Source organism: Lissotriton vulgaris, chromosome 12, assembly GCF_964263255.1.
Source record: "Lissotriton vulgaris chromosome 12, aLisVul1.2, whole genome shotgun sequence".
Classification (NCBI taxonomy): domain Eukaryota; kingdom Metazoa; phylum Chordata; class Amphibia; order Caudata; family Salamandridae; genus Lissotriton; species Lissotriton vulgaris.
This window is the reverse complement of record NC_141700.1, coordinates 600,584,957-600,729,135: the sequence shown is the minus strand read 5'-3', so window position 1 is coordinate 600,729,135 and position 144,179 is coordinate 600,584,957. Positions and strand designations below refer to the sequence as shown.

Genomic DNA, 144,179 nt, shown 5'->3' with positions numbered 1-144,179 from the left:
CTTACTAGGGCCTTCAGTCATTTGTATGCAATATATTTTTCTGTAGCGCAACAGAACGTTTATTCGTATAGTATAATGCATTTCCTACACGTCAATTTAGCTAATCATTATTGAATGCCAACATGCATTTGTAAAGCACATATGTCCAAGAGGGTATCTTGGTGCTGAAATAAGATATGGATTGTTACTCAATTCAGTGGTACTCATTTTATCTACCTTGGAAGGATTGAGTGGATCTGTAAGGGTTCAAACAAAGACGCTGCAGTGGATGCATTGAGCCCCCAGACTTCCAACATTGTTGGAGGTTGATTCTACAAAGCAAATGTCTACAAGGACTGACGCAATGAACACCTTAGTTGTACATGGTGTCTTGTGCCTCCGTGTGCCCCTGTTGCCCATTTGTGCCTCCGTGTGCCCCTGTTGCCTGCTCATCTTGCCCATTACTTGTTCAATTCCGGAGACCAGCACTGCCCCTTATCCCTGTTTCAGCTCAGCCTCTCATCTTGCCAATGTCGTTCACAAGAGTACCACCGAGCCCGGTGATAAAAAGCCCCGGTAGGATTGTAGGGCAGTGTGCTAATAGCAAGCTGTTACTACCAGGGCACCTGCCGGGAGGCTGGCATGTGCCCTCGTTTGTGCACACTTCCTGGCTCGCCTGTGACTCCCATTTCACAAGTGCTCACACGTCGACGCCCCGGCTGAGGACCGGAGGGCACTGGTTCCCGGTGTGTAATAAGGAGGAAGGGACTCACCTGTGCCCGGCCCGCTGCAGACCTCACCCCACGGCCGCTCCTTTCACCCTAATTATCCAGAGATTGAAATCAGGTGTCTGAGACTTTGCCGTGCACGCCCAGAAGAGACGGGCACCTCCGTCGTCAGAGAGACGAAGCAGGAAGTCCACGGGGCAGGAAGCGAGTGTGGAGCAATAACTGCCGCCCTGGACCTCTGCACACCCGTGCCAGCCGGGCCTGTTTACTCAGCGGCGCGCTGCATTCTGGGGCTTGTATTTTGCGTTTACCTTCCGAAGGATGAGCGTTACATCTCAGCACACAAAGTTAGGTGTTCTAAAGTGCTTAATGAACTCGAGTTAAGTGCAGAGTGAAAATTAGCCATTTACACGGGGCTTTCAGTGGGAGCGAAAAAAGGTGTGTGTGTGTGGAGAGGGTGGTCTCTAGAAGGTGCTGAACTCAGTGCTTCGCATTATGTGGCTATCTCAGCTGCTGGCATTGCCACGGTCCCCCATAAAGGCTTTTTAACCAGCTAAAACTTCTGGAGAGCGATGTGGACCACTCCAGTGTCGCACTGTATTTGAAAATGTGAAAACGTCTGTCTTTGGCTACTACATCCTGCCTTGGCTTTCTAGCAGGGTATGTGTATAAATGCCCAGTATTGACATTTGAAAGTATACTTCAGGGGTGCGTGTATGCTGTGCAGCAGGGTATGTGTGTGCTTTGAAATCTGGGTATCTTCGTCTTCAAGGTGAGTGTGTGTGTGTGTCAGCCTACTGGGAGTATGTACTTCTGTCTAAAGGGGATCTGTGTGTCTGTACATGCGAACGTCTGTGCATGATAGAGTTTCTGCATTAGTGTGTCTGCACTGTGGTGTGCCTCTGTAGGGAGGGCTGTGTGGTACTGTGCAGGGGTGAATGCATCTGTGTAGTGTGGTTGTCTCTGTGTAATTGGGTTGTCTGTATTTCCAGTGGTTAAGCAATAGGCGAAGACAAAATGTAAATACCCATTGGTAAAGAATTAGGAACACAGCATGGAGAATTTCCAGGTTTGAGCTAATAAGACAGAATCAACAATATTTTGGCGTATAGACTGAGTAACAACTGGTGAAAGAGGTAATGAATGTCAGTGCTGGAAGCAAAATTAGTGCACACCCATAAGGCCTAGTACCACATTCAAAATAAAAGCCGTTTTTTTTATGGACTCTGCTTGTGCCTCCGTGTGCCCCTGTTGCGCCTCTGTGTGCCCCTGTTGCCTGCTTGTGCCTCTGTGTGCCCCTGTTGCCTGCTTGTGCCTCTGTGTGCCCCTGTTGCCTGCTTGTGCCTCTGTGTGCCCCTGTTGCCTGCTTGTGCCTCTGTGTGCCCCTGTTGCCTGCTTGTGCCTCTGTGTGCCCCTGTTGCCTGCTTGTGCCTCTGTGTGCCCCTGTTGCCTGCTTGTGCTGTGTGGGTGTGTGTGGAGGGCTCCGTGTGGCTGTGTGTGTAGGAAGCTTTGTGTGGCTGTGTGTGTAGGAAGCTTTGTGTGCCTGTGTGTGTGAGGGGCTTTGTGTGGCTGTGTGTGTGGGGGGCTCTGTGTGGCTGTGTGTGTGTGGGGGGCTCTGTGTGTGTGTGGGGGGGGGGGGGGCACTGTGTGTGTCATTTGCGGGAGATAAAGCTATTGGCATTGTAAATGACAATGCCATTTATTTATGTTAAAAAAAAATTAATAAAAATAATGTCAAGAGCAATGCCAATAGCTCTAACTGTAACAAAGGCAAAACCATTGCATTGTAAATGCTTGTTTGTGAGTTACTGAGAAGGAGTAGGGCTAAAGGGACAGGAACCAAATGAGTACACGGGGATTGTGGACTCTATTTTTGCTCATCCACTGTAACGGGGCGTGGTCTGTATGTAGGATGAATGGCCTGCCCTCCAGGTAGTAATGTAGTTTATCTATAGCCCATTTTATCGCTAGACATTCCCGCTCTATGGTGGAATACCTACTCTCACGGGGATATAGTTTTCTACTTACATACAATACTGGATGTTCCAGCCCATCTTCCCCTACTTGTGATAGTAAAGCCCCTATTCCCACGTTGGAAGCATCAGTGGCTAGTATAAAGGATTTATTGAAGTCCGGCGAGACTGGGGCGGTAGTCATGGCCTGCTTCAGGTGCTCAAAAGCATGTGTTGCTTCCTGCGAGGGGTGCAACAGTTCTCGAGGTTTTCGGTCTTTTTGTAGGAGGTCTGTCAGGGGAGCGGCTACTTCCGCAAATCTCGGAATGAACCTCCGATAGTAGCCAATCAATCCCAAGAAGGCTCTCAGGTCTCTTTTATTAGGGGGGAACGGGATCTTCTCAATGGCTTTTACCTTCTAGCTTTGAGGGGCTATGGTACCTTCTCCCAGGACGTATCCTAAGTAATTGACACTGGTGAATGCAGCTCGTGACTTTTTAGCATTGATATGCAATCCGGCCTGTCTTAAGGCTGTTAGGATGATCTGTATGTGGTCTAGATGTTCTTTCCACGTACAACTGTATATTACTATGTCGTCCAAGTAGGCCGATCTAAAGGAAGGGTATGGTTGTAGGACTGTATTCATAAGGCGTTGGAACGTTGCCGGGGCACCATGGAGTCCGAAGGGCAGTACCGTGAACTCAAACAGTCCTTCATCGGTAATAAAGGCTGTTTTCTTCCTGTCCTCCTCACGGAGGGGCACCTGCCAATACCCCTTCGTGAGGTCCAGGGTGGTTATGCATACTGCGTCTCCTATCTTCTCGACCAGTTCATCGACTCTGGGAATCGGATATGCGTCGAAAGTGGAGATAGCGTTGAGAGCTCGGAAGTCCATGCAAAAACGCTTTGACCCGTCAGGTTTTGGAATCATCACGATGGGAGAGGACCAATCGCTCTTCGAGGGCCGAATCACCCCAAGGGATAACATATCCCTGACTTCTTTCCTCACAGCCTCCCGTCTGGCCGCCGGGATTCTATAAGGCCGTTGCTTTATGATTTTTCCCGCAGGTGTTTCGATATGATGTTCCACCATGTCTGTCTTCCCGGGTAGGTCTGAGAAAATGTCCGAAAAGGGCTGTAGTACTGTCTTTAGTTCGGTTTCTTTCGTGGTTGATAACTCCCTGTTCACCACGAGGAGTTTCAAGGTAGAGTCCTAGGTTGATTCTGCGGGGATGGCCAGATGGGTTCCTCTGGGGGCTGGTCCCAGCCATTCCTTCAGTAGGTTTATGTGGTAGCACTGAGCCTTGGCGGGGGTGAGTTGTAATCTGTAGGTGGTGTCTCCTATGGATTCGATTATCCGATAGGGCCCTTGCCATTCTGTCTTGCTTTTGCTACTGATGGACAGTAAGAGGACTAAGGCCCAGTTCCCCACCCGAAGGCGTTGCAGCTTCTTTCCTTTGTCATAATTCCTTTTCTGCTGTGTTTGCTTGTGTTCCAGGTTGGAATGAGCAAGGTTTCTGAGTTTGCTGAGTTTGGACTTCAGCTGTAGCATATATTCTAGCAGGGATTTCTGCTCATGTTCCTCCTCTGACTCCCAAGTGTCCTATGTTATTTCCAATAAAGATCTGGGAAGGCGACCATATAAAAGCTCAAAAGCCGAGCATCCTAGGCTACTCTGCTTTTGCGCATGTAGTACGTATAGTGCTAATGGTAGCAACCGACCCCAGTCAGGACCTTTGTGCGTAAACATTTTCTTCAGCGTGATCTTAAGCGTCTGGTTATAGCGCTCAACCAGACCGTCCGTCTGGGGATGGTAAACCGACGTTTTTAGGTGGCGTATATCCAGGGTCTTGCATACCTCTTTCATTAGTCTGGATGTGAACGGGGTGCCCTGGTCGGTAAGTACCTCTTTGGGAAATCAGACTCTCGCAAACAGCTCTACAAACTTCTCTGCGATGTTAGAGGTATTGGGGGTTCTTAATGGAAAGGCCTCAATGAATCTGGTGGCATAGTCCACTATGACCAGAGCGTAGAGGTGTCCTTTGGTTGTTTGTGGCAGCGGTCCTATTAGATCCATGCCGACCCTTTCAAACGGTACTCCAATGATAGGCAGGGGATGCAGAGGGGCTGCGGGAGGGCGGTGTGTATTTCTTCTCTGACATATTTCGCATTTGGCACAATAGTTCTGGACATCTTTATATATTCTGGGCCAAAAGAAATGCCTTAGTATACTCTCCGTAGTCTTTTCCTTCCCGGCATGACGTGCAGTGAGATGTGCGTGTGCAAAGAACAACACTTGGTCACGAAAAGACAAGGGTACTAGCAACTGTGGTTCGCTTCCTTCATGTGATAGTCGATAAAGTAGGTCCTTCTTGATGACAAATCGGGGGAATACTGGTTGGGATGCTCCCTGAGAGGAATGAGCGCTTTCCCAGGCATTATACAAGGTTCTATCCTCAACCTGGGCAAATCTAAAACTGCGGTCGATGACCCATGGTTCTGGTGTTATGAGAGCGTGAAATGGACCACCCCCTTGGAGCTTGGACTGGTTCAGGTACTTTCTAAAGAGAGAGAGGATCTCTGGGTTGTTAACCCCTAGAATCATGTCCTCTGGGAGGGAATCTACTACTCCTACCCTAACATTACAAGAGCCTTTATCTATGTGGGTCAGGGTGATCAAGGCAACAGGATAGGGCTTAACATCCCCATAGACACAGCATATATGGACAATGGTGTCCGGGACATACTGACAGGGCCGCACAAACCTTTCTTGTACCACTGACTGCCTACACCCTGAGTCAAGGAGGGCTCTCACTGACTGGCCATTCATCCTCACACTCACGTAAAATGAGGCCCCCATTTTGACGGTATACAACACAGTCCTAGGAAGATAGCCCACTTCCATCGGTTCCTCAGGGGGTCATCGTCGGGGGCACAATCTGGCAATGTTGCCCCACTCGCCACAGTCAAAGCATTGTGGTCCTCTTGAGGGGGGGATACCATTCCCGAGGGGTTAGGTCTCCTTGGTTCCAGACCTAACTTGGGTTTCTTGTCTGTTTTTGAAGGCAGAATGTGTTTGTTAGCTTTTTCAGGTTCCCAACCGGTGGACCTGGGCTGGGCCCTGGCATAGTGAGCAGCCATTTCGATGGCCTGTTCGATATCAAGTCCTACATGTTGTCGAAGCCACCTCTGTGAGGCATACGGGAGGGCTTCCCTAAATTGTTCCAAATAGACTTTGTTTAGAATCTCTTCCTTAGTACACACCTCTGGTTTCAGCCATTTATCGGCAGCCATCTTTAAACGAAAAAAGAGGGTTTTGGGGTTCTCTCCGGGTGTCCCCCTTTCCTTCCTAAACCAGACTCGTAAGCCTCTTGGTCTATTCCAAGGTGGTCCAAAATGACCTCTTTTATCACCGTATAGGGGGTATTCCCCACGGGGTTGGCGGCATGGTAGGCCGACTGGGCCTCGCCGGTTAGGAGAGGTGCCAGGAAGAAGGGCCACTTCTCCTCTGGCCACCCCAGAGCCCTGGCAGCCCATTCAAAATTCAGCATAAAAGCGTCAGGATCCTCGCCGGATACATATTTTTACAGCGCTATACCCGTGGGGTGTGGAGTATGGCACCTACCGTCTATTTGAGTCACCACAGTTGGAGGCGGCACACTCTTCATGCTTTCGAGATGAGCAGTAATAGTGTTCTTAAACATGTCCCGGTCAGCCTGGGCTGAAGTTAGTTGTCGTTCTACTGCCCACTCGGGCTTTTCCTGTCCTTTAATAATGTGCTGGATTTGGGCGTCCATCTCACTTTCACAGATGGGCTGAGGTGGAATGTATCCCACTTCTGACACCACTTGTACAGGGGTGGCCGGGGCCGAAGAGACTGAGTCAGAGACTTTCAATAGAGATCTTAACGAGGGCTTTATTTTTATATACGATCTCCGTTTCCTGCTGGTTATGCGCTCTCGAGCAAACGCTGCCGGGTCTGTTATGGGCTTCCGTAGTGAATCCAGGATATCTATGGGTGGGTGGACAATCCTCCGTCAGGCACGGCAACCGGGAAAGAAGGAGAGAAATAGGATCGGGTTAGGGAAGAGTTTTTACTAGGAAGAGTTCAGGGCCGGGTGTGAGGAAAAACCACGTGTAAAAGTGCCAGTAACCCTCGGTCGTTGTGATTTAGAAGTGCTCGTGAGGAGGGAGGGGTGTTACCAAGACTATACACAAAGCAGGGCTTTACACTATTTACACGTTACTCAAAAGGTCGGGCACGCCGTCCCACCCAGCCCGCTACTTTGCCCCGTACCTGTTGGAGCCACGCCCCTCCCGTGGGAGCGTGGCGGGGTGACTCGTGAAGTCGGTGGCCTCCTGGCTTCTCCTGTGCTTCCTCAGCGGTCTCCTCTTCCTCGGGCTTCTCCTCGTCCTCGCTCGTCCTTCTCCTTCCTTTCCACTCTTGTTCTCGCTCCTTCTGGGAAACGCCGTCCGCCGCTTCCTGGGTTCCTCCCCTTTTTGACGTGGGTCTGGACGTGACGTGGGTTAGGGGCGGGTTCTCGCCATATGTGTCCTCCCCCTTAAAGGTATCCTGTTCGAAATCCTCGGGGTTCCAACGATTTATGTCCTCTTCTTCCGGCCAGTCCTCGTGGATACAAGTTTCAGGCTGCTGCAGAGAAGGGACAGAAGTGGGTAAAAGGGGAGCGACTGTCCACCAGTTCGAGTCCGGGGTTTGTCCTCGGTCGTTTGGCCTGCCCCGTCACACTGATACATCCAAACTCCAAATTTTAGAGGACAGCTTTCTGAGGAGACTAGGCTCTCTTCTGCAAACCGGTTCCTCATACAATGTCCACTGCGAATTTAAACGCCCCTATATCATGGACCAGATCCGTATTGCACCCATTTTACTATGGCATTCAGCCTGGAGAATAGAAACACCTAATTTAACCAGGGATATTGTAAAAGATTGCCCGAAATTTGATGGGGCACCTAAAATACTGTGGCTAAAATATATCCAGTCCAACTTAGAAGCCATTGCCCTTGGAAAGCTGTTCACAGAGCCCGAATCATGCGTGGCATTTCGAAGAACAGAATTGAAACTTAAATTACTGGATAGATTGAGTAGAGGTAGATGGTAGAGGAATCGCAAAAAGTCTATGGATAATAAATACCTTTTAACACCAAGTATAGATAACTCTGTGTTCACATATTTACCAACAGTTTCTAATTACTAACACAGATATGTACCACTGCGATTCCGGCTGTAATATATCCCCCTGATGTTAGGCTATCCTGCCAATACACTTTTTCCATGTGATGGTCAATCCTCCCAGAACGACCTCCATTTCCTGTTCTTTAGGGATTTATACGCAGAGGAAAGGAAATATACATTTTACCACTTGTGCATAAACTTAATTTTAGCCAATGTCGTCCAGTGCTGTATTATCTCCAATTTTTGTCATACCCTCTTGTCTGTTATTGTGTCACCTCATTTCATCCTGTCTGTCATAAGAAGAAGAAAATTAACTATACACGGATGATTGTATGTTTACACAGAGAGAGGGGTAATGTAAATGATGAACGTCTTAATGATGAGATTTATTTTATTGTTTCTATGATTTTATAACTTTTTAACACCCTTGTATATGCTTTGGTATTTTTAATACTTTAAAATGTAATTGATTTACCGTTTTTAGAAAACTTGTTATGCCATATGCAGTGGCAAAATAAAGTTATTATGATCACGTAGACCTCAGTCACGGCCACAACTCTTCACGGCCACCACTCTCCCCAGCAGCACCGCGTGCGAGCGCCTCATCCTGAGCCCTCCTTCTGCCTCCAGAGTTCGCGCTGGCAGCCCCTGCTTTCAGTTGCTCCGGTATTTCTCTTGTGTGCCCTCGTGACATCATTAGCGTTTTCAGAGCCTCTATATTTACTGTTTTCTGCATTTAATTCCGGTGTTGTGTTTAATTTTGATTCCATTAGCATTTTGTTCTGTGTTTTAATTTTATTCCATTAGCATTTTGTTCTGTGTTTTAATTTTATTCCATTAGCATTTTGTTCTGCCTTGTTTCCTGCCGCTGCTGCCCTTCCCACCATCACAGCCCCCGCTCCCACCTCCCTACCTACAGTCCCGCCCCCTTCCCTACTTAATGGCGGTCGCTGCGCGGTCGGGCAGTGGGCGCTCCGCTGGCGCGCCTAAGGCAAGCCAGTCTGTACCTGTCCGAGGCCCAACCGTGGCCAGCGTCAGGAACCCTGGTCCTCCTAGGCCCCACTGCTACGATCCCACCACCCTTCAGGCACTCAATCCCGGAAGCCACACCGACTGCGAAAGATCCACACCGAACATCACCCACAGACAGTTCGTGTGCAGACACTGCCGCAGATCCTTCACCATCGACAAAGCCCCCACAACCACCGAAGGCCTGCCTGACGCACACAACGCCGAAACCCTGACACCCTGACACGCATCCTCCTCAACGTATGCTCCCTGCACCGACACGCCGTAGTGATCTGGGACCTGATCGACACCCTCTCACCAGACGTCGCCTTCTTCAGGAAACCTGGACCAATGCCACCTCCGTCCCGACATCGCCACTGCCATCCCCGACGGCCACAAGATCTAGAGAAAGGACCGCCCAGAAGGAGGACTCGCCCTCGCACACAAGACCCCTCTACGACTCTCCACCTCCAGCATGAGTGACCCCCACTCCAACACTGAACACCTCCACTTCTAGATCCAGACCAGCCCCAGGACCACCCTACGCGGCACCCTCATCTACAGACCGCCGGGACCGCGCACCCAGTCCACAACTATCATCGCTGAGCTCGCCGCACCCCACACCATCACCTCCACGGACTACATTCTACTCGAGGACCTGAATTTCCAACTTGACAACTGCAACGACCCGACTCCACCACTCTCCTCGACAACCTCGACTAAAGCAGCTGCTCAACACTCCCACTCACAGAGCCGAACACACCCTCGACCCCATCTTCGCAGGAGGGACACACATCCGCTTCAGCCACACCACCCAGCCCCTCTGGACGGACCACCACTGCGTTCATTTCACCTTCAACTCCACCACCGCACCCATGCCCGCCCCGCTTCCACCACAAAGGAACTGGATCATGGTCACAGAGGAACTCCGCCAAGACCCCCCCCCCCCCCCCCCCCCCAGCGCCACGACCAACTCCAACCCCGCAGCAAAGGAATTTCACCGCTGGATCTCCTGCTGTGCCAACATGCTCGCACCCCTATGCCACCCCACCAAACAACGCCCTCTGAAGGCTTCCTGGTTCATTACAGAACTGCAAGAAGCTAGGCACTCATGCAGACGCCTAGAGAAAACCTGGCGGAGCCAGATAAACACGAAATCACAGAACAATCACAGGAGCGCCTTTAAGGAATACCACCAGTGCACAAGAGACAACAAACGGACCTTCAAGAAGGTCAAAGTCCTGACCAATGTGACCATGCCAAGGAACTGTTCAACATCATACAGCAGTTCGCCAAACCCCCAGCGAAGCTACGGACATCACACCCTCCCAAGAACTCTGCGACAAGCTCAGCACCTACTTCCATCTGAAGATCAATGTCCTCTACAACAACTTCAGTGAGCAGACGCCCACCACCCCTCCCCCTCCGATAAGCCAACCATCATGACCTGGAATCCCGCCACTGTTGTGCTCATCACCGCTACTAGGATGAAAACCCACTCAGGAGACCCAACGGACCCCTGCCAACCGCACATATTCCACAGGGCCGCGGCCACCGTCGCACCCGAACTAGGACAGACCATCAACGCCTCCTTCGGATCCGGCGTCTTCAGTCCACAGCACCGAGACCCACCTCCTTGCCGCCCCTTGTGATATCCACATGCTACTCGACCAGGGACACACTGCGGCCCTCATCCTTCTAGACCTCTCCGCAGCCTTTGACACAGTCTCAAGCTGCACACTCGCAGCCAGACTTCACGACGCAGTGATACAAGGAGCCGCCCTCGACTGGATCAAATCCTTTCTCTCCGAACCCACGGATATCTACTGCAAGTACCCCAAGGACCTTCGCTCAGCCCCACACTCTTCTACATCTACATGGCCCCCCTCGGCACCATCGTCGGACAGCATGGGCTTAGCATATTATACTATGCCAACGGCACCCAGCTCATCCTATAACTCACCAAGAATTTTGAGGAAACCAGACTCTGCTTCCATGAAGGAATGAAAGACGTCGCAGCTTGGATGAAAGATAGCTGCCTGAAGCTTAACTCAGAAAAAAACGAGGTCCTCATCCTTGGCCCCTCCACTTCCGCCTGGGACAACACCTGGTGGCCCTCTGCCCTCGGAAACCCGACCACGCACAAAACCTTGGTGTCATCCTTGACTCCCGCACCATGAATCGCCGGATCAACGCCGGCGCCTCCACCAGTTTCAACTGCCATCTGCGCATCCTCTACAAACCCCCCCAATTGCAGAAGGACCGTCACCCATGCACTCAGAACCAGCAGACTGGACTACGGCAACGCTCTATATCCTGGAACCAACAGAACTCTCCTACACAAACTTCAAACCATCCAGAATGCCGCAGCCAGACTCGTCCTCGGGACACCGCGTCACAGATACTTGACCCAACACCTGCAATACCTTCACTGGCTTCTTTTCGAGTAGAGAACCACTTTCAAGCTCCTCACCCACACCTAGAAATCCCACTACGACATCGGACCCAAATACCTCAACAATAGAGTATCCTTCCACGTACCCAAGAGGAACCTCCGCTCCATCCACCTCGCCCTTGCAGAAGTCCCCCACATCCGTAGGAACAGAGCAGGGGGGAGAGCCTTCTCCTATATCGCAGCCAAGACCTGGAGCGAGCTCCCGGTGAACATCAGACCTTTCCCGACCTGGCACACGTTCAGGAAGGACCTCAAGACGTGACTCTTCGACTGATCCAGAGCTGCTCCCCTGCCAGCACCCTGAGACCCTCATGAGTGAGTAGCGCGCTCTATAACCCTCCTAATTGATTGATTGATTGGCTGATCTTCACAGACCATCTGAGTGTCCAAAGATCGATCATAATAGAAAATTAATTCCCAGCTCAGTGTAATTGACAAGATTTAGAAAACAAATTACATTTGATTGAGTCTCTCCTTGCATATTAGAAAACCCTCTCGAGTGAATGAAATAGTTATAATTTGTAGCTTTTCAAACTGAATCTTCTCCAGTTGTGGAATTTTCTAATGGATGTACACAGGATACAGAAAAGATGAAAGGGAGATTAACCAGAAGGCCAGAAAGGTGACTTACCTTTGGCTGGTCACAGGCCTTGCGTTCCTTAGCTGAGGGTCTTGGTTTATTTTTTAGAAATGGACACCCTGGAGTACAGTACTATAGAAGGCTGTCCCATAGGTGCATTTGTACGTGAGCCATTGAGCCTTGAATGCGACAGGAAGTCTGGGTAATAATTTTAAGATCAGAGACAGTGAGTCTCAGGGTTTCTTTCTCACTTACCGCCAGATTCATCATTCTCCCGTTTTGCGAGGCCCTAATAGCGATTCATAGCGAATCGCTATTAAGGACTCGCAAAACGGGATTCATGTAGGAATCGCAATATTTTTTGCGATTCCTACACATTCTTTATTTGCGATTAGCAAATTGCTAATCGCAAATAAGGAAAAACTCCCCATGCATTCCTATGGGCCAAAAGGCCCATAGGAATGAATGGTGGGTATTCCTTATTTGCGATTAGCAATTTGCTAATCGCAAATAAGATAGCGATTTGAAGGGTGCCAGGGGTGTCCAAAGGACACCCTGTAGCACCCCTCAAATGATCTGTGACACAGGTGTTGCACACACACATGTCCAAAGGACATGTGTGTGTGTAACATGCAACTCAGAAAAATGCATTTAAATGCATTTTTCTGAGTTTTCGCAATTTACCGCAAGGTCTGACCTCGCGGTAAATTGCGCCTAGAAATTGCGAATTCGCAAATTTAAATAGGATGTTGAATTGCATTTAAGGAATCTCAAATAGAGATTCCTTAAATGTCATTCCTCGCAAAATTGCGAGATCGCAATTAGCGATTTTTACATTTGGGATGCTGAATCCCAAATGCAAAAATCGCTCTCGCAAAGGGCCGGATTCTCAGAATCTGGCCCTTTGCGAGCACAAAAAAGCTTGATGAATCAGGCTGCAAGTATCTTGCTGCCCCATTCTAGGCCACAGTCGGTGCAACTTCAAGGCAAAACCAGCCAGTGGCCTACAACACCTTCTGCAAGGGGTGCCAGATTTCCCCTAAAATCATCAGGTTTTGGCCCATTTGCAGGATATATGGACATCATGCTGTTTTATTCCGGACATCAAAAATCATTTCACAAGGATTTTTTCTGGACCAAGAGTCATGGGATTTGAAACCCATGTTAGAGAACTCTTCTGTTCTACTCGGTTGGTAATTTACAGTGAAATATTTGCTCAACGTTTTTTCTTTTTTACCAACAGCTAAATGTAATAAAGCATATTAGTCATGTTGCGAGAATCTCAGAAACTTGAGAGGCTGTGCAATTATTACAAGGATCTTCGCAACCGCATTTTCTCCAACATTTTTTACTACAAAGGTGTTTTTTCATTTTGCCATTTCTCCAAAATAGAGAACAGGGTTTTGCCAGCCTGAGGTTGTCAGGCTCGTGATCTTCATTTAGGATTTTCTCTGAAATGAAGGATAGCTGGCAGGCACCTGTGCTAGATTTGCCGCGCCTGCTGTAAGGAGCTTAGTTTAGGAACGCTACACGAAAGATTTGGGATTACCAGAGCCTTGGCGCTCACAGGGCCTATGATGGAGAGTCTTGTATTGATGGAGTCTTGGTTTCTCCGGGTCTTCATCACCCAGAGGGACATTTCAGGCTGTAATCTAGTATTTTCAGAAGAAAAGACTAAGAAGTCAGGCAGATGCTGCCTGGTATGCTTTATAGTCACCAGGATTGCAGAAAGACCGGAGATGCAAAGTTGAAGAAACTTTGGTGTTACCAGAATTTGACAATAGGCAAAATCTGAAGCAGTAACAGGCCAGGATGCATGTAGTGAATATTGGTGTTAACTTTCTACTTAGGGTATACCACAGCTAAGGACAACTAAAACATTTTGGTTAAGAGCAGCCAACCTGCAATGCTGCAGATCTTTCAAAAAGCTCTCTGTTTTCAGCATGTGGTTTTTTATGCAGGTCTGCATCCCTTTTTTCAGGTTCCTTGTCATGCACATCAGTGGTTGGGATAGATGTTTTTCATCCTGTGATGCAATTCTCCGCACATTATGACTATAGTTTTCAGGGTACTTAGGAACCCTGTATTTGCTGTTCTGTTTTGAATGATCAGGGATCAGTCACCACAACAGGCCAATCTATCTTGGAAATGCCCCGCGACCTTACACTCATAACCCAAGACCAGATCCCAAGTACAACATAGTGGGAAACTTACATTGCACCTTGCACTCTTCCTCAATACTGTACTTAATTGTGAGATCTGTTTAGGGCTGCGGCTTTACTCAATGTCAGGAATGCGAAGGCCAACATCACTGAAAAGAACGGATTATATGAAGAAAGGGACAGGTCAGACCACAGTTCCCAGAGGGGTATAATGTTGGATGGAAGTGGTGGAGAGCCAGACTATGGAAGTTAGAAGCAAGGTCTAGATCGCTAATCCATTCATGTACTTGTTTCTATGTTGAACGCACCACTTGCAGGACAATGTAGGCATCTGGAGTATTTAAGCTCATAGTTAGCATGCAGAAGCTGCTTGGCAACTTTCTGTATTAGTTATTTGGCTTGCTAATTTGTTTACTTTGTCAACATTATTGCCCCCAGCGTTTTTTTTAAAAACTTTCCTCGCTTCCCGGTTCCTTGTATTTAGCGGGGTTAAGCAGGGTTACTGCTGTTTGCTTTTTCTTCTTCCTTCTCTCTTACAGTCACTGGCTCTCCTGGCATCCTGGGGTTCCATGCCTGTATCCTGGTTGGTGCGGGGCTCATTGCATATCAGTCCGCAACTGAGTTTGGTAAACAGCGCTCCATATTTTTTAACCATGGTTACTTGTTTTTACTTGGATCTGATATTCATGGTTATATCTCTCTCACGCTAAAAACATGTCCAGTACTGAGCCTGCTGCCCCCATGCTTTATCCAAGAAGTAGACGTTTGGCACGTGTGTCACTTGCTCCCTTCTCCCTTTCACACACTCTGCTTGCTGTGCATATACTGTACCCATCAACAGGGAGACTGGATTCTCATCGCGACCACAGCTCTTTGCCAAAGCTTGACATCAAATCGAACATGGTCCCTCCTCCTTTTAATAACCCAGCTTGTTCTTATGACTGATGGATGTTGTTTGCTCCTTGAAAGTTTTTCTGGTTCAGATAAAGGGGTTTTGGCGCAGGGTGATTTGGGAGATCATTCAATGGACTGTGGAAAAATATAATTCCTATACCTCTCTCAATATATCCTCTACCTACACTCTCAGACTCATCCCAACCCCATTCTACTACTGTGATCCCCAAAATAACCCTTTCTAGACTCTTCCCACCTTTTACCCTCCTATTTTCATCTCATACCTGTTTTGCTATTCAGATCTCCCTAACAAGACTTTTTAAGCCCTTCCCTTGGACTCTTACTCCATCCACCTCCCCTTTACTCATCCCAAACCTCCTTCTACTCCTATGAGCTCCAACAAAACACTTCCCTCTTCTATCCCTCCACTATCCTTTTCAATCCAGTTAACAGACTCATATGTCCACCGCTCAAATTAATTTCATATTTCCATATACTAATTCCCCAATAATCCTGTTTGGGTTTCAGAATAGCATACCACCACCTGCCGAAAAGCGCTTCAACACCTCATCGGGGTAGCAAGTGCTATATAAATGCCAACCCTTCTCTCTTCTACCCCTCCACTATCCTTTTTCATTCCAAATAACAAACTCACATGTCCACCGCTCAAATTAATCTCACATCTCCCTATATTAATTCACCTCTAATCCTCTTTGGCTTTCGGAGTAGCGTGCTGTACCTTTTCGTTCATGCTTATGTGTTTTGTTTGGGTTGCATTTATCGTAACTTACTTTCTTTCAATGAAATTGGTTTCAGAGCCCTATACTGGATGATGCATTAACAGCTCTGTGAGAGAGAGGAGCATGGCATCATCGGCAAAGAGCTGGAGTGCAACTTTTTCTACCTCCATCTGTGGGGTGCAAGCTTCATGTCTGATAACCAGTGAGATTTTATTTACAGATTACATAAAAGTGATATTCTTGAATACAACATTGTCGGACACCAGCGTTGTCTTTAGTGAGTTCCTGTCAGGGCTATGGGTCAAGCAGAGGTTACTGGGCCCAACCGTGGGGGTTATGGCCTTTTACCTCTGCTGTCCTGAGGCCCAACCTAGTATAAGTCCTGAACAGGTGAACCCAGCACCACCCCTCCAGCACTTGACTCCAAGTGGTAGCGCGGGTGAAGCAGTCCAACACTTCTTGGGTGTAGGTAGGTGTAAGATATACAAAGGCACAAGACTCAAAGTATGAACAGTAACCCCCATAAACTGAATGTCCAGTCAAATACTGGCTTTTGTGATAAAAGCAGTATTTAAGCATACAAGGTATATGCATAGAACACTAAATAATATCCACAGCCTCCTAAGGTCAGCTCACTAGTGTCGTCCTGGGCAGTGTGATCGAGTTCTTCATTCAATGGAGTGGGTTATTTTCCCGTTCAACAATGGAGGCGACTTTTAGTTGCGGCATATGCTAGTCAACACGCACTAAAGCACCACCAAGAGCTAAGTTCGTGTTAGTCTCAGGGAGGCCTTGTGACCTAGAAGTCGTATGCGACAAATGGCAGCCAGCAAGTTCAGGGAGGACTGGGGAGCCTTTTCTCTTGCTTCAGCTTCTCAATGCTGGAGGGTCATTGTGTCTTGCGGTTTCTTCCAGTTGACTTGTCGGTGCTGGTGCAGTCTCTGGACAGCCCACGGCGGTACTGAACATCTCCTCCACAGCATCCTTGGCTATCAGTAAGCGATATGATGAGCGGTGATCTCTAGGGAAGGTCCTTCCTTAGAGATCTTTTGCCAGCCATTCTCTTGGCACAATGTTCCACGGCGACAGCCTTAACCTTCGTGCTGACCCTCACCTGGCATACAGGGGTCACCCGCTTACAGCACCAACTTCACAGTGGCACCCACTTGGCACATGGGGGTCACCAGCTTGATGATGAAAGGGATAGATTGATGAAGGGATAGATTGATGAAGAACGAGACAGACAGTCCACACTCTCACACAGGTCCCGATTGGAAAGGGCATCACACATTTTGCTCACCATGATCCACTTAACAGGATTCCTGCTGGTCCTCACTCCCACCCGGCATTCTCCTCTGCTTTCTCCTCACAAAGTACTGTCTTGGCAGGCAGGCAGAAGGCTGGTGCTTTAAGCTCAGGGAAAGTTGTCTTGACTTCGTGGGTGATGCACCCTCACCCAGCAGGAAGACTAGCAGACCTTGCACCCTAGTCCTGATTGCAGCAGTTCGAGGTCTTGGTAATCTTCTTTCCACACTGATGAACAGCTTGTGGATCGCATGCTATCACTTTTAAAGTCCACATCCAGACACAGATGTTATTTAGTATCCTGTCCATTGAAATCATGTTGTGGGTGTCTAATTAGAGACGTTTAGATGCAGATTCCTTACCTTAGAATTATCCCCAGGCTTCAGAGGGGATCCGAAAATATTTTGTCAGCAGTACCCCTGTGCACCGGTAGGTGGCGTAGTTCGGCTCCGCTTGGCATCGTCCACGCTTGAAGTGACGTTCACTGTGCCTAAATAGCGACCAGCTAGGCACGCTGACCTTAGTTCTTTTCTTTCCACGCCAGCCAGCGCAGATCCAGGAAGAGCTACTCCTTAGTAATTTTTTTACTAGGTTTATACACCTTTTGTTGAAGTCTTTTTTTTGAGGTCTACCTCCTGCCGCGGCAGGGCTGTCATCCAAGAAGGCCAGCTTCGAGCTCTATGGCACCAGTCACTGACAGATGTCAGTGACAGACCTGCACCTTGCATGCCTTTGGTGCTTCAAGCAGGATCACGACCCAAAGGTCTGCTTCGATTGCCGCGCCATGCACTTGAAGGCCTTGAGGGAGCACTGAGCTGGTATAGTGAGGGTACGTCTTTCGGCCACTGAGCTGTTGCTCAACTGACGTTAACTTGTAACGTTCCCTCTGCCAGCATTCGATGCGGCTGGTTAGCCACCACAGATGGGTCGGTATTACCATTAGGTACCTCACTGTTAAGTTGTTAGAGTGCTTGGTTTACCCAGGATACTAATTAGGAAGCCAACCACTGTGTAGATAATTACTTCATTTATGGTCCTGAGGAATTGCTAATTGATGACTGGTGTGATAAACTAAGCAGGAAACATGTTAACCTTTACTCTTTAGCTACCACTGAACATTATACTGGTGATGTGCTAACTCAGTTTTTAGCCTGCACAAGTAGACTCACCGATTAAAATTAGTTTGGAGTACTACTCCGTTTCCTTTTAACTTTTCTTACACTTCTCTCACATCCTCTGCACTCATCTACACTCCTCAGCCCTATACTCCTACCTCACCTTACAGCTTGGTAACAAAAGATCTCAGACAAAGAGCCCCTCATAGGGTGCCGTCAGGCATTGCAGCGCCGGCCTGACAAGGAGCACGCCCTATGCTGAAGCATGACACCCTGCCGTGTGTGTGAGGACCCTAGTTCCAAAAGTGGAAGGCTCCCACTCCTACTTTTGGATACTTAATTTTGCTGACCAATCCTCCTTTTATTCCCTTGTATCTTTGAGGAACTGCATACCTTTTTAAATTAATTTGAGGGTGTTCTCCCTCAAGCTTATGGCTCGATGTGCGAAGCTGCAACGTTCACGGTCCCAGTTGAGATAAAGGTCTCAGGAGTGGTTGTGGAGCACAATGTTGTCAGTGCATTCAAAGTTGTTGAATCATTCGGGTAAGTTCAAGTCCTAGAAGAAGTCGAGGCATGCTTCGACTTCACCTTGTCCGTTGCCCAACGAGAGGAGGGAGCGTGCCACGTGAAGCCTGGATCTGCCTTTGAGCCAGTGCGTGGGTCAGCTCCACATCTCTCGGAGTTTCTGGGAGCCAGAGCTACCCCCTCCCAATTGAGCAAGAGTTTTATGAGGCAATGCACCTCATCTTTGAGTGTCCCACTGCCTCCTGCATGCCTTCGAGCCCCGTGGGTTCGGGAGGGGCCCCCACTGGATTCAAGCCGGAGGCTACGGTGCCAGTCATGCCCCAGGCGTCCACAGATGGATATGGATCCCCACCGGTCATACCATCTCAACCTTCCCCGACGCCACAGAAGCCCAACGCTACGCCATCTCCATTCTCATCCCTAACTCCAACACAGAGCAGGAGGAACGTCGTTCAACGTCGACTGGAGCCATGCCTTCCAGGCCAGAGCTTGAGCCCTATTCATAAGGGCTAGGACTCGGGGAGGATTATGAGCAGTCGCTGGACCCTGAAGAATACCAGCCTTATGAAGAACTGGACTGGGCTAAGGAGCTGGGTGAAGCCAGTGGACTGGATACTTCTCCAGATACTGCTTTGTGGAGGGAGCATCTTTCGCATTGATAGTGCGGAGGGCAGCTGAGGTCCTGGACCTGAGCTTGCCCTCTGTGGCAGTCAAGACTAATGTTTTGACGGAAGTGCTTCAGCTAGGAGAGTCCCCATATAAACTGCTTCTCCCTTTAAATGAGAATTGATCCAAGCCCAGCACGGGGGCTACTGTTAACATGACGATTGCCCACCGCCGCACTCCAGGCGACCTAAATTCCTCACCCAAAACCCTACCCCAGCGACTTTGGTGGTCCAAGCCTCCCCGTCCCATGTAAATCCTGGTGCATACCCTACCGCACACCAGGACAGGAAATCCAAGAGGCTGGACAATCTTGGAAAGAAGAAGTTTTTTCCTGCCATCCTGTCACTGAGGTCTGTGAAAACGGTTTACCGTTTGGGCCACTATTGCCACATGCTGTAGGAATCAGTTGCGCAGGTGCTGCCAACAGTTCCAGAGGAGGCTCTCCCAGGCTGTTACAGATGACAGCGAAGTTCACCATTCGTTATGGACTTGACACCACCGACTCGCTAGGTAGATCCAGGATTGGAAGGCACCAATCCCATTTCCTTCTTTCAGTCTTTTTTGCCGCAGATTCTCCAATTTCCAGAAACCCCAACATTAAACATGCAACAAGCACAGAGACTTGGTCGTACTTCGCTAAATCCATCTGTCCAACGTAATCCAAGAGGCGTAATATTATACTTCTTAGAATGCATGGATTTGTTGAAAGTTCTACAAGCTGTTAAAGTCAAACGTCGTATATCATGGCAAGGATCCCAATTATTCCTCTCACAAGACTATGCTCTTGTTCACTTCTCCCTTCCCTCTGCGTCTTTATCCCACTTCCTACGTTGCTTACCTCCATCAGACTTCCCTTTCTGTTACTCCCCCTCCTTCATACACCCAGTGTTGAGCCCCCTTCCTGTAATCCCCTCAGTCCGTGTTGATCCCCCCACGTTGCTACTACTGATTCACAAGTCATGTACTGTATTGAATGTACACATGGGCATAGAAACATTATACAACTTGCTAAAACAGCATTATTGTTTTCGTAGATGCTCTATGCAGATACTGCACTTGATGAATAAGATGAAAATAATAAAAACGGTTAGAGAGGAAAAAAAGATTCTGCTCAAGGGACAAAAGTCAGCCACCAAAGTATATCTGGTAATATATTAGAGTATTTCATTTGGAGTCAAAAAAGTATTCCCCAAAAGTGTAAAGTATTTAACAAGCAATAATTGCAAATGTACTTAATCAGGCATTCTGTCAATCCTGTGCATTGCTCCCAAAAAAGTGCTCCCCAAATAAGTGGGCGGTTACATTGGCCGCTTTACTGCGGACCATTTGAGTCATTGATTGTCCATATCATACCTTCATGTAGGGTGCGGACTCCTGGCCAAATCTGCATGCATTAGTAGGTACAGGGCAGAGGCGAAGAGTTTCCCACTACAGTCAGGGCGACAAAAGAAATCGAGGAGGAACATCCACTTCACGTCCTCATCAGATGCTCACAGTGTCCACAAAAAGAAGCCATTGTATTCTTCTTTACTGTGACTGGATCAGGTTTCTAAAACATGCACGCTATTTTAAAACAAAGTAAGATGGATTGCTGGAGGCGAGCAGGATGTCCACCGAGCTATTAGCATCTGCTGGGGTTCAGGAAAAGTATCGTTAATAGATAATGAGGCCAGTAATGTAGATTACGCTATTGATCTCATCTCTTAAGGGAGGTCATTCCGGGCTCTCTTCTACTCACAGCCTTTTCACATCGCTTTTAGAATCCATGACAGGACTAAAGGAGTTTATTGTACCGGACCTAAACTGCACAAACACTGGAGGGGGAGTTTGCGATGCTGCGTAACGTGGAATGAAGATATCCTACAGCTGGACCAGTTCAATTCCAATGGGTTTATCCTTCGAGTCTTAATTGTGCATGGATTCTTTCTTTCTAAAGGCGGGAAAGACTGGGGTCTACAGGCGGGCACACTGCCCTTGAATGATCCCAGTCAAAGATATACTATACATGTATGCTGTGTGTAAGTGTTGGGACAAAGTAGCTCCCAGTCTTGTCCATTTTACCTAATCAGTTCTCTTTTTCCCCCAGTGAATTGGACAATCTAAGAGGCCGCTGCATACGCTCCACATTCCTGCCATACTAATTGTAGTCATAAATGGGCTCCAGTGCAAGGGGTCACCTAAAGTGAATCCCCATCCCATCATATGTCTGGTGGCAACATAATTATTATTCAGGTCTACAAGTCTTATTACCTGTGGTTCTATGAAGGACCATCCAGTCCCCTCCAGCTGGGTTCCATCGACAATCTTATGTGGATACTGCATGTTTCACTGTGGTTAAATGAATGATTATGGTAATTTGGGACACCATGTGCATGGACGCACAAGATGGTGGCGTCCCTGCAGGTTGCCTTTGACCTTTGTTGACCTCACCGTATGTGTGTACATTAACCCAGGACCGCTCCCCATCTGAAACCATTGTTACCCTTTGGGCAACAGAAGGGCTTCCTATCCCTTTCTTCTGCTAGAGTGAAACTCGTCCTCCCCCACTTCGTGGATGAACAGCTGTCGCCTAGATCCTATAGCCTTCTTTTGGGGCACGGTCTGGCTTGGATCAACAGAACATATTGGCAATTGCCTCCAATCTTGAACTCTCAGCTCCAATAAAGTGAAGAAACTGCAGATGCTTTTCACCTGGGGAGGGAAACGACTATCAACAAAAATACCCTTGGTTTGCTTCAGGTAACCCACTCTGGCCAACAAAAGAGGATTCAGCCAATACTACTCTACATTGTCTTGACTGCAAGGCGTTCTATGCATCAGCCCGCAGCAGATGCATTGGCAAAAACAGGACCACTGCTGGGTTTCTGTCTTCCCTTTCTGGAAATCCTTGTTGCTATAATATAGAGAACATAAAAAGTGAACTGCCCCGCAAAGAGAGATGTCCGACCATGGAAAATATAACCAAGTCCCTTCTGAGTATCTCATGAAACATTTAGTAAACGTCAAAAAATCAAAAAGTACCCAAAGAGTCCTGATTAGATAGGACCCCATTGGCCCTGGGGCTGAAGTATGCCTGTCACACAAACATTTGGGATCACATATCAGCCACAGAACGAGGTAGCACTTTCACTTTGTTGTGTATGATATAATTAATAGGTTTTTTTCTTTTTAAATCTGCCTGTAAATAAAATCTGTATTCTTATAAGTTATAGCACTGCCTGTACACAGTTTCAGCGCTATTTACTTTGTCATACTGCATTTCAATTTTAATCCCTACCAATCTCCTATGGTAGACCTTGACTACTCAACTTCACAGCTAGTCCATTAACTAAGAAAAGTAACTTGAATTCCAGTTAGATTGCAAAACTAAAGGTGACCCATTTGTAAACAACAATCCCCACATAGCATACTGCTAAGTAAACACTGGTGCGCATGTAACCACTCCTACTCATGTACTACAAAGAACACTGAATTTTAGGGCGCTTGAAATTAATGAAGCCCAATGTGCATCTACACTCAACCTCACACAATGTAGCAAGGCCTGACCTTAGACAGCACAAGCAATTCAGGGGAATGAGTGGATTCCTACTCAGAGAAGAACCCACCCACCTTATAATGCAGAGGGGTGGTCCCCGCCCCCAACACCGCCAAACAACACAACTTTTAAGCAAGGCTTCTAACTCATAGGCAAGAGTTTAATTTCTGTTCCTGTCACTTCTTGGAGAATGGCAAACACCGCTCTAGCTCAGAGAATGTCAGATGTCAAACAATATACTGTAGACCTTACTCTGGCTGGCTGCAGCTAAACAAAAGGCAGTAAGAAGCCCAAGTTAAGACATACTTAATAAAAATCAAGCTTATACTGTACAAGAGGAGACTGGGCAAGAATTAGCAATCAATGATACATTACCTAATTTGTAAGCAAACAGGCACATATGTAAAAGCTTATCATATAGGCAGGAAAAGCACTCCAACATACAGTATTCGTAGTAATCCAACTGATGATTCGTCCAGTAACGATTGAGGTCCAAAGTGGAAACAAGGTGTTCAGTACACAATTGCTCTTCATTCAAAAGAATCTTTATTATTTCAATAATTCAATGGATCAAATTCAGCCAGCCAACGCTTTTCGTTTCGGAGTACTTTTTCAAGGCATCATGTTAACACGTCAGTATCTTCTAGTGTGCCGAGAATAGGTCTTTTAGTTATTGATCCCCAAGTATAGGCGTTTAGCCACAATGTATCAATTGTATTATTCAAATATCAAAAGATTCTTCTGAAACAACAGCAATCGTGTGGCGAACATCTTGTTTAGACTAGGAACTATAGTCGTTAAAGGGAGAATTATCAGTTGGACTTTGACGTGGATTAGTATGAATCCTGTACATTAAAGTGCTTCTCTTGCCTACGTGATACAATTCGCAGTTTTGCTTGGCAAAAACCGGGAGTTGTTAGACCGCTAAACCCAAGAAATATAGCAACTAACCTCTTTCATGGTTGTGGCACTAATATGGGTAGTGCTGAGGTTCTGTGCTTCAGTTGTACTTTGTAAATCATTACATATATAAAAGTGCACTGATGCTGTATCACATGTGCTGCTGCAGTTTGTCATGCATTCTGTTTAATGTTAGGTTTACAGAAACCCAAAGTACTTTGGGAATAAGAGATAGGAACCTAGTATGATCTACACCCACATTTTTTTCTAATCCTTATAATAAAATGTAGAGAGGGCTCCAAGGTCAGTCACCATGTTAAGAGCTAACGTTATTACTAAAGGCTTCACCCACCATGAGGCGGCAGGCTTCATCCTATGGCTCCAACTTGCATTAGTTGATAATTTACTAGCAGTGCGGGCTTCAAACCTAATAGCAGAGCTCTTTCTGACCCTGATAGGGATCAATTGCAGACAGAAGTTGAGGAAAACAGGATCAAATTAACTACTACTTGACAAAACGATATATTTGTCACTAGCTTTAGGATTAAAAAATGTAAACGTAGGGGAATAATTTCACCATTTTAAGAAGTCCACCTGTTTCAGCTTGTATAAAAATGTCCAGGGTTGGGCTAAGTAGCTTTCTTCAGGGTTAAGCCCCTTTATTTAAATATCTGTCTCTCAACTACGCTAGTGGTGTCTGAGGTTAGTCATTTTTAATTCATAAAAGAGAAAGGATAACCGGTGAAGGTCACTCATATTAAGTGAATTATCGGTATATTGAACTAGTATTCTATTTCAAGCAAGGAAGTGCCTGAACGAAGTCTTTTATACAGTATGGCATGCTGTCCCTGTGCAGTCCATTTCAGAGCACTGCGCAGACGTCCATCCACTATGATGATGATTGTTTATGGGTACCACTGCGTACTGGAATCTAAGTTCAGTGCTTCTATCTGAAATATTAAGTTGTTCTGAAACAATGCATAAAAAAAAAAAAAAAGATTTACAATCTCCAGTAAAGCCTGTTTAAAGTAACCATGTGCCATAGAGTAATGGCACATGGTTACCTTAAACAGGCTTTACACACTTTCTGAATAAAACAGCAAAGAACACTTCTTCACCAGCTCCTTCAATGCAAGAAGTTACCAAGCCTCCCTGACTTCCTACTGTTCACTTTTACATAATTGTGCTCAGTTTGTCACTTCCTATCACACCCTTTCAGTTGTATATTTTTTTACATGTACTACTATTTACAATATCTATGAACCTTTGAATGTATTCATATAATTTCTTAAGTTATATTATTACTACCTTGAATATTTTTGTACATCAATAGTATTCTTAAATATCATTTTCTGTTTACTATGCATCTGTAAATGATTGCCTGTATGAAGTATTGTTTTTTGTAATTACTTTTATTTCTAAATAAACCGTTACTTGAACTTAAAGTAACCATGTGCATGAGTTGAGCAAGGGACACCTGAATGTGACTGGCACAGGCATACTCAAAGGTTCAGATCGGTCCTTCAGAAATCAAAAAACGTTCTAGAATATCTAGAAATAGCAATTCTGCTGTAAGTCTCTCACTCCAGAAAGAGGTTAGAGGCTAGACGCTTCTAGAAATCCGTAACTGCCCAAACTGCACTACAAGTAAAAAGAGATTGGGCCCTGACAAAAAAAAAAAAATCACACCAAACACATCACAGGAGGGTTTTTATTTAAATAGTTTTGTTTTCCATCTTAAAATTGTGAATGAGTAATGAATTAACAGAGTGCAAGACGGGCAGTGTTCTACTGCACCATGTGATCTAGGGATCACAGAGTGACAATCAACAGTTGTTTATACCTTCGGCACCAATTAGGCTATTACCTGAAAACATTATCCTGAACGAGGGCTTATAATAAGCGTGTTTAGTTGTCCAACCACCTCACTTCAATGTTCAACAACTTCATTAAATACATACTTCAGAATAGCAAAGCATCCGAGACGAACAGGTCGAAAACATACACCAGAGAAGAAAAACTAAAATTCTATAAGGTATTTTATCAGTCTAATAAAACAAGACATTCCAATAAATTTGTATATAAATAGTTATAAATGAATGGATACGTTAAGAGACAATGCAGGACCAGGAGAAAAATGAACAATCTATTTACAAGCCACAAAAACGATCTTGAAGTATAATGTGCAAGAGCAAGTTCAAGGCGTCAGTTGGGTAAGGCCGAATGTGTTCTCTCCGCTGTATGCCACATACAAAAACCCATCTTCATCTCGTTCCTTCTCGTACAACTGTCCCATGGTTAAGCTAGGTAAATGCAAAAAGAAAATCAGTTACAATTACAAAAAAGGCTAGCTCACTGGATATGGTTATGGGTAAAGAACACGAGGATCTGTTTCAGAAATCATTTAGGTTTGAAGCATAATTGTGAGATTAGGTTGAGTTTATTGAGAATATTCCAGAATCTAGGCACGCCATCTCTTTTCATACATTTCCTGCCACATGAGCTCAAAGTACTGGTCTAGTGTAAACTAAGTAACCAAGTGTAGACTAAAGGACCAAACCACTGGTGTATTATACATAAATATAGCAGCACAATGATGGCTTATGAACTAGATGGTCATGATGGGCACAGGGTGAGCATAAAACACATGGCCAGCGTCTGATAGTAGGTGATCTTGCTCAAGCTGAGAGTAAATAAGTTGGCATTGTTGGAGGGTAATAAAACAACTTTAACATTTGGACCCGCCCAGGAACACCCACAAACTCGAACGGTATGCTGTGTGTGCAAATATCGAAATTCCACAGTATTATAAATTTCTATATGGGAAAATTACAAGGGGAAATATCTGCAGTTCTTAATCTGTAAATCTTATTATTGTTTTGCCTACCTAAGTTGTACTAGGGTGCACAAAAACCTTAAAGAATGGTGCAACCATGTACTGGTGAGTATAACCGCCGTGGCCAGGGCATTAGATGATCGTAAATAAAGTAGCAGAGCATAGAATTAGAGTAAAACATGTTGTCAGGATTTGGGTAAGAAGAGGTTCCACTGTATCTTGCAAATTTAAAAAACATGCAGTCATGCTAGTTAACAAGTGGTAACGGGCAGGAGTAATTCAATTTGCCATATGATTTGGATACAGAAAACAAAATATTCAAAGATCTCAGATTGTGTAAAGGCTTTGGGAGTATATATATATATATATATATAGATTAAGGATGGAGAACATTTAGCAAATGTAAACAAAGAGGCCGAACACTGGTTCAATGTATACGAATGGCACAACAAAGATAGTAGTGGCTAACACATGAGCAAACTGTCAGCGAAAAGGACAAGATACTGGATCACTTTACACATAGTTACAAATGTACAGTTAGTGCAGTGGTCAGTCACTGCCAATCTCAAGGTATCGTTTCTTCTGGGTGTGCCCTACCTGAGAGTCTTTCTGTCATTGATGACTGGAAAAGTTTTAATAATTCTCCGCTGTGAGCATGGACCGCGGAGCACTTTTCGTAGATGTATTGTTCAATAAAATGTAACAAAGAGTGTCATTGTCCATCAGTCATTATGATGACTAAGAACCCGCAACTATTTACAACAAGGGGTGGTGAGGGACAGAGTCTCTGAATTAAACAGAATACTCTCACCCAGTCAAGAGATCAGGGCTAGATCCAACACCGTTTTTTAGCTCACTGCACCATCCCAGTTTCAGAACCTGGCTGTATGCAAATTAGTCTGTTCCTGTCCCAGTGCATGATGGGAACAGGGCAAACCAAACTACAAAAGCCAATTCTTACACTGGGAAGGAAACAAGCTACCGGGGACCGGTTTCTGGCATTTCAGCCTCTTCGGCCCGGCTTGCTTGAATCCTGATGGTGCAATGAGCAAGGGACTCACATCTGAGTATACCCTTCCACGCTTAGGGTGGACAAAAATATTTACAACAAGGGGTGGTGAGGGACAGAGTCTCTGAATTAAACAGAATACTCTCACCCAGTCAAGAGATCAGGGCTAGATCCAACACCGTTTTTTTAGCTCACTGCACCATCCCAGTTTCAGAACCTGGCTGTATGCAAATTAGTCTGTTCCTGTCCCAGTGCATGATGGGAACAGGGCAAACCAAACTACAAAAGCCAATTCTTACACTGGGAAGGAAACAAGCTACCGGGGACCGGTTTCTGGCATTTCAGCCTCTTCGGCCCAGCTTGCTTGAATCCTGATGGTGCAATGAGCAAGGGACTCACATCTGAGTATACCCTTCCACGCTTAGGGTGGACAAAAATATTTACAACAAGGGGTGGTGAGGGACAGAGTCTCTGAATTAAACAGAATACTCTCACCCAGTCAAGAGATCAGGGCTAGATCCAACACCGTTTTTTAGCTCACTGCACCATCCCAGTTTCAGAACCTGGCTGTATGCAAATTAGTCTGTTCCTGTCCCAGTGCATGATGGGAACAGGGCAAACCAAACTACAAAAGCCAATTCTTACACTGGGAAGGAAACAAGCTACCGGGGACCGGTTTCTGGCATTTCAGCCTCTTCGGCCCGGCTTGCTTGAATCCTGATGGTGCAATGAGCAAGGGACTCACATCTGAGTATACCCTTCCACGCTTAGGGTGGACAAAAATATTTACAACAAGGGGTGGTGAGGGACAGAGTCTCTGAATTAAACAGAATACTCTCACCCAGTCAAGAGATCAGGGCTAGATCCAACACCGTTTTTTAGCTCACTGCACCATCCCAGTTTCAGAACCTGGCTGTATGCAAATTAGTCTGTTCCTGTCCCAGTGCATGATGGGAACAGGGCAAACCAAACTACAAAAGCCAATTCTTACACTGGGAAGGAAACAAGCTACCGGGGACCGGTTTCTGGCATTTCAGCCTCTTCGGACCGGCTTGCTTGAATCCTGATGGTGCAATGAGCAAGGGACTCACATCTGAGTATACCCTTCCACGCTTGTCTCCTTTCTGGTAAAGAATTGGCTTTGTAGTTTAGTCTGCCCTGTTCCCATGATGCACTGGGCCAGGGACAGACTGATTTGCATATAGCCAGGTTCTGAGCTGGGATGGGGCAGTGAGATAAATAACGGTGATGGATCAAGCCCTGATCTTTGGACTGGGTAAGAGTGGTCTGCTCAATTCAGACACTCTGTTCATCACCACCCCCTTTTGTAAATCGATTTTGGCCACTATAGGTGTGGCAGGGTATACTCAGACATGAGTCCCTTTCTCACTGCTCCATCAGGATTCAAGCAAGCCGGGCCGAAGAGGCTGAAATGCCAGAAACCGGTCCCCGGTAGCTTGTCTCCTTTCTGGTAAAGAATTGGCTTTGTAGTTTAGTCTGCCCTGTTCCCATGATGCACTGGGCCAGGGACAGACTGATTTGCATATAGCCAGGTTCTGAGCTGGGATGGGGCAGTGAGATAAATAACGGTGATGGATCAAGCCCTGATCTTTGGACTGGGTAAGAGTGGTCTGCTCAATTCAGACACTCTGTTCATCACCACCCCCTTTTGTAAATAAGAACCCGCAACAGCCTAACATAGGCTAATTGTTTCCAGGAAATAAACTGATGAACCCTAACAAGCAGTTTCAGTCTGCAATGCGGCATCTGATGTGCATGTCAGGTGTGAAAGTGTATGGAAAAAATTGAAAAAATGCAGCCTAATAGGATACTTATACTCATCTTTCAAGATAAGCCTATCTCCTTCAGAGTCCTGGAGCTTGCCCTACCCATGACGCACTCTAGTAGCAGTTGGCCCACAGAGTGTTATTTTTTCTGGTCCCAGTGAGTAGGATCTTACAGCACATGTGAAGTTTCACACCTATTCTTCGACTAAAAATGTATAGCTTTGCTTTTTTCACTTTCACTTGACATCTTTAACATTACTCTGGCAAGTAAATTTGATCTTTTGCTCTCTCCTGACAGACTTCGACCTCAAAAACGCCTTCTCTTTGAGAAGTGTTCCTCTTATGGGAGGAAGAAGGCTGTCTCTACTGATCTCACATTCAAACAAAGACTGTGACACCTGGAAAAAATGCCTGAAAGAACTTTGAAAGACCTAGAGGGCATCAGACTCAGAGGAATAATGCAAAGAATTGGAGTGGAGGAGGAAAGGAAGAAACAAAAAGGGTTGGAAAGTCATCCTGTCATGCTTCCTTCTGAAAAAGCCTGCTCATGAAAAGGACTCCCTCAGAGGGAGAGCCAGAGAAAGGAGATCTTGAATGACATTGAGAATGACGTTGTCATTGTTTTCCCGAAGATCAGGGTCTAACGTATTGGCCTTGTTGCCGGCAGCAACGCATCAGACCTGCTCTACATCGAAGGTGGGTTCAACATCTACTGCATCACTGTCATGAAGAATAAGTCAAACATTTGCAACCGGAAAGACCTTTTATCGCAAAGAAAAACCATAGTTTGACATCAACAAAATGGCGGGTGATAGTGACATCTAAATAGGCTTTACTAGTGAGGTCAGCAGAATCCCCAGCACCGATGTCAAAGACTGATCACTAAACCGTATTGCACGTCTCAACGTCAAAAAAGCGATGCTATGGGACTCCCCCATCACCATCGAAAGGTGTACCATGACACCATATTTTTACTCCTTGTCACAGACTCCTATTACACTGGATCCTCATCCACTTCCTTTCAGAACACCAAGGCCAATAATCGCTTTTGAGGGCCCAGTTCAGATTCCTTTTCAGCTGTTGACTTCCAGGATGGTAAAGAACTAACTCCAACGCCTACTCACACATCTTAGTATGTTCTGGAGAGGACCTGTGATAGATGTACGATGCTAGGGATGTAGGGCCCTAGAGGGTTTTTTTTTCACTCACCGAGCATGGGAGTGCAATAATATTGGGTTGAGGTTTTTACGAAAAACTTAGCAATATGGCTAGCACCAGGCTGGACTTGACACTACTTTTGGCGCTGTTAGGCTATGCACAGGACATTAGCACTATTGATGGGGAAATAAAGAGTGGTGCCATGCTGGGTTAGGGGCAGCTCACCCAGTAGTGAGGATTGGGTGCATGATCTTGTTTGGGGCAATACACAGTCGCAGACCTAAAATATGCAACTCTGGCGCACCAATTTGGGCCTAAGTACACCTGGGACCCCTTGAGGCAACAATACCGGTTAATGAAAGACGGGAGCTCGAATACTGATAGTGAATAATTGCCAATATGCAAACCAGAGTTGTTCTGTAAAACATTGAACCTATGGAGTCCTCATATAGAGCTGCATGATACAATAGGTTTCTAGATATGCTGTATGCCACTGACTTTCACTCGTGACCACTCTGTTAATACTGCCACTTATGATTGTACACTTGGATGAACGGGACCGATGTAAAGTGTTGTTTCTACTGTAGGTTTTAAAAAGCAGAAATAAAAAGGTAAAAAATAAAATATTAGAAGAGTCCTTCACTTCTACCTACACAATACAGAGAACCTTCGAAGAACAAGGCAGCTATTTGTTAATTATGGCCAAATAAGGCATGATCTAGCCGCATCCAAGCAATCTAATGCTAGATGGAGAGTAGCCTGTTTCACGTTATGCTACCAACTAGCGAGCAAACCTCTGACCGGAAAACGTAAGGCTCACTCTACCAGAAGAAAAGCAGTTGCGACAGCTTGGATTAGGAATATACCAATTGCTGACATTGGCAAGGCGGCAACAGGAAAATCAATCCACACATTCAAAAGACTATTGTGGCGATTTAGACACCCAGGCTGATGTCAGAATCGACGATGAAACCCTAAGAAATATCTTTAAATAGAGAAACTATATTTGTCAATCTACACACTGTACAGTTAGGACTGTTTTATTTTATTCCTACTGCCCAACAGCCACCTTCTGGTGGATAAGACAAGCTTGCAACTGTATTCTAATACTTATGGCTATCAATGAAGATTCTATGATGCAGAAGAAATGGTTACTTACTTGTAGCCCCAGTTCTGCATCATACAAATCTTTATTGAACTCCTAAACAACCCACCCACCTATCAGGCTGATTACGGTTGGGGACTGGAAATCAAATCGGTCACCAATTTCACCTTGAGAATGAACTGACATGACTGTGAGGCACCTGTCAGAGTGCATTATGGGTACAGGAAGGCCTGTATTCTTAAAAAGACAGGACACTTTTTAAAGTAAGCCTATTGGGCTACTTTCTTTCCTTTTCATACACTTTTCAACCGATGATGCAATGCAGCTTGAACCTGCTCATCAGAGTTCGTCAGTTCATTTCCAGGAAAACAATTTAGCCTCTGATAAGCTATTGCAAGTTGCTGCTTATCATAAGGACAGATAAAGACTGACACTCCGAGTCATATTTCAGCAGACTATGATCTATGAAAGGTGCTCTGGGAATTCATGGATGCAGCAAGACTGTATTCTAATGATTATTACTTCAGTGAGGATTCCTCTGATACAGAACTAGAACTACAGGTAAGCACCCAATTCTTTTTCACCTCCCCGCATGCTTTGTTGACATCTTCCTTGATCCCTCCACTATGGGTTGACTATTTAGGTTTCACTATTGCCAAGACACTCTATTCCAAGCTCACATCAGTAAATCAGCCTCCTCGCGTTATTGCGAACTATTTCTGCAGCAGTGAACCTCTGCCATCCTCTGCTGATGTTTGCTCAACCACCAAAAGCCATGTTCTCGAATCACTGACAGGGGCTGTGCTATTCTTTCTAGTAGAGTCTCTTTGTCCTCTGAAGGTCACGCTCCATTCTGTGGCCTGCGCTATCCCCAGTGTTTACACATCCGATTCCATAATGTTCATTCCATTTGTACTGGTCACCACTGCACTGTAGATTATTTTAAAACTCGGGTGCACTAAGTAAGAGGGGCTTGCCCCTTGGGGCAACCTTTTTATCTGGCAGCTGAACTGCCAGTTGTGAGACTAGAATTAAGACTTTACTAAGCGTGGACATTCCCACGATTCTTGCTATGCAGGCCTTTTCCGGAGCCTGCTGTTAGACTTTCCTAACCCAGCACGGTTCCAAAAGGTGCTAACATCCTTCCCTCTTGAACATGTCTATACCAATCCTACTGATCTGTTCTATCGTGTCTGTCTCTTTATTTCTGCCTGCTTTTTTCAGATTTGTTGTTTCTTCAAGTAGCACTGTGAGTTTCATGCTTGCTTTCTGCATTTGAATACTATTTATTTCTGCTAAGTTTATTTTGACTTGGTGTGTGGAAGATCAACAGCCTGCACTATATAGATTTTGTGAAAAATGAAAAACAAATGCATTTTATTTATAATTATAAAGCACCCTCCACCGTACATGTGAACATACATGTGAACATCGGAAGACAGACATTCAACTCAACAGGGAAAAGTGAAAAAACAACAACATGTGAACCACTTAACAGCAAACATTGCAAACATTCATTTGTAACGCAGGCGTTGTTCATCAAGTGACAAGGAGGAAGAGGATGGGTGGGGTGGCGTAGAGGAGAAAAGGAGATAAGGGTGGGTGAGGCAGAGCAGAGAAGGAAAAGAAAAGACCGGGATTAGAAGAAAACTAGCTAGGCAAGGTGAGTCCAAAGTAACCTCTGAGGGGCCAGGGCAGAAGAGACGGGATGGTCAATCGAGGATGGAATGCATTTTCAGATATAATCAACAAAAGGTGTCAACCCAGATGATAGAAGGGAAACGTGGACAAGATAAATAGCACGTGATGGTTTCATTTTTTCTTGAGTTAAGTTTGGATTGGTTAATGTAGAAGCCATATTTTTTGTTTTTTTTCTAATGGTCTATGCATATTTTGGGTAATTTTGAGGTTAACTTTGGATTTTTCTTTAATCATGTTATTTATTTTAATTAAAAAATATGTATAGGTGAATGGCAGAGGTCTAAATGTACCACCTCTTTCCTTTAATCCATTTATAATTGATTAACAATACTGTTTCAGTTTTTTAATCTAATTTCTTACTTTTTTTTTTTTTTACAACATCCCTACGTGTTTTATATTTTACCCTTTCCACTATCTTAACACTAACCTGTGGTCTTTTTTTATTTTTTTTTGCTCACCATGTTTTTGTTTGTCCAAGTTATTCCCAGGTAACTGGACACCGAAAAGACGTCAAACGTTTCTTTTCACATGCTTGCAGAGAAATACGGTCGAATTACTCACATCTAACTAATAAAACTAGAGGAAGTAATAGCCAATGTCAAATGCCATGAAGTTAAAGGCCAAGGATGATTACAGTCATTACTAGCAAAGAAACGGAGATTAAAATTCCTCACCTAGACTGGGGGACAGTCTTGTCCACGAAGAGGAAGATCGCTTTCTCTGAAGGCAGCTGGATCCGTTTCCTGATAATCCACATAAACTGCGCCACAGTAATGTCAGAGGGAACAAGATACTTTCGCTTATCAATGTCTACAATCTGTGAGCCAGAGACCTTCTCTACTATCACCTGTAAATTGAAAAAAAAAACATGCTATATTTATTAGTGTAGAGGTGTGGGAGTCACAGTTGCAGATCCAAGTCAGTGCATTCGCTGTCAGCCATGCGTGTCTCCCCAATTTTAATACAAGGACAGGTAAAAGCAGTTCTTTTTTTTTTTTACAAATTTTTATTAAGCATTTTTCAAAATTATTCTCCGCATTATCCTGCATTTGGTTACAGCACAATCTGATTACATAGATATTTAAGTACATTATCATACATTTTGTGGCGCAAAAAAAAATCCTATGCATAAATGATACCCACATTTATACATCAATTGATAACAGAACAACAAATGAATAGAAAATGAAAAAAAGGGGGAAACATACAAGAAAAAGACCATAAAAATGCAGAAAAGAAGAAAGAGTCTTTCTTTCACTGAACTGGATTCATCCTACTATTTTTCCACTCCGTAATAGGTTGCCATATTCTATTACCTAAAACCTTAGCCCTCCTTCCTTTTCTTTCATAAATTGCTTTTTCTAGGTTGTATATTGACAGAAGATTTGCAATCCATTCCTGGAATGGGGGGGGGGGAGCTTTATTCAGCCAGTTTCTTGCTATACATAAACGATAGACTGCAAGTGAGACAAAAATAAACTCTACTGGCATATCTTCTGCCGTGCAACCCACCCCTAGTATAACTAACTTATCAGTAAGTTGGATCTTAAGGCTGAGTGATTTGTCAAAAAAATCCTCTATGGCTTTTTTCAAGGTAAACAATTGTGGGCATTGCGAAAACATGTGTATGATATCTGCTTCATTTGAATTGCATCGGGGGCATGTTATACCTGACGTGCCACCCCATTGTGCTATTCTGGCCGGGGTATGATAGAGTGAAAATACCGTCTTAAAGTGCTGTGATTGAAGAGTCGCGGAGCATAGCACTGTTCTGCCCAAATCCAAAGACGTCTGGAAAGTTTCTAGTCCTGACTCCAATTTTTCAGCCCATTTTTGTGAATACTTTGTCCTTTCATCTGTTTTATTTCCTTTCAGTTCTGCGTAGAGTTGTCTAATTGTACACTTATTAGTTATTTCTAAGTATTCCATCAATTTACAATGTCCCATTCCTGCCGGGCCACCATGTTTTTGAGTTAAAAAGCTCCTAACCTGGAGATATTTGAAAAAGCTATTGTGTTCTAGCCCAAATTTCATTTTTAAGGTCGCAAACTGTAACATGTTCCCCTGATTGTCCATTAAGTTCCCTATTTTCCCTATACCCTTATTATGCCAGTCTCGCATAGTGCCATCCCTAAAAATCTCCTCCGGTAATGAACAATTTGAAAATAGCCGCGTATAGTTATTAAATCTACCCAACCCCAGTTTTTTCGACACTCCTTGCCACACCCTGTAGGCTGCCTTCAAGGTCTTAAATCTTGTATGTTTGAAATAACTGAAATCTGTTGTATTTAGAAACCCATTTTCAGCCTCCTCCCCCAGCAATGTGGTATAGACATTATAGACATTATTTGATCCTGTCTCGATTTCTCCTGTGTTCTCTCTACCTTCCCCGCCTAGTAGCCCCCAGCAGTACTGTATTACAGCTGCCCAATAGTAGAGCCTGAAATCCGGCGCCCCCCAGCCGCCTTTATCTCTGCCTACCGTTAAATGTCTATAAGCTCTCCTTGTTTTTCCTTTGGCCCAAATAAATTTATTCAGAATCGCTTCTAATTTATTGAACCATACATTTTCGAAAAATAATGGAATAGACCTAAAAAAAAACAATACTTTTGGAAAAGTAACCATTTTGATTACATTAATACGGCCCATTAAAGTCAAGTGTAAGTTATTCATTCTTTCTGTGTCAGTTTTTATTTTTAGCAGTAGCGGGTTCATATTTATTTCAACTAGCCTGTCTAAGTCAGTTGTAATCTTGACGCCTAAGTACGTCACTTCATTAGCTACTCTTATATCCTGAAAGTTCACCCAGTTATTTTGTATAATCTGCGTTTTCCCTTTATTCAATGAGTATCCTGCAATATTTCCAAAGCGCACAGCTTCTTGTTCGATTTCTGAGATAGCCGAGCCAGGTTCTGGGGTAACCACTGCCACATCATCTGCGTAGGCAAGTGTTTTATACTCCTGTGTGAGTAATTTGATTGGAAGAATGTTGGTATTCTCTTCCAGTCTTCGCAGAAAAGGGTCTAGGTATAAGGCAAATAACAATGGCGAGGCCGGACAGCCCTGCCTTGTACCACGCCTTATACGTATGCCCTCAGTATAACCTCTGTTTACTCTTACTTTAGCTGTGGGCTCTAAATATAACGCCTTTATGGCCTTTATATATCCTGCTCCTAACCCAAACCATTCCAAAACCTTCCATAGGTACCCCCAGGAGACCCTGTCAAAGGCCTTCTCTGCATCCAAGAAAATGGCCGAGGCAGGGTCTCCTGTGGCACCTGTTGCGTCTAATATGGTAACCATCTGTCTGGTGTGTTGAGTGGTCCCTTTGCCAGGTATAAATCCGTGCTGTGTTGTGACTACCATCCCCTCAATTACCCTACTTAGTCTTTGGGAGAGAGCCTTGGAGTAGATTTTCGCATCCGCATTCATAAGCGTTATTGGCCTATATGAGCCTGGATCTAAGTGTGATTTGTTTTTTTTCAGAATAACTATAATATTTGCGCCGGCCCACGATTTTGGTACATTTTCCCCTCTCTGCGCGTGTCTTAAAGTTTCCAACATATCAACCCCCAGGGTATCCCAAAAAACTCTATAAAATTCCGCCGGAATTTGATCGGGTCCCGCAGCCTTCCCTGAAGGGAGTTTGGTTACTGCCATATGGATCTCCCCCAGCGTTAGAGTAGATTCCAATGTCTCCTTATCCTCCTCACCCAGTTCTTTGTGGGGGATATCCATTAGGTAGTTCTCAATCTCATCCTCCACATCACCCAAGTCCTGATCATATAGCTCAGAATAAAACTCCCTGAACACCTCCCTCACATCCGCTACCTTAGTCACCACGTTACCCCTTTTATCCCGGATTTCTTTAATTTCTCCCGCTGCCATATCTTGTCTAATACGGACTGCTAACATGTGTCCTACCCGTTCATTAAATTCATAACATTTCTCCCTTTTTGCCAAGTAGTTACTTGCCGCTTTATTTGCCAATTTTTCGCTAGTCTCTGCTCTCTTTAGCTCTATTTCCAATAAAATCTCTTCCAAAGGCCCCTGATTGATAACCGCCTGGATAAGCTGTTGTTCTAGCTCTGTTAAAACCTGTAGCCTATTTATTAATTCAAGCTTTTCTTTTTTACTCCTATGGAGAGTATATGCCAGTGTTTCCCCTCTTACCCCTGCTTTGAATGTGTCCCAGACCACTCCTACAGAGGCCGTACCTCTATTTATCTCCCAGAACTGCCTGATCCATATCTTCATTCTGTTAACGTAGTCTTCTTCTTTAAGCAACCCTCTTTCAAAGGTCCAATTGTATTCTTTACCTGCAACATTGGAATTCTGAGGTATAGTCAGCACCAGTGGGTTGTGATCTGAGAAAACCCTGGGTAGTTTTTCTATTTTTAGATTTGATACTAAGGTGCTGGAGGCTAGGAAATAGTCTAATCTAGCAACAGCCTTATGGGGTGCCGAATAAAAAGTACTACCTGTTCCCACAGGATTGTGTGCTAACCAGACATCGACCAGAGCATTATTGCCCATTAAATTAGTGATAGCTCTTCGAGTTTTCTTCTTGCGGTCTCCCTTCGTCCCCCCTCCCGGCCTACTCAACCCTGATAGCCCATTAACATTGAGATCTCCACATAAGATTACTGGCTCTGCCCATAATGCCAGCTCGACATCAAGTAATTCAAATAGCTCAGGTTCATCCTCATTAGAGCCATATACAGACACAATTGTATATCGTCCTCCGGCAGTCTCCCCTTCAATCATCACCCATCTCCCTTCCTCGTCCTCCTTCTTTTTCTTAATCACCATGATCCCTTTCTTTGCAACAATTGCCACCCCTTTCGTTTTTACATCTTGTTGTGTGTATGCTAATACTTCATACCCTAATTGGTCGATAAGGTATTTATCCTTTCCTCTCACATGTGTCTCCTGTAAGCATATAACATCCAATTTCAGTAGTCTACACATGGCTGCAACTTTCTGTCTTTTCCCTCCATCATTTAAACCGCAGATATTAATGGTTGCAACTCTTAACGCCATCTAGACTCATAAGGTAGTTCCGCAATTGTCATCCTTAACCTATCTATTGTCACCTGTTTATATCCACATAACTTCTTACCTTGTGCTGTGCATAACCTAGCTTCTACACCACCCCTTTCCCCCCCCCCACCCTCTCCCACCCCCTTGTCCCCCCTCCCCTTACAGGCCCCCCCCCTGCTACAGGCAAATAGGTCAGTCATGACCTATGTGTGGCTACACGCTGCTGCAGCGTCGCCTCCCTCTCCTGATCAGCCTGCCCGTATATTCCTATGCTTCAATATAACTTGAAATGTAAAGCCTATACTGGATCCGATTCCCTGCTTCTCTTTCCTTTCTGAATCTCCGTAATTTCTGCGAGATACTCGCCTGCTTTCACTTCTGAAAAGAACATTCTAACACGACCACCAGTGACAACGTTCAGCTTTGAGGGAAACATTAGGTATGCTTCAGAACCTTGACGTTGAAATGGGGTGATTAACTGCCTAAGTTTCCATCTTCTTTCAACGGTCGTGTGGCAAAAGTCCGGCCTCGTAAAAAATGTAATTCCATCAAATGATTTTTTTTTCTCTGGTCTGGCAGACTCCATAACTTCTTGCCTAGCTAGAAAATTCCCAAAGAAAACTAGCATTGCCCTAGGAAGGGCTTTCTGACTATTCTGACTATTGTCTCTTGTTTTCTTCTGCGTCAGTGGGAATCTATGCGCTCTTTGGATTTCTAGCTCCCACTACCAGTGCGACTCTGGGTATGCGCCTTTCAACAGTTTGACCATGAACCCTCTTGGATCATTCCCTTCCAGTCCTTCCTCTAGTCCCAGGAATCTTAGGTTGTTCCTTCGCTGACGATTCTCGAAATCCTCGAGCTTCCATTGTAGATCCTCTATCACTTTCCCTTGCTCCGCTTTAGACGTCTGCCAGTCTGTGACTTCGTCCTCCAGCCTACCGGTTCTTTCCTCAACCTGTACCACTCTTTCTTCCACCTCCTCGTATTTTTTATTCATCTTCCTGATGCTCGCCTGTATTTTTTTAGTATCCTGCCTAGCTCTCCTGCTCTCCAGACGAGCTTCAATATGCATTTGTTTTAGCATGGCAAACATCCCATCCAGAGTCGCTTGTGGTGGTGCTTCGGCTGCGTCTTGAGAGATATTTATAGAGTGGTTATCAAGGGTATCGCCTAGCTCTTGGTCCTGGTACATTTTGGAGGTACTGCCATAGTCCCATAGCAATTTCCTGTTTGTACTTGATGCGGCTCTATCAATGTCTCTGTCTTCTTATCATAGTGCGCCTTTTTTCCGCTGTGTATCTTTATTTCTCTGTCCGCTAATATGGGACCCTTCAGATTCAGGTTCAGACTCTGAGCCTAGTGAGAGATCAGTAGTGCTATCTTCTTCCTCTGAGTGCAGCGAGGAATCTGAGCCTTCAGTCCCAGTGTAGAATTTTTCTGCCTCTGGGGAGCGTATTCTCCTTCCTTTACCACCTTTAATAGCACGACTTTCTACGCTTTTCATACTTCCCCAGGTGGATTGCACTAGGGTATTACTGTCCCCAGGCGTAGGTGCAATATCTATTTCTAACAGAGCTTCCAACATTTGCTCATTATTGTTATTATTCGTCAGTTCTCCTACCTCCTCCAGCTCTAATGTGTCCGCATCTGTAGCAGCGTCTGTAGCAGCGTCTGAACCTCCCAGAGCAGACATGGAAGCCTTCTCACTGAGCGCGGCTCTTTCCTGCACGCACGCCTGAGACTCCGGTTGCCCGGCAACCACCGTGCTTGCGTCCTCGCGGTTACAGCGTTCAGCTTCCGTGTTTGTCTCAGCGCCCGGGGCCGCTGTGTCTTCCGTGATTAGAATCGTCGGCTGCATTCTGGCTGCAAAAGCCTCCGTAACTGTGGGCTGTCGACGATCTTTACCAGGTACACTGTTCGCATGCTTCGTGACCCCGCTGTCCGATTGACGGCGCTTCTGTTGCTGTTGTTGTTCCTTTGACACTGCGGCTCCCGCCTGAAGTGTACCCTTAGATTCAGCCTTTTCCTTTTCCTTGACGATTTTCTCTGTCTTTTCTCCTTTCTTGAGCTGTGTTTTTTGGATGATTCCACTTGCTACAGCAGTTCTTCTGCTTGACGCTGTTGATTTAGGGATTGCCCCTGTGCGATGTGCCATCCTTTTCAGTGCAGCAACGCCTTGGTTAAGCGTTTTCGTCAGTTTCACTTCGAAATAGCCTCGTAGGATTGTCAGTGCTTTCCTTATTGCCTCGGATCTTTCTTTACTGCTACGGATTATCTGGAAAATCAGCATATCTCTTCATATCTTCATATCTTTCCATACATGATGCAGGAGAGGGAGTAGGTGCGACTACCTCCTACAGCAGCTTAGCGGCCATCTTGCCCCGCCATGCCTTCCCTGCAGGTAAAAGCAGTTCTGTTGTGTAGCCTCAATTAGCCTGTGTTTTTTGTTACAACGTCAGCTTAGCGCATTTCTCCCCTACCAAGCAGCGAGCCATTCCTCCATTGTGGCCTGCTCATTGTTCCCTTTCCCAGTTCACCACCCGGGCGCCTGTCTCCACTTTCCTACTCAGCCCCTTCCTGTTCTTCAATATCGCCCAGTTTTTTTTTTTTTTTTTTACATCAGCCCCAGTTTTGTTAGGGTTCACCTGCATAGTGCTTGCGCTGTGGTTGTGAAATCTCTTGTATTTAATATATCTTCAAAGGGGGCTCTCATCAGTTCCCATAGCCGAATTACTGTGTTCACTCGCTTTTGTGTGGAGCTTTTTTACTTCCCCAGGTTGCACGCATTTACGAAACTTCTACTAAAGCTGTCCACACTGTTTAAGCCCCATTTACTGTCAAAATAAGATATCTTCCCAAAGAAAAGGCTAACAGCTTCTAACAGTATGCTGTAATGCTTGATTTTTATTACTTAGTTGTATAAGGCAGAAGCGATAGCCTTAGAACATTTGTGGCATTTCCTATTCATGCCTCATTACTATTCTTTGCACTTTTTAGGCATTATTGGATTGATTTTTTCAACTCAATCTATTTTGGTCATTATGATCAAATTCTAATTGCTGTAATAAACATTGAATGTTAAAAATAAAGTTAATATACAAGAGCTATGCTATATTTTACTACTAAACAGGTAGCCACAAGTGCAGTTAGCTTGCAGACAACAGGGCCATGATTTCAATGGTGCTGCAGGTGCAGTGACACCATGCCCACATGCTCCAGGCACCCCACTAAACTCAGCTTATTGCTATATTCTACAACCAAACAGGCAGTCACAAGTGTAGTTAACTTGCAAACAACAGGATAATTATTTAAATGGTGCTGCAGTTGCAGTGGCACCGGCCCAAAAGTTGTCACAACTTCACTAAACACCTAATATTGCTATATTTTACTACTAAGCAGGCAGTCGACAAGTGCAGTTACCTTACAGACATCAGGGTCATGATTAAAATGGTGCAGTGGCACCGGGCCAAAACATTTCAGTACTCCTCCCAACACCTAATATTGCTATATTTTACTACTATACAGGCATACACAATTGCAGTTAGAAGGGATTTGAATGGTGCAGTGGCACTGGGGCCAAAAGCTCTAGGGACCCTACTAAATGCAGAATATTGCTAAATGTTACTACTGAACAGGCAGTCACAAGTAAAATTATTTAGCAGGCACTAGGGCCATGATTTCAATGGTGCAGCAGGTTCAGTAGCACTAGGAACAAAAGCTCTAGGAACCTCTCTAAACACCAAATATCGCTACATTTTACTACTATATAAGCAGTCAAAAAAGGTCATGATTTCAATGGTGCAGCGAAACCGGGGCCCAAAGCTATAGGAACCCCTCTAAACACCAAATATTGCAATATTTTACTACTAAACTGACTGTCACAAGTGCAGTTACCTTACAGGCAATAGGGTCATGATTTAATGGTGCAGCATGTGCAGAGACACAGGGCCCAAAAGTTGTCAGAACTCCTCTAAACACATAATATTGCTATTACATCAATGTATTCTATTATTTCCCTCTTTCAGAATGTTGCTATTACATACCCGCACTTTACCACTAGTAACAGCACAATATATTACCTTTTTGGATGTAAACAAGTCATAACACTTTAATAGACTCTCTGTAACTTATATTGTACACCTACTTTGCAAGCTACAACTAACAAAAAACAGCTTATTATTAATCACACAGGCAAAACCGAATGCATTTATCAATGCTTGTTTTTCTAGTTGGGAGGGAGTGGCCAGTGGCCACTGATTCTGCCTTATCCACTGTCTTCAAGAGAGGTAGTACACTTATATTGGGGAAAATCAGACAGGAAAAGGCTGCATTTGCGTTACTAGTATGGAGAGGGAAATACTGTTAGCATTTGTTTTAAGAGTTTAATGTATGTTTAAACGAAAACTTAGAAATGCAATGGAAATAAAAACCACAAAGTGCATTTAAATGCGCTTTAAGGTTACAAAACAAACATTAAATACCACTCAAGATAGTTATAGTTACTTTAGGCCACAAGTTATAGTTACTTGAGATAACTATAACTGGTGGATTTCAGTGGTTTTATCCGTTTAAAACAGTATGTTTTAACTGACATTTTCCCCTAACTATAACGTTCCTTCGACCTTTGTATTTTTTAATTTTAATTTTCTTTAATGCAAACTAATATATTACCAAACTATAACACAAAGTTATATTTCATTACCATATGTAACGTCAACATCACACTGCACAGGGTTTCAGCTGTGCGCAGCATTAGGTCGAACACAGGCCTGGACAAAACTCCACAGGCAGCCAACCCCATGCAGCACACAGCCTTTGTCCATGCAAGGTGTTGAGTTGTCCTCTAGTGAAGAGTTAGGGGTTAGGCGCAGGGCCTGGAGCCCTAACCCCCGTGCCGGGTGCGCACAGCTGACTGTGTTGTTACAGTATAAAGAGTGTCATCGCAAAAGGAGAAATGAGTAACAGGGGCTGTTCAGGGGCTGTTCAGGCAAAGCAAGAAAGACCGAAAGACCAACTAGTAAACTTTAATAGCACCCTCAGCCAAGTGTTGCCAGAGACAAGGTAACACAAGCAAAAGGACATCAGACATCTTAGCCTGCAGAGAATAAACCTGCTTTTCTAGTACAAGGCAAAGAAATTAGGCAGGAGTAGACTGACTTTGTGGAAGGGAAGCGAGCAGGCATTGTGTCATCCACCAATACCGATGGAAACTCAGCAGGTTTCTCTCAATCTCCATTCATAGGGGGTGCAGATTGCAGAGATGTAGATGCAATATGCTGCCCTACTGCTGACACAACAGATCATCCTGAAAAGGAAGCCGGAGAGGAGGGCAGGTGTGGAGTGTCAGCAGTTCTGAGTACCAGACCCTTCTGGCTCAATCCAGGGCCCTGAGAATCAGCTGTGCTTGGTGCTGCCTGATTGTCTTCAGGACCCACGGGCTCAGTGCTAGTCGCAGATTTGCATACAAGTGACCAGAATCCACCTGAAGGCGCAAACTGGAGGAGAAAAGTCTATAAAGAAAAGGCAACACACTGAGCGCATTCGGAGGTAAAAAATGCAGGGCAGGCACCCCCATCAGACAAAATGTCATGTACCACTTCCTGGAGCCACTTTCAATCTGCCTGATGACACCTGCTGAGCTCATCTGCCCTGGCGCAGAGATACCTTGATTGTGACTTACTGTCAGAGAGAGCTTGTGAAGGTCCAACCACTGCCATAGCTTCTAGACAGAGGGCATGGGACTCCACTGCTTGTGGCAGTAACACATGGGGGTTGTATTGCTCTCAGCACCTGGATCGACCTCGCCTTGGGGGAATGTGGCCATTCTAGAACTGCTCCATTGGAGACAGGTCTCCAAATCGTCCAGGTGACCACCACAACCTAAAGTAGATGCATCCATAATCAACACTATCTCCAGAGGAAGAAGGGAGAATGGTTTGCCACGTCAGTTTGGCATCCAGCATCAACCACTGAAGGGCCAGAGCCACCTTATAGGCGATCCGAAGCCTGTCACACATGGCATTCCTAATATTAGGATCACTGCAGCTATAAATGGCATTGAAGGACCGATATTGAGCGAGGGGCACCGGAAGAATGCAAGATGCTAGCAGAGAAGAAGTCTCAGAATCCTCCAGGCTGGAACAGTAGCTCTTGCCTGAAACATTGCGATATTAGCCCAAATGTCCTGGACTCTCCGAGGTGATGGTTATGCCCTCACAGCAACTGTATGCAGGATAACTGTAATAAATGAAAGCTTCTGAGTAGATGGAAGATTGGACTTGGGCTCGGTGATGGAAAACTACAGATTTAACAGGAACAACGGCACTGTCTGAAGGTATTTTGAGACTAGCTAAGGCGAACCCACGTTCAACAGCCAATTGTTGAGGACCAGGAATACATGGATCTGCAACGTTGGGCAGCCATTACTGAAATGACCTTTGTAAATATCCGAGATGCCGGTGTCAGGCCAAAGGCTAGAACAGCGAATATAAAGTGGTCCAACCAATTATAGCAGAGGTAATTTCTGTGGGCCTGCTGGATCGACACATGGCTGTATACATTCTGCAGGTCTAAGGACATCATCTACTCCTCAGGATCCAAAGCCAACCAAACCTGAGGGAGCCTTGTCCTTTTAAAATTTTCCTTTTTGAAGAATGAGTTCAAGAACCTGCGGTCCAAGATCAGTCTTAAGTCCTTATCCGTCTTGGGTCCCAGAAATTACCTGTAATAGCAACCCAGATCCCTCTTTACCCGAGATGCAATTTCGAGTGCTTCCTTAGCAAGCAGCATAATCACCTCTTGGGACAGACTATCAGCATGATCTAGGCTGATGTTTAAGGAAACCTGGAGGAAGAAAAAGGGGCACAAAAATGGAAGGGCATAGCCTTGTCAAACTATTTGAAGGATCTACTCCTCTGCCTCTTTGTTGCATCAGGCTGGTCTGATGTAATAAAGTGGCAGAGGAGTAGATAGTGCTGGGTGTGGGGTTCAACCAGCCAAATTAGCTGATGGAGGGGAAACTAAAGGAACTTGGTGGCAGCAGCACTGGACAAGGAGGAGCAAGAGGACTTCTGCGGCTGTTGGTGACCTCTTCCCCTACAGCTATCTGTGGAGTCCATAAAAGGTAGAACGGGTTGCAAAGGCTTCCTCGACGATAGGCAAAGCCTTTTGAATATCCTGTGAACTTCAGATATTGTTGGTGGAACTGGTAGGAGGGAGAAAGCAAGCACAAGTAATGAGCCATAGCTTTGCTATCCTTAAAATGTTCCCGTACAGAATTTGCATTCTCACCAAGCAATGGAGGCCCGTCCATGAAGCTTGGACATCCTCAGAGAACCTGGTGGAATGCATCCAGGCGTGGTGTCTAATGCAAACACCTGTGCCCATAGCTCAAACAATATGATGGGTGGTTTCTAGGCTGGACCTCAAAATAAAAAATTTGCAGGATCATAGCTATCTACTACTGTCTGTGCAAAGGAATTTCGGAAGTCCTCACGCGGGCCAAATAACACTCGCTACGTTTTCAGAAGGCATGGGTGTAGCAACCCAAGAGAGAGAGAGCCACCCACAAAAGAATCAGAGCACTAGCCTGGTCAATGAAAAAAACTCTTTACCCACAGTGTATTTTTTCTTAGATTCTATGTCTGGTGGAGTAGTGGGGAAAAAAATAACGTTTTTGGACTAACTTTGCTCATAGAGGCCTGAACGATAAGGCTTCTAGGAATAGGATGCTCGTTTACCTAAATATTTTATCTGTTGCCTTCAGATTAAACAATGTGCATCTGCCACATCTGTTACTTAATCTACCTTTAATTTTCTGTTAAACCCAAGTTGTAATTCTTCCACAGGTTACCAGTGAAAACATGGACCTTGTCTATGACAACTGCATGGTGCACATGGCACTTGCTGCCAATTGTTTTGAGTATCTCAACTATCAGCATCAGCCCTAAGTGATTTCTCACATATTTCATTCCTACTCTCATAAACTCATGGTTGTGCCTATGTTCCATTGCACAAGAGCAGGCAGATGCTCTTCTTTGTTCTCACTCCTATTCCTAGCCTATGAGGGGTAAAAGACTGCCCATGTGAGTGCAAGTTGAGTGTTGTGCCTGTGAAAATGCAAATATTAGATTTAATTGAATATTAAAGCCAGACCTATTGGCATTGATTGTTGTTTAATGGAGGAGTGAATTATTCAACTGTTTCCCCTTCAGAGATAAACATCAATCATTCCAAAGACAACTACAAGGTCTCCTTTTTTTTGTACAGAGAAAACGTGAAAAGATACAACTAGCACCAACTCATGTTCAGATTCCCTCTGAATCAGTTAAGAAAGATAGGTTTCTTGGTTACCATAAATAAGAGTGTAATATGACTGAGATTCGATATCGTAGTCTCATCTCATCAACCCAATTCCTTCTACTATTCTCAGAGATATGTTGTACTGTGCCACACAATTGGATTAACCGAATCAATATAAATAAATAAATTGAACATGGGCTGTCCTGGACTGTCGGAAAATAGGTCAGATGTCTCCTCTTACTTTATAAAAAATAAAACAGGAACATTTCCTGATTAGTTTAAATTACAATCATCTTTTTTTCTCCCTTTGTCATAGTTCTCCTTGCCGGCTCAAATTACGCACGGAACTTCATGCTTTTATTTTCAAAAACTCCAACATATTCGAAGACATTTAGAAGGATAATACTCATCTCTGGATGAAAGTCGTACCCCCCCCCCCCCCCCCCCCCCATGACACACAGAGTTTTCTAAACAAGTTCCCAGCAACATCAATCTTGGATGACACACACCCGTCTCAAGCTAAGCACATCCAACACAAAGGTTGTCTTTATTTCCCCATGAAAAGGATCAAAGCATGTTTCATCTTGGCTTAGCGCACCTTACTGTATAAGATTTGTCTTAATACACTTATGGTGTGAGAAGGAACCCTTCATTATGGGATCATCTTGGACAAGAATATGAACCTACAAGCATACAAAAACTTGATGGCCAAAGGGGCACTTGTACCAGTGTATACTTTTAAAAGAATTTAAACCCTTCATCACAGAAAAGGACTTTAAACTAGTGCCTGAACCCTTCATGATTCTGAGGTTCGATTTGAGAAACGTCCCACTCAAAGGAATTCCGAAGTTACAGCTAGTCACTCTCTAACCCGCCCATGCATTCAAGTTGCAAGGCTAGCCCCATGATCGAGACAGTGTGATCACATAATCTCTTTGCGGATTACCTTGATATGGCTTCCTATTGAAACAAGGTGATTCCTGAAATGTCTCTGTATTACCTCTAAAACTTTATATCTCCTAACTATCTTGCTCTGAAACTGGCCAATCAAAGTGGTCAAAAGCAACTTCAAAGTGTCTAGTCTTGAAACTTCGCCCTTTCAGAAGACAAAAACACTACAGCATGCCTTCTTTGGGAGTTCACCCAAGTTTTGGAACTCCATTCCACCCATTTCAGCGTTGTAACAGTCTACAGTTTCAATGGGCCTATTTTATTTTCCAGCACATTTTTTTCATCACATTTGTATCCAGATTTTTGCAGAAATTCTCAATGTTCCTGCATCAACAGAATACAATCTTATTCCTACCCATTAAATTGTAGGCGGGATTCATTCACCCAGAGGACAGCCAAGAATGAATAAATCCCCCACTATGAAATAACGGTCCCAAAACCCACTTAATACCAACCATTTTTTATAATTTACACTTTGATGTTTTGTATACAATTATACTAAACACTATTTTGAACATATATCTTGCGGTAGAGAGTGAGTGACGTTTCTTGTGTTATTACTTAATGTGTTATCACACAGAATTTGACCTCCAAACCCGTGACTTACTAGGAATATGCCTTTTCTATCTGAATACCTCAGTTGGTATACTTGCTACCCAAGACTCTGGGACACCAGTGGTAAATGACAATTACTCTCCAGAGAAGTGTCCAGTCACTGCTAACTGACAATAGATATTGAGAAAAGGCCTTATAGGCAGCCTCAAACATGATTTTTTTGAGTATCCCATGGTTCCAAGCCATCACTGCTATTTTTACTTCTGTATCATTCCGCTGATTAAACTTCACATGATATACACGTTTACAAGTTTCACTTGCAAATTCTAGTATGATTTGTAGGAATTTACATAAAATATTATGTAAGGGGCAAAGTGCAATTTCTAGATGCATCTTGACAGTTACTGAGTTGAAAATGTGCATATATTACAAATGAAGAGCTAGAATGCGTGTTGCTTTTGGTAACGCATCTGCCCACATCAGTGATTCATGGTTAAACATAACAGACTGAGCTTTTAAAAAGTGTTTGCATGAGTAGACCTGTGCTACAAAAGAATGATTCTCGCAATCGGTTAACATTTAGTAGCAATCCCTTGATTCCCTCAGGAGTAACCATCTGTGTGATAAGTTCATTAGACGGCAGGGTGGAAGCACGGTCAGAACAGAGATCAATCAGAAAAGCCGGGAGAGCTTAGACAAATTCTGTCATGTGCCTCATCTCTGAATTAACATTATGGATTTATATGTGGAGAATAAAGATCCTGTGGCAGAGGCCTTCAGCTTCACAGTGTGCAAAAACAATATATAAAAGGCAAGCCGTGGTCCATAAAGGCACTTCAGGAAGAAAGATGATAGAAAGAAATCAAAGCAGTTAAGTTAGGCCAAAATGGTGACTTTTCTAATGAAATATGAAGTTGTTTGTTCCCACTACCACCAAATAGGGTAGAAGAGGGGTCTACAATATTTTCTGTAGTTCGAGCTACTTATGTCCAATGAAAATCACCTCAAGCTACTATTCATCACACAAGATTATATCAGGGGCCACCCTATGCAAGACTACCAGCAGTGATCTCCCAGGCATAATTGATAGCAGAAATGTAAAAAAGTCTATCAATCAGGAATGCCTCTACATGGCTAAGCCATAGTAACACAATCTGCTATGCCCCTCGTACAAAGGTAGTATTACTAAAATAATTACATTTAAAAAAGGTATTCCAACGACACGATCAATGTATTGTATCACTCAAGCTTACAAATACCACAGAAATTGAGCTATTTATCTCCAAACATTAGCTGATGATCTCTGAAAATACACACATTAGTGTCTCAAATACAAGCTTTTCACTTTTGGGATACATATATTAGTTCAGCAAAGCAAAGGTTTCTGATTTGGTAGGTTGGCTGGTAGGTGGGCTGCACTCTGGAAAGCTACTTATAAGCAACTGGAGAGCTACCAGTATCTCATGAGTCTATCGGTGTACAGGCCTGGGATAGAGGCTACTAGGAAATGCCACAAGGATTGTGCTCGGCCATTTGGGTCCAGTGCGGTGCCTAGGTTATCTTCGGTTTCTGAGTTAAATACGTCTACTGCTTATCAGTGAATGCAGTTAGGTTGGGGATTACGACTTTGTGTTAATTACTCCTTAGTCAAACGTAAGAAGTTTCACCTCAACATGAGACCTTATGTGTAAAAATATAATAAATATTAAAATACTTGTTTTGCTGCTAAATGGAAAGTAGGTGCTTAAATAAACATGAGATGTCTACTTTCTGCTAAAAATGCACTTTTACGGAAATATGAAGCACAAGATAATTATGGTCATTAAATTCGATCTACGTCACTAGCTGCCCAACCAACAGTTCACGCTTGGCATTAGAAAGGCAAACTATATCTTTCGAGATTCACCTTCAAAACCCCGTCACCTCTGTTCAATATACCCTAGCCCCATATAAACTGCAAACCACAGCAATTTTGATGGAAGGTAACAGTAATGATCATCTAACCTAACCATTCCGTTAAATAAAGCGTCATCTATACTTCTCTTGTTTTCGCCTTATGTTCTCGTTGTGGATTACTCCCATGTCCCTATGTTGATCTTTACTCTAAATAAGCTCAGCTTTTGGCGTGGCTTGGAGCGTCAAGATCGCGGTCGCACTCTAAGAGTGCTCCAGACCCCTACGTCATCTGCTCTAAGCCACAAAGTCCTTCGGCACGCCATCACCACTCCCGATGGAATACATCAGCTCATCATAGCTGCGGCAAGCTCCTGGGGTGACCGAGGCTCCAGTGTCGGCCGTCCGCAGCAGTCTTAGCTCTGGGGCCTGCGGGGCGGCTTCTACAAAATGGCGGATCAAGCCTTGCGTCTGCTGAACAATGGTGCCCCTGGCGGAATCCCCAACGCTAGCTCTGGGGCTAAAGCATCCACTAACACTACACTCCAGGAGAGGGCCCGAAGCAACTCCGCACACGGGGCGGTGACTGCAGTGGAAATGGACCGTAAGTCAAGCCTTGGACCTTGAGGTGGCTGATCCCGCGGCGCACCGCCCGAGCGGCGGCCAGAGTCCTCGCCCCCGCCCTACGCATCCGGGACTGGATTGAGGAGGCCTCCCCCGCCGAACAGGTCAGCTGGGTGATCCGGGATCCTCGGTGGGCTGTCGGCGGCGTCCAGGGGTGCGCACTAGGGGTCTGAACCGAGGCAAGGAAAGTCCTCTGGAGAGACCCCGGCAGGGGATGCAAGGTGTAGGCGGAGTTGCCACGCAGGGGGCCATCGGGGTACGATCAAGCATTGAAGCCGAGCCCCTACTGCGACTCCGGCGACGCACCACGCGGGACAGCTGGAGACCCCTCCTCCGCCTGCGGCCTTGCGGTGCGACCTGGGGGGCTTCAACACCGCGAGGCCCCCACACTAGCAGCTCTTCCTCAAGAGGCCATAGTACCTGCAGCCCGGACATCAGGTCCCACCGCCCGGAACCAGGGGTGCGGTTCAGACCGGCCGGGGCGCCGCCCTTGGACCAGGACTGAGCCTGGTTGGGGAGAGGGAGGTCCAGGGGGCCAGAGCCTAACAGACTGAGCCCGTTCTCCGCCCGACCCCAGAACTTCACCGGAGAAACCACTACCGGGGCCCCCACTAAAGACTCTCCGCAGAAGACTCAAACACAGACCTTGGTGGAAGCACACCCACAAATGCCAGTACGTGCCAAACCTGAAGGCCACCAATCTCCAAGGCAACATAGGCCCAAGGAGTGCAGCAACTGAACATAGGAAAGCCCCCCGCCCTAGAATAATCCGGCAACTGGTACTGTAGGCAGCACGTCTCCCCCCCGCCACTGTACTTCTTTACCAGCACCTGCCGGTACAAAGACTAGATCACCCACCACACAGGCTCCTACTCACCTGGAATTTCAAGAAAGAAGCCTCCTGCACAACACCGGCACTCCCACTTAGGAAAGGCAAGGACACCTTGCTTACCAAGAACTCCAGGGATACCGCACCCCCCCCGGTGCCACTTTGAGGACAAGGTGGGGATCATACTCTGGCCCCACGCAGTGACTGACCAGAAGACCAAGAACCAAAGTTGGTAAAAGCCACCCTCTCCTCTAAGCAACATGGGGAAAGGCCGTGGTCCGAAGCCAGCATCAACGCAAACCCAAACCAAGATGGACCAGTTCACCACGAATGAACCCGGACCCATAGAAGGAGCCGTGGGTAAACCAACCTTCCCTGGGGGAGACCTCACGACAATTCTGCAAGCTATCAGTATGCCATAGGCCTTAGTGGAGAACAAAATTGGTGTGGTGCTGGTAGACATGGCCCTCTTCCGACAACGACAAGACCTCCGCAATGCCATGGTCCCCATCTCTGAAGCAGAATTCCGTATTTCCACAGTCAAAGAAGACGTTCGTCAATTGAAAGAACAAGTAACCTACTGACCCACACCAAAGAGCTGCACAAAAGGGCAGAGGACGCGAAAACCGGTAAAGGCGCAACAATCTCCGCCTAGTGGGATTTACCGAAGGGACGGAACAAGGTCAGATGGCATACTTCATTGAAAAATGGCTAAAGTCATGGATGCCCAAAGACGCACGATTGCAATGTAGCGGGTCCATCATTCCCTGGCACCAAGGCCCCCTCCTGGTGTTCCACACAGGCCCATCATTACTAGGATACTTAATTTTAAAGACAGAGAAGCAATCCTGCCAGGCTCAATGATGCTCATACACTAAGTTCGAACAAAAGGTACGCACCCTCGGTCTCCAGTACAGACTACTCTTCCCAGCCTGCCGCCGGGTGGTATTTCAAGATAAAGCACATTTCTTCGAATCCCCAGAATCAGCCTGGACCTGGCTGACTGAAGAACGCCCTCTCTGACCCAGGACCACGTCTTCGCCCTTGAGATTTCAGACTTATGAGGCCCTGCCGATATCCCCTAAAGCACGCAGGAGATGCACACGGTCGTGCAGGGGTCGCAGCCATCACAGAGGTATATCAAAGTTCACCCACTTCAACCGCCCTGGACCCCAGGAATCAGGGCAGCTCATCTGGATCCCACTCCCAACACCGAGATGGCCCCTCGGAGGGCCCGGCTGTTGGGTGAGGAAAGTCCTCTGGAGAGACCCCGGCAGGAGACGCGAGGTGTAGATGGACTCAAGAAACTGAATCCACCGACACAGACCTTTCTAGAAGGCCAGCGATCTAAATGAAAACTGGCCCAGTTCAAAGACTATGACAAGATGCCTAAGCGCCATCGGGAGCCCGCTACAGGTGTCTCACCGCACTATAACACTCCGAGAAATCTGCTGATGCTTCGGACACTTCCGGACCGAGGGAGGGGTCCTCTGCGCAACTTCTAAGCTAAGCGTTTTAGTTTAGCATGTTAATTTTGAATTTAAAAGGGCGACAGATGCTTCCATTCCAGAAGTAAAGGGTGGGGGGGAGGGTTGGGACCGTTGTCCTATGTTTTTGTTCACTATTGTTAAGTGTTCACAGCACTCCATTCTTTCACCAGCGCGAATACATGACAATCCCACAAACTAAACAACAGAGGCCTATGTCACAATTGCTCACAGTCCAATCCGATCCCTCAGAGGCATTGGAGCCCCATAGTCTCTCTGCACCACACTTAGATCATGACACAGAGGTTAGATAGGGGTAATCCCCTCCGAGTTCTGTCATGGAATGTCAACGGTACGCTCAACAGAATTAAGCGAACAGCAGTCCTGAGGTATGGCAATCTGGTTTCGAGCGAGGCTCAGGGTGGTTAGCTATCCTTCTGAGGCGCAGCCTTCCCTTCGTACTCACCCATGTCACCAGGGACTCCCAAGGCCAGTTTGCAGCCCTAAACCGGACACTAGGGAGGAATATCCTCAATCTAATATGCGTATATGTCCCGCCCGGCACGCTCACTTCGTCCCGGAGACAGGTTACTGATATTGTTTCTGCCCTGCCCCTGGGGGAGACCATGATAGGGGGGGGACTTCAATGCAGTCATGCAACCAGACCTCAACACCACAGGCGTACCCTGGTCGGGTAGGACGTCACACACAAAACGACTGGTAGAGTGGGCGACCACCCTGGGCCTCTGATGTCTGGAGAATTTGGAACCCCGAGGCAATCCCTACGCCCACATTTCTGCGGCATATTATACGCACGCTCGTATCGATAGGATTCTCATGCCAGCCCCTGACTGCCGGAGAGTGTCTGACATCAATATCCTCCCCTGAGGTATCGCAGACCATTTACCCCTTCTTCTTTGCCTTGGTGACCCCTCCGAGACACATTGCCCCATCTGGAGGCTGAATGCCTGGTTCCTCCAGGACAAAGATATCAAAAACGCGATGGGGAGGAACTCCGACAATACTTTCTAACTAATCAGGACTCTGTCCCCTCTCCAGGTACCTTCTGGGAGGCGGATAAGGCCTCTATTCGCGGCTTTGCAAAGGGCCAAATGAAAGCACAACGACTATCCCGGGATGGCCGTCTTGCCCTCCTCGAGGCACAGGCAAGTCGCTTGGAGAGGAACTCAACCGTGGCGTCAGGTGACTTGCGTGAAAGGCAGCTCGCAATCCTGCGAGACGAAATTAAACAGAGCTCGCTAGAATCAGCTAAGTTGCTTTGGAGATCCTCCAGTGTATGGATGGGGAGACAAAAATGGGAAAATACTACACAGGCTGGTGTCGTACCCCTTAGCTAACGGTATAATTCCTGAGGTCCAAGAACTCTCCGGAGTCACCCATCGCACGCCAGCCGAAATAGCCCAGGCGTACGCCGACAACTATTCCCGGCTTTATTCAGCCCAAAGGCTTGAGGTCTTGCTTCCCCACTTGATCAACCTGGGAGGTGTGCACCTTACCAAGGGGGAGGTGGCCCGCTTAGACCTCCCCCTCACCCCAGTGGAAATAGGCGACGCCATCTCCTTGATAACAGCAGGGAAAACACCGGGCCTGAAGGGTTCCTGCAGGAATATTATTCTACATATTGAGACATTCTGATTCCCCACCTCTCTGCCCTATTCCAAGAAGCCACAGAGACAGGGTTGTTTCCACCCGAAACGGACGCCACAACTATTATCGTTATCCCCAAGACTCAAACACCCTCACCCGTCTGCATGGACTACCGTCCAATCTCGCTAATCAACACAGAGGTAAAGATATACGCCACGATCCTGGCCCAACACTTACAACCATACCTCAATAAACTGGTCCATCCGTTCCAATGCGGCTTCAAGCCGGCACGTAGGACAAGACATTGTCTGCAGCGTCTACATCTGGCCTTAGCGAATCGCAAATCACTCACCCCCTATCTAGCACTCCTCCTAGTCTATTTCGAACAAGCCTTCGATTCAGTCGACTAGCAATACCTAGATAGTGTCTCTGCTGCACTGGGTCTGGGGGGTGGTAGCACTTTTGCTGCTTCGTCCGTGTCCTGTACTCCAAACAGAGAGCGAGAATACTCATAAACGGAGCTCTCTCAGAGGCGTTCCCGATTAGAAGGGGTACAAGACAAGATTGCCCCCTCTCACCCTTCCTTTTTGCCCTGGCGATGGAACCTCTGGCATGCCTCATCTGGGCTGACCACCAGATCCAGGGCTGGAAATGGAAGGACTCCCACGTTGGAAAAAAAAAAAAAAAAAAAAAAAAAAAAAAAAAAAAAAAAAATCGCTCTCATATGCAGACGACGTCCTGCTCTTTCTAGCAGACCCGGCCTAGTCCGGACCCAGGTGCCTCCAACCTCTCCACACCTTTGAACAGGTCTCAGGCCTACATCTAAACCCCGCCAAGCCGACCTTGGTAGCATTTCACCTCTCAAGGGAATGTTTCGACTGGCAGTCAACCATCCCGATCAGGCGACAGTCGTTCAAATGCCTTGGGATATGGATTGCATTACTCACGGACTTAGAATGGGCGCTTAAAATCACCCCACTGATGAAGAAAAGTAAAGAAGATCTCCAAGGCTGGCAAACCTTACCACTTAACCCCCTGGTTAGAGTGGCCCTTTTTAAAATGATGATCCTCCCCAGTTTCTTGTACATTATCCAAAACACACCATTCCACCTCCCGCGAACCTGGTTAAGGGAACTGGACGGCAAGGCCACAAAGTACCTCTGGGGGAACACAAGACTACGTATAGCTCTTGTCCACTGCCAGGTCCCACCTTTTGATGGGGGCATGGGTATGACTAATCTTTAGCTATACTATTTAGCCACCCGACTGCTCATCCTGCATGACTGGTTTAATGGCAGCTGGTCGGATCCAGCTTACAGAGCCGAATTAAGGGAATTAGGACTTTCGTAAATCCAGGCAATGTTTTATGGAGACCCTGTGCCCAGGGCCCTACCATCGGTAACTCGAGCGGTCCTCTGGCCTGGCACTCGGCCCTACGTCATACTCGGTGGGACAACAAATTGACCCAAAAAAACACCTCTTTGGAAAGGAGTCTAGCTGTGGGAGGTGGGAGCTCGAGGGATTCAGGGTATGGGACCTTAATGGTATATCACAGCTGGGTGACGTGTGGACGGGGAACCACATACAAACATTCCAAAACCTACAAAATGGCTACACCTTCTACCCCTCATAATTTTACAGATACTTGCAGTTACGCCAACCCCTCAGTACATAACTAGCGACTGGCACTACACTCCCAGAGTTCAGTCCAGTGGAAGCATAGATCACAATGGAGAATTTTGGGAAGGGAGGAGTGTTGCGAATATTTAGCTCCTTAACCAACAACGGCCCAACAACCCTTGACTCGCTCAGACACCGCTGGGAGGGCTGGCTGGGACCCCTTGAGGAAGAGGACTGATGTGACGCTTTAATGGCCCCCAAGACCATCATGACCTCAGCTAAGGTTCGCTTAATTCAGCTATATTATCTTCATAATGCCTACCTAACCCCAGCTTGCCTTCATAAGGCAGGTCTGCAGCCCTCATCATCCTGCACGTGCTGCGGACAGGAAGCGGCTGACTTTTATCACATGGTCTGGTCCTGCCCCCACCTCGCCCTATATTGGGAAACACTGGAAGCTGAACTCATGGGTGTCCTGGGTTGGGAGGTGCCACACAACCCCCTCAGCCTCCTCCTGGGAGTCATGGACGGCCTAGGCATGTCCAGGGAAGACAAGCTCTTCCTAGGTACCGCCACCATGGTGGCTAAACGAGACATCTCTGAGGTATGGAAACAGTCTGATCCCCCCAATTTATCCACATGGTGCAAGGGAGTAGTCTGGTGTGCAGCGCAGGAGAAGCCTTTGTTCGAAGCTAGGGGATGACCTGCCAAACACTCAAAGATCTGGGGAAAATGGTTGAACCAGCTGAGATCAATGGGTTCTCTGACTCTTCTTGGTTTCCGATTGCATATGTTTAAAAATGGACATAAATGTTTGAGCAAAACAAAATCAGTAATTTATCACTGTACCAACTACTAATGCTTACCTGTGCTGTAATGTTTCCCTTGTTCAATCAAAAATCAATAAAATTGACGATTAAAAAAAAGCTCAGATTTTACCCTGTGGCTATGTAGTCCCCTGCAGCTGATAGATGCAGCAGCTTTCCCCTCGTGGCTTGTGGTCAATGAAATGACCCGTGCACCTCAGCAACTCCCTCCAAGCTTCCAATGGAGTATAGAGGCTACTCGTGGTCCGGATTCCCGCTTGGTAATTTCGCGCATCCCCCTTACCCTTCATGTACTCTACTGATGTGTTAAACATCTCTCACACTTGCCTTGTACTTCATGTGGAGTGTCTGTAAATCTGACCTTAATACTTATTATTATTGGAGAATGTAAAACTAATAGTTACACCACTGGAGGGGGGTCCCTTGTTTACCTTCTAATCTTTTGATTCCAAGGTTAAAGATACTGGGTTCAAGAATCAGTTACAGTCCTGGAGAGGTTTGATCTTGTTACCAATTTTCTTTTAAATGTGCTGGGTCCCATGATGTTCAGATTACAGCCTTACAGCTGAAGGTGGAGGACTTAGAGAATCGCGAAAGGCGACTGAATCTTAGGCTATTTTTTATTCCAGAGGGTGCCGAGGGATCAGACGCTAGGGCCTATTTGGTAAATCTGCTACACAAGGTTTTCCCTGACCTAGCGGACTGGGATTGGGATTCTCAGGTGCAAAGAGCTCACCGTCTTCCCCCATTCCAGAAGAATAGGGAGAGCACATTTCCCAGGCCTTTCATTATATATTTTGGCAACTTTTTGTTAAGGCAGGCAGTGTCACTAAAGGCACGACCTAATGCTCCTATAGTATTTGAGAATATGTCGATTTTTGTACGTTCCGATTTGAGTAAAGCAACTATGGATAGAAGGTGGATGTTAAAGAAAGTTTTCGATCCCTTTAAAGCTATTGGGGGGCAAGTATTTTTGCAAGAACCTGCTCGCATTAAAGTTATCAAGGGGGGCCATACTTATTTCTTCACTGACGAGAAGGAAGTAGAGAGTGCGATCTCTAAACTTAGTTAAAATACTGTAGGGGGTTCAATGTAGAATTCTCGCCGAAGAATTTGGTATGGGCACTATATGGGGTTCACCCCTTCTTTTAGATGTCAGATGCTTGATTATTTTTTTTATTTCTCCCCTAGTTTTTCCTTTTTTTTTGTTCAATATCTGAAGGAGTTGGCAGGGTAGTCCCCGGGCTGCTCCTCTTGAGCTGCCACTCCAGCGGCAGCGGTTATAGACGGGTCTCCCTCTGGTTCTGAGGTGAGGGAGAGAGGGGTGGGGGAGTGGGCCCAGGTTCTCCGAGGGTGGGTTGCAGGGGGATGGGGGGGAAATGACAAAGAATTCAGCACGTCTTGGTAAAATGTTCTTTTTGATAGGTATTGAGCAGAATGGCAACATTGAAATAATTCATGTTCTGAAATGTATATGTTAAAATGTTTATCCTGGAACGTCTCAGGTCTTAATAGTAGGAATAAAAGGCGACTTGTCTCAGAACTCAGACTTTATGACCCACAGCTAATTTTTATGTCTGAGACGCATATTGCCTTTAAAGATAGGAAATTTCTCAACCAGCTGGGTTATGACGTTATAATCTGTTCCTCTCAGCAGGTTTCACTTAGAGGAGTTGCTATTTTGAAAGGTAAACGTTGCAGAATAGAAACAATAAAAACTGCGTCAGATAAAATTGGACGATGGGTTATCGCGCAAATACTTATCGACAGCTGTAAATTTGTACTCTGTGGGATCTATGGATCGAATACCGATGAGGATTTTGTTTTTGATACGTTGAACGTGGAGCTCTTGGGGTGGGAAGGTGAACTTATTATGATGGGGGATTTTAATTGTATCATGGACTACCAACAAGACAACTAGACAGGGCGCTTTTCAGCGCATGCGCAAAGTCCGAGCCGCCATCTTAGAAATCAGTTGGATACATAATGTAAAAGACATTTGGCGATCTCTTCATCCTAATGTACCGGGTTATACTTTCTATTCCGCACCCCACAAGTCTTGCTCCCGTATTGATATGGCTTGGACCACCGATAAAATAATACAAATTAGCTCTATGGAAATATGTCCATGGATTTCCTCGGATCATAATCCTATTTTATTATTACTTAATAACCCCTCAGCTCAAACTCAAACGGCTGCAAGAACGTTTTCTTTCCCTCGCTATTTACTGTTTGATGCAGAGTATATTTCACAGCTCAAATTACATCTTAGTGAATTGATCAAAATCAACTTATTCTCTGCATCGCACATAATAGTCTGGGACACTTGTAAGGCCAGCATTAGGGGGTTTACCCAACACTATGTTATTAAACAGAACTCAGAGCACCGAAACAGCAATAAAAAACTGACCGCTAACATTTTGGCTCTAGAAGTCTTACTAGCAGAGGTTTACGAATTAGCTCCCCATATGCGGTAGAACTGGGGCTTAACCTTGAATCCCTTAAGTCTAATTTAAGGACAATGTTTATGGAAAAAAGCAGTGCTAAACTACACAAAGCTAAAATCTACCACTACGAGGGGGGGAGACAAAATCGGCAAACTATTGGCTTATAAAGTAGCTGATAGGGCACAGAACTTAATCAAATGTATTAAGGGTCCTAATAATGCTATTTATAATCTTCCCGCACAGATATTAGCGCAATTTGAAGAGTTTTATAACACCTTATATACACCCGAGACCCACCCTAGCCCTTCAGACATATTAGACTACTTGGACACTTACCTGAAGGGAAAGCGCAATCTGCTTGGGCCAGAGCATTTATCAGAGGAGATTACCTTACTGGAGATTTAGCAAGCAATCCTATCATTACCAGCGGGAAAAGCAGCAGGAGAGGATACCATCCCAGTCTAACTCTAAGATCTGTATTGATGAAATTATTCTGCTCTTCTTCCTGGTAATTCAATCTACAGGGTTAACTGGGGAGGCACCAAACTCTTGGAAACAAGCTAAAATGATCTTTTTTTTTAAAAAGGGCAAACCGGCTGACGAGTGTGGGTCCTATAGACCCATTTCTCTGATCAATACTGATGCGAAGGTTTTCGCAGAAATTTTAGCCAACCGCTTGACCCCGCTTATTCCCAAGATTGTAAATTCACAACAACATGGATTTGTACTGGGGAGGGATACAACGACCCATATCAATACTGCCATTACAGCTTTTGACATAGCGAGACGGATTCTACCCCATTTTCTCTGGTCTGTGATGTCCTTTTTGGGTTTTAAGGGCCAAATCTAAAGCTGGATACAGGCCTTATACGACAAACCTACCGCAATCATTAGCTATGTTGGTCTTGCGTCACCTCCCTCTGTTATTTCTCGTGGCACTCGGCAGGGGTGCCCACTGTCGCCCCTGCTGTTTGCCCTCTCAATGGAGCCATTTCTTTCTGCTCTCCTGGCCCAACCTAGAATAGCTCCATTCTGCTCTGGGGTGCATTGTTTAAAAATTACCGCATATGCGGACGACATTGCGATATATTCATCTAATGTTGGAGAAGCCCTAGAAGGTATCATGGTGGAAGCGTTAAGATTCGGGGCTGTATCAGGCTATAAATTAAACACTAATAAAACACAAATTGTAGCTAACTATACCCCCTCAGCCCCGTTCATGGAATATGTAGGGTTGCTAACTATTTAGGGGTTAAAATGTCTTCAAATATCAGAGACGTAATTCCTTTAAACTATGATGCGCTATGTAAAACAACGGTACTGCTTTTGAAAAAATGGCATAAGCTTCCTCTAAATATTATCAGTAGAATCAATCTGATAAAAATGTCAATTCTTCCGAAATTCATCTATTTATTTCGATCTATACCTTTGGCGCTCAATAACTCTTTTAAAAACTTGATGGAATTTTCAGTCGCTTCATCTGGGGATACAAGAAGGTTCGAAGATCACTGTCAAAACTCAAAGGCCCTTTAGCGATGGGAGAACTCAATTTTCCTGATTTTAAATTTTACTTCTGGGCCACCTTCATCGGGCGTCTTCGTTCCTTGCTCAACTCAGAAACAACTTTTTCTCAATGTTCAAAGTTAGATCCTTTATGCCCACTTGGCAGGTGGTCATTTGAGGTGGGCCATAGTGTTGAAAAAAAAGAAAAAAGGAAATAAAAACATTGTCTTGACTATACTGGGTGGTGCAGTGATTCAGATTCCCAAGCTGCCACTATTTCTTCGGATCCTTATGTGCTACACCTGCAAAGACACCCATGGGATCTCATCTTTTCGTCCCGCCTTATGGGTTGACAGATGATATAGCCATCTCAGTTTTTTCTCGAACAGACGTTTTTGATGTTGTCTTGAAGTAGTTGTTCTATCACCATCCACTTTAGGTCCTCAACTGTGTGCCCTGCTATCCGGAAATGATGCAAAATCTTTGTTGTGCTTTGTCCACATCTAAGATTACTGTGATGAGTGCAGCTCTTAGTCATCCCTAAGGTGACATGGACAGGTAATAAGATAAATGATTTGAGTGGAATTACAATTGGTATGCTTCCTTAACGTCAAAATATTTTGTAGGTCTACTTCTATTGTTTTTGTCAGTGCTGTTATGTTACAGATACTTTACTGACTTGCAATTTGCAAGACTGACGACTTTAGCAAGGTTTAATCTTAGTGATGTTGTATTCACCCCACCTTGCTGCTTACGAGTCCTTACATGTACTCGGAGGTTTCTCAAAGTGGAGGTTCCTTTTGTTTCATTCGAAGTCCTTGACCAGGCCTAACACGAACGTTATCAGGAATGATGTCCGCTGGTTACATGTAACAGAAGCAAGGGGTGTCTGTTAAATAATGCTGACAAGCAATCCCACGCTAAGATGCTGGGAAAGGAAGAACCGATTAGCTTCACAGCTGGATAAGGTAAGTGTGGGTGCAAGGGTCACTCTTAAATTTTTTGAGTCCCTGCAATTAGGAGCCTTTTTTACAGTGACTTTCAATTATTTTACTACCAGAGTTTGACAAAGTCAGCCTGCCTCTTTATCCTCATGGAGCAGTGAGAAACACATTTCAATGTAAAGAGAAGGTTTATGTTATGCTGTGAATATGCATGATGTTATATGATTAAGGCTACAATTCTCACACTGCAATGAGGTTTAGGCCACGCTCTCTAAATAAATAAAAAATAGCCTGCATGAAAACTCACCCGTTACCTGCGTACACAGTTATCCTGCTTGATGTGCATTGATCACGAAAGATACAGGAAGATGTACAGTGACTATTCGTTCTGCTAATCCAATAATCTTTCTCATACCAACAGACGAACAAAAACATGAATACTAAATAGGTTGGTATGTATGGCATACTTGAAAGGTGTCTGTTTCAACATCACTATATAACATCAATTAGGGTATACGCTGGTGAGGCAGCTAGAGGCTGAAAGTCCCGGAGGTGGCTGGAGAGAAACGGATTATGTGAAGAGTGTCTCAATGTTTCCGCATTTAAGTTACCTAGAAGGGCAACAAAGCATTATAATATCCGATGTTGGAACAGGTGTCCAAATAATCACATCGGTGCGTTCTCAATTATACATGTGGCGCAGTTATGGCCCAGCCCCGTTGACTGTGTATATGATGCTAGTCCAGATAGTCCATGTGCCATGTGGGACCACACATACTTGTTCATAATAAACCATGCATCTCAATGCCAGTTCAGAAAATTGCAAGCATGGTAATTAATCATCGTGGGACAAGGATGGAGAGCTCGGCGAGCTGTGTCTGGAGCATTGAAGAGTTTTTAGGAACTTTGTAACAGCCCTCAGTGAAGCGAAGATCTTGTGTTTCCCATCGTAGTCGATCTTGAGAAGAGCTGGATACAACACAGCATACAGGATATTAGCTCCCGATCTCAGTAGTTCAGTAGCTTAGCTATAATAGGTCTTGGAGGGGTGCCAGGCGTTTGGCGCACTGCACTGTTAGTGACCGGGACGCTCGCTCTACTATTAAAACCTTTGCCACTTGTTTCGGGCCAAAGATATCTTTTAACAGTTTCTACATAATCTTTCAGAGGGGCCCATGTTTGTGGATTCAGGCACTCCTATGATACGGAGATTGTTATGCCGCAGGCGAGCTTTTAGGTCTTAATTTTTTGCTTGGGTTACCAGAAATACTTTTTCCATATTCAGGCAATTAATGGTGTCCTCTATTGTCGAGATACACTGTTCTGCTCGGGTGATACATGTTGCCTGTTTGTCCAGATTTGAGGTCATGTGATCCATTCTCAGCTTCAACTTATCTACTTTGCCATCTATAGATTTTAGGCTCTGCTGCATGGCTTGCTCGCTTGTGGGTCCAGCTCACAGTCCTTTGCAATCTAGGAGGGTGTCTGGATTCAAATGTGAGTCAGGACTGTTACTCATCTGTTTTTCCCCATATCTGTTGATGCACGTAGCACCACTCCAATGCTGGCGGGGGTCAGAAACAGGCACAGATCTATGGGTGCACTCAATGTTCCTGTGTGTATCGCTGGACTATTAGGGCTTTAGTGTCAGACCAAGCTATCCTCCTATAGCGTGGACCCAGTCAGTCAAAGGCCCTGATCAATAGTTGCAGAGCAGTCGTAATGTGGGGCAGTGTCTCAGTGTGATGCTGTTCGATCTTGGGTGTCCAGGCATCAAGCCACCAGTCTCTTCAAGCACACCCAATTTTCACATCTCACTGCATTCCCCCTTCGGTGAACACAAGACAGCCTCCCCGTTATCAGTGGTTTACATGCAGTAACCACGCATGGGAGACAGGTTGCGCTCGTCGAGAAGTGCCTCACTTTTCAATTGGGGCTGGTGGACTGTTAATTTATTGCAGCCCAAATAGCTTTATTATAACCTTCAAGCCTCTCTCACGGACACGTAGCAGTCTGTTTGTTGCCGAGTGCTATAGGGATCTGGGACACAGTGTTTCATTTATGACTGACGGGGGGCTCGCTGATGTTCTGATGCTGCCCATCCATGCAAGACAGCGTCCGCAGTGTGAAGGTAGTCTTCTGCCAAGGCCTTGTCTGGCTTCGGCTCTCGTGTGGTGCGGGAGGATAGCAGGGCGGCGCACGTCACTTCATGGCAGCCTGGAGGCTCATTCCCAATCTGACTCCCAGCAATCAGCGGCTCTACCTAGCCCTCACCGCAGAGCCCAGCACACGCAGATGTCTGACCACCAGCTCTCTCGGGCACCGCCAGGCAGGTGAAGGCCGCCGGGTAGTTCGCAGCGGGCCCAGGTAGGGCAGCAGCCCACTCCAGAACGCACTGCGGGCCGCCGCCACCACCCGCCACACTTAGCGCAGTACCGGATGGGTAAGCTCTCCTCAAGCACACTTTGTGATTTGTGCTGGGGGCAGTAGTTGTCAGGCAGCTTTCGCCAGCAGTATTCTACAAGACAGGGGTTCCCTACTCGTTCTGGTGGTGCAGCTTGTCTCCTCAAAGGCTGCAATGCATTGCCATTTTCTAGCGGTTCTGCCACTGGCATTCAGTAGTTTCTACGAGGCGGGCAGTCGAGCTTGACCCCATTTTTGTCACTTTCACAGTCCGGCACGTCTCCTCATAGCATACCCCTAAGTGGCAGTCATATTAGGCAGATATATGTCTACAGCTGGCAGAGCTGCACTAATGTGCAGCCATCTTGCTGTGGGGTCTCTAGCGCCCCACCCCCATGGTGGATACATTTTGACCTTGGGATACTAGGGATAATATTATTCCCATAGTGTCCCCACCTGTTTTTAACCATGTCCATGAGTCCTTTTTAATAAAACAATCTTTGGGCGCATCATAGACTATTTTAATTTTAGGATCCCCAATAACAATTAAAAAGTCCCTTGGTTACCAAGGGTGAGCCTGTCCAGGTACACTAGGTATCTGGACAAGGACTCTATGATGAAGCTTGCCACTAGGAATCCTAGTGGGTGAGAGTCTAAAAATTATCTTAGGGTAGTTCTTTTTGGATTGATGTAGAGGGATAGGAAAAGCACTGAGCGGTTCCCTCCTGTTTCTGTTGCTTGATTTTGGGAAGGTGAACAAACTCAGACACTACTTCTCACTCCACCCTTTGGAATCGGTTTTGAGAGATGGCCTTTCCATTATAGTTGTGGTAATACATTGGACTAAACCAATAGACTAACCTAATGTCTTGGAAGTCTTATTCAGCAGACAGTACATCATTTTCAGGGCAGTGCACTGAATACGTTTGAAAGGGAGTGCACACATCTTCTTTAGACACTTTTCAATCTCCTTTCTGCTGCTTTGCAACATATTCTTTGTCTGAACATCTCCAGAAATGGCATAAAAACTATGCTGAGAAGGTATTTCAGAGAAACTGGATTAACTCTGTATCAGTCTAGATACTTTCTGTGACATAAAAGGATGCTATAGCTAACGGAATACTGTACTGTTCTAACCTAGTGGGATATATGTGCTCTCGAGCAAAAAGGATCAAAAGCCCCTGCTCTACTTTCTTTCACACCATTAAACCTGTTTAGCCTTGCCCTTGCACCTACCAAGTGACACGTGTACAGCGGATAAGGAGTTGTGCTATAGGCTGGGGTGGCATTGCTGGTTTTATTAACTTAGAGAAAAGTGGGTGGGGTGTGGAGGCATTGCTCTTCTCTCCTCCATGTCAGCGCTGCTTCCTTGCCACCAGCGATGGCAGATTGATATATACACGATGTCTGTCAGAGCTCGCATTTGAACTTGCAGCCAAAAGCACTATGATGCGGCCAGTGCTGGCTGCTTCATAACACTTTTTTTTGTTATGACCGGTGGGGGTGGGCCAGCACAAACTGCAGGAAGAGGGCAGAAGGGGGCAAACAACCCATGGACAGCAATATAAGGGTGGGAGGGGTCAAACAACACGACAGACAGCGAGAGGGGAGAGGGCAAGCAACACAACAGCCATAGGGAGTATGGGAGGAAGTGGCAAGCGACACAACAGAAACAGGAGAAGGAAGGGAAGGGGCAAGCAACAAGGTGCAGAATGCAAACACAGGCATTAATTGTGGAGTGCTTCCACAACAACAACAAAGAAGTAGCTCTGAAAGAGCGAGCAGTGGAAGGACATTGGGTAAGGAAGTAGGACTTAGGCCATGCTCCAGGTGAGGACCAAACAAGAAGAGAAGCCGGCACAAACTGACCAAAGAGAAATAAGCAAATGAGACTGACGATGAAGCCAACAAATGGTGAGCAATGGACGGCTCTAAGCCCCCTGTAAGTGAACAAAATGTCTGGCAAACGACATGCGCTGTCTAAGCGAGACCTATTTAAGGGATGTCTGATGTCCATCCAGAGCTCTGGAAGACTCATAATGTCAGTGTGTACTAAAAGGCAGTCAGTTAGTCAGCCTAAGGCACAAATCGCCAAGGGTGGTGACAATCAGGACAAGCATTGGCATCGCCAATAGGTCTCGCTTTTGGGACCTAATAATTGTTTAGACATGCAACAGTTGATGTTGTTGCACCAAGGATATTGTGCTGCATAACGCTGAGCTGTGAACCTGATAAGTGTTAGGACAGTGCGTGGGGCAGGGGGGTAAGCACGGCCAGCTTTGAACCTGATTATAAGTGTTAGGACAGAGCGGGGGCAGGGAGGTAAGCACGGCGAGCTTTGAACATGATGATAAATGTTAGGACAGAGCGGGGGCAAGCACGGTGAGCTTTGAACCCGATGATAAGTGTTAGGACAGAGCGGGCAGGGAGGTAGGCATGGCTAGCTTTGAACCTAGTGTTAGGACAGAGTGGGGGCATGGGGGTAAGCACGGCGAGCTTTGAATTTGATGATAAGTGTTAGGACATAGCAGGGGCAGGGGGGTAAGCATGGTGAGCTTTGAACCAGATGATAAGTGCTAGGGCAGAGCGGGGGCAGGGGGTTAAGCACGACGAGCTTTGAACAGGATGATACGTTTTAGGACAGAGCGGGGAGCAGATGAGGTAAGCACTACGTATTAAGGATAAAGTGGCTGCTTCTATGACACACCTACAGCTGCTGGTTGAGAAGCTTGCAATGGACGTAGCCTCCCTTCCCCTCCCCTCTGAAAGGGGGGGGGGAGGAGAAGGAGGAGAGAAGAGCTGCAGAGGGAATCTGGTGGCAGACTCTGACCTTGAAACCTAGAGGTGGGGGCCAGAGGAGCGAGCAGCCTAGAGTAGAAAGGGAGACAGGGACACTTGTTTTTAAGAAATGAAATGCACTGTTCATGCCCTATTGACTAACCATGCCCTATTGACTAACTTCCATGGCATGAATAGTGGTGAGGCTTCCAAACAGGAGCAGTTTCTGTCATACAGATACTTCTTTTCTATATACTGTGTTAAGTTAGCATGAGCTTATTAGATGTTTAAACGCCATTTTTCGTTCGGCTTCAGTTTGCACACGACACATACTTGTTATTGTAGCTTTCAACCTAGAACGATGTGATTTACTTGAGAATAATATGTTATTACTCTGATATCAGTTTTGCTTGGTACACTGTCTGCACAGTGAGTGCTGAACCCTCTAAGAATAACTCGACACAAGGTTGATGGGAGGTCTGATCTTCGCACCACATTAGACATAACACAAATACAGTTGCTGGCAACATTGGGCTCTAAGCGGGTTTAAGATAGAGTTACTGGGAATGCAAAGACACACTTGATGATGCCTCGCATGCAGAGAGCTGGTGGAAGATGATGTGATCCTCTGCCACTGAGATTTAGAGGTATGGGCCCGCCCAGCTAAAACCCAAAATATACCTTCATAGATATAATATTATACTAAATAGGGAGGGTGAGAAATAGGTGTTATTAATTCCTATTCATTTCAGCATTATAATATGCTATCACCGTTTGCTTACTATGGACTAGTAACTATGCTGATAACTTTGATTTTTATAATATGTTTGCTTGTATTATATAAGATACTGCGTTTGAGAACCTTGCATTAGTAAATAAATATTTCAAATATGCACGTGTCCTCTTTTACTCCACGTTCTGGTTTGAAATGATTATAGATCGAAAGAGTGTTCATGTGTTCCACGATACCCGAGGTAACCTAAGTTCATGTTCTGGTTTGTCTAAGCATTGGAAGTTTGTTATGACCAATGAAACACTGTAGCTAGCTCGGTAAGGGGATTTTGGGTACTGAGGTGAGTTTTGGGCCATCCTAATTCACTGAGGTTCCAGATCTCTATGCACAGTTCTGTAAAAGAACGGAATCCCTGCTACATGGCGCCCATACGTTGGTGGTCTTATATCATGACACTCTAGTAGTATATCATTCAATCCTTAACCCCTTCATTGCCGTTTCCGGAAAACGGTGGTGTCGGAAAACCTACCTATTTTGTAATAGGTCTTTTCAAGCTTGAATCTATCTAAAACGGTTTCCTTGAATTACTACCCAGTTGTGCTACAAAGTAATCTTTGTTTTTTCGCACTCTTGTGCTGTCATGGCCCAAGCCGTGGACATTCCGCAACATAGTCGCATTGCGGTGCGTGATCATTTGCGGGCTTATAATGTTCCTTTGGAGGGCTTGGCTGTGATAATGGTGGTGAGTGCGGAACATGCTTATCCATAAGAACTGTTTTATTCGTGGGTGACGTTTCCGGCGGTGGACGCAAATTCTGGTGTGTTCCACACGTACACTCCCACTCCTGTACCTAATGAGTATACTTCGTACAGAGCGCAGGAGGTTCCTATTGATGTTTGGCAGCATGGATTTTGGTTTGGTGGCGCCCTACCCCATTCTTTAACAGCTCCGAGGCTAGGTCCTTTGTCCATTCCAGGCGCTAGTTGGCCTGTTTTGGCTGGATTTACTCCTCATCCTCTACACGGCAATTGTAACGTGGCTGAGCTCAGACGACTACATGTAGTCGCGATTGCCGTGATTAGAGCCGTAGTGCATTACATGGGCCGTAATCTTCCGGGTGGACCCCCGGGGGGTGCGGCGCTTCCGGCCGGACAGGGTGGTTTGAAAATCAGTCCTGTCATGGTAAATTCCGTAGTGGGCAAGAAGCCCCAGGATAAGGATGATTTTCCTTTCTGGATTGCCGAGAAATTTGACCAGCTGGAAGCTGTATTTCCTAATACGACTCCTGGTGAAAAACACAGGATTCTTACGCCAAGTTTGCCGAAAGATTTGGCCCCTGAACTCGTTGGCTGTGAGACCTGGGGTTAAACTTTTGCTGCGGTCTATGCGCGGTGCTACGGCACCCAGTCTATGTCCGTGCTGTCTTCGGTTCTTAAACGTGTTCAAGATGATCACGGACCGGAGTCTGCAATTGAGTTGGGTATGCGCCTGTGTGGCACCTTTGATGTGGTTTGCGATCTGATCCTTGCGAATGTCAAGGGGGATGCAGTGAACTTTCAGGTTGCTAACGCTTTGGCGGCGCTTCCCGATGCCGAGAAACCCCGACAGTTAGCGAAGATCATTGTGGAGGCTTATAAAACCGTGGGTCGCAATGCCAAGGGACTTAAGCCTTTTTCTGTTAAAGAGAAAAAACAGCCCCAGGGACAAGCTTCGGAAACTGACATACAGCCCAAGTCCAAAAAACAGAATTGGCCTAAAAAACAGAAACAGGGAAAGCAACAGCAACAACAACAGACGCAAAATTCTCGCCCTGCGTCTCCGTTGCCTGCGCAGTCGGAACGTGTTTATGACTTGCGCGATCGCACGATGATTAAGTCTCCTGATTGTTTTCAGGCTTCTGACCAACGCTCTCCTCGTTCCTTTCAGGACTCATCGGCCCCGACAACCGGTGGAGGAGGGCGCGGCTGGGGTCGGGGTGGCCAGCAAGGACGTGACCAGCCCCGCCCGAGGAACGGTGCAGAAAATCAGGAAGGCTCTACGCCTAAAGGGCCGCAGTTTGCTAAGAAGAAAGTCGCAGCCTTAACAGCGCATCGATCAGCCCCAGGTAGTGAGAACGCGGCTTCGGAATCTGACGTGGGCTCTGACTTAGCTGGACAGCGTGGCGGCGATTTCCATAGTGAGAGAGGCCCTCCGTCCAGTACTGAAGGTGACAGCGACTGATACTTATGTTGTGATTGAAACAGCTGATACCAGAGTTGCTCCCCCTGATAGACTTTTTGAAATTGTCCTTTTAATAGAAGGTGACATACAGCGAACCATAAAAGGGGTATTGTGGGAAAATATTTCGTCTATGTATGACATTTTGCTTTCGGAGGCTGACTGGCCCCCACCTTTTGTTCTCGCAGCTCCGCGAGGGGAGGAGGTAATCCTCCCCAGTTTCGCGAACACTGTCTCGAAAGTGGAAGCGCTGCATTTTGCAGAAGAGTGGGCTCTGGCTCTTGCACCGGCTGTGTACCGGAATCAATGTGGTTGGGATAAATTGTCCCCGTGCCACGAAATTCCTTTGCGGTCTCAGCCGCAGCCTCAACCACAATATCCCATAAGACGTGGAGCAAAAGCTTTGGTCGTGGCGATCCTTGAACAATTGGAATATCAAGGTGTAATTGAAACGTGTGTGTCACTGATGAATAACCCTCTTTTTACTGTGACCAAGCCGGACGGCTCATATCGTTTGGTATTGGATTACCGCCATTTAAACTCGCATTGCCGTAACTGTGCAGTACAGAATACACACGGCTCTGCCCTAGTGAATAGTCTTGTGCGTAAGCGGGTTCAAAACCACGCTTGACATTTCCAATGGTTTTTATGCCCATAGATTGGACGGTCTAAGTTCCCAATGGACCTCCTTTACATGCGGCGGTGTGCAAAAAAAATTTCGGCGTCTCCCTATGGGCTATAAGAATAGTCCTGGGGTTTTTTCCGCCCGCATGGTCTCTCTTTTGGAGAGAATCGACCCAGATGCTTGTTCGTATGTGGATGACATATCTCACAGACGACGAACTTTGGGAGCATCTGTGTCGAGTCAACAGTATAATTTGTAACTTTGCAGATCTAGGTTACAAGTTTAACTTTGCAAAATCGCACATTGCGGAGTACAAAGTGTTGTTTCTGGGCTACGAGCTCAACAATGAGGGTAAAGGTTTAGCTCCTCACTTTCTGGAGAAATGCGCACAGTTGCGCTCTCCGACAACACTGAAAAAATTAAAATCTTTACTGGGCTTTTTAAATTTCGGGAGAACATACATTCCGGAATACGCCGAGCGTATCAAGCCACTGTATGCTTTGATACAACCATCTTTTTCCAAATCATGCTGGCTGCCTGAGCATTCAGCTATTCTGCAGTCTTAGCAAGCTGATCTGCTTGCTTCTGAATATTTACAGACTCCTTATAACCAGACCAACCTGGTGATCAGAATAATCCCTGGGACGGTAGGTTTCACATACCTAACTTTTAATGAAGGAGATACAGTACCTATTGCTTACAAGTCACACTTGTACACTTCGGCTGAAATGGGATTTTCCACGGTGGAGAAAGTTTTGACGGCTGTGCAGATGGCAATTCTCAAGGAACGTGCCCTGTCACAGGGAAAATGCATGTTGGTTGTTACCCCGTGTCCTGCCTTGGAGGCAGTCACAAAAGCCAGTGTACCAAATTCCAAAGCTTTGCACCCTCGGTGGATTCAATGGGCTGCATCCTTGACGTCCCAGGATGTCATGTTTATTTTTGACGCCACTTTACGGTCGCAGGAGTACTTACAGTATGAATTCGTTCATCCGGCTCCTTTAGCAATGCGACCTTTGGAGGATTTCCATTGTATCATTTACACTGATGGGTCGGCGCAGGTTGCCCATGGCTCTAAACATGCCTACGTTTCCGCATGCGCCATTGTGGTCGGTGCCATGGTGAACGATGAGTTCAAGTCCAGTGTCGTGCACACGCAGACGCTAGGGGACTGCATCGCACAATTAGCAGAACTTCGTGCTCTGATGCTTGCATTGGAGTACGCTGATCCTAGTGTGACAACTCTTGTCGTAAGTGATTCTTACTACTGTGTCCAGTCTTACAATGAGAACTTGTTCTTTTGGATTCAGAATGAATTTCGCGATTCCAAGGGTAGCACAATAAAACATAAAATGATCTGGGTCCGAGTGGCTGAACTTAAGGAGAAGTTGCCCCTTGTGTTTGTGATACATACTCTTGGCCACCAGCGTGTAGGAGTCCACGCTGTCGGTAATTCGCTTGCTGATGAACCGGCAAAGTCAGCAGTATCGAAATACTTAGTTGCAGCAGTTACATGGTCCAAAAGTAAGATAGATGATGTCATCTTGGCGGCTGTAGCTGTCACTGAGAAGGGAAGTAAATATCCTGCGGGGTTCCCTTCGAAGTACACATACCACTTAAGTCCCGATAAGGTTCCTTATGTGAAAATTCCTGATGTTGGCGAACGTTTGATTCCCAACTCGGATCGCAGAGCTACTTTGATTACAGCGGCTCATGAAGGTGTGGCGTCTGCGCATGCGGGCGTCTCAGCCACTGTAACTCAGCTACAACAGAGGTTCTGGTGGCGGGGACTGTACAAACAGATGCGAGATTATGTCCTTCATTGTGACATTTGCCAGCAGATCAAGCCTTCGACTGCTGCGCGTCCGCCTCAGACACAGTTGTACATATCTAATAAACCACTTGGTTGCATTTATTTAGATCACTGCGGTCCTTTTTCTTCTGATACTGCGTACAAATACATCTTAGTAGCAGTTGATTCATGCACATGCTTTGTGTGGGTATGGCCCCATCGCAGCGCTGATTCACGGACTGTCATAAGAGATTTGCGTGTCTTTGTAGGGATTTTTGCCTGTGGTACCTTCCATTCGGATCAGGGTCCGGCTTTCGCCTCTAAGGCGTATAAGGATGCTATGATTTCGTTGGGGATCCAAGTCAAGTTTTCGTCTCCATACAAGCCTGAGGCTAATAGTGTAGTGGAACGAATGAACCGGGACTTAAAGCAATCTTTGACAGCTCGAGTTATAGGCACTGGCAGAAATTGGTTGGCCCATCTCAATGGCGTGCAGCGTGCTCTTAATAATCTCCCTAGGAGGTCTCTGGGTGGGCGGACCCCATACGAAATGCTCTTTGGTATCAAGATGTATGTACCTGACCTCGACGGTCTAGACTGCAAGGCCCAGGCCGCGGCCTTTTACGTAGATGAACATTGCAATGTTTTACAGGATCTACAAAAGACCAGAGACAGTCTTGCCAAGGAACATTTGCCCTCCACATCGGATGTTGCGTTGCAGATCCCAGTAGTTGGCTGGCTACCACAAGTTGGAGAACTGGTTCGAGAGAAGATCGATAACAAGAAAAAATGTGGTCCTTCATATCGAGCTCCGGTTCCCGTTCTTGGAGTGAAGGGCACAGGAACAGTCATTTTACCACCGCTTCCAGGTCGTAAGGAAAACAGATTTTTCTCTATTGACAATGTCAAGATACACAGGGTGGCCGATTCTTCATAGCATGACACCGGCAGTCTCCTGTCCTTCGATTGTGAGAAATTCTGTGTTGGCCATTACTTCTACTGCAGAACCAGAGGTGGCCCTCGAGATGTCTGTTGTTTCCAATCCTTTATTAAATACTTTTCCTGCTAATGACAATGATGACCTGAATTACACCTATCCAACTGATTTATCAATGCCCGATTTGCAGACTCGTTTGGCCACAGAATCCAGATTCTCTTTTGACTCAGTTTCAGTACATTCGAAAAAACCCTCACGTTTTGCAATTTATGCCACTTTATTTAAAAAACATTTTTTGATTCCCCCTTGGACATATATTTGGGTGATACTTTTTGCGATTTATCTTTTTATGTCAATTGGTTTTGTGTTTTATTTTTTCCGTCTGATCGATGGGCACTATGTCAAAGAGAGAACAGGAATCCGGCACCTTAATGGAACATTGGCCCCACTTTCCTCATCACATTCAGCACACAGACTGAAAAGAGATTTGAATACAGTTAACATCACTGCTTGGCCTGTTCTTGATGGGATTGTGTGGGATGCGGTTAGATTTCAAATCCATGGCCCCACTGAAGTGATTAATGTTCCGAATGTGCTTAGAGTGAACATGGGGGATGTAGTGAAACAAAACATACGTTAAGATTGGGATATTCAGGCCGTGGAAGCATTATTCTCTGATTTGAAATATTATGCTGCCTTTGATGCTGAGGATTTGTATTTAGATTCTGTTAATTATGGTGATTTGTTTTGCTTCCAACATTTTGGTAATCATTTTCTGCATAAGACAAGTTCCAGAAGGGTTACTGTAAATTGCACTCAATGGGAACATTGCCCAGCACCGTTACAAGGCAGCTCTAGTACTTTTTTTAATAGGTACACTTATTTTACTGACTTTAATCAATCAAGTCCTGAGTCCTTTTATTCTAAAATGACACAAAAGTCCATGTCCAAGGTTAGACTTACCGATACTAAATTATTGTATTCGAAGTCCTTTCTAGACAAATTAGCTGTTGAGGGCTATGAGCTATGGAAGGAAACAATTGACCTTAAATCGGTTTGGGGTTCTAAAAGTTGGCAGGTACAAGGCACTGAGGCTTTGCACCGTGCATGTCTCATCCCGAATCATATGTTGTTTTTAAATTCAACTATTTCACAGACAACATGCTTTGGGGCTTGGCTACTTCCAAAAAATTGAATACCCTTATTATTCCTGATTTGGAAGAATATTCCGGTTGGGATAATTATACTAAATTATCCATTCGAGATTTGCAGACATTGTTGCATAATTCTTCCTTTAACATATCCAGTTTGGATCATAAGAGTTGGCTGTTGTGGCAAAGGAGCTCTGATTCTTGCCAACGTCGCTTTCTCGGTTTGACTGAAGGTTTTACACAAGTCAGACCTGATCCCCGTTTTGATGCTGATCACACTGTTACCACTTACTCAGTGGGCAAATTGTGTCAGAATTGGCTACAGCATTCCACATTAGCTGCAGTTAAACTACATCTATCCCTGTTAAATGATGATGTGGATTTCAATGATTTTATAAAAGGCCCGGCTAATGGTAGATCTAAAAGATGGATTTATGCAGTACAATGAAATCTGGAAATGTTCTCAAATTGAGGCTGCTAAACGCCTAAGGGCAATTGACCAAGCTAATTTGGAAAAGGTGCTTGCAGTTGTCGATAACAGTATTAACCTGCTTTCTTCCCGAATTTACACGTTGAATAATATTGTTTCTTCTGTTGTTGACATTGTGAATGATGAGGTGTCTGTATTATACCATGGTCAAAATCAATTGCGTTCTGTAATGCAGTTTGCATGGACACTACAGACACTTAAGGCTGGGCGTGTGCCCTGGAGTTACATGAACGTGCCCTCCCTCTTTGCCCCGTTTAATTTGACTGACCAACAACGCATGCTTTCAATGCATGACGCATCATTTTCTATGTTACATATTGAAAAGTTAGAATCTTTACCGTTCTCTGTAGCTGAGGCCACTGCTGCTACGTGGCTTATCCATGGATTAATCACATTACCGTTCGCATTGTACAAATTTACTAATTGTATGCGGTATATTGCAATAGGGCGATATGAACCACTAGGTAGCGCGTTCCTCCATGAGGCATGGTCTCTACCATACACATACAGATGCCTGAAGGATGGGAAGGAAGTGAATCTTAATGGAGAAGAATGCACACAGTCGCCTGACCGTTCATTAATATGCAGACACATCCAGTTACACGGTTCTTGTAACCAGGACCGGCCTAATTTAGCCTGTGTTTTAAAAGGCACACCAGTTCCCGCAATAGTTCCCACATTCACATTGACGAATGGTAGTTATTTGCTTTTAAATAACGAAGAGTGTTGTGGTTTAATTATCGGTATCGCTTATGTGGTAACAGTATCAGAGCGTGTGGTCTGTTGCAAAAATGTTCTGTATCCTCCTACACATGGGAATTCAGATGTTTCCATCTGGCCGCGCATCCCAACCTTGAAAGCAGAGTTCAATGGTATGAGTAGAATAAGAGCCCTTTTGTCTCAAAAGGAAGTGGCCCTGAGCTCGGCCCGAGAAACTTTTGTCCTTCACATAGCTAACACACGCACAGAGGTGCAGGCACTTTTAAATACTGACTTGCCGGTTCATTTTTGCGAGCTAGTTCATCAAATCTTTAATGCCTCCTCCACGTCTGGCCTCGCTCACTTTTTTAAAATAGTTAGCAGTGGTCTTGTGACTTCCTTTGAGAAAATATTAAGTGTCATCCCCGCGTTCTTTCATTCTATATTTTCAAGTCTGTTAGGCGGATTCCCGGTTTTGCTGGCATTGGCTGCAGGCGTGTTGATAATATTTTGTTTTATTAAACATGGATGCCCGTCATGCGCTAGGAGCCGCACAGCCCCTCCTGACACTATTTCGTAACCGGATGCTTGATTACTATGGCACCCTGCCGCTTGCGACTTTAAGCACGGCATTTGGATTATCATTTCGATTTTCTTATTTCACGTGTCCAGCCTGTGCTTCATTGCTGAGCTGTGACTTCGACTGGGCCATTGATTTGTGTCTCTGCCTGACGGTGTCTCCTGACGTCGATTTTAATCATCTGATGAGCCCCGTAGTTGCTCACGAGTTGGTTTGTTCTGGCGAAAGGATTATGGCCTTGGCAGCGATGCATGGACTAATGGGTCATTGGGACATACTTGCAGCGGCGCATGAGTTCTTGGCGCATAGCTTTCTTGAGAACCCACCGAGTTGTCCTCTGATGATGCTAGAGGATCCGGTGCTGGAGGAGCACGTATGTTCTTTCCCACTACTTAATTGGATGGCTGAACTGTTTTCGGATGATGACAGTAATTTCATGTTGGAAGCTGTTGCTGCATATTTTGCATATTCTGTCCAATCATGAGATGCCTTGGAGACTTTGCTTATTTAGGCACGTACCTGTTTGTATTTTTTGGAAGGTGCCTCTTTCTTACGAACATTTGTTTTTATACGCCCCAGGCCTATTTCCTTGAACTACAGGGGCCTTGCGTTGAAGACTTTTGATGATTTTTTATGGCCACTATAGGCTTTCATATATATTTTTTCAATTTATCTCAGCTCAATCATGTTGAACTCTGCTTTCATGTTATGCCTCTATTCTAGTGTTGACTTTCCTTATTTTTGACCGTGCTTGGATCATTGGGGGGGTGTCATATAGATACTTCTTTTCTATATACTATGTTAAGTTAGCATGAGCTTATTAGATGTTTAAACGCCATTTTTCCTTCGGCTTCAGTTTGCACACAACACATACTTGTTATTGTAGCTTTCAACCTAGAAGAACGATGTGATTTATTTGAGAATAATATGTTATTACTCTGATATCAGTTTTGCTTGGTACACTGTCTGCACAGTGAGTGCTGAACCCTCTAAGAATAACTCGACACAAGGTTGATGGGAGGTCTGATCTTCGCACCACATTAGACATAACACAAATACAGTTGCTACCAACATTGGGCTCTAAGCGGGTTTAAGATAGAGTTACTGGGAATGCAAAGACACACTTGATGATGCCTCGCATGCAGAGAGCTGGTGGAAGATGATGTGATCCTCTGCCACTGAGATTTAGAGGTATGGGCCCGCCCTGCTAAAACCCAAAAGAGACCTTCATAGATATAATATTATACTAAATAGGGAGGGTGAGAAATAGGTGTTATTAATTCCTATTAATTTCAGCATTATAATATGCTATCACCGTTTGCTTACTATGGACTAGTAACTATGCTGATAACTTTGATTTTTATAATATGTTTGCTTGTATTATATAAGATACTGTGTTTGAGAACCTTGCATTAGTAAATAAATATTTCAAATATGCACGTGTCCTCTTTTACTTCACATTCTGGTTTGAAATGATTATAGAGCGAAAGGGTGTTCATGTGTACCACGATACCGGAGGTAACCTAAGTTCATGTTCTGGTTTGTCTAAGCATTGGGAGTTTGTTATGACCAATGAGACACTGTAGCTAGCTCGGTAAGGGGATTTTGGGTACTGAGGTGACTTTTGGGTCATCCTAATTCACTGAGGTTCCAGATCTCTATGCACAGTTCTGTAGGAGAACGGAATCCCTGCTACATTTCCCTCCTCTCTGTTCAGTGGGAGGGGTCGAGAGTGGACCGCGCTGGGTTGTTATCAACTTTGGAGATAAGGAGAATGGAATGCACAGGGAAGAGAGAACAGCCAGGGCCTGTGACCCATGACGAGAGAGGAAAGCCATATGGCGCCTCTGCTCGTAAGAGGTCACAGTGAAGCAAGCGGTGGCACCATCCATGCGCATAACTTATGACTGGGTCAGCACATTACAGCACAGCCTCACTCTCACAGTTGAAACATGGCCAAAAACAGTCTTCAAGTATATTTTTTAGTGCAGGCTAACCTAAGGACCGCAATCAGCGCACTTAAAGTTACAGTAGTGGACAGAAGTCTAATAGTATGTGCCAGCTTTAACTGAAATTCACAGTGGTAAAAAAAGATTAATTAAATCCTTTTTGTTGGGAGGTTCTCTCTTCTGCGGGAGTAGCTGAACTAAAACTGAAGTGAAGCCCACGCACGATATTTCAGGAAACAGATGAAGGGACATTTGAGTACTTTAGTCAAGAAAAAGGTTTAATATGTATATATATATATATATATATATATATATATATATATATATATATATATATATATATATATATATATATATTCACTGAAAAAAACATAAGTTTTACAGATGTTATAGTTCGGGATTAACATTTAAAAAACCTTAGAAATTCACAGAAAAAACATAGGTTTCAGGGACGTTCTAGTTAGTTGGACATTTCACTCATACAAAACGATAGAAATTCGGCTGTTATAGTTAATTGAGCGAACTATAAGTCGCGCCCCCGCAATGCACTGCTGATGACGTCACATATTACATCATTCTTGACATGGTCAGTGACATCACTGTTGCCATCACAGATGACATCTCAAATGACATCACTGATGACATCATTCAGTCACTATGTGTTTCTATAAAATCTAAATATGTTTTATATATATATATATGCCAAGGTATATTGAAGAATGAACGGGTGTATGCATGATTAAATAGGTGTGTGACTGACTGTATAAGTGAGTGATTAATTGGGTCTTACTTAATGCATGTGTTAGCGACTGATAAAGACATTCACACAGTTTAGGTTGTCAAATGGTGTGTAAGCGGTTGCATGGTTTGGTTAGCAGCTAAATGAGGTTCTATATGGGCTATTGACTCCTTGTCTGAGAATCTGTATGGGTGCCCGAGTGTCTGTGTGGGTGGGAGGGGGATGTGACTTTGTGCATAAATATGTGAGATGATAATTCACTACGTATATGTGTTCAAGTCTATATCTGCGAAGGGCTGTATGGCTGGGTGAGTGTGCGTATGGGTGCCTAGGTGTGTGAATGGATGCCTCAGTGGTACATGTGTGAGTAACTGCATATGGGAAAGGCAGTATATATGAGTGTTGGACTGTATAAATGACTATATGTGAGAGTGAGTGATTGTCAGAGTGCCTGTATGGATCAGTGTGTGCTTGTATTAGTTATTGCATTAGAGTGAAAGTATTTGTTAGTATATGTTTAAATAAGTGAGGTGGTATGTGTTTAACTGTACAGGTGAGTAAATAAAAGTGTGATCCATTATTTCCATTACTGACTAGGTGTTTGAATAACTATGAATGAGAGGCTGTGTCTGAGTGTCTGTATAGATATGTGACTGGATATGATAATGTTATATTGATGGCCGACTAGATGTATGAATGATTGTATGGGTGAATGAATTAATGTGTGTGTAGACCTAGGAATTAGTCAGTGGATATGTACTAACTGGTATTGGTGTGTTCATGGTTTCGAAAAATATAGTCTGTATTTTAGAGTGGGTGTATCAAGTGTTATATTAAGATCTGATGAGGTGCATCAGATTGTCACATGGATGACGTAATCAGTGATGTCATCAGTGATGTCATTAGTGATGTCACTGACCAGGTCATAAATGATGTAATATGTGACGCTATCAGCAGTCCATTGCGGGGGCTCGAGTTACAGTTAACTCAACTAACTATAACAGCGGAATTTCTTTCGTTTTGTATGAGTGAAATGTCCAACTAACTATAACATCCCTGAAACCTATGTTTTTTCTGTGAATTTCTAAGGTTTTTTAAATGCTAATTCCGAACTAGAACGTCTGTAAAACCTATGTTTTTTTCAGTAAATTTCAAAGGTTTTCTTAAATGCTAATTTCTAATTATAATGTTCATTAAACCAATTTTTTTAAAATTATCATCCCATTGTCACCCTGGTGAAAACTGCAAATCTCACCACTCTTCCATCGATACCTTCCGCCAACAAAATGGCCACAAAAGAAAGCCACAACTAACGCTAATCATATGCAAAGTAGGCGTTCCCATGCAAAAAAAATACGAAAACACCACTTTCCCATATTTTAAAAAACCATCCAAATCTGCAATACGATCCAAAAAGCAGACGATAGGTCGACTTACCAGTAATAAATTAACATCAACCTTTACCTGGTGCAAGGAGGACAACTATCTACTGTGTGAATTAGACCCAACTCACAGCCACATCTAAAGACCAACACGTGATAGAGCTACTGATCATGCAGCTCCGACACCCAACAAGACCACAACACCCACCCACACCACCACCAGAACCTACCCCAGTTACAGCCACTGAGGCAGCGCAAAACAGGACAACGGACCTTCCCAAAATACCATGGCCGCACAATAGCTGAATGTTGAGAGGTGTGGCAACCAACTATATATGAAAAATGCAAGTCACCCATCAATAATAATGCACACAATGCCAAGTGTAACACTGATGTGCTGCACACACCTCACTATGCAAACCACAAACCTCTCCATGTGGAGATATACAATTAATACTTGTAGTGTAGTGCACAGTGGACGCAACCATGTTACCTCAGGCAGTGGAGAAGATCTCGGTCATGTAGCTGTGTTGTCCCCCACTGGAAGCGGAAGCGGAGTGGGCTGATCCAACGTACGCCTCTCCAGCGTAGGAGTATGTATAAATAGGTAAAGCCCTGTGCGTGGTTCACTTCTGGGAAGACTAATGAGTCTGCCAGAGCGGCGGCACGTGGCTGCCGCCATGACCGCAGGCCTCCTCCACACAAGCCCCCTGCGAACCCAGCACCACAGACTTATGTCTGTACCGACTACTGCCTTTGATCTACACTTCGGACAGCAAGGATCACAACTTTAATTCAGCCTTGATTTATTAATTGCTCAGAGAATTGTACTCTATGTCCTTGGATTTTGACTAGAAGAAGTGACAAAAAGCATTCCTCGATGTCTATGCTAACTACTGCCTTCGATCTACACTGCGGACAGCAGGGCTCACAATTCAGATGCAGTGGCGATTGCACATGACGCAGTCCAGTCCGCAGGACACGTTGCTCCCAGTGCGGCCCGTCGGGACCATGCATCATCCCAGGATGCACACACAATGTGCTTCAGCTGCTACTAACTCACTGCACCAGAAGTCATCTCCACGTGGCCTTATCACTTGGTGCCACTAACTTTGTTCAACACAAGCTGATCCCATATGTGTAACTGTGTCCTGAATCGCACTGGCCCCAAGTCCGTGGCAGCGACCACAGAACCACACTCCCTTCAATCAGTGAGGCATATTTCGATATGCAAGGCCGGCGACACGTAGTCCCACTAACCGCCTTCAACACAAGCCGATCCCACATGTGTAACTGTGTCCTGAGTCCTGCATCGCACTGACACCAAGTCCGTGGCAGCGACCACAGCAGCAGATTCCCTTTGATCAGTGGGGCATATTTCGATATGCAAGGCAGGCGACAAGTAGTCCCACTAACCCTCTTTAACACAAGCTAATCTCACATGTGTAACTGTGGCATGAGTCCTGAATTGCACCAACCCCGCACTCCTTTCGATTAGTGAGGAGTATTTACAGATTGAAGTCTGCTGACAAGTGGTGCCACTGAACCTGCACTATGCAGGCCGATGGGGCCACCAACGTATGCACATGCCTGTGGGCCCTTCCTCGTCGCTACCTCTGGCCTACACTATGGTCAGCAGGCCTCAAAATTCAGATACAGTCCCGAATCCACATGACGCAGTCCAGTAGGCAAGACAAATTGCTCCCAGTGCGACCCGTCCACATTAACCATCATCACAGGCTCATACAGTCACAATGCTTCTGGTACCACTAGCCCTATTTAACACAAACCAATCCCACATGTGTAACTGTGTCCTGAGTCCTGAACGTCAGTGACCCCAACTTCGTGGCAGCGACCACAGCACCACACTCCCTTCAGTCTTATTTGTTGTTCTTTTCTTTAAATCTTTTTATATGTAAATCTATACATGACTAAGATTCTCCTTTTCCAACCGCATAGGGACACTTCCGGGCCCAAGAAGGTTGTTGGGGGTATGGAGGTAATGTGGGGAGAGGGAGCGTCAAAGGGGTACCACTCACAGAAATAACTCCGATATCTTTTCATAAATGCCTCGGACAGATGCTAGTTGACGGACTGAATCAAAAAATGGTTTTTCAATACTTATGTACTGTGAGTTATGAACAGTTCGCACCCAGGCTCGAGAGGGACAGCTGTGTGGTTATCTAGTAGATGGACCTCTGCCGGTAGTGATAAGTGCGCATTCTGCCTAGATCTCACTGAAACCATCGATCACTTCTTATTTGCATGCCCTGTGTACCATCAACCGAGGCGCATTTGGCTGAAACCTGTATGCTCGCTCATGGGCACAAGATAAGTGATTGTCGCAAGTAGAATATGTTGTAATTGGAGTGGCATATGAAAAAAGTGAGCCCAAGATCTGGGTTCGGAGACCTTTCTTGTGTTGTGGCTAAACACAAAATATTATTAAGTGTAGCCAAAAAACAGAAAGAAAAAATGTCTTTCTTGAGTCCCCTCACTCACCGGAGTTTCCTCACGGTGACATGCTTCATCATTGGGGCCATCCCAGTTCTCTACGAAAAGGGGCGTGCTACGACTTGCGAACTACGTAGGAGCACTTTAGTTGTGAAGGACTATGTGTGGTGCAAAAAAAGTGTAGTGAGGTGGAGTGGGTGAGTAAGTGAATTTTAAAAATACCGTGCTAGTGGGCCTCAATAATTTATTCTGCTCCTAGGTTGGTATATTAAAAATGGGGTTTATACTGTGGACCGACCGACTATGAAGGTAGGTTCAGCATATGGTCAACATGTTTCACGCTACCCCTGGCGTTTCTTCAGGACCATACAGGGACCAGCCCTGTTTTTCCCACCTTCGTAGGTATGTACCAGAGTGGAACGCAGATTTTTGTTTTTTCTAAAAGCATACAAAGGTCTTGGAGGTTTAGTTTCCATTCCCTCATTTAAAATTTTCCAATTGTGATTAATTACATTTTGTATTTGATTTGCAATTATCGAGAGATGGCTGACCATGACTATTTTGTCCAAACTTGTATCTTTTTCTTTTTTATCCAGTAGACTCGCTCTATTATAGTATCTAGCTCTTTTTAGAGAATGATTAACAAGTTTTTTCGGATACCCCCTATCCATAAATTTTTGTTTGGTCACTTCAGCGTGTTTATAGAAGTCATCTAGGGAGGTACAATTCCTCCTTAGTCGGAGAAATTCGCCGAAGGGGATGTTGTCTTTCTGACTTTTTGGATGGTAGCTGTTATAGTGTAAGACCGTGTTACGGTCCGTTTTCTTTTTGTAAAGTTCTACCGCTAACTGGTTATTGACTGCCTTAATGCAAATGTCTAAGAAGTCTACTTTTCTGTTACTGTATGATGCTGTGAACTTTAGGTTTACATCTCCTAGGTTAATCCAACTTAAAAATTCTTTTAAAACTTGTTCCGATCCTGACCAAATGAAAAAAATGTCTATAAATCTTACCCAATTTTTTATATTCTCATAGTTGTGGCCATTGGTAGTAGGGGCTGGTGTTGGCAATTATCCCAGGATTGGAAAGTCCACACTTTAGTCCTTTTATATTTAGACATGTATTCAGTATATTGCTTGTTTACATATTTCATTCTTTTTTAGAAATTGTTTTAAATGTAAATCTATATGTATTTATTTATTGATGGAATTTAGAAATAGGTTTTAGAATCTTGAATACAGTGTATTTTAACTTGTATGGAATGTGTATTAATGTATTACACACTGTCTTTTATGATGAAGAATCGCAATAAAGACTTAATGACTGACAAAATCCATACATGACAAAGATTCTCCTTTCTCCAACCGCACAGGGACACTTCCGGGCCCAAGAAGGTTGTTGGGGGTATGGAGGTAATGTGGGGAGAGGGAGCGTCAAAGGGGTATCAATCACAGAAATAACTCCGATATCTTTTCACAAATGCCTCTGACAGATGCCAGTTGACGGACTGAATCACAAAATGTTTTTTCAATACATATGTACTGTGAGTTATGAACAGTTCGCACCCAGGCTCGCAGAGGGACAGCTGTGGCCCGTCAGACGCAGTACTACAAACCGTCCGCGTCATTGTGTCCACCCCTGCCCTGTTCCGTCGTACACCAGGCCACTCCGATAACGTTCCGACGTTGGCCCCACATAGCTACCTGTCGCAGGGGTACTCGCTGTTGGTGTGCAGGTCAGTGGTCTAGTTCTCAACATCTCACGCCACTCCCTGAGGGCAGGTTTGCACACACACCACATCCATCTGGCATATGCGGCACTAGCTATGTGACAACGCAAATATAATAGATCGACAACGTCACATCTTTTATTGCCGGTGGTGACTAGCTGGCGAACGCTCCATGGGTCTCATCCATAAAGAATCCATGAAAAGTTGCACAGAAGATTGGTCGCACCCTCAGCTGTATGGCCGTCAGCGGCCTACCATCCCCTTGGCACCGATTTCATATGCATAGGGTTAGTGCCAGCCCAAACTCATGTGGCCATCAGGAGCCTACCACCACGTGCCACGAACTTGAGTTCCACAGGCTTAGCTGCACAAAACCCTGAGGTCGTCTTCGCCATTGACGACTCAGGACTCAGCGATATGTGTGAGATCTGCCAGGCCGCGGAGAAGCTAGAGTGGTCTCCGCCCTTCAGCATTCAGCGACATCTATAAGATCCGCACAGAATCTGATGTGGTCTCAGTCATTCAGGTCTCAGGAACACATCTGAGATCGGCGGGTTTGACCGGCACGTGCAGTCCGCCATCTGCTGCACCCTCCGCCAGCACCAGGTAATTATTTGCTCAAGGATGCGCAGAGGCGACAGTCTCTCTCTCTTTCTCTCTCTCTCGCTCTCTCTCTCTCTCTCTCACTTCCCTCTCCTCTCTCTCACTCTTCATTCCTTTCCTTCTATCTCTCTCTCTCCCTTGTCCCTTTCTCACTCCCTTTCTTTCCTTCCCTCTTTTTCTCTCTGGCTTGTTTTTCCTTCTCAGTTTCTCTCTCTCTCAGTCCTTTAATATGCGCATTACACACGTCCTTATTTTGTGCTTTATTTTTCAGGCTCTGTCGTCGACATCCATGGTCCCCACAGGAGTCTTCCACCTTGTTTTTTTCTATTATGTTTGTTACATTTTGTTTATTGGTTTATTTTTTACATATATATATATATATATATATATATTAATAAAAAAATAAAATGTAAAAATAGTTTATGGTTTATAAAAAAATAAAGTTTAACCCCAAAAAATTATTAACCTTTTCGATTGTTTTCTTAACTATGTGTGACTCTTTCTTGTTCTTATTACTTTTATTTGCTGGTATCCACCATCGTGTTAAATTTTGAAGCACTTATCGCAGGAATACTGGTGATCTCTGCAGTTTGCACCAACTTCTGAATACTGGGTTAGATTTATCTCAACTTTAGTTGCATTAAAATGCTGATAATGAAATGCAGAGTAGCCGTGTCCGAGCAAAAAGACATGAGGTGCACCTTTGTGATTTTTTCTAAATATGAAAATCCTGTATTGAATTGCACTGAGGTAGTGCCTGCACTTACAGTGTACACACAACCTAAATGAAGAAATGTCATTGTATTTATATTGATTAGTAATGGTGCGTCGGGTGCTGTATCTTGACGGGAGACAGTGCTCCGTTCGTATATTGTTCTGCAAAAATGACATCACAACTTTCACAACTGTAATGCTAAATTAATTCCGGCGATAACCCAAGTTACCACAGGAATTTTACACCTGCTTTCTGCTGGTGTTAAGCAGGAAGACTACCTGCAGCATGAAAGGAAACACAGCCAAGAGCCACACCAGAACACCCACAGGTGCCACAGAGTCAAACAGCACGATACAGGGATACCAATGAGGGCCACAAGACTCATCGCAACAATCCCAGGACCACCAACGCCCCCCAAACCCGCATCTGAGCAAGTGTGTCCCTGTGGTTATTGTGTTAGCATGATAGGCACGGGCCCTGCAACATCATAGTGTGCTGTCTTCAGCACACGTTACCATGTCACCTCAGCGTTGGCAGTGGCCCTGGACATGTAGCTACATGTAGTTGTAACTGCTTTTATTTATTTATTTCATTACCCTCGCGCTGTGATTTATTTATTTCATTTTCCTAGCGCTGTGATTGATTATTTCATTTTCCTAGCGCTGTGATTCATTATTTCATTTTCCTAGCGCTGTGACTGATTATTTCATTTTCCTAGCGCTGTGATTCATTATTTCATTTTCCTAGCGCTGTGATTCATTATTTCATTTTCCTAGCGCTGTGATTCATTATTTCATTTTCCTAGCGCTGTGATTCATTATTTCATTTTCCTAGCGCTGTGATAGATTATTTCATTTTCCTAGCGCTGTGAATCATTATTTAATTTACCTAGCGCTGTGAATCATTATTTAATTTACCTAGCGCTGTGTTTTTTTGTATTAAATTTGCATCACGCTGGGAACTGGTCTGTGCCCCCGGTGCCGTGGTGCATCTGCTGCCCCTGCCTTACTCTCCCTTTGACCCTCCATCTTGTTGTGTGTTCCCTGGCCCGCCCCTCCTCCCTGCCACCGCCTCCCAGCTGCTGCCCCTCCCACCCACGAACAGAGTGTTCCCTACCTCCTCTGACGCGCTGTGATCACCTGGACCTCATCCAGCACGGTCGCTCCCCCCACGCTCCCTGATCCCGGCTCCTGTTGTCGATCTGGCCTGCTGGGGCACCGCATCGAGGCTGCAGAGTTGTAACTGCTTTTATTTATTTATTTCATTACCCTCGCGCTGTGATTTATTTATTTCATTTTCCTAGCGCTGTGATTGATTATTTCATTTTCCTAGCGCTGTGATTCATTATTTCATTTTCCTAGCGCTGTGACTGATTATTTCATTTTCCTAGCGCTGTGATTCATTATTTCATTTTCCTAGCGCTGTGATTCATTATTTCATTTTCCTAGCGCTGTGATTCATTATTTCATTTTCCTAGCGCTGTGATTCATTATTTCATTTTCCTAGCGCTGTGATAGATTATTTCATTTTCCTAGCGCTGTGAATCATTATTTAATTTACCTAGCGCTGTGAATCATTATTTAATTTACCTAGCGCTGTGAATCATTATTTAATTTACCTAGCGCTGTGTTTTTTTGTATTAAATTTGCATCACGCTGGGAACTGGTCTGTGCCCCCGGTGCCGTGGTGCATCTGCTGCCCCTGCCTTACTCTCCCTTTGACCCTCCATCTTGTTGTGTGTTCCCTGGCCCGCCCCTCCTCCCTGCCACCGCCTCCCAGCTGCTGCCCCTCCCACGCTCCGCCCCCTCCACTGTCCATTAATGTCAGATGGTCCCACGCGCAGCGTCCACGCGCTACGTACACGCCGAAGGTGCGCCAAAGGTAAGCCCGTCTACGCCCGGACCGCGCCCAGCACCAGACCCCCTGGCCCTCGCATTTCCCAGCCCTCCCACATTACCTACGATGCCACCACCCTCCTAGCCCTTAACCCCGGCCGTCCCCCGAACTGCGTCCAAGCCGCTCCTGGACACACCCATGGACCTTTCTCATGCTACTCCTGCAAATTCCTCTGCAACGTCAACCTCTCCGCTACGATCACACCTCAGATTCCCGACACCAACCACCTACAATGCATCTTGCTCAACACCCGATCGGTCCATAGGCACGCCATTGACCTATGGAATCTACTAGACACCATCTCTCCGGACGTCGCCTTCCTTACTTAAACATGGATGAACGCCTCCTCCGCCCCAGACATCACCATTGCTATCCCAGAAGATTATAAGATCATACGCAAGGACCGTACCGGCCACACAGGAGGAGGAATCGCTATCGTCCATAAGAAATCCATCCATATCTCAACCAGCTCTGACGTCAACCTCGCCAACTCTGAACACCTTCACTTCCAGATCCACATCGACCCCAAGACCACACTCAGAGGCACCCTCCTTTACAGGCCTCCAGGACCCCGCGCACAATTTAGTGAGGACATCACGGACTTCATCACTCCACACGCGCTCCCCTCCAAAGATTACATCCTTCTAGGAGACCTCAACTTTCACCTTGAAAAGAACAACGACCGCAACTCCACCACCCTGCTGGACAACCTCGCCAACCTCGGACTTAAACAACTGGTCACTTCCCCCACCCACATCGCAGGTCACACCCTCGACCCTATCTTCACCTCCAGCAATCATGTCTCCTTCAGCCACACCATGAAGCTCCTTTGGACTGACCACAGCTGCGTTCACTTCACCTACAACAAGCCCAAACCCAACAACCACCCCCAACCAACTCTGCAAAGAAACTGGAACAAAATCACCATCGACCAGATCTCCTCATCGCTTCTTCTTAACCCCCCAGCCCATTCATCAAACCCCGACCAAGCCGCCACCAACCTCACCCTCTGGCTATCCAACAGCGCCGACATCCTAGCACCACTGAAAAAACGACAAAGCAAACTCAGCAGCAAGAAGGCCTCATGGTTCAACGATGATCTTAAGAAATCCAAGAAACTCTGCCGCTCCCTTGAGAAGGCCTGGAAAAAAGACCCAACCCCCAGCACCAAGGACGCCTTCAAAAACGCCACCCGCATACACCATCAACTGATCCGAAAGGCCAAGAAAACCACCTTCAAGGAACGACTAGATAACAACGCCCACAACAGCAAGGAACTTTTCAACATCGTCAAGGAATTTACCAATCCCTCGGCCAACTCGAACGACATCACCCCCTCTCAAGCCCTCTGCGACTCCCTAGCCTCATTCTTCCACAACAAAATTGCAGACATCCACAACAGCTTCGACAACCAACCCGGAGACCAACTCACCCAACCATCTGCTGGACCTTCACCCCCCTCAAACATCCTTAATGACTGGAACACAATCTCCACTGAGGATACCATCCGCCTGATGAACTCCATCCACTCAGGTTCCCCCACAGACCCATGCCCTCACCACATCTTCAACAAAGCAGACTCCATCATAGCACCGCACCTCCGAGACGTCATCAACTGCTCCTTCAAATCCGCCACCTTCCCGGAAAGCTGGAAACACGCTGAACTCTGCGCCCTCCTGAAGAAACCCACAGCTGACCCCACCGAACTCAAAAACTACCGCCCTATCTCGCTCCTTCCATTCCCGGCCAAAGTCATCGAGAAAGCTGTCAACAACCAGCTCGCCGCCTTCCTCGAAGCCAACAAATCCCTCGACTCCTCACAGTCCGGCTTCCGAGCAAAACACAGCACTGAGACCGCCCTCATCGCAGCAACAGACGACATTCGTACCCTACTGGACAATGGAGACACAGTCGCCCTCATCCTCCTCGACCTCTCCGCAGCCTTTGACACAGTCTGTCATAGCACCCTTCTACAGCGACTCAGAAACATCGGAATCCAAGGAAAAGCACTGGAATGGATCACCTCGTTCCTCACCGGAAGAACCCAGAAAGTCCGCCTCCCACCATTCAAGTCAGAGGCCACTGAAGTCATCTGCGGCGTACCACAAGGATCTTCACTCAGCCCCACCCTTTTCAACGTATACATGAGCCCCCTCGCGGCCATCGCCCGCCAACACAACCTAAACATCATCTCCTACGCGGATGACACTCAACTGATCCTATCACTCACCAATGACCCTAGCACCGCCAAAACCAACCTACATGAAGGAATGAAAGAAGTAGCCGAATGGATGAAACACAGCCGTCTGAAACTGAACTCTGATAAAACAGAAGTCCTCATCTTAGGTTCCTCCCCCTCCGCATGGGACGACTCTTGGTGGCCAGAAGCCCTTGGAAAGGCACCCATCCCGACAGACCACGCACGGAACCTGGGCGTCATCCTGGATTCATCACTTTCAATGAACAGACAAGTCAACGCCGTCTCCTCATCCTGCTTCAACATTCTTCGCATGCTCAAAAAAACATTTCGTTGGATCCCCACCGAAACTAGGAAAACGGTCACCCACGCACTGGTCACGAGCCGCCTGGACTACGGAAACACCCTATACGCCGGGACTACCGCTAAACTCCAGAAAAAACTCCAACGAATCCAAAACGCCTCTGCCAGGCTCATATTAGACATCCCGCGTAAAGAACATATCTCTGGTCACCTGAAAAACCTCCACTGGCTTCCTGTCAATAAGAGGATCACTTTCCGGCTCCTAACCCACGCACACAGAGCACTCTACGAAATCGGACCAGAATGCCTCAACACACGACTGTCCTTCTACACCCCCTCCCGCCAGCTTCGATCTTCCAACCAAGCCCTTGCCACTGTTCCTCGCATCAACAAGACCACCATGGGAGGTAGATCCTTCTCCTACCTGGCAGCTAAAACCTGGAACTCTCTTCCCACTCACCTTCGCCTTACCCAGAACCACCTAGCATTCAGAAAGCAACTCAAAACGTGGATATTTGACAAGTAACTCCCCACCCCTTCTCAAGCGCCTTGAGACCCTCTGGGTATGTAGTGCGCTATATAAATCCTTTGACTTGACTTGACTTGTCTGTGTGCAGGAAGTGCAGTAAATGTGTCTCTGTGTTCTGGTGTGGCCTGCCACAAGGGCAGCAGCAGACGATGTTGTAAAGTGGCATACACCACCACCAAACGGTACTCTCATGGTGTAGTTCGAATGCCGCAAGATATGTCGGAATAGGCATTACAATGGTGTGCCATAGGAGTGCACGGGATACAACAGCGCACCGTACAAAAGTGTGGGGGCTCCTGGGAGGGAGGAGCAGCTGTTTCGCAACGTAACATACAGTGAACCCGCCCGTGTGCCACGTGCTGGGCAGCTCATCCATGATGACCATGGTCACAGACATCCCACAACACCCACAACGGTCCTTTGTACACATCCTGTATGAATGCAGCGTGGTTTTCACTTCTATGCGCATTCAGTGGTGTGATGTTGCCGGGTTGTGAGACTTATGCTCCTTGTTGGTGTGTTTCATTTTGGCCATTGTTTGTCTATACTTGTGCTGTACATGTGTGCCATTGTGCAATCTCCCCCTGTCCCCCACACTCCCTGCTACTTCTTCCTACTGCTGTTTCTATAATGTTGCTTCTCCACACAAATACACGTAAAGAACAAATTAGAATACTTCCTTGATTCTTTTACGTTTCAAAACTTCTCTCCATTAGTTTCTTTTTAATTTTCCATATAAAGTTTTTTTCATATTCAACGACACATCAAAGTCAGCAGTGCAACGTATTCTATCAACACACTTTCTAGAACATTCTACAACATGTGCAGGTTAAAAGTTCATCAATTTTTTTTAAACCTAACAATATTTTTTTGCAACATTTTCTCAAATATTAAACGGCACGTGCAGGTTAAAAGTTCACGGTTGTTTTAAGTTCGAACAGTGCCTTCCAAATGCACGTAGCAGTTGTGTGAGTTGAGCAGATTTTATCCTATAATATGTACTCCACATTGAAACTGCTTTTTCTTAACCAATCACAAAGATGCTTTTCCACAAAGCAAATGTGCACCCTACTTTTAAAAAACAATGCTTTTCATCTCCCAATCAGGTATCGTTTCGTATGGCAAAAAAAAAGTAGTTCCCCATCTTTAAACATATCTCCCTATTCTACGAAGGAACTGCATGAGCTACAGACATCTTCCCATACCTTCCAGCTATACCTTCAAAATGCTAGTGTGGATCGTAGGACATAGCTATATTTTCTGGTGCAAGACGTATGCAGAACAGAGACGTTTTGACTTAGACCTAGGTTTACAAAATGTGGACATTAAATGGTTTGCAGAGAGATGATTGAAGTGGCACCAATTATTGCCTTTGGTTAAAACCTGTTTGCACCTCCAACACCCTGACCTCATGATTGTGCACTGTGGTGAAAATGACAGACACTTTGACTGGGGTAGGTTTGGAAATGCTTATGAAGGACACCTTTGGACAATTTATTTTACTTTTGCCTCAAACTGTCTTTGTATATTACAATATATGCCAAAGACAAAAGTGGAAATGGTCAAAACAATTTTGTCCTCTGATCGAACAATCTAGGAAGAAAGTCAACAAAGCTGTGTCTGCATTCGTCATTGACTACAAAATGGGGTCTATCTACAACAACATACGTTTAGATATGGCTGCTATCTACAGAAGTGATGGAGTACACTTCACAGAGCAGGGAAATAGAGTTTTTCTGAATAACTTTAATCTCTTGCATCCGCACTTATATGTAGTTCCAACCAATGAACACAAGGGCTCTTTTTAGAGCCACCCTATAACTTATAACTTAGGACCGCTATTTTAGGGCCAGGTAATTACAACTCCTAGACCCTCCCCAAAATGTATTCTCCACACAGCTGTGGCGCAGCGGCCAGACCATCTGACTTTGCAGCACAGAGCTCTTGCTTTGATCACCGACTCTGCTCACCCATAGGGGTGAGTAGTTTGCGCTTAACAAATACCGTATTGATTTACCTTCACACTCCCTGTACAACACCACCTAAGCACCATATACAAGTTGGACAGGTATGGCACAGCGCCGAGAGCACATGACTTCACAGCATAGCACACACAGTTAAGGCTCACTGTTTCATCCCAGAGTCCAGCAGCAGCTCAATTTAACAGCATGACACTCTAGGCAATAGCTTACTTAATTTCCGTACCTCGCACTTTCAGACCAATAGAGGTCAGTGATTCAGCGACTTTACCACGAGTCAGTCAGCAGCTCAGCTTACGCCCCCAACGCCATCAGACCTGTAGGAGTGATTAGTTTGCGCTTCACAAATACCAAACTGATTTGATACGCGCAAATTTACCTTTGCACTCCCTGTGTAACACCCCCCTAAGCACCATATACATGTTACAATGTTTGAAACAAAAGTTAATCCGAGTAGGTTTAACTACATGCTCACACTACTTCGACAATGTGGCACAGCGGCCAGAGCACATGACTTCACAGCATATGACACACAGTTTGGGCTCACGCTTTCATCCCAGAGTCCGCCAGCAGCTCAGCTTAGCACCATGAGACTCTAGACAGTACATCACATATTTTCCGTACCCCAGGACTTTCAGACCCGTACGGGTCAGTAGTTCATCCTAGTAGGCATAAACACATGCGGACACTACTTCCACAGCTGTAGTGCAGCAGTCAGGGCACATGACTTCACAGCATAAGACACACAGTTTGGGCTCACACTTTAATCCCAGAGTCCCGCACCAGCTCACCTTAGCAGCATCACACTCTAAGCAATACCTCACTTAATTTCCGTAGCCCACCACTTTCACACCGGTAGGGGTAAATACTTTGCTTTGCACCCCCTCTATAACACACCCTAAACACCCCACGGGTTAAGGTTTAAGTTTATTGTTCAGTTACTAAAAACTCACAATATTAAAAAGTACAAATATTAAAAGTCAGTACTTCTTTAAAAACAAAAGGGAGCCGGGCTCCAGTCTATAAAAGCATAAAAGTCTCAGATTAGGGTGCTCGAGATTCGGTTAGGTTTGCGTGGCCATAATGCTTCCAGTTTTCAAGGAGAAGATAGGCAAATGTACTTACTTTATTGTTGTTTGGCCAGTACTCTGAGTGATCCCTCTAGTTTTTTCATTTAGTCTTGTGGCCACTATGTCGAATTCAGCTGAGTTTCTTCTGGGTTAAAACAAAGCATCACGGCCTGCCTACAACTCCTAATGCCCTTCTGGTTCCATAAGGCCCGAAGCAGAGAGCGTCTTATATCCCGGAGGGTAGTGCAGATGCAGATTATGTGTATGAGGTCCTCCTTCCCAGAAAGGCAGAGGCGGCAGGGATTTGCAGGATTTTCCCTTGTCCATGATGCAAGGTGCGGAGCTATAGGGATTTTGCCCAGGCGCATGTTAAGGAACTTGTTTTTTGTCTTCTGTGTAAGGCCCGTTGTTAAAAACTCTTGTGGTTTTAGTGCGCTGTAACCTTTCAGCACGACCCATCCATGCGCTCTCTTGGCTAAGGTGGCTTTGTCCTCGATTAATGAGACCATCTTGGTGACTTTCGACACCACTTTTTTGAAGGTGCCTAGGTCGGTTGCCGACTCCCATAGAGCTGTTAGTCCTAAGGTCTTCAATGATTCCTCTAAATAGGTCCTTACGGGTGAGTTGTCTCTGACGATCAGTTCGGTCCAGAGATGGGCATTTAGAGAGCCGTGGTCGGCATCTCTGATTTTCCGCCAGCTTTTTATATATGCGCCTCTTCTCTCCACCGTTTGTTTCTGCAGGCCGAATTCAAGGCGGATTTGTGCGGGCGATGAGTAGGTGGGAAGATGAAATATTGCCCTGTATGCCCGGCTGATGATGGTGTTGTCTAGTATTGTTGCATCTTTGCCTCTCATGGACTCGCTGCCGTAGGTGAGCATGGGCTGTAAGCGAGCTCTTAGTACCTGTAGGAGAGGGCCCAATGACCGATCGGGGAGTGCTTTCTGCAGAGGCTTTATCGATAGGTGGAATGTCGTGCCCTTTCGACGTATGGCCTCTAGTTGGTGTTTAGAGGAGCCATTACCGTCTATTATGACGCCTAGGTATTTGTAAGAGGCTACCTGGTCTAGCCTTTGTCCATCCAGGAACCATGCGGGTTTCCGTTTTTTGTGATAGTTCATTGTCATAACTTTTGTTTTGTTTAAATTAATTGTTAATGAATTAGTTTTTGAAAATTCATTGGTTTTGTCAAGAAGGTGTTGGAGACCGACGGGGGACCGGCTGATAAGGACTAGGTCGTCTGCGTAGAGGAGGTTTGATAGCATGATGTTGCCTAGTCTGGGAGCGTGTGATTTTACTGTCTCTAATTCGCCAGGGAGATCTGCAAGAAAGAGGTTGAACAACATGGGGGCTAGGACGCAGCCCTGTTTCAGACCCTTGCTGGTCTTGATTTGTCTCGAGAGGTGCGTCCCGGGTCCCAGTTTGATCCTGACCCAGGTGTCAGTGTGTAGCATTATCAGCTGCTGTAGAAGTGGGCCTGGAATTCCCCATCTGTCCAATTTCTGCCAGAATTTGTGCCGAGCTACATGATCGAACACGGCACTGTAGTCAATGAAGCACATAAAGAGGGAGCTCTTGGAAGCCTTTACTGCGTCGGACAAAAGGGTTAGCGCCATGATATTTGTCGTGGTGCCCTGACCGCTGCGGAATCCAGTTTGGGTTTCTGGGATGATGTTATTTGCTGTTGCCCAAGATGTTAAATCCTCCAAAATGAGGCCCGCATAATATTTTGCCTCTGTGTCAATTAAGGCTATTAGACGATAGCTTCTTGGGTGGTTCCTGGCGCCCTTTTTGTAGATCGGACTTATTATCGAGGACACTCCAGGATGTTGGTATTTTTACTGTTTCCCTTATTGCGTGGAATACTGGTGTCAGGATGTTGCTCCAGAAGGCAGGGTCTTGCTTGTATAGTATTGGCGGGATCCCATTGGGACCGGGGGCCCCCTCGAGTTTCCCCTTTAGAATTAGTTTTCTTAGCCGGTCTGGTGTGTCCAGGAATGAGTTATCTTCTCCAATTGCGAGTGGGTCGAATGTTGCTGGTAGGCCTTTGGCTTCAGTTGGAGTTTAGTCCTGGGTTGAGATCGACCTATGAGCTTGGTTCTCTTTGTGGTTGAGTATGCCGAAATTGTCAGAGCTCTGACACGCTCCTTCTGACTTGTCTCCCCCTGTTTTGACTGTTGCTGTATCAGTTGTATTGAAGTGATCTGATAAGTAGGTAGCCCAGTCGGATTCAGATATGCTGGAGTTGATACCTTTATGACCTGACTGTTGGAGGCTGTGAATGATCTTCCAAAAGCTAAAGCTGTTCTTCTGTTTGGAGTTATAAATGATTTTTGTTCAGAGGTCCTCATTCAGTTGCCTTTTCCTTTCCCAGGTCTTCTTTTTTAACAGTGCTTTTAGTTTACGTAGTTTCATTTGGATTTCCTCAATGTTGGGGTGTTTTCGGAGTTGTTTGAGAATCTTTTTTATTTCTTGCTTCATGGTTTTTATCTCTGTGGTTGTTAATTTGCCATGTATGAACCCGGTGGTAGTGTTATCTTTTTGGATTTTTAACTCTGTAGCGTGTTTGGCTCCTAATTCCGTTACAAAGTCTACCCAGGCATCAAATGGGTTATTGTTTGAGCAGAATGTCTGGTGTATGATTGTTTTTGCCCTGTTTGATAACTTCTCGGGCTCAGTTGGCTTGCATCTTATTCTTCTGTAGTTGATTGTGTGTTCTGTGGCAATGTATCACCCCACAGAGGTTACAGTGCCTCTACCCTCCTTTCCAACTTTTTTCGCCCTTTTTTCCACGTACTCACTTCAACGGAATCACAAAATGGCGGCCAACACTTCCAAGTTGCAACCGCTCGCAGCCAATAAGCAGCAAGCTCGTGCTCGTAACACCTCAGCCAATCAGATGGCAGAATTCCCATATCGATATCTGTAAATTTCGATATTTCTCAAAAACTACTGAACGGATTTACACCAAATAAACAAAAGCGTGCTTTCTAGACCAAGACCCTTCTCGCTGCAAAATTTGGGGTAATTCCGTTCACCCGTTCGACCTGTGGAAATTAACATGGAGAAAACACGTTTTGGGACCCCCTTTTTTCTCGTCCCCCCCCCCTTGACGAATCACCCCCAAACTTTCAACATAGGAGCTCGAATCACCCCCAAAACTTTCAACATAGGAGCTGATATCAACAAAGAATTCATTTTGAAAATTTCATGAAGATTCAAACGACGCCAAAGTTATAAGCAAAACAAAAAATGCTCTTCCTATGGAAACTAGGTCCTAACTATAACTACCTACTGGCAACTGCCAGTAGGGGATTAGGGGATGGATGGATGGATATATATATATATATATATATATATATATATATATATATATATATATATATATATATATATATATATATATATATATATATATATCTCACAAGTTCCTCCAAGCTGCCGAAATCATTGAGGCGGGTGCGGCCGCTTGGTGGAACTTGTGGAGCGTATTTAATTGAATGCTACCACTCCTACCGCAGTAGGAGTGATTAGGCACGTACTTTGCTGGCTTGACAGCCGAAGATTACAAAATCCAAGGATATGCCCTTACTTAACCAAAAGTTTGCAACTATGCGCTGAAGGGTTCCATGCAAATGCATCTGCAGCTGGCGAAGGGGTAACATAAGGATCTTTTAACATCAGCCCTGTAAGGAGACGCACAAGACTGTAACAGGCATGCTAACATGGTGGGCGAAGATAAAGTAATTTACTTGGACGATGCCCTCTTCTGTGTCTATGTGTAATTGTCCAATGGGAGCACAGCATGCCAGATGTAAATGACATGATTTGAACTGTGTGTTTTTAACGAAGCAAGCACTGAGAAACGCAACCTGGCTAAAACATTTGCTTGCAGGACAAATAGATTCTTTACCTATCCCCGTGAGTACCTGCAGTTCTCATTGGAGGAGGATATACGGATATATAACATCCCTCTTCATCCACTGATCTGTTGTAGAGTCATACACATTTTTCTTCCATCCACCACACCATCGGGCAGTCTATGAGGGACAACCCTCCGTTTTTTTCCACAAGAAGCACATAAGCACAAAGTAGTTCCCTTCAGTGCCAGTAACTACTACCCAATGTGAGTTTTCTGAGATCGAAATATTGTTTTGCTTTTAGCCAATTTTTTTTCCTTTTATTGCTGCCAGCTCCGCCAACAATAGAGCTTTACAACAACCATGACCAAACAATCACTGACAATTGACAAACCCCCAAAATTGGCAGCTAATTCCAGCCCTGTTGAAATGACAATGATTGTTGCTAACGTGTTGAGGCCAGTAACATTTTTGAGAGTGCAAGGAAGCTTTCATGTCTTGTTATTGACAACGGCTGAGGACCATCATTTTACATTCACAAACACACTCAAGCACATTAACAGCGATCTCAAACTTAATGTTGCAATGTGCAATTTCACGTCTTTAATAGCTTAAACTCAAAAACAAAATTGGAAGCGACGGTTTCAACTCACCGGAACTCGGTCTGGATACTTCGCTCTAATTTTTGCAGATTCTACACATCTGTGTTCTGTAAAGAAATGCAATCACATTTATAAAAAAAAACTCCACATCCCAGCTGCACTGATACATTTACATTTCAATTATTTATTTTGCAACGATTAAGATCTGCATTGTTTAAGAAGTTATACAGGGGGCTTAGCGCACTCAACACAGACAATGATGCAGGCTTCCTAACAGTTCCATATTGTGCATAGGTTTTCAGACTCTTGCAGTTTATCTGAGTTAATATGTGTACCTAAATGTGCAAAAAAAGCCTATATACCCTCTACAGTCTAGCTCCTACAAACCTGTATAATGTGCTATGTCCCTAAAAAATATACTTTTACGTTCTTCATTGTGTGATCCCTACAAATGCACATGTCTTTTCAGTAGCTTGGTCTCCATTAGCAGGGAAATTGTATGTTTCACACCTCGGACAAAGTGACATTCTCCTCGCCTCTTCTAGAAATTATCCATGTTTGATGTTTCTATTAAGCACACCCTACAGAATGGTGTACAAGGCGTGGTCTAGAATTGCTTTGGCCCAAAATCGACCCTTTTCAGAGGTTATACTCTTGCTGGGTCAATTCGAGCACTCCGAGACCTAGGCACAAGAAAATGTATCACTATATGCTCACGCCTGGATTCATCTTTAGGTGAATATTCTAAAAAGAGGGTTATGGCGCTATTGGTTGCTGTTTGTTTAAAGCCGTAACCCAGTGCAATTGGAATGGGTATCATTTGATGAGGCTGGTTATTTATAGGTGATCGTGTCTGGCATGCTGGCTACTTAAAGAGAGCCCTGCAGAAAGCAAGATGGAGTGTAGAGTATCTTAGGTGATTTATAGGCTTCCATACATAGCTCCTTCGTCAGAACTTATTCTTGGCATGTACTCATATGGGGAGACGGTGTGGCCCAAAGGCTAGAGCTGCCGACTTCCTAACTGCAGAGCCTGGTTCGAGTCCTGTGATTCTGGGCAAGTCACTTTATCTCCCCGTGCCTAAAAAAAACCTTAATCTGATCTTCTGTAAAGTCAAGTGCTCTAATGCCCTTGGGCCAAGTCTGCACTAAAATATATATACACATGGATGCTAGATCGATAAAAGCATGTACAACTGTGCATGGGATATTAGATCTTGGTAAGGTTTTGATTTAGGAGAAGATCAATCTTTTGTTTGGAAAGTTGGAGAGTAAAATATTTTCCTGGGGAGTTAATAAACAAACTCCCGATAGCAGATAAATATTTTTAAATTTATTTTTTTCATTTTAAACATGGATATTTAATTTGTGTTACCCACACTTGTCGCTGAGAATTAAGTCAAATGAGAAAAAAAAAATGTCATTTTAAATCTGATCTTCAAATCTGGCAGCAACAATAGAGTGTCTTCATACTGTATGGAGCTGAAGTGACAAGACAGAACTGAACAGCTTTGCAGGTGATACCTTTGGTAGAAGTCTGTGTATGTGATACTGTCCATTTTTTTCCATTCGAAGTATTTACCCAAATACTGGGCCTACAGTAGGAGATTGCTTTATGGTGGCAGTTAGGTCCTAATACTAATGCAAAACTTCTGCGAAATGCCAAGGCTTTTAAAAAGCAAGACAATGATGGGTGGAAGGCTTGCATTCATCTCAGCCACTGTGAGTTATGCAGCCTGCATTTCAGTCCATTGATCTTGCTACTCCATAGACGGCCCATATGCAAAAGAGACCTGGTTCTGCTCCAATAGGAACAGTCTTACCCAAACTACCATGCAAGATCCCCGTTAAATGGGAACATAAGCAATTTCAGAGGTGGAAGATGAACGACAGCAAATGATTCAAATAGAAGGTGTGAGAAAGTGACATTAGACCCTGCTTCAGGCAGGTCGCTCCCCACGACACAACAGCACCACCTGTTGTGCCCGTGCTCCCTGTCCCCTGCTGCTAGTTCGAGGCCTTCCTCCACCCGCAGGCTTCCACCTGCGCCTCATCCCTGGTGGCCAGTGGTTGGCCGTAGGTTTGCATTGCTGGCACTGTATTACTTCTGTTGATTTTGCTTGTACTGTACTGCTTCTATTTTTCTGTCTTATTGTTGCGCTTTTTCTCCCCTTCTGTTTATTGTTAAAATTGTCTCTGTGTATTCTGTGCCCTGTGCCCCTTATGCCTCCTGTTCCCTCGCCGTTGTGGCCCCCCCCTATTTTGTATTGTATTGCTCGATTCGTTTTTCCTCCTTTTCACTTTGTATTCTGTGCCCCTTTTCCCTTCTGTTCATCCGCTGTTCCTGCCGCAATTTTTCTGCCACTGCGGCCCCCCCCCCCCCCGCTCGCACATTCGTCCGCTCCCTCCTGCCAGCTGCTCCTACCTCCCACCTCCACTTCTTATGGCGGCGGCGCCAAAGGCGCGCCCCAGGCAAGCCCGTCTGCGCCTTGACCGTGCCCAGCGCCAGAACCCCTGGCCCCCACGAACGCCACAACGCCTGTCTCCGCTACGACCCCAGCATCCTCCACGCACTCAACACCGGACAATCACGCACCTGCTGCCTAGCCGCCCGAAGGGCACCCAAGGACCCTTCTCCTGCCGGACCTGCAGCTTCACCAGCATCCGGCCCACCAACCTACCGACCAGGAAGGAAACCAAGTACCTCAGATGCATTCTTCTCAATACCTGCTCCACCCGCAAACACGCCATTGAACTCTGGGACCTACTCAACTCAAATCCCCCCCCCCCCCCCCCCGACGTCGCCTATCTAACGGAGATCTGGCTAAACCCCTCCTCGGCACCAGACATCGCCATAGCCATCCAGGAAGGCTACAAAATCATCCGTAGGGACTATACCAACGGAGTAGGAGGAGGAATCGCCATCGTCCACAGGAAGACTGAGTCCGCCGACACCCTCAGCACCAACGCAAACACCTGCACTTCCAGATCCACACCAACCCCAACACCACCCTCAGAGGTACCCTCGTGTACAGACCCCCCAGGCCCTGGGCACAATTCATCGACTCCATCACAGACGCCGTCAGCATGCACGCCCTGGCCTCCACAGACTACATCCTCCTCTGGGTTCTGAACCTCCACCTCGAGAACAACAACACCACCACCAACTCCACCACCCTGATCGACAACCTCGGACTCAGACAACTTGTCACAACACCCACCAACTCCGCCGGCCATACGCTTGACCCCACATCTCCTTCAACCACACCACCGAACTCCACTGGACCGACCATCGATGCATCCACTTCACCTTCCGGAAACCCACCAAGCACCACCGTACCCAACAGATGCCTCGCCGCTGCTGGAGCAAAGTCACTGAAGACCAGCTAACAACCACCCTCGCCCAGAGCCCACCCGCTGACCCTGACACCGCCGCCCGCAACCTCAGACAGTGGATCGACGACTGCGCCAACACCCTTGCCCCACTCAAGAAACCCTCTAACAGCCACACCAGCAGTAAAGCCAGCTGGTTCACTGAGGCCTCCAAGCAAACCTGCCGAAAGCTAGAGAAGAACTGGCTCCGTGAACGAACACCGGACAGCTACGCAGCTAACAAGAACGCCACCCGCAGACACCATCACCTCATCAGATCCGCCAAAAGGGCCTCCTTCAAAGACCGCCTAGACAACAACGCACACAACAGCAAAGAGCTCTTCAACATCGTGAAGGAACTCTCCAGCTCCAACACCAATGACATCCCATCTTCGCAAGACCTGTGCGACTGGCCATCTTCTTCCATCGCAAGATCACAGACATCCACAACAGCTTCAACGCCACGACCACCCAGACAACCTCTATGACCTCCGCCCCCACGACCACCACCCGCCTGCTCTCCTGGACCAACATTAACAACAACTACACCATTAAGATCATGAACACTATCCACTCTGGATCCCAGTCAGACCCATGCCCACACCACATCTTCAACAAAGCCAGTACCGCCAACGCACCCCATCTCCAGAAAGCCATCAACATTTCCTTCAAGACAGCAACCTTCCGGGAGAGCTGGATGCACGCCGAGATCAACACCTTACTCAAGAAAACCAAGGCAGACCCCAGGGACCTCAAGAACTTCCGGCCCATCTCCCTGCTCCCTTTCCCGGCGAAGGTCATAGAGAAGACCATCAACAAACAACTGACCTACTACCTCGAGGAGAAAAGCATCCTGGACCCATCCCAGTCTAGGTTCCGCAGCAACCACAGCACCGAAAAGGACCTCATCGCCACCACCGATGACATCAGGACCCTGCTAGACAACGGAGAAACCGCGGCCCTCATCCTCCTGGACCTGTCAGTCGCCTTCGACACGGTATGCCACTGCACACTATGCGCACGCCTCCACAACGCCGGGATCCAAGAGAAGGCCCTGGACTGCACCACCTACTTCCTCTCCGGCAGAACACAGAGCGTCCGCCTCCCCCCATTCCGCTCCGAAGCCACCGAGATAATCTACGGTGTACCCCAGGGCTCGTCCCAACGCTATTTAACATCTACATGGCACTGCTCGCCCATGTCGCCTGATTGCACAACCTCAACATCATCTCTTACGCCGATGACACCCAGCTGATCCTCTCCCTCACCAAGGACCCCCACACCGCCAAAACCAACCTCCACGAAGAAATGAAGGATGTCGCTGAATGGATGAGGAACAGCTGACTAAAGCTGAACTAGGACAAGACAGAGGTCCTCATCCTTGGATCCACCCCTTCGGCCTGGGACGACTCCTGGTGGCCAACCGCACTGGGAACAGCTCCAACACCGACCGACCACGCACGCAACCTAGGGGTCATCCTCGACTCCGCCGTCTCCATGACTAAGCAGGTCAACACCCTCTCTTCCTCTTGCTTCAACGCCCTCCGCATGCTCCGCAAGATCTACAAGTGAATCCCCACCGAAACGAGAAGAATGGTCACCCCGGCCCTCGTCAGTAGCAGGTTGTACTACAGAAACGTTCTCTATGCAGGAGCCTCGGCCAAACTCCTGAAACGGCCTCAACGTATCCAGAACGCCTCTGCACGACTGACCCGCGACATCCTTCGACGCAGCCACATCACACCCCACCTGAGAGTAATGCACTGGCTCCCCATCAACAAGAGGATAACCTTCAAGCTCCTCACCCACGCACACAAGGCACTCCACCACACCGGAACAGCGTACCTCAACAGACAACTCAGCCTCTACACCCCCACCCGCCAGCTCCGCCGACCTCGCCACAGTCCCCCGCATCCGAAGAGGACCGATGGCGGCAGATCGTTCTCCCACCTCGCCTCCAAGACCTGTAACACCCTCCCAACCCACCTACGGCAGACCGAAGACCTGCTGACCTTCAGAAGACTCCTCAAGACCTGGCTTTTTCGAGCAGTAGCATCCCCCAGCATCTTGAGACCCTCACGGGTAAGTAGTGCGCTTTACAAATGCCATGATTTTATTTAAAAAAATATATTTTTTTATTGAAAACACAAAGCATGTGCATACAAAATATTAGTTACGACCCGAACAGATGTCAGAGCCGGACAGTCAGCTATCATCAAAAAACATTACATAGATTCCGCACTTTCTGTACGATTACCCATTGCTAATTCCACTGTTGGGGACACCAAGGGATCGCCTCGATATTTATTCAAACTAGACCATTTCCGGTCCCATTTTTTGGGGCACCCCCTAGCCACAAACACTTCTGTTTCCGCCAGCAAGCATCTGTCGAATTCTTTCGCCCACACAAGGACACTCTGTATACTCGCTGCCCCCCATCCTCTAGCTATCTCCCGTTTTACCAGCATGCACCCCAGCGTCAAAAACTGTGTTTTCACCTCCGTCAAGTCAGTTGCCTCCCAGATATTCAACAACCCTAATTGCGGTTTCAGGACAATCTCCTTGAGTAAAGCCCTACTCATGTGTTCCGAGGCCTCCTCCCATAAGACACTCCATCTCGGACAGCTCCACAGTATGTGGTAGAACGTGGCTCATTGGCCACAACCCCTCAGGCACAGATCGTCAGGTCTTGACCCAATCTTTGCTAGTGTCTGTCCCGTCATGTACGAGCGATGTAGAATTCGGAACTGGATCAGTCTGGATTTCAGCGTTATGTCGGCCTCACAGGGGGACATCAGGGCCTCCTGCCACTCTTCATCACTAATACTTCCAAAATCTGTCTGTGCCACTTTTCCCTAGGTTTCGGAAATGAACCCGGGAGATTATTACATAGTTTCTTGTACATGAGATTGCTTTCGAATCCAAAGGCCCATCTAAAAACCTGTCTTCATGCGGGGAAGATTCCGGAATGTCCACAAACGACTGAAGGGCCGTGTGAAGGGCATGGCGGACCTGTAGGTACCTATATGTTTCCCCCCGGGTCAATTTATATTGTTTCTGGAGTTCCTCAAACGTGAGTAGTGCCCCCCTTTTGACCAAATCTTTGTCAGCCGAGATGCTGATAAGGTCCCATTTGTCAAACACGGGCTGATAACATAGCATACCCAATTTCTGCACGTACCAAAGTGGAGCAGCCTTAGTGAGGACACCAGCCCATCCCAGGCGAGAGTTTACTATGCGCCAAATCTCCAACGTATGCCTAGTGGGCCCAAAAAATCTCCCCTTGTTCTTTCTGTCACTAACGTAGAGGGCCCCCAGATACCCAGATCGGTCAGTTTGGTATCGGTCAAGAGCGTGTGCAGGGTCCTCTGGGGGCGGTAGATCCACCTATTTACGGTCACCAGTTGTGCTGCCCAATAGTAAAGGTGCAGGTCGGGGAGCGCTTTGCCCCCATTATACCAACCCTTCGTCAACTTCTTCAACGCCACCCTCGGGCCTTCCCATCCCACAGCAGCGTACAGACCTCCCCCTCCACCGCTCGAAAATACGAGTCCGGGTCTCTATGTGGGCAATTTTGGAGAACATATAAAAACCGCGGCAGAGCCAACATCTTGAAGAGCGCTGCTCTGCCAATCAGGGACAACGGAAGGGATCGCCAATGCTTCACGTCCGCTCGCAATCTGGTCAGTGGAGGGACCAGGTTGGAGCTGTAGAACAGATCTAGGTCCGGCATGGCAAAAATCCCCAAGTATTTGAACCTGTCTTCTGCCACCACTATGGAGCAGCCCGCTGGAAGTCGCGGGACCGATCCCCTCAGCATGAACAATACGGACTTGTGCCAGCATGGCATATCCTGAGTATTTACCTAAGTTCCTAAAGATATCCAATACCACCAATATTGATTTATATGGGGAAGCCAAGTACAACAATACATCATCCACATACAGGGGGCCCTCCACGTCCTCTGCCCACCTCAGCCCTCGTACCATACCATCTCGGAGTATCCATGCCGCAAGAGGTTCCAACAATAAGGCAAACAGCAGCGGGGACAAAGGGCACCCCTGTCTGGTACCTCGACGCAGTTTAAACATTCTGAAAGTATGACCGTTCACCTGCACCTGACCCAGCACATTCGTATACAACAAACGCAATTTGGGGCCTAGGCCCACCCTCTCCAACACTCCAAACATATATGGCCATTCTATAGAGTTGAAGGCCATGGAGGCATCGAGAGACAACAGCGCTGCATCCTCCTCTATGTACTGTCTACGGGCCAGGACGTTGTGTAAGCGCCGGAGGTTGAGGGCTGTATTTCTACCAGGCATGAATCTAGACTGATTTTGATGAACTAGGGTCACAATGACCTTCCACAACCTGTTGGCCAGGACCTTCGCCAGGACTTTAGCCTCGACATTAATCAGTGAGATCGGCCTATAGGGTCCACAAACCTGTCGGTTTGCCCGGCTTATGAATCACCATTATAGTGGCCAATCTCTGATCCATTGGTAGGCTTCCCACCTCTAGACTCTCCTAATGCATAGCCTTCAGATGTGGTATAGTCCGGGAGGCAGTAACCTGCAGGAATTCGACCGGGATACCATTGGGTCCGTTCGCCTTCCCCGATTTAACCTGTCCTACAACTACAAATGCCATGATTGATTGATTGATGGTGTGCGAGATAGAAGATTTGGCTATGGGAATACTAGATGGCCACGCAGAGTTTCATCACCAGGGATGACATGGACAGCAACTGAAGCTCCATTGCTAGGGTCAGGAGGAACTTCTAGGCTGTAAAACATCTTTTCCCTTGCTTAAATTGAAGATGCAAGCAGAATACAGGAGAAAGTAAAACAGGTAGTAGGCTAATGATAGAGAAGGCTGAAAAAGAAATGGGAAATGTGATGAGAGTGCCAGAGCAGATGAAAAGCAAGTGGATGGAAGAGTGAGGGATGAGAGAAGTCTGATGCAGGTGTAGCAGGTGAGAAGTTAGATAAAGGTGAAGTAATAGGAAGATTTATAAAAGAGGAGGGTGTGATAATAAGAAGAGTGAGAAATAAGGGTATGAAAACCAGAGCAACAGAAAGAAAAAGGAAAGGGGATAATAGAATGGGGATAAATGAGAGAATACAGGGTGGGCGAAGGGGGAAAAGCAAAGTGTTTCTGTTTTCCTTTTTGTGCATCATATGTGAGGTTCACAGTATCCCAGTGCCACAGTGAGCACACAAACCTTATCTGGCCATATATATCATACTCAAGAACATATTACTTACAAAAAACAAAACATGCAATGGTTGGGAAACCTAAATTACCCACAGCACCCAGTAAATGCACGAGGTCTGGACAGCGGAGAGAGTATGTTACCAGAATACTGTTGTAAGAATCACGTCTGATACAATATACTCTCTTAAATATGGTTTCAAACATTATAGCACGTAAAAGTTAATAAAAAACTCTTCAATCAATGGCAGAGCTTTGTCGATATTATTATAACACCAACACCAAATTTAGGTAAGGTGATATTTCTGACCAGTGACCAATTAAGAGGTGGTAGGGCGGGTGGATGGGGGGGGGGGAGGGTTGTGGAATTATTAAAAAACAAAAACACTTACCCTAACCCCTTTGGCGCGGTGCGGGAGAATTAATAAGTGGGTGGGATTCGGACGGCCCCTGGCTGTCCTTAGCACACGCACAACGTGACGCCGGACGGCCGGGGGCTATCCTGAGCACTGAAGAGGTTAACCTTCCACCCACCTCCAGCGTTGCATCGCACCTCTGAACTTCCTTGTCCCAGCAGGCACTGGGGCAGCTTCACAGACTCCCTGTGCAATCCCCGCGCTGCTCTTTTATGAGAGCAGCATGGGGATTGGCCTGAGCAGGCTGAGAAGAGGCTCCGCTCAAGTCAGGGAGTCTGTGGAGTTTCTCCAGGCCAGATGCTCAATGCAGCCGGGTTGGAGAAACCGAAGTGTGCATGTGTGTTTTGCCGGCCTGAGACGCTTGGCCAAACACACATAAACTTAGACGATCACATAGCCCTCCTCTTCCCTCACCTCTGCACCACCCTCCCTGCATACGCTGGCTCAGAGCCGGCAAGTGAAAAATAAAAGGATAGTAAAATATTGTTTTATTTTTCACTTGCTGGCTCTGAGCCAGTGGGGTGACACTTCTCGCCATTCTGTAGGAGCAGCCCCTGTTTCTAATACAAAATTGAGGAGACATGACCTGGTAGTTCCAGCTGGGCTGTTCTTCATGGCAGAGCCAGCGCTAGGATGATTTGCATGAGATTGCTCCCTGTCTGGTGTGTCATAGTGAGCAAAACCAATATCCTGGAATGCAGCTTAGAGTACAATATTCCACCGATCACTTTTTTGTTTTTATCAGTTGGATTTTGGGACGGTGTTGGGTCAGAAAAGTCCTCTGCATAATAAAGATGTGTACCCCTGCTGAGTGCCCAACTGTATTGTTGTCTGGATCCATATTGCTGATTTTGTTTTCATAGGCAAACACGGATCATTCATGTGCTCCATGACACAAACCTATCTCAAGGACTGTGGTCTTGTTGCTCCAGGAAGGGCATCCAAAGCGCTACCCTCATGTTGGTGGAAGGCTACTGCCTTCACCAGAAGTTAAACAGCAACAGTGTGGTGGTGACAGCATACTGTGTGATGATAAGAAGTAGTGGCCAGGTTCCTTTTACCGTGTGTCATTGAAGTGAGGCCTACCGGCTGACTCACCTTTTTTAAAACTTCAGCTGCTATGTTTTTAACTCACCCTTGGCCTCCACCAGGTGGATGTATACGTGTGTGAGAAGTTAAATTGTGCTGAGTGCATGTGAGTACGCAGGAAATACACTACACAGAGAGTGTAGTGTGGAACAGTGGGCAAATGGTAAATGTGTGCGCGCTGGCAGATGGTGTATAAATTGACACTATGGTGCAGTACAGAAAGACTATTATTGGACAGAGTGTGCAAACTGAATGTATGTGCTGGTGGTAACATAGGACATGGGCACAACAATACTAAACAGTGGAGTGTGCTGTTAATGTATGCTGAGTGCAGAAATGCCAGCACTGGTACACAGCAAGGAGGGCCTTCGGTCCCATTTTGGGAAGCCCAGGCTTGCTTGGTGAAAACATGACGCATAGAGGAATCTCCCCCAGACAGAATTGTATATTGCTGTATTCCTGTAAGCTGGGTGAAACAAACACTGGATGAGGGGGTGTTGAAATATAATCGACAGACGTGAGCATCGCCGGCGCCATCTTGCCTAGCAAGAGCCATCGTATGCACATAAACAGCACCCATTTTAGATACCGCGGCCATTTCGTGCGTTGCCGATCACCAGCGCGTCACCCTGACCTCACAGTCATCCCCTATGCTCTGCAAACCCCCAAGCACACATGCTAGTCATAAAGCATCCTTAGCGCGACTCAGCCCCGGAGCCACTTCCCGTGCCTAACGCCCATGTCCTTTCATCCTCCTCGCATGAACAGGCCCCATCGATAACTTCCTCCCCTGCACCTGGCTGTTCCATCCGGTCCCAGGCAATAACCAGCCCCTGCGGATACAGTTTATTACCCCCGTACAGTCGAAACTCGCTCCCCATCAAAGGGGTCGGAATTAATCAATGACACAACCCTCTTAGATCTGACCGATCCCGCATACTTCTGACCCTGCCAGAATGTCCAGCTGCACGATAACAATCACCTGCTGAGACCAGGGTGGGGGACATTTGCTGTTGGGTATGTGTGGGAGCAAGTTGGAAGCGGGGATTCCGGGGATGTAATAAACCACTGTCAGGAATGGGTTACCCTGCACTAAACAGTCAAGATTGTATATAAAAGGCTATGCCACAGAGGTACAGTTAGAGCACCTCGAGAAGACATTTCGTCTGTCCGAATTGACGTGCTCTCCTCCGGAGAAATAAACCTGTTCATCGCTTTCCAGATTCCCAGCGCCTGCCTCTTTATTTGATTAGCTAATAATTGAGTAGATCAGAGGCGATAAGCGCCAAAGCAGTGATTGATGATAACTAGAGAAAATCTGCTTTTCTACAATTCCCAACGCGGGCCCATCAGCGACACGTGGGTCTGGTAGAGAGGTCCTAACGACGGAGTGAACGACTGCAACGATCGGAAAAGTGCATCTGCCTGAAAGTGACCCTTGTCTGGCAGCCGATCATCCGAACTCCACTGGTTCCGAACGGACCTCTCTCGAGTGATCTACTGTCCTGACTGGGATCCCACAGGAGTGCCGCGGCAAAAACGGAGAACAGAGGACGATCGGGCGCTGGAAGTGGAAGACGAAGAACTATCCAAACGGTCCGGGTAAGAGCGAGTAGGACGTTTATACGTCTGATTGGTAAGACGTTATACGTCAGATTGGTAGGATGGTTTATCCATCTGATTGATTGTTTGATTGCATTGGAATTGTTTGATTTGAAAATACTAGTATTACGCTCTTTGGTTCTTAGGATATTTGGTTCTTTTTTAGATATTCCCAGCTTGCAAACAACTCTCTCTTTGCAGACAGTGAAGGATAGGTAGTGCGGATCTTTGTCTACCATTGTTTGAGATCTTCATTTGTCCGATTATACGTCATGCCTATCTTCTCCCCACTGATTGGTAATTGGTTCTGCCCGGACCGCTTATTAGAGGTCAGTCATCCGGCTCCACCGGAAGGCACCCCTAATAAGGACATGTACGTAAGATATGGATTAGTCGCTGTAGCTTACAATAAACTATGGCATAAAAGGACTAAAAAAACAACAACAACAAAAAAAAAAAAAAGAAAAAAAAAATCGAGAAAATCAGTGGCCACTGATGGGATCTTTTGACCTCGATAAAATAGAAATGCTAGAGAAAGCTCTACGTAAAAAGAAAACTACGCCAACTATGCTTGACAGTCTCGGCATGCGAAAAGAAACGATTCAACGAAAGAAGAAAGCTGAAGCAAGATTAGATAAGGAACTACGGAAATCAGCTCACCTAGCTGGTAAAAAGTTAGAAGAGGAGATTAAGGAAAGAGAAAACGCTAGGAAGGAGCGAGAATCAGAGATCTCAGGACAATGACCTGTCAGAGCGCCCTCGGCTCTTTACCCTGAGTTACCATCAAAACAGAAGATAGATGACGATTTACTCCTAGGTCCACCAATTATCTACATGCCACCTCCTTATGCCCCTACTCATCCTCTAATACAACACCAGGATTCTCAGAACGTAACCGAAGGTAGAGCCAGGGCCTCGGTACCCACGGCCTCTGTGCCGACCGAGCCTCTCGTGCCTGATACCTCGTCACACAACACACCAGTAAGAACCGAAACAGCAGAAAAAAGGGCCGGCAAGAATCCCGCAGTTGAATAAGAGTGAGCGAGCAGGTATTGAGAAAATCGTCAAAACTCTTAAACAGGAAGGAAACAGAAGAATATAAACCAGATGTTGGACCCGGCCTCGTGGCGTGATCCCACTCCTCCCGCATGGCGGGCCCTGGACGACAATGACCTCTGCATCCAGCCTTCACGAGGGCCGCCACTCCTAGCGTCCCCCGGCTCGCCCCCTCAGGAACACGGCGACCCCTGCTCGCCCCACTCTGCTGGCCCGACCCCTATCCCAGGCCACCATCTCCGGCCCCGACCCCATCTTGGATCCTCCACGTCCGGACCACGTGGCCCCGGCCCGACCTCGGCCGCGGCCCCATCGAAGCCCCGACATCGAGGCACCAAGACCCGACCAGGTGGTAAAGCGACCACTTGACGGATCCAGGAGGGGGAGAGTTTCGATGGCCCTCCAGCCGTCCCCGGACGCCTGGTTTCGATCCCCCTCCGGCCTCCCTGGGCGCGGGCTCCACCCCCCTGCTGGGTGTCTGGGCCTTCTTCTCCCGGCCCCTCTGACCCCCAGGTGCGAAGGTCCAGACATCAAAGGACTCTCGACCTCGCTGAATCCATCTTCGGAGCCCTGCTGGCCCTGCCGCGGCCCGACCTAGCTGAATCCATCTTCGGAGCCCTGCCGCGGCCCGACCTCGCTGAAACCATCTTCGGAGCCCTGCTGGCCCTGCCGCGACCCGACCTCGCTGAAACCATCTCCAGAGCCCTGCTGGCCCTGCCGCGGCCCGACCTCGCTGGATACTAAGACTGTCCCGCTACCCTATTCCCACAATTGCCGAGACATTAAGGATCCTTCGATCCGTTTGTATATATTGCCGATAGAACCTGCCTAACTTGCTGATAAAGCCTCAAAGAACCTACACTTGTGTGGTGTCCATTTGTAGTGGTGGGATTGCTCGGCTGTACGATTCTAGGAGAGGAACCTCGCCAGGAGCCCTCTCGACGGCGCTCGGCCAAATCCAGTCGGAGAGGGGGGTCTCGGGGTGGTCGGCCAGACAACTTCTGCCTCCCCCTCAGATCGCCTTTCTAACATTGGTGGCAGGCGGTGCGATCCGAGCCGACGGAAATCGTACAGAGAGTGACTCACCAACTACTAACACACCACAACCATGACTACCAAAGAAACAAGACCGACCGCGGAGTTCCAGAAGGAACGGTTGGAAGACTATAACCACAAAGAATTGAAACAGTTCTGCAAGGACCTGGGCATCGCTACCACTGGACTAAGTACCAAGGACGATTTCAAGCAGGCCCTACAAACATGGGTGGAGGCAGGAGCGACGCCACCCCAGAATGAAGATGACACGGTCCCAGATATGCACCCGGAAACCACCACAACCCCAGCGGGGGAAAGAAATACCAACGTCAACACGGGCCTCTCCCACGAAGACGCCCGAGAGCGAGAAAAGACTAAGAACTGGAGCTCGCCCGACTCCGTTTGGACGGAGAACTACAGCTGGCCGAGAAAAAGATAGTCCTTGAGCAACTACGGCTGCAAGGAGACCTGGAGGAGAAACGGAGGCAGAGGGACTTAGAAGAGAAGAAGCTCACGTTTGAGTACGAGCGTGGCTTAAAAGAACTTGAGATCAAGGCCAAAAATGGAGAGACCAGTGCCTCCGGGAACCGGAGCCCACCTCCCCCTGCAGACACAAAGGTCCACATCCCCAAAGATGTCGTCAAAGAATACTATAAGAACGACGACATCCAACAATGGTTTAAGGCCTACAAGGTGGCCATGACCTCGCATCGAGTACCTCAAAAAGACAGGGGTGCCGGCTTGTGGGGGAAGTTCGTCAGCGAAGGGAGAGACGCCCTGCTGGAGCTCCCAGACGCCGAAATGACCTCTTACAAACATATGAAAGCCGCCCTCCTTACTCGCTATGGACTCACCCCCGAGATGTACAGGCAGCGATTCCGAGACTGTAAGAAAATCCCCGGTACTACATGGGTGGAATACGTGAACTTCTATAGTAGAGCCCTAGAGGGGTGGATCAAAGGCAGCCAGGTCACCACCTACGAGCAGCTGTTCAACCTCATTGTATGGGAGCACCTCTCCAACAACTGTTTTGTCGAACTCAGGCAGCATCTCCTCGACAGCAAGCTGACCGAGCCACGTAAACTAGCCGTCGAGGCCGATCGATGGGTGAGCACCCGGGTTCCCCGGAACTCGATGGGAGACCACGGCCGAGCTCCCCAGGGGCCCCACCGTGCGCGAGGCGGCGGGGGAGGCCAGAACAGGAACTGAGACTCCCCCGCAGTGCCTCCCCCGACCAGCACTTCGCCACCCCTGGCTAGAAGGGGGGCCCCCCCAGCACGGCCGGGGCCCCACTCGAACGTTATCTGCCACAAAGGCCAGCGACCTGGTCACTATGCCAATGACCCCAACTGCCCAATGAACCAACGGGCCGCCCCCCCCCCCCCCCGGTCCTCCAAACCGCCAGATCGTGGCCGCCTCCCTGGGAAAAGAAGGGGGCGAAGAAGAGAACTATGACGAAGTCCAGACCGAGTGGGAGCCCGCCGCCATGTCCCTGGTGTGTCTAGGAGTAAGAGACATGGTCCCCCGGGCCCCGATTCCGGACAGCTCAGAAATATCGCCAGTGGGTCACCATTAATGGGCACCGGGCCGAAGCCCTCCGTGACACAGGGGCCAGCATGACGGCCGTCCGTTGCCACTTCCGGACCAGATCCTGCCCAACGTACTGTGTCCAGTACGGTCGGCGGAAAACTCGGAGAGCCTGTGCCAGATGGCCCGAATCCCCTTCGAGTGGGGGGGGGGGGGGGGGGGGGGGTGTCGGGCGTGCTGAAAGTGACCGTCCAGGACATTGCCCCCATGGACTGCCTCCTCGGGAACGACCTGGAAAGTTCCGCCTGGGCCGACGTTGAGCGAAGAGAGCATCTGGGGATGCTGGGCCTTCCCGAGTGGGTTTGTGCGACCACCCGATCCATGACGGCTCAGGCCACAGTCCCGACGAAATCCACCCCGACCGAAGAACCGGAGGGGCCCGCGCCTCCGCCGCCCTCCGTCCCGGAAGACTCCGACCCTGAGCCCGGTCCACTGGGGTCCAACCATGAAGAAATTGCCGAGCTCGGCGACCTCCCGGAACTAGCCCAATGGCACCAGGAAGGCGGCCCCACACGAGAACAGTTCCGTCAAGAACAGAAAGCGTGCCCCTCCCTCGAGGGGATCCGCCAGCAAGCCGCCGCTCAAGCCGCCGGAGACCCATCGGGGTTCCACTGGGTCTATTGGGACAGCGATCTCTACAGCGAACAAAAAGTTGCTGAACTGGGGGGCCAGCAGGGTGCTGGCGGTCCCCCTCCGGTTTAGAGACTTCCTCCTGAACCTGGCACACGATGTGCCCCTCGCCGGCCACCTGGGGCAGGACAAAACATACAGCCGCCTAGTGACCCATTTCTGCTGGCCAAAAAGGAGGAACAATGTGAACAATCACTGCCGGACTTGCCCAACCTGCCAAGCCAGCGGGAAGAGCGGCGGGAAGCACAAGGCCCCCCTTCAACCAATCCCAGTTGTCAACACCCCATTCGAGCGGGTGGGGATCGACATTGTGGGGCCCCTGGAGCCCCGAACCTCTCAAGGTCACCGTTTTATTCTCGTCCTGGTGGACCATGCTACGCGCTATCCCGAAGCCATCCCTCTCCGGACTGTGACGGCCCCCGTGGTGGGCCGGGCGCTGATGGGTATCTTCTCCCGGGTCGGCTTCCCCCGACAGGTCGTCAGTGACCGGGGTACGAACTTCATTTCCCGATACATGAAGTCCCTGTGGCAACAATGCGGGGTCACGTACAAGTTTACAACCCCCTACCACCCCCAAGGGAACGGACTGGTGGAACGTTTCAATCAAACACTCAAGGAGGATGATCATGGGCCTAGAAGAGCCTTTGCGACGCCAATGGGACGTGTTGCTGCCCTGCCTCCTCTTCGCCTATCGGGAGGTTCCTCAGAAGTCTCTGGGGTTCAGCCCCTTCGAACTATTGTACGGACACCCCTTTCGGGGTCCCCTCAGCCTGGTCAAAGAAGGCTGGGAGGCTGCAGCCCAAGATACTTCCCCCCGACGTCTATCCGTACCTCCTGACCCTCCGAAACCAGACTCGGCGGTTCCGGGAACTTGCCAAGGACAGCCTCGAGGCCAGCCAAGAGGAGATGAGACGCTGGTATGACCAAAACGTCTCTTCCATGGAGTTCGAGCCGGGCCAACAGGTCTGGGCCATGTCCCCGGTCGAACCATGTGCCCTCCAGGACAAGTGGACTGGGCCCTTCAAAGTGGTGGAGCGCAAGAGCCCTGTCACCTACCTGGTGGACATGGAGTCCCCCAGAAACCCCCTCCGGGTCCTCCACGCCAACTGGCTCAAACCTCACTTTGTCCGAACGGAACTTAGCCTACTGATGGCTACGGATGGCGGGGCAGAAGACGACTCCGAGCCCCTACCGGACCTCCTGAGCACCTCCGAGAAAGACGGCTCCGTAGAGGGAGTCCCCCTCTCCTCCGCCCTGACTCCCGAACAACGCCAAGATTGCCAAAAAACTGTTGAGTCAATTTGCAGACTTGTTTTCCCTCACCCCCGGAGTCACCCAGTGGTGCGTCCATGATGTAGACACCGGGGACAGCCCGCCTGTGCGACACCGGGCCTACCGAGTTCCCGACCGCGTTCGGACCTGCATTCAATCGGAGGTCTCAAAGATGCTGGCCCTGGGGGTAGTCGAACCCTCCGACAGTCCGTGGGCCAGTCCCGTCGTCCTGGTCCCATAAGCCGCCGCCCCTGGCGCCTTTCCCGAACTAAGATTTTGTGTGGACTACCGGGGATTGAACGCTGTCACCCGGACCGATGCTCACCCCATTCCCCGGGCCGATGAACTGATCGACCGCCTGGGGGCGGCCCGCTACCTGAGCACATTCGACCTAACCTCCGGCTACTGGCAGATCGGACTCACGCGGGCGCCCAAGAGCGCTCCGCGTTCTCAACCCCCCGATGGCCACTACCACTTTAGGGTAGAACACCCCCGCAACATTCCAGAGACTGGTGAATAAGGTGCTGGTGGGGCTAGAAGAGTTCAGCGCCGCCTATCTGGACGATATTGCGGTGTACAGCCTCCACTGGGCCGAACACCTCCAGCACCTCCGGAAGGTCTTGGCGGCCCTCCGCCGGGCCGGACTGACCATAAAAGCCAGCAAATGCCAGATCGGCCAAGGTTCCGTGACCTATCTGGGACACCGAGTGGGGAGCGGCCAGGTGGCCCCCCTCCAACCAAAGATCAACGCCATCTTGGCCTGGGAGCCCCCGGTCACCCAGACAGCGGTCAGAGCCTTCCTGGGGCTCACCGGGTATTACCGACGCTTTGTGAAGAATTATGGGAGCATTGTGGGCCCCCTCACCGAACTCACTTCCAAGAAGCAGCCCCAGAAGGTGCACTGGACACCCGAGTGTCAAGCCGCCTTTGAGACCCTAAAGACAGCGATGTGCACTGCCCCCGTGCTCCAAGCCCCCGACTACAGCCGGGAATTCGTAGTCCAAACAGATGCCTCGTAGCACGGTGTCGGGGTGATCCTTTCCCAAATCAAAGCCGAAGGAGTTGATCAACCGGTGGCCTTCATCAGCCGACGACTGCTGGCCCGAGAGCAACGCTGGAGCACCATTGAACGAGAGGCATTCGCCGTGGTGTGGGCCCTCAAAAAACTTGACCCCATCTCTTCGGCACCCACTTCCGGGTGCAAACGGACCACAGACCTCTGCGGTGGCTGATGCAGATGCGAGGGGAGAACCCAAAGTTGCTGCGTTGGTCCATCTCCCTACAAGGGATGGACTTCACTGTGGAACATCGTCCCGGCAGCGACCACGCCAACGCCGACTGCCTGTCCCGCTTCTTCCGCCTCGGCGAGGAGAACCCCAAAGAAGATGGGTGACTCTCCCTGCCTTCCGCTGGGGGGGGACGTGTGTTGGACCCGGTCTCGTGGCGTGGTCCCACTCCTCCCCCATGGCGGGCCCTGGACGACAACGACCCCTGCCTCCAGCCTTCACGAGGGCTGTCACTCCTGGCGACCCCCGGCTCGCCCCCTCAGGAACACGGCGACCCCTGCTGGCCCCACTCTGCTGGCCCGACCCCTATCCCAGGCCACCATCTCAGGCCCCGACCCCATCTTGGATCCTCCACGTCCGGACCACGTGGCCCCGGCCAGACCTCGGCCGCGGCCCCATCGAAGCCCCGACATCGAGGCACCAAGACCCGACCAGGTGGTAAAGCGACCACTTGACGGATCCAGGAGGGGGAGAGTTTTGATGGCCCTCCAGCAGTCCCCGGACGCCTGGTTTCGATCGCCCTCCGGCATCCCTGGGAGCGGGCTCCACCCCCCTGCTGTGTGTCTGGGCCTTCTCCTCCCGGCCCCTCTGACCCCCAGGTGCGAGGGTCCGGACATCAAAGGACTTCCGACCTCGCTGAATCCATCTTCGGAGCCCTGCTGCGGCCCGACTTAGCTGAATCCATCTTCGGAGCCCTGCTGGCCCTGCCGCGGCCCGACCTCGCTGAAACCATCTCCAGAGCCCTGCTGGCCCTGCCGCGGCCCGACCTCGCTGGATACTAAGACTGTCCCGCTACCCTATTCCCACAATTGCCGAGACATTAAAGGATCCTTCGATCCGTTTGTATATATTGCCGATAGAACCTGCCTAACTTGCTGATAAAGCCTCAAAGAACCTATCCTTGTGTGGTGTCCATTTGTAGTGATGTGATTGCTCGGCTGTACGATCATAGGAGAGGAACCTCGCCAGGAGGCCTCTCGACGGCGCTCGGCCAACTCCAGTCGGAGAGGGGGGTCTCGGGGTGGTCGGCCAGACAACTCCTGCCTCCCCCTCAGATCGCCTTTCTAACACCAGATATATGAAATTCTTATGTGGACAATCACAAGCGACACTTTGTCGTGGATATCGTGCATGTTTGCTATTACACCCTTACGGCTTATGAGGAAAAGTACAAGAAAATAGGGCCTGACCGACTCATGACTCTATACAGGAAGGTAGATACAGGAGACGAGAATGACTGTGATGTGGCGGAACTTTTCTCCTATACCCTAGAAGTCTTCCGCCACCTCCTAGAACAAGGACGGGTAGTCAAAAACACGACGTCAGAAATGACGGAGCCTCCGATGGAGAGACTAGACAATATGATGCCCATAAAGGAAGCTCCCCCCTATTGGGTCCCCCCTAGAGGACAGGGAACTCACGATGACATAAATCACCAGGACACCAAAGGAAGAGTGGTTTATAATTGGGTAGATCAGCCTTGGGATAGACAGGACATCCTGACGTTCCGCAAATCCTTGCCGGACTTGCGAAAGAATCCCACCGCGTTTTACACTGAATTAGGTACCGCACTAGGATCGACAATTATGACGCTTGCCGACATCAACTTGTTCTTTGGGCTATGCCTGCCAGCTGATGTATGGAAACAGATCAGGAAAATAGAACACTCAGATCTGTTCGGTCATACCTGGGAACAACTCGATGTGCTGGACAAACAACGAAACTCAGGACAGAAACCTGTAAAAGCCATATTAGACCTCCCTGACAAGATAGTACAAAAAGTAAAATCCCGGATTCCTGAGAAAAAGATAGATTGGTCCATAGTAACCGCTTGCCGTCAGAAACCCCAAGAAGATGTCTCAGAATACTTCTCCCGGTTCGAAACAGTGTTCTCCGATTATAGTGGACAAGACATGTCCACTGCGACCAGACATCACTTGTTCGTACAGAACTATGTTAAGGGTCTGTTACCAGAGGTATCGCAGAAGCTACAGACCAGCGAAATTAGTTGGGCGGCCTCTAAATCAGCGGCCATTCTCCAGATGGCCCAGTACTATGAACACCAGAAATACGAAAACGATAGGGCCACCGAAAAGTAAAAGAAGGATTTAAAAGAACGAGTTATGATAGCGCAGTTACAAGGGGTGAACATAGGGAAAGACCAGTACAAGGGAGGATATCAGCAAACTATCCCTTGAACACCCCCACCCAGAAATAACGTTTCCACACCCTACGCTGGACGTCGGGACTTAGGAGAGGATCAGTGCGCATTTTGTAGAGGGTGCGGACACTGGAAATCCCAATGCCCGATCCGGTTAGGAATGAATAAGGAAAAAGGGGCGAGAGAATTGACAAATAGACCGAGAGGTAGAGGACGTGGGAGAGGGTACGCAAACAACGCTAGTGAAGAGAGACCCGGTAGAGTAAATGCATTTGACCGTCCCGACAGAATCAGTACCAACAATCTGACTACGACAACACGTACGACTTCGCATAGGATTGCCTAGGGCAAGGGAGGGATCCAGTCGAGCTCTATGTTGACAAGCAAGGCCCTTATGTTACCGCAAAGGTCCTGGGCACCAAGTCTCCATTTTTGGTAGATAAGGGAGCAACACGTAGTGCATTATCTAAGCGACTGATTCCAAGGGCACCCTTGTCTGGCTGACACGTGACATCAATAGGATTTGATGGTACGGCCTCCACTAACCCCTTGTCCAAACCGATCCCCTTTGACCTTGGAGAAAATATCAGACAACATTTATCCTCTCCGCCAATACCCCAGATGCCATTATGGGTCTCAATCTGCTGAAGCATTTTCGAGCGACCATCAGATGCTCGCCTGACTGAGTCCGAGTCATCTTATATGATAACCACCACCACCTAAGACCTCACCCATCCCAACACATGTACCCCATTACCGAAGCAGATGTGTTCCTACTGGACACTTTGCCATCGCACTTGTGGGCCAAGGTTGACTCAGACGTAGGACGAATGATGATAGACCCAGTGCATGTGACAATATGACAGGACGCAACCTTACCGAAAGTACCCCAGTACAAGATATCACCAGAGGGCGAGAAAGCATTGATCGAAATAATAGTCACTGGTAGAAGCAGGAGTAGTAGAGGAGGTAGTGAGCAATGTCTGTAACTGTCCGATCTTACCGATCATTAAGAGACAAGGAGAGGGAGATGGGAAAGCATACCGCTTCATCATTGACCTACGAGAGATCAACACAATAGTTGTGCCACAGTACCCTGTAGTTTCTGACATCACCAGGATTCAAGCAAGCCGGCCGACGACGGCTGAAATGCCAGAAACCGGTCCCCGGAAGCTTGTTTCCTTCCCAGTATAAGAATTGGCTTGGTAGTTTGGTTTTCCCTGTTCCCATCATGCACTGGGACAGGAACAGACTAATTTGCATGTAGCCAGGTTCTGAGCTGGGATGGTGCAGTGAGCTAAAAAACTGTGATGGATTAAGCCCTGATCTCTTGACTGGGTAGGAGTATTCTGCATCATTCAGAAACTCTGTCCATCACCACCCCCTTTTCCAAAATCGGTTTCTGACATCACCACCATCCTGACTCTAATCCCGTCCACTGCCACCACGTTCACCGTAATTGACCTCAAGAACGCCGTCTTCTCCATACCCATTCACCAAAACAGCCGCTATCTCTTTGGATTTACCCTAAGATCCCGCTTGTATAGATTTTGTCGAGCACCCCAGGTTTACACTGAGAGCCCGAGCATCTACAGCCAGGCGCTCAAAAGACAGTTAGATGAAGTTCAGTTACCAGACGGGGTGGCGTTGATACAGTATGTAGACGATATTCTTTTAGCAGCAGACACCACGCCACTAGCAGTCACTGCTACCATCCAGCTCTTACACTTCCTTGCAGAGAATGGTCACAAAGTTTCCTGAAAGAAATAGCAGTTTTGCAAACCCCAAGTCACGTATCTAGGACACCTCTTATCAAAGGAAGGGAGCAAGCTCACGCCTGACTGAATCCAGACTATTCTAGACACTCCCGTCCCCAAGACCCAGAAGCAAGTCCGCTCTTTGGTCGGCCTCACCTCATTCTGTCGCCAGTGGTTACCGAACTTCAGTCTCATAGTCAAACCCCTACTTTCCCTACTAGCAAAGACACTCCATTACCTCTCCCTTGGACCCCCGAATGCCAGACGGCGTTCAAAGAATTCCCTCTATACACACGAAAGAGAGGGATGTGCCTTATCTGTCCTAACACAATCGATTGGTCCCAAGCAGCGCCCTTGCGCTTATTTCTCAGCCACCCTCGACCCAGTAGCCAGAGCGCTACTGGCGTGCTTACGCGCCGTAGCAGCTGCAGCAGTTTCGATCCGCCAGAGTGAGGGAATAGTACTCTCAAACTCCCTTACAGTGTTAGTACCCCATGCAGTTGACACGCTCCTGAATCAAACCAAAACCCAACATCTGACTATTGCACGACTGACAGGATACGAGTTGACCCTGCTAGCGCCACACATCACTCTGAAGCGATGCACCACTCTAAATGCATGCTACGTTGTTACCTCTGCCCAGAAACGACCCCCAGCGTGACTCCCCTATATGACTGTGTGACCCTCACCCACGAACAGACAAGGAGCAGGGTAGATCTCCGAGACACTGCTTTTCCAGAACCTGATGGGGAACTATGGGTAGATGGCACGTGCAACAAACTCCCAGATGGCACGACCTCAGCTGCATACGCTGTCACCACTGCCCAACGAAACAGCCCGCATTGCCCAACGATCCGCGCAGGCGGCAGAACTGATTGCCCTCACACAAGCATGCACCTAAGCAGCAGGAAAGACAGTAAACATATACACGGACAGCCAGTACGCTTTCGGGGTGGTTCACCATTTCGGTCTCCTGTGGAGGGAAAGAGGATTCCTGACCTCGCACGGCACACCTATCCTACACGGAGATCTAGTTTCCGCCTTAACTGAAGCAGTCCTCCTCCCCAAGCAGCTAGCAGTAATTAAATGCCAAGCACATAAGAAAGTGATGGACATTATTGGACAGGGAAATGCACTAGCGATGTTACTGCCCGAGCCACAGCCGAAGACAGAACTGCAACACGAATGTATGTGACTAGGTCACAAGCTGAGAAATGGACAGACGGTAGGGCCACTATAAGAGACATCCAACTGACGAGTACACCACACAAACTGACTGAATGGGCTCGGGTGGGACTAAAAGACGACGAAGGCTGCTGGAGGACAAAAGACAGACAAATGACTGCTACCTAACGCATATCTGATCCCCATTTTGACCATGGCACACCTACCCGCACACAAAGGATCCGCTCCCATGACCGAACTGATTCCTAGAGTATGGCATAACGACAAGATAGCAGACTCGGCAAAACGCCTAGTGCAACAATGCATGGTATGCCTACAATACAACCCAGGGAAAGGGACAGTAGTACCATGGGGAGGGTTTGGAGTCCCCGACCATCCCTTCGAAATCCTCCAAATGGATTACATTCAACTAGAAAGGTGCCATGGTCTGAAATACGTTCTAGTTATTGTGTGCGCCTTCAGCAAATGGGTGGAAGTGTTGTAAACTTATCTAGGGATCTAGTGTAATTTTCCAATTCATGCCCTTATATAGGCATAAGAATCATAACCATATTTAGGCACAGCCAATGCAGTCCAAATACAGCATGGCTACTTCCACTAAGCTCCTAGAGTACAACGAGTTCTTGAAGACAACCAGCCTTCAGCTGTAAGGGACTTCCCCCTGCTTCAGTATTGATTTCTCCCAGAACTCCTGGAGCGTGTTAAGAACTTCGAGTTCTTAGTGACATTATTATGTCCACCCTTACATCAAACTCGGCACCTTCCAGGTATAAATATACCCACATCTGGCCTATCAAACACACGGTGGTTTGGAGCAGATCGACTAACTACTTGCCCAACGCCCTGCTGTAGCGAGTGCCGAAGGAAGCCGACCCTCCAGCTGACGCACTGAGAGAGACGCTGTCTTTTCTCCTGCCGAGAAATCCAGCTCCAGTGTTTCCCTGCTACCCTTGCGGGTTACTGGGAGATCGAGTCCTGAGAGAGAGATACAAGACCTCCTTCATTCTATAACCAAGGAACGGAGCTGATTAGACCCTTAGTGAATTCTTGGTTAGATTCTTGGCAGAAACTATTTACCTCAAGCTACACCTCACTTACTTCTTCCCTTATACTGGACTTAGGTTAGGTACACCAGGGTAGGCGTATTTTAGATGCACCAGTTGAGTACTTTTAGTCATTATTTATCATTGTATGTATTTTATCCATTTTAAGTATCTTATGGCTTAGAAACCAAATAATGCTTTAACAGTATTATTTCATAATACTCTTTTTACTGTACGCACTTTACTTCATAGCAAGTATTATGATTGTTGCAATTAACTTCTCTTGCATGAGAAAGAAGACTGCTCAATAAATAACCTTTTTATTGAAAACGCCAGTCTCTCTATTTCTCTGCAAAAACCCTCGTGAAACTAAGCATGCGCGATTGACTGAGTGAAATAGCCAACTATTGTTTCCGCGACTCTGGAGATATATTTCTTATTCTTGGGGAACAAAGTTGTCATGTTATATGGTTGTCAGAAACTAATCCCTTCTTGTTTATTTAAGAAAGTTTCTAGTGACCTCTGAGCTAGCTGGCATTCACAATTAAGTCTAACATACTCAAGAGACCTAGTCGACTTCAGTCCTACGTCTAAACTATTGTTTGTTATTCCAATGCGCAGAGCCTATTGGGAATATAGGAACTACACTACAGAAGCATACCCCACTCGTGACAATACCGCCGCTGCCACTGAAAAGGTATTGCTGAAGGAATTCTTCCCCCGATACGGCCTTTGCAGAGTTTTATGGAGCGACAATGGCCCCCATTTCATAGCTGAGGTCATCCAACAAATACTGAAGGGGCTGGGAGTAAAACAAAAGTTCCATGCCGTTTTCCACCCCCAGTCAGCGGGCCTGGTAGAAAGGCACAACGCCACGCTGAAATTGAAACTGGCCAAAATAGTCGCCTCCACTGGGCCGAAATGGCCCGATGCCCTAACATTGTATTGCTATCCATGCCCTCCACCCCAACCAGACACCAATTGACCCCGTACGAGGTTGTTTTCGGCAGGCCGATGAATATTTGGGCGGCCCCGAAACCAACAACCATTAACGATGTCCCGGACTAATGAGCGAACTAACTGTTCTAAGCCATACCAGATGTATCCAGGGGCCCAGGACACAATATCAAACCCGGGTACTTTGTCCTGATTCAGAACTTCCAGAGGTTGAAGAGTTTGGAACTCCAGTGGACGGGCCCCTGGCAAGTCTTAATCACCACCCGAACTGCACTTCGAGTGGAAGGAAAGAAAAACTGGCTGCACGCTCACCACTGCAAACGAATAGCACCGACACTGGCAACAAAAGAAGACGTGGACACCCAAGAAGAGCTCCTGACCAAAGATCGACCAGTCCTGAGTTGTTACCCTGAGACAGATACACTTGAACTAACTGAGTTTCCAGACCCCACAGTGCCATCCAAAGAAGGGTACAATTTGTGACGAAAGGAGAGTGCTCCGATGAAGCAGGCCACTAACTAAATCAAAAGTATCAGAGCGGTAGCCAACACTACAAAGGCTACCAGGAGAAACGCTAGACGAAAGTATGTGGTCCTGGCAGTCACCGAGCCTCTTGAAGGTGATGGAAGATCCCGGACATCCGAAGAACCGCCGCAATGACACCAAGACTTCCAAGATCCACGGCATAAAGACAATCATACTCCTCACAGCATCTCTTGCCAGTCTCTTACTAATGGTCACAGTCTGAATCATCGAAGAGAGTGCTCCTGCTTACCAAACACTGATACCGACCGTGCAACCCACCACTGAAAAGGAACACTATCTGGTTTCACTGGCACCACGACTCAGAGAACGACGCAAAGAGTTCTGGAACAATTCTTTTGTACAGTTGCACCAACACAATCTTGCCGCAAAATGCCACCAACTGTTGGATCTGTGGGCTGCTCCTACATGCCACTGAACACTCCATTTCTTTCATCCCTTCACCCTTCTCTGTTCACGGGTCCTGCCTCGCCTGGTTAATGCTCCTGCAAGAGAGCTACAAGGACAATGCCACATCCGATGGGACAATGAAACAATTCTATAACGAGTTCTGGCTGAACAAAACTGGAAGAACGACTGCTTCCTTTTGTCCTCTCACTTCAAACGCAACTTTCCCAATGAACATTCCTGCCAAAGAACGTGTGGAAATGCAAATACTGAATAACCCAGCCAAACCAACCTTCTCCTTTCTAAAGAAAAGAACAGCTGCAACCACAACTGTAGCCCTATCTGTAGTAAGCGTCCCAGGTCTTGTCTGCATCAAAGGCCTTGGGACTGAATCGTGGGCCACAGCACTTGCCAGATAACGAGAACACTGAACACTGCCGACCCCCCTTCATTTGTTGCATCACCCAATATGTACTTCATCTGTGGTACAAAAGCCTACACCTGGCTCACAAAAGGCTGGGGGGCACATGCTACATCGCCTTTGTTCTGCCTCCAACCTACACTGCACCTGCCGGACCTCACCGAGAAAGGCGATCCGGAGACACGGACCAAGCGGACTCTGCTGCATCCCAGTTTCTTGATGCAGCCAAAGGCCTTGTCCCGCTTTGGGGTCCGATGACAAACAGCCGGGCCATTCGACACCTGACTCAGGCAGTAGAGACAGCTCTGAACGTCACAGCCGGCATCCTCACCAATAACACCGCCGAGCTTCAAGCGGTCCGCCTGTTGGCTTTGCAGAATCGCCTTGTTTTAGACGTTGTACTGGCAGACCGTGGAGGAGCATGCCGCATCATGGGTGCCAGCTGTTGCACTTTTGTCCCTGATGGCTCGCCTTCTGTCTATAAGGCAATTGAACACCTTCACAGACTGCAGAGATCCACCAAGAACAAGAGACTTGGACACTTGGGAGCTGGTTTTGGGGCATATTAAAATATTGGGGTTGGAAACTGTTGATGATCATCTTGGTACCAGTTTTCATAATATGTGGCTGCTGTTTGGGGATACAATGCATACCGCCCTTGTGTTCTCTATGTGAACTCTTTGTGTCCAAAGACTGTAGATACTCGCATAGAACGAATTAATGCAATGAATGACTCAGAGATACACAATATCATGGGGATTGAAATAGATTAGCAAGATGTCTTGGAATGTTCAAAGGGGCAACTGTTGAAATATAAATTAACAGACGTGAACATCGCCGGCGCCATCTTGCCTAACAAGAGCCATCGTATGCACGTAAACGGCACCCATTTTAGATACCGCGGCCATTTCGTGCATTGCCGATCACCAGCGCATCACCCTGACCTCACAGTCATCCCCCGCGCTCTGCAAACCCCCAAGCACACATGCTAGAGTCAAAGCATCCTCAGCGCGACCCAGCCCCGGAGCCACTTCCCGTGCCTAACGCCCATGTCCTTTCATCCCCCTCGCACGAACAGGCCCATCGATAACCTCCTCCCCTGCACTTGGCTGTTCGATCCGGTCCCAGGCAATAACCAGCCCCTGCAGATACAGTTTATTACCCCCGTACAGTAGAAACACGCTACCCATCAAAGGGGTCGGAATTAATCAATGACACAACCCTCTTCGATCTGACCGATCCCGCATACTTCAGACCCTGCCGGAATGCCCAGCTGCGCAATAACAATCACCTGCTGAGTCCAGGGTGGGGGACATTTGCTGTTGGGTATGTGTGGTAACAAGTTGGAAGAGGGGATTCCGGGGATGTAATAAACCACTGTCAGGAATGTGTTACCCTGCAATAAACAGTCAAGATTGTATATAAACGGCTATGCCACAGAGGTACAGTTAGAGCACCTCGAGAAGACATTTCGTCTGTCTGAATTGACGTGTTCTCCTCCGGAGAAATAAACCTGTTCATCGCTTTCCAGATTCCCAGCGCCTGCCTCTTTATTTGATTAGCTAATAATCGAGTAGATCAGAGGCTATAAACGCCAAAGCAGTGATTGATGATAACTAGAGAAAATCTGCTTTTCTACAGGGGAGCTAGGTTCTTCCTACGCGTTTCAAATGGCTCTTTGATTGAGTGATAGTTCACAAGGAGAGGGGCCTGGACACATCGCTGGAAGTGGGAGATGAGGCGGAATCATAAAAGGTAAGGCTGAGGTCCCGGAATGTACCTTTGATGCACAGATCTTTGTGGCCGATATCCAGGTGCGAACTCGGGTCACTCCCATGAATCCTTTTCTAGGTTCATCAGCCTCCGAGTCAACATTTTTCAGAGGGAAGGAAGTGATGTCAATTTCAAAGAAACAGAACGCCAACATTGAACTTCAAAGGGTCAGACCCTAAATTACAGTGGTATCTGGAAAAGAACTACAAGTAGGGGAGTCTGAGACCCAATACTTTGTCTTCTGCCGAGCCGCTAGCGAGTGGCATGAGGAAGGGAAACTCTGCAAAACGTCTGCCTTTGATCAGGACAAGAGGCCTAGTCTCTCTACTGGGTGAGGGGTCATCACCCACTGAAACCAACATCATTTGCCCTGGAATCTGGACCACAGGTGCCTGCCTGCTCGCCAAGACTGGGGTGCCCACGAGGGAGAGGAGCGTGCTGGTGGGAGCAAGATCCAGAAAGGAGTCCAGACATGAGGGACTCCTGAGAGAGGTGTGAGGAACTGTGCCACACTGATCAGCTGTTGCCCGTGTGCTGCTTTGTGAACTTCGGTGACCCAATATGCTAGGAGGGGCTGATGTAAACCAAGAATAGTTTGTGGGAGAGACAGTGTATACCGGCAGGGGGTGGGGCGGGGGGGTCGAAACACTGGTCGGAGGTCTGGGCTGTTGCCCGTTACCCTAAATTGCTGCTACAGCGAAGCCAATGGAGGCTTTGTGTCTGAGGAGGCCTGAGGAGACACCGTCAGAGCCCCTCCAAAACAAGAAGGCAGACCCCATCCCCAAGGAAGGAAGAATAAGACTTACCCCATGCAGCTGGAGTCAGAACAACTCCGATCGTCAGGACGCTGGTAAGTTTGGCTCAGTTGAGAAAGAGAAAGCTGGCGCCTGAACATGTGTGCAGCCAGACTTTGCCGATCTGGACCAGGACTGCACTGTACCACAGCCACGGTTCTCACCGCCGGAATGAGTCAGCAGAGAACTGGGCCTACCAGGCACCGGGGGATATACTGCCCTTGGTAATTGCAGCCCTACTTGACTCTAAGTGACTACATCTTATTGACGGATTCAAAGAGGGGGAAGCCCCGCTAACTTTCTCAGTAGTTCACAGTGCCTGGATGTTGCCGCACGTAAGTGGAACGTAACAGAAGACCAATTAAATGGGAACTTAGTACCTCAGTGAGTGAAGTGAAATCTACTAGGGTGCCTACCTCAAAGGGGCTTGTGTTATTGAAAGTTGTAACTATGCATGAGTAGAATTGGAATTCAAATATTGTTTTATACAAAATAAGTATTCGACTGGACATTAATTTACAGTGGGCACTACATCCATGTTGAGTTATGTGCCTTGTTCACAAATCTGTATCTACACTTCCCTCCGAGGGAGCCTTAACTGCTCGTGCTACATTACCAATTGAGAATCAGGTGCAGAAGGAGGTGTTTGACCCAATTGAAAGGGATCCATAGTTGGGTGGGCCCCAGGACAGCAGGAGTAAACGGCCGAACCACCTTGGTTGAGCCCACTAACCCCTGCTTGCTCCATTGCCCGCTGAGCAGGGTTCTGACAGAGCAAAGTACTTTGTTTTTTGACGCCTCTGTTGTTTTACCCTATAAGAGCAAAACCCTCTGTTGTGAAAAACTACAGCAAGTTATTATCACTGTACTAAAATGGACAGGGTACTGTGAAATGCATTGGAGTTTACGGAAGATTGATGTATTGCACATTGGAGAACCAAGTTGCCTGTGGGTTACAATAATTATGTCTGTACTGTTGTGACATGGGTATACATAAGTGTATGTGCTTTATGGACTTAATAAAGGATGACATCAATAGGTAAGATGTTTGGTTACCTCCCTTCTCATGCTGGTACATTTATTTCTAACCAATATGAGAAACGCTAAACAGCACATTGGCAAACATGTGAATCAATAACTTCTATCAATAACTTACTTAACTAATGCAGAGGTGGGCAGAATGCCCACTGATCTAGAGTGAGCCCATTTTGCAAGCCATTGAAAAAGTATCTGCAGAAACCTAAATCAGTACATCCTAATACAAGAGGGTACATATAGGGGATCAGGAGTCTGAATTTTAGTTTTATTGGGCGCAGCTCTGCGTCTGAATTAATGCAATCATGGTATCAAAGTGTCATTGAGATTCATATACTAGTCTACATTGGAATAAAACCCTACCGAGTTTTTGCCTTAACTCTTTCTTACATAGCGAGATAAAGTGTATGAGAGCTTGTTAGCACATCATAAAAAACACCAATTTAAGGTAATGCTGGGCCACTGTATTTGAAGGGCAGAATCTGGGAGTGGTAGTACGGAGTTGGAAGGGTATGTGAGCTAGAAGGTTAAGCAGCTGTAGGGAAAGCAGGGCATGAGGAGGCTGGCGGAAGCTAGCAAGGCTGCGGCTAGAGGTTTAAGGAAAGCATCCGTTAAATGGGTCCAGTAACTGGATGGTTTCACAGAGCCAAGTGTTGAAGACCACAGTCTCATTTTCTAAAGCCAAATAGCATGTGTGCCATGGTAATCAAAAGAACCCAAAGACAGCTTATGAGGGATCTATAGACTAGATGTTCTGTGGCAAACAACCTTCCTTACTCCAAGAGGTCCTTTCCATGTAACAAAAAAAAGAAATAACTTCCAGGCTCCAACCCCTGATTTCCAGAGCAAAAGATGTCTTCAGCACATCCACTGTCAATGAGGCATCAAAGTTAGAGCATTATTAAAATCTGTCAAACCTTGCATCAACAATCCCCATAACCCACAATACATTATGACACTAACAAAGGCAACACAATAAAAAAATGTGTCAAACAATTGACAAAGCGAGAAATCAGATTTAAAAAAAGATTTTCACAAAAAATATTCTCATCATCATTACAAACAGAACCAAAGAACCTCTCTCGTGACTAGTTTACCCGAATGAAACTAGGAAGTTTCCAACTACCACTTATGGAAAATTCATGCAGGTTTATCAGTGACAACAGCATTTTCCTCAGAACACAGGGCTGTCAAGAAAAACCAGAAGGCATCGCACTACATTTCCGACTCCAAAAGGTAAAGCCACACTTTAAAGAAGCAGATTTCAGATCAACCATTCTAGCCTGAGCCGGACTAAAAATATTGAAAGTATGAGAGCATCATAACAATTTCTGAGAACTTCACCACTTTCCCAACCTGCACCACGTTCAACACCAGCTACAACACTTCCAGACTAACATCTAGCACACAATCCGCCAGAAAATAAAATAATCAAAATCTTTTGTGGCCAGGGCAATGAGTAAGCGCCAAAAAGAAGGAAAAACAAGCATTTGCAATGCAATAGGTCTCGCATTTGGAAATTTTGAGCTATTGGTATTGTAAATGACAATTTTTTTTATTTCTGTGTTGGTTTTGAAAATAGCTAAATTAATAGCTTTGTCATTTACAATGCCAATAGTTATAACTTTCGCAAATGTGACACCTATAGCATTTGTAATGCAATATGTGTTGTATTTACGTGACTTAGATGTATTGCTATTACAAATAACAATGGCTTTTCATTTTTTTAATAATACTTAAATAAAAGTTATTGTAATTTATAATAGCAATAGCTTAAACTTTTGTAAATAACTTTTGTGAAGATTATGTTAAGTGTATTTTATTGTGACGAAAATCCAAGAACAGAAGTGAAATATTAACATCTTTTTGTGACATTTGTAATAAAGTTTAAGACATTGAGAGAACATATTAGAACCAGTTGTTGTTGAATGGTTGCACAGATTGATGCTGTGGTGCCCCTGAGTGGTGGTGCTGAGTGAGTGGGATAGATAGAGTGAGGGCGATAGATAGATAGAGTGAGGGCAATAGATAGATAGAGTGAGGGCAATAGATAGATAGAGTGAGGGCAATAGATGGATAGAGTGAGGGCGATGGATAGAGTGAGGGCGATGGATAGAGTGAGGGCGATGGATAGAGTGAGGGCGATGGATAGAGTGAGGGCGATGGATAGAGTGAGGGCGATGGATAGAGTGAGGGCGATGGATAGATAGAGTGAGGGCGATGGATAGATAGAGTGAGGGCGATGGATAGATAGAGTGAGGGCGATGGATAGATAGAGTGAGGGCGATGGATAGATAGAGTGAGGGCGATGGATAGATAGAGTGAGGGCAATAGACAAATAGAGTGAGGGCAATAGACAGATAGAGTGAGGGCAATAGATAGATAGATGGATAGAAAGTGCCTATAAATAAACCCATCAAAAACAAACACCTAATAAACAAATATGCCTGATTATTGAAAAGGAATAGACCAAGATATTATATTTGTGCAAATACAATAAACAGAAGCAAGACAGTGAAGGGGCAGGAGAGAGTGAAACAGAAGTAGAGGAAGAGTGGAGAGGCCAAGACAGGGAAGGGGCAGGAGAGGGTGGGACAGAAATAGAGGAAGAGTGGAGAGGCCAAGACAATGAAGGGGCAGGAGAGAGTGAGACAGAAACAGAGGTAGAGAGGAGAGGCCAAGACAGGGAAGGGGAAGGAGAGAGGGAGACAAACAATGGAAGAGTGGAGAGGCCAAGACAGTGAAGGGGCAGGAGAGAGTGAGACAGAAATAGAGGAAGAGTGGAGAGGCCAAGACAGTGAAGGGGCAAGAGGGAGTGAGGCGGAAACTGAGGAAGAGTGGAGAGGCCAAGACAGTAAAGGGGCAGGACAGAGTGAAACAGAAATAGAGGAAGAGTGGAGAGGCCAAGACAATGAAGGGGCAGGAGAGAGTGAGACAGAAACAGAGGAAGAGTGGAGAGGCCAAGACAGTGAAGGGGTAGGAGAGAGCGAGACAGAAACGAAAGGCACATGGCGAATTGCGAACAAATGTGAACATTTACAATGCAAGAATACAACAAAGCAAGGCGAAGTTGTGGTGTGCATGGACCCACACAGCATGCAGCTCTGCCACACCCAGGAATACCCTCGCCCAAAGAACAAACTGCAGGAAGAAGCTGCCTCAGCCATGTCTGGAGGATGTAAGAAGGGGTCGACAGAAGGCCATTCCTGGCGAGGCAGCCATTGTTCCAGTGTCGTCCCCTTTACATGGTCAGTAGGAGCAAGTGGGAGGAGGGAGTGGGAGAGGGGTGTGAGATAGATCAAAGCCTTTACTGTGATCAGTGGCCACAGGCTGCCAGTGGGAGGGAACGAGCATATGACGAGCGGTGGGGGAGTCTGGTGCGAGGCGTGGGGGGAGGGGGAGCAGGCATATGGGGTGTGAGTGAGGCCAAGCGCGCGCCTTTCAAAAACACTTTCATAATAACTCATTTACTAGGTGAGTAAAACAAGTATGTGAAAACACCTACCTACAACAGATGAGAAATGAAACTCTCAAATTAATATTTTAAGCAGAATCATTAAGTTTTAGGCTACTCTCAGCAAATGGACTCCAGCACAGGGAATATGTAAAAACAAAAAAAAAGGGCTAAGCTCACCGTCTTGAGATAAAACAAACATCCATACTGTGGGAGTTTAAGCGGATCACTGCTTAATATAGCATTTGCAGTGCACAACATAAGAACACACGTTTCCACTGTGGCTGTGGGTGCCTGAAATTGCAATTGCTAGGTTTTGTGTCGCACAATGTGCGGAGTGCGTTCGATGTTGTGTCGCACCATGTATGGATTGCGTTCGGTGTTGTGTCGCACCATGTATGGAGTGCATTCGGTGTTGTGTCGCACCATGTATGGAGTGCTTGTTGATCCATTGTATCTCGATTACAGAAACCTCTGTGTGATGTGATCGTGCACTTAAGACGAAACACTGGACTTTTACATTTCTCCGTCCAAGAGAGACAAAAATGGTTTGCTAGAGAAATAAATTATACAGATTAAGTAAGTTATTACCTGGGTAACAATTAACAGGTCCGAACCAAACTCGCAGACCCTCCCAACAAAGCTTCATGCAGAGGCGAGCAAACTTAATCGAAGGGAACACATTTAGCTCAATGAGAAGTGCAACCAGGGGCCCAGAAATACGAGGGGGCAACTGATTGCTGAATTTTACTACCCAACTAGCAGTCAGAAGGTCCGTTGTCCTTGCTTGCACTAGGGCCCAGGGTATCCTAGCTATGCCACAAATGTTGAGTATTATTTACCAGCCATTGTCTTCTATTCAACAGCCAAAGCATTGTGGGAAGGGTAGTTCTGGCTTATCGTAACATGCTGCCCCTGGTCACATGGAGCCATCCATTAATATTAAATGAGGGCTAGAGACCACTCTTCAGGGAGAGGTGTTACTTCACCAGCAGAGACTCTTCGTGAGACATCTAGGAACAACAAGTTTCAGCTATTGGCATTGTAAATGACAATGCCTTTTATTTATGGTGTGGGTTTTAAAACATAAGAAAAAGGCATTGTGATTTACAATACTAATAGCTTCTCTCGTAAATGCGAGACTTGTTGCATTGCAAATGCTTGTTTTTTTCTTGCAGTCCAGCGCAACATCTGAGCTAGGAGACGGGGTGGTGTGCTTCGGATCTCCATGAGACATGTAACGCCTGTGCATGCACAGTTTCCATCCATTCATTTTATCAAGGAGTCCAAGTCACACCTGGGGTTCGTTTGTCTACTACAGTGGGGCGAAGTCTCTCGCCCCTTCCCCAAATGTTATGGATGTTTATTTTCACTTCATCTACGTAGGCGCCATCTTAAAACTGGATAAATATAAGCAGTGGCGGGGATATAGGTGGTCCCAATAACTACGATGTGATTAGACTCCATGTGTAATATAAGAAGCATCTATGCACTTAACCCTCCATCTCTCATTTGTAAGGCGCTAAAGGGTACCACGTTTTGCTATTGTCGGGCTGCGCCATCTTCGAACGGGCTGGGAAGACCCCCTCCAAACGCGTGGAAATGCTGTTGTATCCTGACCCGAGACTAGCACTGGCTGTACGTTCAGGATCACACGTGTCTGTGGAAGAATACGTAGGTATTTACTGCCACACGGGAACATGGAGCAGGCGGTCCGTACACTTAACTCTCTCGGGGAGAGGGGATGCGGCTAGCGGCCAGAGCTGCTGATGGGGCAAATGAGGAGATTGGTTCTAATCTCAGAGTTGTCTCAATACCCTGTGTTTCTCTGCAAATTATAACCCCTCGTCCGTCCCCCCACCCCCCCTAAACAATGAATATGGTGTTTTTTTCTTTCTTTTGTGCTGTTAAGCAATGTAACTGGTGGTTAAGTGTAGCGCTCCTATAACTTCGGGTCGGGTTTTTGAGTTTTAAAAAAAACAAACTGAAAAAGATGTCATACAGAGTGCTATATCTTTCTCTCATATACATCAATCTCATTTACAAATTTCATAATAGTCTTATATAAAAAAAAGCTCTTGGCATTGCTGTGGGGAGGGGGGGGGGGGAGAAATGCGAGACAGGGCCTGGCGGCCATGAAGTGTGAAGCAGTGGACGGGGGAGCCCTTTGAAGTGAAGCTCTCGGAGGTAGGCGGCTCGGGACCGAGGGAAAAGCGCGTGCTTGTGTTCACTTGAACTGTTTGAAATCCGCCCGATGGTTTGAGAACTTATTTTGCCCACTATAATTCTCCCTATCCATTCCTTGCGGATGGGATAGTCGAGACCTAAAAAGCATTCTCAGCATGCACACTTTGAATTGCTTTGCAGGACAGACCCGCCCCGTAACTCCTCCATTTCATAAAAGAGCTGTAAGCCCACCTTTTCAATTGACATCTTGTCCAACATCAGCTGACCCACCTGGAGCCCACTTAGACTGCTCCTGAAGAGATTCCTCAGCGTTATCTTTTTGTTAACCTCAAACTGTTATCACCAACCTGTGGACCAATCCAATGCCCTCCAGCAGGTTTTGCCAAATATAAATACATAGATTTACCAATAGGGCGGTGGTTCCCTATAAAACACTAAACAAGCTAACATGTTGAACTATATTCAGTGTAAGGCCCTATAAGTCAACTTTAGGGGTGTGGTTAATAAATGTATCTTCAGTATCTTGAATGTCCTGAGAAAGTTAGCGTGTTAATCACTACCCTGCAAAAAAAGAGCTCAAAGTTTACCTGTTCCACCCATGTCTAAGTAGTTTATCCAGCCCAGGCTTTTTCTTTGCATTCTGGGACTAGTAGTTGTGGATTTTATAATGGGATAATAGAACAAATCCCAGAATGCAAAGAAAATATACCAGGACCAGATGAGCTACCCACACATGGAACTGGCTCACTTCAGAACGCTGGAAAAACGTATCTGTAATGATACTATGCAGGACTTCATTTGTTATTGAGAGGCTGTAGCTCTTAATAGAGCCAGGGTAGATTTTCTATGATTGTGTAAGGCCTGTATCAGAGACTGGAGTTGTAAAGCAGAGCTCTGATTCGTGATGACAGTTAATTTACAATCTGAAACACTACATTTGCCTCTTTTAATAACAGTGTAACCCTTCCCAATTTGCGCATTCTAAACTGACCTCCTAATTATTTTCTCATCTCCTTTACGGCTCAAGATTTCAACATCCACTATAATTTCAGTTTCTCTTCAATTGGCAACCTCTTATCGTCCATTCAGCGAAATTTCTGGGTGTAACCTGGACAGAAATCTAAATATGCAGAAACACATCAGCACGGCAACAAAAGGAGAAAATTTTCAGATGTACACATTGCAAAAACTAAAAACCTTTCCTGCCTGAAAAGGACTTCAAACTTGCGGGACAGGCACTAGTTATCTCAAGAGTGGAATATGGGAGTGTCTCTCTCTGCGGCCTCCCCAGATCCTCAACGACCCCTCTAAGAGCTTCAATCAACGCAGCAGCTAGACTTATAAAGGTCTCCAAAAGAAACTCCCACATATCCCCTGACCGGAGATCCCTTAACTGGTTACCTTTCGAAGCAAGAATCCAATTAAAAATCGCATGAATTACGCACAAAGCCATCGATCACAACACTCACAGCTATCTGGCACAGAAACTGGTGCCTTCATGTGGCAACAGAGCGTCCCGAAGTGCCAATAACCTTTTACTGAAACTAGAAAGATTCATCAAGAAGAAAACCTACAACCGAGCCTGCTCAGGGATGGCCCCCATGATCTGGAATGCTTTGCCCCAAAAAATAGACTGAATTACTCTACTGCATCTTTCAAAAAGAAGTGAAATTTCTTCTCATGACCAAATTCACTTGAGACAAAGGTTACGACTATACGATTCTTGATTAGTATGGAAGTATGGTTTTTTTACTATATGCCTATTTATCTTCTATATTTTTGTGATTATACAACTCTCGATTTGTATGGAACTACATGTTATGCACCATAGGCCCATGTGTCTCCTATATCTACATTGTAAAGTGCACAGATATCCGCAAGGGTCTTGTTCACGCTATATAAAAACCTTCAAAATAAATCAATACATTGGATACAGCTGCACAACACAAAATTAGACATGAAGTACATGCAAGATTCCAAACTAGCCATTAACCTTTACAATGGGACTTTAAACCCATGCAAATAATGATATCGACACGGAAATCTTACTGGTAGTAAAATTAATGAAACCAGGCCTCGCTTCTCTAAACTTAAATGCCTACTTCCAAACAAATGATGGGCATCACAGCTCTATTATGAGATGTCCTGTTAGGGAAGGAGTGTATTTCTATATTTGGATAGCATTCTGGATAAATGTCGTTTTTATGGTGGAAGTTTATCTCAAAATATTCTTGAGTGTCAAATATGAACAGGGTTATCCATTTATAGGCAGTGAAAGGTCTTATGCATATGATCCAAGGTAACATTATATAGCACCTCATATCCTCTTTAGAGACGGTTCTGGCACAACACACGCTGGGGGCCATCTGTATTTCATGAAGGAGGTTGAGGACGCTGCTATTTGATCTCCTGACTGATCTTCTCTAGCTACGATTTGCTACACTGCAATACGATGACGGTGTCAAATGTATCCCATACATTGGCCCTAAACCTGGCTCTTGTGAAGTGTGAACAATGTATTTTTTGTATTCAATCACTGACATTGCCCCCTGTTAAGATACTGGCTGAGGAAATCATTCCAATGACAGAGTACAAAAAAGACTTACATAAATAAATATTTACATATTTTAGATAATGGGCTTGGATTATATCATATGTTAGGTAAAAGATTCTATACCCTAAACTCGAACAAACTTTTGACTCTCAAGCTTATCATGAAGACGAATGTTATAAAACTTAAAAATACTTTTTATATTAATTCGATCGGAGGCACCTCTGTTTTTAGACACTGGCAAGTGAACAGGGTCTTTTGAGGGTAGACAAATTTGTCGGCTGCGTACCTTGAAGGGTGAATATGTGGAGTATGTTTTGTTCTTTGATATTTTCATCAGGTACAGACAATGTGTATATATTGCCACTGATGGAGAATACCAAAAGTCAATACGGTGAGGAAGGTTTGTTCTAGTAGAAGCTACCAAACTTGTGGAAGCATATTTTTTGTTGCATCATTCTTAGAAAGAGTGAATGGTTGTAAATATGTTTGTTTCATGGTAATATTTTAAACCTTGCAAACTAGATTAGTGAATTATAAATCACTGCAGCCAGCACCCAATTATGTTAGCCTCTGTCGCACCAGATTAAGGGCCTCATTTATTTGACGGACGGAGTTTAAATTACTCCGTTGCATTGAAGGAGTTCTCATCTGACAAATTTAGAAATCACTGCCAAGCCAGCTGTCATTTTAAAGCATTGGCAAGAGCTGCAGTCACAATGGTTCCTGTCAATGCTGATTTAAGTTTGACGCACAGTCCTATCAACATGATTGACAGATGCCTCTAACACATTTTTTTTTCTTTAAAAAAAAAAGAAGACAGTGAAGTGGGATTTTAATTTTGAAAGAAAAAATAATGCCGCCCCTCTTTCTTGCCTGGGAGTTATCTCCTATTGTGAGGGAGCATTAGACAATTTTCACTGCCCCTTACTGCCAGGGTTTTGCTAGAGGTGATGGGCAGTTAAAACTGACCTGTATGCCTGCCCATCTAAATTTGGTGAGTGGACATATAGGTAGGTTTCTGAGGGGGCTTACTCCGTCGGGCCATCGGATGGGTGTAACCAGTAACCATTACTTCGAAATAGATGCTTTAGGAGGCTTATCGGCCGTTAATAGTTCCGGAGTATAGCGTAACACTAGAAGCGCTTTGGTTCTCGACTCTACTTAGCGTGAACCTCCATTGTTTTTGGGATCCTCTTACGCTGCGACAAAGCGTGGACTATAAATAAAATTAAATTCAGCACTTCATACCAAGCTTCACCTTTTAACCTGGGCAAATACCCTGTAGAATCTTTTGAATTTTTTGCTTCTGGGACCGCAGTTTGTGCCCTGAAGAGGCCTCATCGCGTTGGCTGTATTGCATAAATTACGAATAAAGAATTCATTACACATTGAATGGATTTATGAAAGCTGTCCCTGTCATTGTGATTCTTTTCTGTCCCAGGAATTCAGTCCAAGGATTGTTCTTCAGTTGTCCTTGCATATGTGCCTCTCTTACCTTTGTGTTTGGATGTGTATTTCAGACTATTTACGGTGGCTGATCTTTAGAGGTGGGCATTTTGCTAGAGACTCTTCGGGAAGCCATAACTAGTTTTTTTCTGAATATTTTTTGTATAACACTGATAGTGGTGCGGCACAATATACCCTGCCACCGTGATTTTGTGTGCTAGAATCCTGGAGATGGGGTAGGCTTCGCCGTGGTTATCCGCCCACATTTAACTTGGATGGGCGCACAAATATCTTGTTGGTAAGGATACTCCGTCACAATTCCAACTGAATATCCTTACCACCAAGATATAAATAAGGTTGTGTCTTGAAAGCCACAAACAACCCTTGTCATAACCAAGTCATTCAGTACCCCAATCGTATTCTATAAGCTCTATAAGCTCCCCTAGTCCCCTTTAGTAATACTTAATGCATGTCATTTATTTGATCTCGTAACTAGAAGCCAGTCAGACCCCTTCACGGGGCTTTTTCAGTCCTGTTGTGAACCCCTATGGACCAATATGTCACCACCACAGATTAATCTTAGCATTACTCCTCATCTTCAGTATACTGCAGTCAATTATCTAGATGAGCCTGCCAACTCTTTGACCCTGTGGAACACCCCGCTTTCTAATAGACAAGTCATTCACCTTAAGAACGAGTATTTGTTCATCACTGCCGAGTATAGCGTATCTCGGGTTAGACTAGCAGAGGTTCAAAGTTGCTATAGTCTCTTTACCCATTATAGAGGTTCAATGTATATCATCACTGTGAGTCTGACATTTATCACGCAAATCGAACTCGGGGCCATATAGGCGACAGCATGTGCGGTGGCTTTAAGGGGCAGAGAGATTCGCTCAGTGGCGTGGCCAGGCTGGACATAACTTATTCATGTCAGCAGCTAATGTATTTCCTCTTTACCATCTCCATTTAGTTCTGTCTGTTTTAGGATCAGAGCTCTGTCAAATACAATAATCCCCCGTCAGAATACCAATGAACCCTCTGTTTACACCACTTTTCACCAGTCTGCAGGCCCGTGGGTCTTACGACATTCGGTGACATTTTACTGTACCCTAGTACCAATCACACTTCAATCCTTTATCGGTGGTAACGGTATGAGTGCACCAGAGGCCAAGCGTCTTCCACGGACTGCACTCATGTAGGCCGCGGGCCTGTATGTCAATATTGGATATGTTTGAAGAGTTCGGCAGACCTATGGGAAGGGCACCGACTGAAGGAGAAGACATATCCGCTTCAGCCTGATATGCAAGCGATGTTTATTGCAGTCACAGTGCAAGAAAGAAGTAGAGGGGCTTTACATGCTTATAATGGAAGACGGCGTGCAAGCCTCCTGTTGGGCGGAGTTGGTGGCATTACTACCCCTAAAAAGACCCTGGCCGGAGGGCAGACTGAAGGACTCGGAGCCTGTAAGTGATCTGTGCAATAAATCTGTTGTATTGTCTGAGCCTGTTTGTTCTTTGCCTCCAGAGAGACAGATCCAGTGGGTCTTCATAACCCAAGGTGTCCATCAAGTTCTTCACATGGCCATCAGAGAACATCCATATGTTCTGCCTGGGCACATTTTCAAATAAGCGTTTTGCCCGCTCCCCAAATGGGCCAAAAATCCCGAACGGCCCCACAGAGGCGCCGGTCACCTTCTCATCTGACCCCGGTAAGCCAAAGAACCCCACACTCTACAATCTGCTGGCCTCCCGGACTGACTGTCACTACAATGGTCCTCTGTCAGACCCGAATAAAAATAAAAAATAAAAACAGACAATTTCTCTGTTACTTCTTACACGTCCCTGACCCCAAACACCTGTCAGTTCGGCAGCCTTCCCCTCCCTCGCCCCCTCTCGTGCGCTGCCTCGTCATGCCCTCGCGTCTCACCGAGAGAGTGGTCCTCCTTAAACATCCACTTCATGGTGCTGGTGGGACAGCGAGAGACCGCAGCTGTTCTGGCTCTGACAGCGACGATAACAACAACAACACCGACGGGCCCAGCTTCCTCTGACGTCAGCTGAGCGGAGGGGCGGGCTTCCGCCGCGTCACCGCCAGCAGCAGCCAGCCGGGGCGGTGCCTCGCCTGTCCCATTGCTACCCACTGCGCCAGTGGGTGCGGCTTAGAGTGGGGGTGGCCACGAAAACAGAAAGCACAGGGATGGGAAAGCGAATGCAAGGACGGAGGAGGGCGTGGTCAGCGGGGGACGAGACAGAAAGTAGTAGACTACGGCAATCTTTTGATTTAATTTGAGTCTGGTATTAAATCCAAAGGGGATGGGGCTAACAACGGAATAGGTTTTTAGCCTAGATTTCTGAAAACCAAGGTTATTGTTAAAATAGACAAACACACGCACTGGTATGTTGTGCCTATCGATTCTATGCAGCCCCGTAGCCAAGATGACATATTTTGGGAGGCCAGGTCCCAGAAGTGATGCAACATAAAATAAAGTAGAAAAAATAAAACATGCTGCTGCCGAAACCATGCAGAAATATGCTTAAAATAACAAACACAATTAAACAAAGCAGCAGGTGGCTTTCTGGAAATGGTATTGTGCATAGTGTAGCTTTCGTTTAAAGTTCCAGCATGGCTCCCACGTTTAGAACCAATGTGCTGTCCAACTTGGAATGGTGACACATTGATACACTATGGACAATGCCAGTCCATGATGATCATCTGGTTAAGATAAAATGGCCGTGGGGGATGTGGTGCACTGCAGATCCTCAAGCAAGTGGCTCATTTGCAATGTTTAAGGGACTGTAGTATGCTCTAAGAAATTAAAATAAACAGAGAAGGAAAGTAATAAAATGGGGACTATTAAAGGTGAAAATGGAAAACTAAATAACTGGCTGACAAGCCCCAGCATTAAAGCACACACATTTTCAGGCAAATGTGCCATTGTGATCAGTTAAATGCTATCTCCCACAGAGCAAGAGAGCAAATGGCTGAAGTGGGCTAACCCATTGTCCTATAGTTGTGGCAGTGGTAAAACTAAACTTGAGGGGGACCCCCTGCAAAGCACATGGAGGGAGCCCCTCCCACCCCAGGCGGCACAGCCCACCATCTACCACTTTGCCCTACCACCCAGAAATCTAGCATATTTTTATTTGAAACCTCCAACATTTAAATGAAATGCCTCTATATTGTCTTTCTCGAAGTTCTAATGAGAAAGTGGAAAACACTATTATATACAAGCTATGCTATTTGTAACAATACTGTCAAAAGCAGATTTTTTTAACTGAGGCAGCAATCAGAACAATGCCAAGGAGTGATCCTATTGTCTCAGGAAACGGCCTATGGCTGAAGAACAAAGAGCAACTATGAAGGGTTAGAAATAGAATTGACAATACCTTGAAACTTTGAAAGACCAACCCAAACCTGTAATTCCATAAAAACTCAACTGAAAATATACATGAGAACTACAAAAGCTATAACTCAGTATCCAGTGAAAGTCAAGAGAAATAGACTGGTGAATTATCTACATGCCACACACTAGCGACTGTCAAGAGTTGTGCATGATAATAACGTGAACTGAGGAAGCAATTTCAATCATACTGTCTTTATTAGTAAGCACTGCAAAACAGGCAGGGAAACAAGGATGAGGAAGAAAACCGTTGGATGCTTCAGAACATTGATGCAGATGTGTGTTTTAATTTATCATTTCTGTAGTGTAAACAATGCTAAATACGGGGGGGCGGAGCTTGCCGGCAAGCAAGATGGCCCAATAAACCCGGAGCTCCGCTAGTGGTTGTTAATTATCCTAAATAATCCTGCACTAACTAGGACAACGCTGTTTGAAACTCGCACTCCTGAGTGTGTGAAACGCTGGGGTATGCAACAATATCCTCCTAACTAAGATCCGACGTCGGGAACTAGTCCATCGTGACGGCGCCGAGGAGACAACACGGCAGGCCGTAAGCAGCGAGATAGAGTGAGCACCCTCCCCCAGCTGCCTCGCAGTGCGTGCTGCACACCAGCGGCCCATCGTCCGGAGTCTGCCCTGAACGGCCCAGGCGTCCTCCAAACACAGATCGGAGGGCACCCCGGGGACTCCGCTGCACCCGCCTCCGAGTATCGACGAGTGTGGGTTTAGCACGAGCCTCGGAAGGGCAGCGAAAATCCTAACTGGCACAGTTTGGCGGACGGTCCAGCACTCGCCGCAAGGGCCACCTTTGCATCAACTTTGGCCCTGCGGGGCGAGTGGAATGGAAGAAAGCCGTAGCCACCAAAGAAGGTACGCAGCGTTCAATAAAACGACACACGCAGGGCTCGAACCCAGGAGCACGAAGCCCACAAGAGAGCACTGACTATGAAAGCTGGTGGGGCCCCGATAAAGGGCGAACTGGCACGGGGAAGGGCTGCCCCTGTAGCCTGATAGAGCGGCTGAGACACGCATCGAACGAGTGGGGGCGACAGAGGCCCTGGGGTCCTACTGGGGGTACTCCGTGTGTGTGTGCCAGCGAGGACGTATATCCGCAGCCGCTAGTGGGCCTGAGTCAGTGACGTGGGAGGCACATTGCTCAATACGATACGCAACAGAGGGAAGACACATGAGGCCTCTCAGCCCCAGCAGAGGCTGCTATTAATCCGGAAGAGGGAGAGAGAGCGGCGGCCCCAGGAGTCCACGTTGGAGGGCTAACGGCGAGCATTCAAACATTGAAGAGGCACTCCCTGGAGAAAAGACGGTAACGAAGCGCAGGGTGTCTAGAAGCAAGGAGAGGTGTGTTGTTGCCCCCCCCCCCCTAACAGGATGGTCCGGGGCGACAAAACACAGACGAAGATTTCCATTGAACAGCGGCATGCACAATCACACGATGCCGCCAATACAGATAAAGACGGCATGCGGGCCGGTGATGAGCCCCCTGGCGACACAGACATCAAAGCTATGCTGTTGGAGATGGAAAAGGACTCCAAACCAGTATGACCGCTATAGGCACGAAGATAGACACCCTGTCCTACAGGATGGCAGAGCGGATCAACAAACATGCAGAGTGATTGGACATGTCTGAGCGGAGACTGACGGAGGTTGAAGAGGAGCAAACGGAGCTAGACACAGAACGCAAGAGGAGTGAAAAACGAATGCAAGCCCTACTGGATAAGACTGAGAACTTAGAAGCGAGGACTCATCGCTGCAACCTGAGAATTACTGGACTCCCTGAGAACGCAGACTGGCAATATGGAGGAATTTATTGAAAAATTGCTGAACACACTGTTAGGAGAGGAATCCTTTTCCAAGGTCTTCGTTGTAGAGCGCACTCACCGCTCACTGGGGCCTCGCCCGCGCCCGGGAGCCCCACCTAGCCCTATTATAGCTTAACTGCTAAACTATAGAGACAGGGATGCAGCACTAAGGTTGGCTAGAGAACGCACAACGCTCCAATACGAGGGCTCCGAAATATAATTGCACCCGGACTTCACAGCCAGGGTGCAGGAGGCTCGCAAACACTTTGCCCCTTACAAAAAACAACTCAGAGACTTGGGATTGGATTATGCGATGCTCTATCCT

The 144,179-nt window shown here is 46.6% G+C and overlaps 1 protein-coding gene and 1 long non-coding RNA gene across 2 annotated transcripts; one reads left to right on the top strand and one right to left on the bottom strand.

Annotated features, from left to right (window-relative positions):
* Window positions 1–25,435: 25,435 nt before the first annotated feature.
* On the bottom strand, window positions 25,436–140,691 carry GABARAPL2 (GABA type A receptor associated protein like 2). Its single transcript, XM_086945468.1, has 4 exons — window positions 140,564–140,691; window positions 98,431–98,486; window positions 34,009–34,181; window positions 25,436–26,041 (listed from the first exon to the last, which is right to left on the bottom strand). Exons 1-4 carry the CDS (start codon window positions 140,595–140,597, stop codon window positions 25,936–25,938), a joined length of 369 nt encoding a protein of 122 aa, XP_086801594.1. The 5' UTR covers window positions 140,598–140,691; the 3' UTR covers window positions 25,436–25,935.
* On the top strand, window positions 25,904–41,133 carry LOC147677816 (uncharacterized). Its single transcript, XR_015302453.1, has 3 exons — window positions 25,904–26,045; window positions 34,013–34,307; window positions 40,779–41,133. It is a non-coding gene; the product is annotated as an uncharacterized LOC147677816 (long non-coding RNA).
* Window positions 140,692–144,179: the final 3,488 nt, after the last annotated feature.

What these genes read in the sequence shown, in the direction of transcription:
- GABARAPL2 (XM_086945468.1), bottom strand. Translation starts at nt 140,597, where the DNA reads ATGAAGTGGATGTTTAAGGAGGACCACTCTCTCG. An exon ending in TAAGGAGGACCACTCTCTCG is followed by an intron (nt 98,487 to 140,563) that starts GTGAGACGCGAG and finishes ATTTCTTTACAG; the next exon opens with AACACAGATGTGTAGAATCT. An exon ending in AAGACTGTCCCCCAGTCTAG is followed by an intron (nt 26,042 to 34,008) that starts GTGAGGAATTTT and finishes GCATTTACCTAG; the next exon opens with CTTAACCATGGGACAGTTGT.